Raw genomic sequence first — 144179 nt, 5'->3', positions numbered from 1 at the left:
ATGCCGCAGCACCGGCCCAAGCAATCCCAGTCGCCGTCGCCCCAGCCCCCGCTGTAGCGCCGGTAATGCGGCTCACAATGCCGTACATCCCGGGAGCAGAATGGCTGTCGCAGTACTCTGGGTAGTCATATACCCTGAGCGACTTCAGAGAAAGGCTGCTCAGCTTGTTTAGAGTGCATCCTCTGACTGAGAGCCAGAAGGTGGGCATATTAATGGGGCAGCTAGCCGGCGCGGCCCAGCATGAAGTGAAGTCCTGGCCTGATACAGATAAAGGGACAGTAACCCAGATACTGGCAAATTTAAAGAGTACTTTTGACACCCGCACCGCAGCAGAAATAAAAATGAGATTCTTTGGGTGCAAACAACGGGCCACAGACAGCATAAGGGACTATGCCTTAAACCTGCAGGAGGCCCTGAGAGCAATTAAACAGGTGGACCCAGAGAGTGTACGTGAAGAAGACAAACTCCTAACTGAGCAGTTCATAGAAGGGCTCCTGTCAGACGCCCACAGGACCCAGCTGCGTATCATGGTCCTGCAAAACCCTGCTCTGGACTTTGCAAAGTTTAAGGACCAGGCCATCCGGGTACTGAGAGAATCTACACCGAATGACACAGTACCCCTCCGGCCTCTTGCTATCATGTACCCAGAGGTGGTGCCTGCAACACGAGCCGCTGCAGGGGCTGAGGCGCAGTCCCTGGATAAGGATCCCGCTGCAAAGCTCAGACAGCAGGTCCAGGAACTGACCAAGACAGTGGCTGCCCTCGCAAAAACAGTGCAGTCTCTACAAGTGACCCCATCACCTACAAGAATCGAGTTGGCCTCCAGTCCAGATGACGTCCCGTGGATGCGGCAAAGGAGGATTCCGCCGACCCGAGGAAAAGACACAGACCGGTATGATTCAGCTGGACAACCGATCTGCCGCTGCTGCAGCCAGGCGGGCCACATTGCAAGACACTGTCCTTTAAATGGGCCGAACCTGGGGCCAGGAGCCAACCCCCAGGTGTAAGGAAGCCCGGCTCAACTTCCAGTCGCAGCAAGTATGTGGGAGGACGACCGGTCCTTCCTATTGTGCTGGATGGGATCCCTTTGAATGCCCTCCTGGATACGGGGTCCCAGGTAACAACCATCCCTTATAAACTGTACAAAAGATATTGGGCTGATTCAGACATTGACCATGGCCCAGATGAGGATTTAACAATTGTGGCCAGTAATGGTCAGCCCTTGCCTCAAATTGGGTATAAGGAGGTAACCATTAAAGTGGGGCGGGTAGAATTGCCATGTCAGGGGATGATAATTGTAGATATTGATCGCAAAGAATCTAACCCACTGCTAACCATTGGTACAAATGTGATGGAAAATTGTCTTGCCGAAGTGATAATTTTGTTGCAGCAGGCGTCTGAAACTGCCAGCTCCGGGCAGCAGTGTGCCCTACAGAGGGAAATCAGAGCCCTGATGAGGAGGCAGCAGGTAGAGCTGGCCAGAGGAGAAATTGGCAGTGTGAGGGTAAGTGACCCCCTCCCCATTGCAATACCCCCAAGAAGTGAAATGTTGATATGGTGTCGGGCAGCAATAGGCCTCAAGGGTCAGGATTACCTGGCCTTGGTAGAACCAGTGTATTCAGACAGCAGGCCTGGAGTCCTGATAGCCAGAGGGGTAGCAGGCGTCCGCAAGGGAAGAGTGCCCGTCCGTGTCCTGAATTGTGGGGAGGAGGAAGCCAAATTGCCCCGGTACGCCACCGTAGCAAAACTGTACACTGTCAGTAACAATACCATCAAAGCAGTGGAACCCTTGATCCCATCCGACCAGGCGGAAGACAATGGCTCCAAGGGACAGCTGGAGGACTGGTGTAAAAAATTACATGTGGGCACCGACTCCACCCCCTCACACCAAAAGCATGGGGTTTACCGGGTGGTACAGGAATACGAGCGGGTCTTCAGCAAACACCCCCTAGATTTTGGGCAGGTAAAAGGGGTTAAACATCAAATCCACACTGGTGACCATCATCCCATTAAAGAGAGATACCACCCTGTACCCCCAGCACAGTATCAGCGTGCCAAAGAAATGTTACGGGAAATGAAGGAGGCTGGGGTTATCAGAGATAGTTGTAGCCCCTGGGCAGCTCCACTAGTGCTCGTAAAGAAAAAAGATGGTACAATGAGAATGTGCGTAGATTATAGACAAGACAAATTAACCGCATTACACATAAACATGCTTATCCACTACCCAGAATAGAAGAGTCACTAACAGCCTTAAAATCAGCTAATTATTTCTCCACCCTGGATCTCACCAGTGGGTATTGGCCGGTTCCCGTGGCAGAGGCGGACAAGGAGAAGACTGCATTCATGACACCAATGGGTCTCTGCGAGTTCAATTGTATGCCGTTCGGGCTCTGCAACGCCCCAGGGACATTTCAGAGATTGATGGAGTGGTGCTTGGGCCATTACAACTTTGAAACCGTGCTATTGTACCTGGATGACGTCATAGTCTACTCCAAGACCTACGAAGACCACCTGAGGCACTTAGCAGAAGTGTTTGAGTCCTTGTCGGAGTATGGCCTGAAGATAAAGCCGTCCAAATGTCACCTCTTGAAGCCAAAGGTACAGTACCTGGGTCATGTGGTCAGCGCAGAAGGTGTGGCTCCTGATCCGGAGAAAGTCACAGTAATCAAGGACTGGCCAAGACCCACCACGGTAAAGGAGGTGCGGCAGTTCCTTGGGCTGGTGGGCTACTACCGTAGGTTCATTGATGGTTTCACAAAGATAGCAGAGCCTCTTCAAGATCTCCTGGTGGGCCAGCCAAAGAAGGCTAAGAAGCAAAGCCCTCCATTTGAATGGAACAGCCAAATAGAAACATCTTTTGTCCAGCTGAAAGGGGCTCTCACGGGAGAAGAAATTCTGGCCTACCCTGACTACAGCCAGCCGTTTGTACTGTACACAGACGGCAGCAACGTGGGACTGGGAGCAGTCCTTTCCCAGGTGCAGGGAGGCAGAGAGAAGGTGATAGCTTACGCCAGTAGGAAGCTTCGGCCCACAGAAAGGAATCCAGAAAACTACAGTTCCTTCAAGCTGGAGTTCCTCGCTATTGTTTGGGCAGTGACTGAACGCTTCAAGCACTATCTGGCGTCGGCCAAGTTCACCATCTTCACGGACAACAATCCGTTGACACATCTGGCAACAGCCAAGTTAGGTGCATTGGAACAGCGATGGATGGCCCGGCTGTCTAACTTTGACTTTACCGTCAAGTACCGGGCTGGCAAGAAGAATAACAATGCTGATGCGCTGTCCAGAATGCCTCACTTACCCGAGTCTGGAGAAGACCTGGATGAACTCGAAGAGATAGAGTTACCGGCTTTCCATCACCAAGGTGTCTCCCAGTGTGAGCATGCTGTAGGAGGGAAGCGCTCGAGCCAGCACGAGGTCTCGGTCAACCCATTACACCACCATAATTGGGAAGAGACACAGAACGGTGACCCGGCCGTGCGATTGGTCAAAGAAAAGCTAGCACAAGCTGAGACCCATCTCGGTCCAGATGCTCCACAAGAAGCCCAGCAGCTGTGGAAGGAGAGGGGACGACTGTTCACCTACAAAGGCAAGCTATGCAAGAGATATGTCAACTGGCGAACGAATGAACTCGTCTGGCAGATAGTGGTCCCACAGAGGGATGCTCCAATGGTCCTAGTGTGTCGCCCTGGACAAGCCAGGGGTATTTTCCAGTTGGTGAAAATAAAACCGGTGTTGGACGGGCAGCCCGAGGACGGTCTGCATTAAACTAAGGGGGAATGTGTCGCCCTGGACAAGCCAGGGGCCACAGAAAACACCACCACAACACCCCACACTCCCAGCAGGCACATCAAGGTCAGACACAAAACCCTTGTTGCCCTCCTCCAGGGGCTGATGATCACACCAGGGGGTGGGCCAGGCGGTTGGACCCGCCCACCGAGGAGTTCACAGTCCTGGAGGCGGGAAAACCAGGCAGTTCAGTTCAGTTTGGAGAGGAAAGAGAGCAGTTGAGTAGTGAAAGTGGAAAGAGGAAAGTGACAGCTAAAGATCCTGAAGTTGGTCCGGGTGTGTGGCTCGGACAGAACAGCAAGGTTGGCAGACGGTGGTGACTGTCTGCAGGAGTGGCCGATTGGAGTCTACCGTAAGGACCGTGGACGGGTGGTGGCCCGGCGGAACCGGGCCTGTATACAAAGAGAAGCCAGCACCAGTGGCAGGGGCCTTTCGGACCCCGGCAAGGCTAGGAGTCGCCGTGAAGTTGCCGAATCCGTTAGTGAAGGGGACCTCCGGGTTCCCAAACAGTCAAGTCCCGACAGAAGGCAACAGTCCAACCTAGTGAGAGAGACACCGCCACCGCCAAAGCAACCGTTTCTCAGGGCCAGCGCCTGCGGGCAAAAGGGGCTCCTCCGGCCCATATCCAAGTCGGGGAGCGGGTTATCGGTGGGAACCCATCGAAACCGTACAGACAGAGTAGGTGCAGGGAAAAGACAGTCACCGCTAACCTGCAGGGAACAACAACACCGCAGCCGTCCGAGGGACCCGTCCATCCAGCCGCTTGTTTTACCGTGAACTGTGTCATCATCATTGGGCTGAGTGAGTACCTCCGTGCCGTGCGGCACAGCGCTGCCCCTGCGAACCTACACCTCATCAGGCCCCGCAACCTGCCTGTCATTCATTCCTACCCCATCAACGGGCCCCGTGACAACAAACCCCCTACCCACGGAGGGGAGGATTAACAACCAAAGCTGCTCCCTGTCACCGCTCCCGGGATCCCCGTCCAGAGCAGCGGTGGTGTCCACACAATCACCACAACCGTGGGTGGCGTCACGGACAATATCCCCAAAACCAAACCACCCCTTTTCACTCACGGGTGAGGAGCGCCGCTCGAGTCCCGGAATCCGGCCCATCGCTCGAGCCACCGAGCAGAAGCAGCAGCCGGACCCGAGCAGTGGGAGAGCGCAGCGTCCCCTCCTCCGCCCGTGACAACTTGGCATCACGAACAGGATCTTACCGCTCTGCCGTTGGGTAGAGGTGCGCCTTGTTACCGCCGGAGGTGTCCGGCCGGAAAATTTGGAAAGCCGCCATCTTGGGCGCGAAGAGTTCCCGCTCGAGCGTCTCCTCGAGTAGTGGAGGCGCGAAGGCCAAGTCCCCGCCCCGATAGAGGAGGGGCCGGAAAGAAACTAAGGGGGACGAAATGGCGGCTGGCCGCATGTGAGCGCAGCTATGGAAGCAGGGACGCCAGGACCCTGCGGCCATTTACTGGTTCCTGGAAGAGGCCGCTGCTAAGGATGCTGAGTCTGACCGACAACACCGTGGTCCCCGCGCCTGGCACCGCAGCATGGGTGGAAGTCCGGACCGTCCAGCTAAGCAGCCGTCTGCAGGTACGCATGCAGCTCCGACTGGAGGAGTGGGAGGCCGACATGGTGGAAGTAATGGCGGCCATACGGAGACGCGAGGTGGAGGGAGTCTTGGAAGGGAGGGAAAGTGACCCACTCCCCTGTACCCCTAGTGGGTCGGTCATCGCGGATGAGAGACCCGGTCCATACCCGCTCGCCCTGCTACCTCCCCCGCTACCTGTGTTGGCTGCTGCTGCCCCACCACTAGGCCCGCTACCACCACCACCGGTAGCGGTACCCTGCCAATCCGCCCTGGCGGACCGACCTGCAGCAGAAGCTCGTGACCACCCTGATCCGCTTCCATGGAAGAAGCCGAAGGCTGAGGCCGTCAGCAAAGATGCACCGGAGGCACGGCGGGGATGCAGCTGCCAGGAGGCAGAGCAGGCCATGTCACAGCGGGGTCCCTCATTACTGAAGGTGCTGGTCGTAGCCGACACGGAGGGACTCTGGCTGCATCCGTCCCCTGCACACGCTGAACCGGAGCAAGCAGAAAGTGCTCCATACTGGGAGCGGCGGTAACGGCAGCTGCGCAGGGAGATCGATGCCCGAGAGGGGTGTAGAGCGGATGTGCATGCCCGCATGAATATGGAGGAAGATCACCCGCAGCGAGCTACCATCGGGGTCCACAGTGGTGCACCATGTGAAGGTGGCACTAGAGCCCCGCGATTGAGAATGCACTGTTGAGCAGTAAAAGTCGGCGGTCCTCCGCCCAAAAGTTGTCCCCCGTTGGGACCCCCTTTACAAGTTCACATAGGAACTTCTATGAACATGCCTGAGAACTAGCAGGGCAACCCCAAACTTAGTGGCTTGTAAATAAAAATGTTGTTGCAGCTTCCACAGTAACCGCCTCCGGAGAGGCAGATTGGAGGGAGGGCCCACAGTGGAGCAGACTGGGGCCCAGCCACCACCGGAACCGGTGGCTACCCTCTGGGGGTTCCAGGGGCTCCCCATGGACGTGGGTCCCCTGAAAGGACAGAACCCGCTCAGGCAAATTGTGCAGGACTGGGGTCAAGGGGTGCTGCCCATTTGCTTAGGGGCAGCATCAGGGCCAGGTTGCTTGGGTGGGTGAGAGCGGAAGCCGTAACCGTTACCGTAACGTTTAAGAGTACCTCCCGATGTGGGAAGATGTTATTTTAATTGTAAGTGTGTTACCGTTTTTACCTTTCATATTTTCCAGTTGGTGAAAATAAAACCGGTGTTGGACGGGCAGCCCGAGGACGGTCTGCATTAAACTAAGGGGGAATGTGTCGCCCTGGACAAGCCAGGGGCCACAGAAAACACCACCACAACACCCCACACTCCCAGCAGGCACATCAAGGTCAGACACAAAACCCTTGTTGCCCTCCTCCAGGGGCTGATGATCACACCAGGGGGTGGGCCAGGCGGTTGGCCCCACCCACCGAGGAGTTCACAGTCCTGGAGGCGGGAAAACCAGGCAGTTCAGTTCAGTTTGGAGAGGAAAGAGAGCAGTTGAGTAGTGAAAGTGGAAAGAGGAAAGTGACAGCTAAAGAGCCTGAAGTTGGTCCAGGTGTGTGGCCCGGACAGAACAGCAAGGTTGGCAGATGGTGGTGACCGTCTGCAGGAGTGGCCGATTGGAGTCTACCGTAAGGACCGTGGACGGGTGGTGGCCCGGCGGTACCGGGCCGGTATACAAAGAGAAGCCAGCACCAGTGGCAGGGGCCTTTCGGACCCCGGCAAGGCTAGGAGTCACCGTGAAGTTGCCGAATCCGTTAGTGAAGGGGACCTCCGGGTTTCCAAACAGTCAAGTCCCGACAGAAGGCAACAGTCCAACCCAGTGAGAGAGACACCGCCACCGCCAAAGCAACAGTTTCTCAGGGCCAGCGCCTGCGGGCAAAAGGGGCTCCTCCGGCCCATATCCAAGTCGGGGAGCGGGTTACCGGTAGGAACCCATCGAAACAGTACAGACAGAGTAGGTGCAGGGAAAAGACAGTCACCGCTAACCTGCAGGGAACAACAACACCGCAGTCGTCCGAGGGACCCGTCCATCCAGCCGCTTGTTTTACCGTGAACTGTGTCATCATCATTGGGCTGAGTGAGTACCTCCGTGCCGTGCGGAACAGCGCTGCCCCTGCGACCCTGCACCTCATCAGGCCCCGCAACCCGCCTGTCATCAATCCTTACCCCATCACCGGGCCCCGGGACAACCAACCCCCTACCCACGGAGGGGAGGATTAACAACCAAAGCTGCTCCCTGTCACGACTCCCGGGATCCCCGTCCAGAGCAGCGGTGGTGTCCAAACAATCACCACAACCGTGGGTGGCGTCACGGACAATATCCCCAAAACCAAACCACCCCTTTTCACTCACGGGCGAGGAGCGCCGCTCGAGTCCCCGGGATCCGGCCCATCGCTCGAGCCACCGAGCAGCAGCAGCAGCCGGACCCGAGCAGTGGGAGAGCGCAGCGTCCCCTCCTCCGCCCGCGACACTAGCAGCTTACCATGATAAAGCAGGACAATTCGGGTGGAAAAAGTTGGAGACCCTACTCCGCGATCGGTTCTACTGGGTGCACATGGATACCAGCCAGAGGTCTCCCCTACAGCCAATTGTCACGAAGCAGCCCTTAGAGTTGGTGGCCCTGGACCACGTGAAGTTAACACCAAGCCGGTCAGGCTATGTTTACGCCCTCACCATTGTGGACCATTACTCCCGTTTCCTGGTAGTAGTGCACGTGAAAGACCAGACAGCCAGAACAGCAGCTCGAGCATTTCAGGCATACTTTTGTTGACCTCACCGATATCCTGAAAGAGTACTGACTGATGAAGGCCCTGCATTCGAGGCAGAAGTGTTCCAAGAGTTCTGTAACATGTACGGCTGTAAGAAAATAAGAACAACACCGTAAAACCCTCAAACCAATGGATAATGCGAGAAGATGAACCATGTGGTTATTGATATGCTCAAGACTCTACCTCTGGAAGAAAGAAACCAATGGCCAGAGAAGTTACCAGATCTAGTGGACTTGTACAATAATATCCCAGTAAACTCGACCAACTGCAGCCCTGCTTACTTGATGCGAGCAAGACCTGGCAAGTTACCTGTAGACTTTGAGATGGGAACTGTGTCACCTGAAGCGGTCCAAGAGATAGAGGATTGGGATACAGAGTGACAACAGCAGTACCGCAAAGTTCAGGAATGCGTAGAAAAGAGCCTGTCCCAAGCAAGAATGAGACAAGAAAAGAACTACAATCAAACAGCCCCAGCAACTCCCTTAGCACGGAGAACAGGTCCTCAAGAAAAAGCGGAGAGCGCATAAATTAGATGATCAGTGGGAGAATGAACCCTACACCATTATTCCCTCCAACTTTGACAATAGTAAAGTATGTCTCATAAGCAAAGATGAAGGTAAGACCTATCAAGCAGTTTCTAGAGACCACCTGAAAGCGTGCCCTGAACGGTGCAAAATCCAAAAGGAAGTAGAGGAAGTACAAGAAAGTCCCCAAATTCAAGAAAAAGAGAAAGAGATGATCCAAACAATACTTGGAAAATTCTCCAAAACTTGGACCCGAATAAATAATGCTATAGTGGTACCAGTCTTGACGTTCCCGCAATTGGTCGAGCCAGAAACAGAAGAGGTTCCAGATCCACCTAAGGAACTGTCCGTCCCAACACAAGATGACACGCCGGCAGTAGAACAGGAGAATCAACCCCCTGCCAGTGGTGAACCTGTTGTACCCTTGGCGAATCTCAGACCACGTAGGCAACCATCACGCATACCTGTCAGGGTTAGGCATACCAGTAGCACTGAGGTAGTGCATACACCAAGTAGTCAGGGACAAACACCAGATCTACGCAGGTCCCAACGCAGCACTCGGGGACAGCCCCCTCCAAGGTATAGAGAGTAAAAAGAAAAAGTACCTATTAGAATGTATATAGTTATTTAAAATGTCTGTAATGTTGTGTATAAAATGCTTTTTATTTAAAGGAGTTATCCGACATACACTCCAAAAAAAAATGTAAGCTAATCTATGCTGTATTGTCATATAAATCACCCCTACATTGTTATTTTTTGTTTTCTAACCTTTGTTCCTCTTGAATTCACCCTTTATTCTCTGCAGCTCCTTGTTTACATTCAGCTCTAGCACACATGACAATTTCCTGTATTCTTGGTTGCCAAACCTCAGTCAAGCTGGCACCGCCAAGCCTCACTGTCCAGAAACGCCCCCTGCCCGGCCTCAGTGTCCAGAAATGCCCCCTGCCCGGCCTCAGTGTCCAGAAACGCCCCCTGCCCGGCCTCAGTGTCCAGAAACGCCCCCTGCCCTCCCTCTGTACACTCATTGGCTGTCAGTATTCTGCCCAGCACCTGACCTCTCAACATGTGACAGAGCAGAGATCCAGCTTCTCTCATCTGTGACACAGCAAATAAATAAACACATACACCAAGAAAAAACAGTTATTTGTAATTAAATACATCACCCTCATAAGCCTCTTGATTAGGCTACATTCACAGGACTGCCCCGTTTTTGCGGGCCACAAAAAATGGTCATGTTTTTTCACGGATGCAACTGTGTGGCATCCGTTCCGTTCTGTATATGGTCCGTGTGTCATCTGCGTACCTTCCTACTTTTTTTCATACTGCAAAAAAACAGAAGTAGCTAGATAGATAGAGGAATAGATAGAGACAGATAGCTAGAGGGATAAATAGAGGGATGGATGAATGAATGAAGGGATAGATAGAGGGAATAGATGAGAAAGATAAATATAATGTCCTACCCCCCCGCATATTCTAAGCTGGCACCCTTTAGTGCCTTTCATGTGGCACTAAAGGGTGCTTAGCCTTGTATTTAGCCAATAAATAAATAAATAATTAAAAAAAAAACTACGTGAGGTCCCCCCTATCTTTTGTAGCCAGCTAGGGTAAAGCAGACGGCTGCAGCCTGCAGACCACAGCTGGCAGCTTCACCTTGGCTGGTAATCCAAAACAGAGGGCAACCCACGCTGTTATTTAAAATTGAATAATTTAAAACAAAAAACGTGGGGTCTTCCCCAAATTGCATCACCAGCCAAGGTAAAGCGGACAGCTGTGGTCTGGTATTCTCAGACTATGGAGGTCCACCGTTATTGGACACTCCCCAGCCAAAAAATAGCAGGCTACAGCTGCCCCAGAAGTGGCGCATCCATTGGATGTGCCAATCCTGGCGCTTTGCCCCAACTCATCCCATTGCCCTGGTGCGGTGGCAAATGGGGTAATATATGGGGTTGATGCTAGATGAGTAATGTCACCTGGCATCAAGCCCTGGGGTTAGTGATATCACGCGTCTATCAGACACCCGACATCACCAACCCAGTCAGTAAGAAATAAAAAATAGACAACAAAAAAAGTTTTATTTGAAAAAACAAACCCCACATTCCCTCTTTCACCAATTTATTGACAAGAACAATCAAATCCGGGTCCAGCGTAATCCAATAAGGGGGTCGCACGGCGATCCATACCATAGTTAATGAGACTCCCAGTCAATGAAGAACAAAATGTTCCCCATTGGCTGGGAGAGCCGTGCAGTGACCTGAGCTAACATCAATAGGTCAGCCCAGGTCACTGCAGGGGATGCCGAGCGCTGCCGTCAGGAGGTTGGATGAGATCATTACCTGCAGTAACGATCTCCTGCACTGCTGACGTCAGCGCTGTCACTGACTTCTATGCCCGCCGCGTTCTACGCAGTATCGCGAGAGCCCGTGACGTCACTGCTAGTGACAGTCTCGGGCCGCCCGCGAGACGGGCATAGACAGCAGTGATCGCGGTGACGTCAGGAGGCAGGAGATCATCACAGCAGGTAATTATCTCATCTAACCTCAGCAGCAGTGTCCCGCTCCCTGCCAGCCCCGCGGCGTGAGAAGCTGCTGATACTGCGGGCAGACACTGACATTGCAGTGCGGGCAGCTGCGGGGCTGGCAGGGAGCGGGACACAGACTGCACGGGCAGTGATGACAAGCAGCGCTCGTCATCCCCGCGGATGCCAGCACTGCAGGGTGAGAAGCTGCTGATACTGCAGAGGGGGGCAAACACTGACACGCTGCAGTGCGGACATCCGCGGGGCTGGCGTGGGACACAGACTGATGCACAGACACAGATGACCCATGATGACACAGACAGCGCGCACGGGGGAGGGGTGAGACAGTTCCCAGGGCGTCAGGCAGTAAACATGATAAAGCGCTGGGAACACAGCGCTGACAGTGTATCTGACAGCAAGTGGGCAACTTTCTTGTTCCTTGCCTTATTGAACTGGACACTGAATCGGCTGGAATTCAGGGCGCACGTAGCTGGGCACAGGAGGCGGGGGAGGGAGACTATGGAGTGTGTGGGAGGTTGTGGGCAGAGTACGGGGTGCGGGGGAATCTGTGGGAGGGTGCAGGGAAGGGGGGCGGTTACTCCTCGCACTGTACAGCCCAGCAGGGAGGCGACATGCTGTTCCAGATTTGCATGTCAACATGGCCCTGCCCATGTAGATATGAAATGACCGGAAGCAGCAAAATCGCGGCAGGAGCGATCACATGACCACTCTGATCCGGGGGAGAGGGGCTTACAGCAGGGCAGGTAAGTGGTCTCTATCTACTTACCTGCCCCAATGTAGCCCAATAGGGTAATAATGAAAAAAAGTCAAAAGAAGCCGGATAACCCCTTTAAATGATTAAGTATATGGACAACTGGGTCACTGGACTATGAGTGGCTAAAACTTCAATTGTTTATAGGTAGCACCAGTGTGCTCAGCACCCCTGAAGAAAAACCCGTCCGGCGTGCATAGAGTGGGGTCATCAATGCTCTGACGCACGCCCAGAGCCTACGTTGGGGGTTTTATCGCGGCGGGTCCCCCATGGAGCAGTGTAATGGACACCCGGCAGAGAGCCACACTAGACTCTTATAGTATTATTTAAGTTATAACGTTTAAGAAAATGTGCCTCCCACCATGGGATGAAATGTTCTAATATGTTATGCCTTGTTTTTTGTTTCTTCAGTCGGGGAGTACTGAGTTTAACTAAGGGGGACTGTGGCGCCCCAGGACCTGGTCGCCACAACAGCATTGCCCCTCCAAAGGGTTAATGCTGAGCCTGGAGGTAATTGGGGAGATCATTGGCCAGTAAGTTCAACATCCAACGCAGTTTCTCCCTCAGGCCAGCAGAGGGAGCTCTGAACCTGGAGTTCCAGGGAGCATTCCTCAAGTCTCACCTGAGGGAGGAGTTAATGTTCAGTCTGTGAGGAGAGAGCAGAGAGAGCAGACGCAGAGTGTGCAGTCTGGTGAACTGGGGCTGGAGCTGGTTAGCTCAGTCCAGGGAGGCCAGAGCTGCAGAGAGGCAAAGAAGTAGACTTGGACATCGGAGTCTGTGGCCACCAGGGCCTAAAATATTCCCTGGTAGCTGAATCCGAAGGGCAGGAGAGCTGCAAGCACCAGGCCCATAAACAACCTGAAGGTACAGCTGCATCACCAGGGCCCAGTGTGGACTCCAGCAGAGAAGCACCAGAGAGGGCCTGCGCAGCCTACCACACAGGGAGAGGGACGTATCATCAGTCCCAGCAGCAAGAGGGCCATTGCTAATCCAGAGTGCAGGGTCCTATAACAGCAAAGAAAGAACAGGAGTAGGCCTCATACTCATCTGGCCAAAAAGATACCTCAGTTACTTCCAGGCTGGCCGGAGCCCTCTACCACCTGTAACATTCTCCCAGGACTGGACTGTTCTCAAAGTAAAAGAGGAGAAGGTAAAGAGACTACTGTTTGTGACTGTTTCTTTCATTGCCTGTTGGCCCTGCACCGTATCATTCACACCAACATCACCATAGACCCTTACAAGCACCAACTGTTGCCCCGGGGCACCGCTCCACCTGTGGGGAGCAGTACCACCATTGCTGCCGTTCCATCACCCCGGAGGCCTCATACAGCAGCGGCGGCTTAATAGCCGCAAACCACAGGTGGCGTCACGAAAATTATGAACTTTAACAATCACCCCCACTGACGCCATCTTAATTGACCCCACCAGGGCCACGGAGTCGGGCCCAGCCACCACTGACAAACCCCGGACTAGTCCGGCCCAGCACCGGGTGTCCCATAGCCCTGGGGTGGGGGAGTCACATTCAGTTCACGGTAGTCAATACAAGGTCTGAGGACACCATCTTTCTTATCAACGAAAAAGAATCCAGCGTTGACTGGTGACCTAGATGGTCTGATGAACCCTCTCTGCAGACTGTCTGCTATATAATCTTTCATATAGTGAATTAAAATTTCGGTCTGGCTGAGCGCTAATGAATGGGCTGCCAGCTTTGTGGATGATTTGTTTTATTATTAATAGCAATAAAAAGGATAACTCCTGTTTTATACAACGCGTTTCAGCAAAGTCTCTGTTGCTTTCCTCAGGTTTAACAGGAGTGATTTACATGTATTAAATTTATAGGTGAAATAAAAGATCCCACAGGTGGAACTTGTGGGTGTGCCGTAGATTTAGATCATTGGGTCCTTTTAACCCTATGGGTAAAAGAGTCTTATAAAAATCTAATATATATAAAAGCCATATTTGAACACATATTATAAACACATAAAAACAATATTAGCTAGGAAATTATGATATATGGAAAAAAATGGAATAAAAATTGAATAAGAATTGAATAAAAAATTATTAAATCGATATTATAACCACATTCAATAAAATCTTTATAGTGTAGGGTAATTGTTATGTCTTTAATTATGATAAAAAGAGATTTATTTTGGAAAATCATAATGAATTCTGATAAATTAAGGAGCCCTATTTAGATTATTGTTATATTTGCGGTTATTCCCCATGACCTTCTTATCATCCCTTTGTTATATCTATTGTTGTTGTACCAATGTTGATATAATTTGTTTTTTGTTGTTTGGGGAAGGTGTATAAAGGGAAGATGGATTCAAATAATTTTTTTGTATGCTCACATACAATAAATACACACAATATACATATGTATTATATATATATACACATATATGTTATTATTTATAGAAAACCCCTCCAATAGAATCCTTTTCAAAAATGTCTTTCAAAAATGTTTTTCAAAAAATTCCTTTCAAAAAATTCCTTTCAGAAAATGTTTTTCAAAATATTCTTTTTATTTCAAAAAACCCTTTTCCTTCTCAAAAACCCTCTAAAGAAACCTCTTCAGAAAGGACACTTTCGTAGGTTCCTTTCAAAATCCAAACAAATGTGTATCGGATAACCCTCGTATTACTGTTTAGCGACATTATCCAATGTAAGGTTGTGTCCTTCTGGGGCTAGAGTGCCCAATTTGAAGATCCAGTAGCTCTCTTTTCTAACTAGTTTGGTTAATGCTTGTGGATCTTTACTGTTAATGGAGTCTATAATAGTGAGTGTCATTTTCTTGTAGTACCTATTGTGCATGATATTGTAGTGTTTTGAGATACTATGTAATGTATAACCCGTTTTGATGTTATGGCGGTGTTTATTGAGCCTTGCATGCATCTCTTGTATCATCCGTCCCACATTTTGGGTGCCACAGGGACATAACAATTACCCTACACTATAAAGATTTTATTGAATGTGGTTATAATATCGATTTAATAATTTTTTATTCAATTCTTATTCAATTTTTATTCCATTTTTTTCCATATATCATAATTTCCTAGCTAATATTGCTTTTATTATGTGTTTATAATATGTGTTCAAATATGGCTTTTATATATATTAGATTTTTATAAGACTCTTTTACCCATAGGGTTAAAAGGACCCAATGATCTAAATCTACGGCACACCCACAAGTTCCACCTGTGGGATCTTTTATTTCACCTATAAATTTAATACATGTAAATCACTCCTGTTATACCTGAGGAAAGCAACAGAGACTTTGCTGAAACGCGTTGTATAAAACAGGAGTTATCCTTTTTATTGCTATTAATAATAAAACAAATCATCCACAAAGCTGGCAGGCCATTCATTAGCGCTCAACCAGACCGAAATTTTAATTCACTATATCAACACTCCCATTAAGGGAATTCGGCCAGAGCTGCTTTGAGGAACAGGACTTGCCAGGCAAAATTTGAACCACTCAAACCTGAAGGACGGAGGATCGCACAGAAGCTCCAGGATCTAAGGTGCCGGAGAATCCTAGGAGCCAGCAGCGATTCCTAACCCGGATCCATTCAGTGCATCAACGGCAACGCCAGCGGAGACAGCCCCCACTCCGGAGGGATTATCCATCCACCTACCACCGCGGTTGTGCGGGGGCGCACAACCTCATCAGGTGAGCAAATACAATTTTTAATAATAAATTCCAGCCCACGGGTGCTTCTCATATGCGCTACCCTTTTTCCTCTTCCAGTGATATAATCTTTCATGGCCTGACGCTCCGGACCAGAAAGATTATATATTTTACCCTTGGGGAGTCGGGTATTGGGGACCAAATCTTTGGGGCAGTCATAATCTCTGTGCGGAGGTAATTTTTCAGATTCAGATACAGAAAACACGTCAGCAAAATCCCTGAGTGCATGAGGTATGAAGATAGGTTCAGCTCTGGTCAGGTTAACAGATAACCGCTAAATAATTAAATAAACGTAGCTCCGGCACACCTTAGAGAATAAAAATAGCAGAAAGTCTTGGGTGGTGCTGAATGAAAATTTATTTGAACAAAAGAATAAAGTCGGTCCCAACATATGGGTCCACCTTGGACCTTTTTCAAGGGATCTATCAGACTGACGTGAAAGACAAAACAAAAAAAGAAAATCAATACACAAAAAAAGAAAAACATATTACCATGAAGAAAAATATTACAATAATGTATGAGGAGAGTACATCACGGTATAATGTAATATTACACTCAATTAGTAACACCTTAAGGTACAAAAATTCAAAAGCACATGATACCCTAGGAGAAAAGGTAAAATCAACATAAAAAACACTATGCATGTATGAACATATGAAATCATGGGCAGATGCTGTAACTAGTAAATAATGCATAAATGAACATACCTAGAGTATTGGAGATAATATATAAATATGCACCAACGGATAACATATGTAATCGCCAACAGCGTCTAATTGTAAGGATGGGTACTAGATGAGGAAATGAAAAAGCTCTTAAGTACGAAAAGTGACATATGTCAAACAGTGTAATCACTGACTTGTAATGGGTACCTGTAATCTGCCCATGATTTCATATGTTCATACATGCATAGTGTTTTTTATGTTGATTTTACCTTTTCTCCCAGGGTATCATGTGCTTTTGAATTTTTGTACCTTAAGGTGTTACTAATTGAGTGTAATATTACATTATACCGTGATGTACTCTCCTCATACATTATTGTAATATTTTTCTTCATGGTAATATGTTTTTCTTTTTTTTGTGTATTGATTTTCTTTTTTTTGTTTTGTCTATCACGTCAGTCTGATAGATCCCTTGAAAAAGGTCCAAGGTGGACCGATACGTTGGGACAGACTTTATTCTTTTGTTCAAATAAATTTTCATTCAGCACCACCCAAGACTTTCTGCTATTTTTATTCTCTAAGGTGTGCCGGAGCTACGTTTATTTAATTATTTAGCAGTTATTTTTTCTCCAGAGCACCCAACCAGATAGTGAGCCAGGCTTATCTTTTCTATAGGTTAACAGATAACGACATACACGTCTCCTGACACTCAGGGCTCCATCGCACAATCTCACCCTGATGCCAGTCTATGACGGGGTTATGCTTACGTAGCCATGGCATGCCAAAAACCACCGCTGACATCAGATTCTCAAGAACAAAAAATGACACGGCTTCTACATGCAGAGCCCCAACAAGCATGGAGATCTCTGGAGTTACAAAAGTAACCACACCCTGGGTGAGAGGTGTACTGTCAGTAGTAGAGATGAGCGAACCGGTCGCGGTTTGGCTCGAGGTCGGTTCGCCGAACGGAGCTCCCGTTCGAGTTCGGTTCGTCGAACGTTCGACGAACCGAACTCGAACCAATAGGCTATAAAGGGAGGCAATCACAAACACATAAAATTGCATTATAAATGTACACATACAGTTAATAAACATTGCCATAACACTTACCGGTCCCCGCGATCCCTACTGCACTCTGTCTCCTGCCGCTATTCCATCCGATGATCGCTGAATCCTCCCGGTGACCGGCACTGCCAGCAGAGATGCAGGACCTATCGTAACGTCAAAATAGCCATGTGACCAGTCACGTGGCTATTATCTCATTGGCTACAGACTGGTCACATGACTATGACGCGTCATGTAGGACCTGCGAGTGCATCTCTCCGGTACAAGGTGCACATTTGTGTATCGCCGTGTACCGGCGACATGCTCTAGCACACGGTCGACTCCCCGTTCCGTTAGGGACCGGCTGACACAGCCGGTCATTAACGGAGATCACCGTTGCCATAGCAACGCAGTTAGCGGTGACGTCACCGCTCCGAGAGCACCGTTGCTATGGTAACGCGTCTGTCAGCGTTACCGCTGTTACCGCTGACAGCCAGCAGCACTGATCTCTCACGGAGTGAAGGCTGCACGCTGCTTCCCGATTGTAGTGAGGATTGTAGTGAGGATGAGGTACCCCAGTTCATCAAGTGATGAGCTGGGGCACCTCATCCTCACTAAAATCCTCACTACAATCCTGAAGTGCAGTTTCTTCAAATTCATTTAAAGGCCCTTGGAACGCTGAAATTGCTGCTTATAATTTAAGCCTCTATTAAAAACCTCTTATCAGCGCTGGTTTATTGGGGATTTATTGGGCTGACAGGGGGTAATAAAGATGGAGTCTCTAATGTGCCTGTGTATTTATTTCTATTAAAGTATTTTTTCTCTGTGTGGTGTCTTTTTTTTTAACCATTTATTGGAGATTCTTAATGGCCGGGTCAAACATGCCTGACATTAAGAATCTCTGGCTTAATACTGGCTAGTAAAACAAAGCCAGTATTAACTCACGATTACCCAACAAGCCACCCGGCTCCAGGGCTGTTGGAAGAGTTGGATACAGCGCCAGATGATGGCGCTTCTATGAGAGCGCCATTTTCTGGGGCGGCTGCGGACTGAAATTCGCAGCAGAGGCGCCCAGAAACCTCGGGCTAACCTGTGCCGCGGATTCCAATCCCCAGCTGCCTAGTTGTACCTGGCTGGACACAAAAATGGGGCGAAGCCCACGTCATTTGTTTTTTAATTATTTCATGAAATAAGTGAAATAATTAAAAAAAACGGGCTTCCCTATATTTTTGGTTCCCAGCCGGGTACAAATAGGCAACTGGGGGTTGGAGGCAGCCCGTGGCTGCCTGCTGTACCTGGCTAGCATACAAAAATATGGCGAAGCCCACGTCATTTTTTTGGTGGGCAAAAAACTTCTGCATACAGTCCTGGATGGAGTATGCTGAGCCTTGTAGTTCTGCAGCTGCTGTCTGCTCTTCTCCATACAGACAGACAGCAGCTGCAGAACTACAAGGCTCAGCATACTCCATCCAGGACTGTATGCAGAAGTTTTTTGCCCCCTGAAAAAATTATGTGGGCTTCGCCATATTTGTGTATGCTAGCCAGGTACAGCAGGCAGGTACGGCTGCCCCCAACCCCCAGTTGCCTATTTGTACCCGGCTGGGAACCAAAAATAAAGGGAAGCCCTTTTTTTATTATTTCATGAATTTCATGAAATAATTAGAAAACAAATGACGTAGGCTTCGCCCTATTTTTGTGTTCAGCCAGGTACAACTAGGCAGCTGGGGATTGGAATCCGCAGCACAGGTTGGTCTGAGCTTTCTGGGCCCCACTGCTGCGAATTGCGGTCTGCAGCCGCCTCAGAAAATGGCACTTTCATAGAAGCACCATCTTCTGGCGCTGTATCCAACTCTTCCAGCACCTGCCTGCTATACCTGGCTAGCATACAAAAATATGGCGAAGCTCAAGTCCTTTTTTTGTAGTTTTTTGGCAAAAAAAATAAAAAATGCTTCCCTGGATTTTCCATTGCCAGTGAAGGTAACACCAAGCAGTGGGGGTTAGCAGCCAGTAGCTGCTTGGATTACCCTTAGCTAGCAATACAAAAAATGCAGCGGGAGCCCATATATATTTTTTTTAATTATTTATTTAAATAACTAAAAACAAAATGGGCTTCCCTGTATTTTGATTGCTGGACATCACAGTGCTGTAAAAATAAATCTTTAAAAAAATGACGTAGCACTCCGCGGTATTTTTGATTCTCAGCGCAGATAAAGCAGACAGCTATGGGTTGCCACCCCCATCTGCCTGCCGTTACCTTGGTTGGCAATCAAAATACAGGGAAGCCCATTAATTTTTTCTATTTAAAAAATAGTTAAAAAATAAAATGACGTTGGGTCCCCCCATTTTTGATAGCCAGCTAGGGTAAAGCAGACGGCTGTAGCCTGAAAACCACAGCTGCCAGCTTTACCATGGTTGGGGATCCAATGTGGAGGTCCCCTCAGGCTCTTTTTTATAATTATTTTATAAATATTCATAATTACACAATAAAAGTACGGTCCCCCCCAAATTGGATCACCAGCCAAGGTAAAGCGGACAGCTGTGGTCTGGTATTTTCAGGGTGGGAAGGTCCATAGTTATTGAGCCTTCACAGCCTAAAAATAGCAGGCCACAGGCACCCCAGACGTGGCGCATCCACTAGATGCGCCAATCCTGGCGCTTCACCCCAGCTCATCCCGTGCCCTGGTGCAGTGGCAAACGGGGTAATAAATCGGGTTGATACTAGCTCTAAAGCCACCTGAGATCAAGCCCAGCAGTTTGTGATGTCATGGCGTCTATTAGATACCCAAAATCATAAACTGTCAGTACTAACAAAAAAAAAAAAAAAAAATCGACAAAAGAAATTTATTTGAAAAAACAGTCCCCAAAACATTTCCTCTTTCACCAATTTATTGTAAGAAAAAAAATAAAGGGGTCCCACGACGACTCTGGACCGTCTAGAATATGGGGGGGAGACACTCAGGGAACGTATCCCCCATTTTCTAGGAGTGCGGACCCTTCATGTGAGGAGTGTGGGTGCAATGAATCTGCACTCACTCTCCCTGGGTCCACAGTAGCAGAGTCCATGTCGTAATGGTTGCTACCAAAGCTGCAATGCCCTGCTCATGAGGTAAGGGCATGCCTAATCAGGAGAACTACTGTAGAGGAAGCTCTGCTCACTGGTATATAGGTGCTCAGAGGTAATAATAGATAAAATTAGTGAGTAACCTCGGCACTCTAAATCTCCCAGACTAAGTCAGTAAGTCACAACGGATAGTAATGCAAAATCACTCTTTATTGATCCGTATTAAGAAAAAATTTTTTTCATAAGCATATTTGTTTTTGTCCAAAACAAGTTACAAATGACGTTTCGGCCTGAGCCTTCGTCAGATTGGACTTATCTGCATGTAATCATGAAAAATGACAATAATCAGTATCACATAAGAGTGAGAGAACAATAACATAAACTCGAACAATGTAGAGGTACAATTGGGATGCAGCAAAAAAATTGCAACACAGCAAGAAATGAAACACATGATACAAATGTCATAATACAGTACAAGGACAATATAGTAATGACAAATATGGGGTCAGAGTAGGCTTAGACAGCTCTGATACGAAAGAGATGTCAATCATAAAGTAACATGTGCAGTAGGAGTAGAGCTACACTATGCATGGCAGAGCTAATGGGTAGACCGACATTAGAAAAAGAACAGAGAAAAATTGGAGAAAAAGTGGAGAAAAAGTGGAGAAAAAAATGGAGAAAAAGTGGAGAAAAAAATGGAGAAAAAGTGGAGAAAAAGTGGAGAAAAAGTGGAGAAAAAGTGGAGAAAAAGTGGAGAAAAAATGGAGAAAAAGTGGAGAAAAAGTGGGGAAAAAGTGGAGAAAAAGTGGAGAAAAAAAATGGAGAAAAAGTGGAGAAAAAGTGGAGAAAAAGTGGAGAAAAAGTGGAGAAAAAAAATGGAGAAAAAGTGGAGAAAAAGTGGAGAAAAAATGGAGAAAAAATGGGGAAAAAAGTGGAGAAAAAGTGGAGAAGAAGTGGAGAAGAAGTGGAGAAGAAGTGGAGAAGAAGTGGAGAAGAAGTGTTTGTTCATGCCAGATGGGAGATAAATAATTTTTTACCGGTGCTGTCATTTACTGTAACGGTGTATACCTGTGATCACGTGAGCGGGGACCGGAAAAACCGTCCTGAATCATGATCTCCAGGGTCTCAGCTAGCCCTGAAACCCCGGAGATTTTCTGACGCTGGGGGGCGTTATTCACTTATTTCTGCCTGCTGTTTATAAACGGCAGATCAGAATAAGGCTACATTAACATGACCGATCCATTTTTGCGGTCTGCAAAAAACAGTCCGTTTTTTTTCACGGGTGCATCCGTGTGGCATCCGTTTCCGTTCCGTAGACGGTCCGTATGTCATCTGTTTGTCATCCGTGTGCCTTCCGTTTTTTTTGTGTACTGCAAAAAAACTGAAGGAGGGTAAATGCATAAATTTACCCAGGGTCCATAGCTTCATCCTACATGAGGCGGTCAGATGTTCACTCCAGTGCCATTTTCTACTGCTTTTCACAGCGTAGAGCGCTCTGGTGATTTTCTTGTGCTTGTGCACTTCATATCAGTCTTTTCTGTCATTATAATGGCAGAAAGACACATAATGTCCCACTCTCCTGCATTTTGTAATTTTGCACCCTTTGGTGCCTTTCATGTGGCACTAAGGGGTGCTTAGCTTTGTATTTAGCCAAAAAAATGAAAAAAAAAAAATGACGTAGGGTTCCCCCTAGTTTTGTAGCCAGCTAGGGTAAAGCAGACGGCTGCAGCCTGCAGACCACAGCTGGCAACCTCACCTTGGCTGGTAATCCAAAACTGAGGGCACCCCACGCTGTTATTTTAAATTAAATAATTAAAAAAAAAAAAACACGTGGGGGTCCCCCCAAAATTGGATCACCAGCCAAGGTAAAGCAGACAGCTGGGGTCTGATATTCTCAGACTAGGGAGGTCCATGGTTATTCGACTCTCCCCAGCCTAAAAATAGCAGGCCGCAGCTGCCCCAGAAGTGGCGCATCCATTAGATGTGCCAATCCTGGTGCTTCGCCCCAGCTCATCCCGCGCCCTGGTGCGGTGGCAAACGGGGTAATATATGGGGTTAATACCAGATGTGTAATGTCACCTGGCATCAAGCCCTGGGGTTGGTGAGGTCAGGCGTCTATCAGATACCCGACATCACCAACCTTGTCAGTAATAAAAAAAAATAGATGACAAACACATTTTTATTTGAAAAAACACTCCCCAAAACATTCCCTCTTTAACCAATTTATTAGAAAGAAAAACAAATGCAGGTCTGGTGTAATCCAAGGGGTTGCCATGACGATCCACACTGTCCCAGTCAATGAAGAGCAGAATGTTCCCCATTGCCTGGGAGAGCAATGCAGTGACCTGAGCTAACATCAATGAGTCAGCCCAGGTCACTGCAGGGGATGACAAGTGCTGCTGTCAGCGAGGTACATTAACTGCGCTGATCTCCTGCACTGCTGACAGCACCTGTCACTGAGTTCAATGACCGCCGCCTTCACAGCCAAGTATCGTGAGAGGCCCGTGACGTCACCGCTAGTCAGTCTCGGGTCGGAAGCGAGAGAAGGTGATGTGACAAGCGGCGGCCATGGAGGACAGTGACAGCGCTGAGGTCGGGATGGCGGGACTTCATCACCACAGGTAAGCCGAGCGGGACCATGTGTGCAGAGTGTGTGTGCAGAGTGTGTGTGTGTGTGTGTGTGTGTGTACGTGTGTACATGCCGCGGGCAGGAGGGGGCGGAGCGAGCTGAGCGGGGAAGTGTGGGCTTCCTGCACGTAACTAGGATAAACATCGGGTTACTAACCAAAGCGCTTTGCTTGAATACCCGATGTTTATCTTGGTTACCAGCTTGTGGCAGGCTGCCAGCGATGGCTCCTGCACACTGTAGCTGTAAAAAGCCCTGCTTTTTGCTGCTAGAACCGTTCTCGAACGTATCTAGAACTATCGAGCTTTTGCAAAAAGCTCGAGTTCTAGTTCGATCTAGAACAGCCCCCAAAATCACTCGAGCCTCGAACTGGAGAACCTCGAACCGCGAACTGCGCTCAACTCTAGTCAGTAGCAGAGATTCTAATAGGCACATTTAACCTTAGCAAAGTCAAACCCAGCTCTTTTGCTACAATAGTGTCTATAAAATTAGCAGCAGATCCACAATCAACAAAGGCCTGCAGCCGCACAGATTTACCCTGGTGAAACAATGAGACAGGTATCATTAACCTCATAGGGTCTGCAGGAAGTACCTGGGCACCTGAGCGGGTATCCTGGGGCCCGCTCAGGTGCGGTTGCTGCCTTGGAAACGATTGCCTCAGAGATCCAGGCCCTCCACGATCGGCTCCACAACGTGATCTGTTCCCTTGCAGTCGACGGGACTCTGGACATGCGGAGGTCGGTGCTGTAGGGGCTTGAACCTGAGCAGACCTGAGATCCTGCACTTGCTGTGTAAGTCCATGTACCAGGCCAGAAAGGGTGTGCACCTGATTCAGCACAGCATGGAGAGAATACATTTTTTTTTTTTTGTTTAGTGGGCCAGAGATAATGTAGCGCCTGCCTGGATAAACAGACTCAGGTAGGATGTAATGCACAGACTAAAGGGAAGCCCCTCACCAAGCAGGACGCAAGAACCCTGAAACCCTTTAACCCCTATACAGGGATTTGGAATTACACAAGGCCCTGGAGATCTCTACCCGTGGAAGGCTGCAGTCCGATGAGAGTAGTCGTCAGGCAGGGTCAAACCAGGAACAGCAGAACAGGGTCAGAATCGGCAGGCAAAGGCATAAACAGAAAACGTAGCAGTGGTCAGAATTGGGTCGGGCAGCGAGGTACAAAACAGCAGGCAGAAGGGTAGTCAACAACAAGCAAGTCAGCGCACTGGAATCACAAAACAAAGAGCACATGAGCCAGAATCAGAACTATCTCTGGCAGAGGCCAGCAGACAGGAGGGGGAATAAGAAGGGTGTGGTGTTTTCCCATTAGCTGTAGCTGAATGATGGTACTTCAGTTGGGAGACACCCGCCACCTACAGTCAGCCAGCGGTACTGCAGATCCCAAGATAACCGAGCCCAGTGGATGATCGGAGCCTGCGCCCACCGGTTCTGCTGGCATCGACTCCTCTCCCATCACCAGCACCATCCACGGCAGGAACACGGCGTCGCCTGGCGATCGGAGCAGAAGTCGCTGGAGCAGACTCCGGCGGTGACGTAACAGTGACTCTGGAACGGACAAGCAAGCAAAGACACAGAAAGTTTGGGGCCCGTGGTCTGGAGCCAGAGGCTAAACCTGGGCTTTTAGGAAAGAAGACAGATCCCAGGGTTTGCGGGGAGTGCAGAAGGCACCCGTGACCCGTTTGATGGCCCAGGAGCTGGGGTGGAGGGAAACCATTGGAAGGAGACGCACAGAAGGAACCACCAGCTGCGACCTCCGAAGTATCCGGAATTGGGTGAGTCCCATCACAGCATAGCACGGTGCTCCAACGGCAGTGTGTGTGACCACTGAGCGAAAGACCTTGAACTGTTCTTCCTATGTCATCCAGTTACTGCCGGCGCCCTCCCCATTGTGCCACCGCAGCATCAGCACCTGAGAAAATACTACCACCACTATCCTCCCTGGGGCTATAGCTTTGCCTGTGGACAGCTGAAACGTCCGAGCTGCGTTGTCATCCGCCCCAGCAGAGAAACCCCGCAGCAGCGGCTAATATTGGCCGCGCACCACAGGTGGCGTAACGAACAACTACCCCTATCGTCCCCATCCCCAGCCATTTTTTTGTCACCCGGGGTCACGGAACCATGCGAGGCCACTGCGACATCCCAGGCGAAGCACCTCAGCCTGGCGGCGAGTAACCCCCGACCCCTTGGGCGCATCACACACATGCAGGGAATGACCTGTCTGTCTCTGGCAGTGGGAGAAACCAATGGGAACCCAACTGTCCTAGTAGTCCCACTAGTCTGTTGTGTGGCTCAGTCCACGGCATCTGTAGAATAAATTTTTCTCTGAAACACCAAAGTACAGTATTTCAGAGTTCAAAATTCTGCCTGTTGATCCGGCACCCGTATAAGCTGTCAGGCTCAGTTTAACAAGTTAAACTGTTTTTTATTAATAGACCTTAAACACTTGTTAGCAGATCTCTAGGGTTTCATTGGTGATACACATTATTTCATTTTGGTGGTCCCTTCCATTAATAAAAGATACTCCAAAGGGTACAACCCTGTACGGATTGAAAACATCATAACATTTTATTCTAAATTCTATATAAAGTGATGTATGCCTGAACCTTAGGTTGGCTCCTGACATGTTCTTGCTAAATTCTGCATGTGCCAGATTATTCGTAACTGACAAAATATTTAGTATAGTCAAAGCATTACCATATCTCATTTCACTCATCAAATAATTTAATAATAGCTGGAATACCTTCTTTATTGTCATCGTAATTTCATCATTATACAAGTTACAAAAAACAGAATTAACATTAATATATTAGTGCAACAGTCAATAAATGTAAAACAAGCCAAAAGACAAATTGCGTTAAGTGCAATACTGAATAAGACGTCAAACATCACAAAAAGCGTAATGGTGTTTGGTCACAATGAAGTGTGCTCAGCATGATAAAGTGGGAACTTGATATGTCATGGAGTACAAATGAATTCAACAGTATGGTAAGTGATTGTAGTGAGTACACGTATTTTAAGGCATCTGTAGGTTCATTCCGTTGCTCTGAAAATGCGCCATCTCATCATCAGGGCATCGATGTGATTGCATACGGATGTGGCGATCTAGAGAAGAGAGAGAAGATAAACACTCCTTTTCTGATATATTCGGTTATGCTCTTCTTTCAGTTAATCCACCCTCCACCCCTCTTAGTTTATCCATCTCTTTCTTTCCATTACAAAAAATTACTGTGGTACCACACCATGACATGTTTCCCAGAATATGAGAACTTATACATCAATCATTTGCCTCATCTGGATCCAACTCCTTGTGGAGTATCATCTGTGGTGAAGACTGTGAGCATCAAAGCATAATAAAGTATTTTAAGAAAAGGCTCCAAATCATTAATGATCAGTTGTTTTTTAATGTATATACAATCCTGTTATATATTAACTGTACAAAGTACAGAATTTTACTGTTTAAAAATGAGTTAATACATTGCACTTGTGTATTGTGTACTAGCGGATACCTAAGTGTATATCACAGACTAGCTATTTACACTTATATACTTATGCCTCTAAACACTATGGATGTAACTTATGGGGTAATTAGTGATGATTAAAACTTTTGAAACTCAAATGTGTCAACTTTGCCGAATTTTTCCTCCAAAAATATCTTTGGTGCGAATAAATTGAACAAATTTCAATACTGAAAAATTGTAATTGCTCAGAAAATACTTGTGACGGAGAATAGAGCGAGAGAACCTCACTGACCACAAGCGGATACCTTCTAAGGCCCGTTTCACACGTCAGTGAAAAACAGTGACGTTTTTCACTGGCGTGTAAAACACGCACATGTCCCTGCGTGTGCCGTGATTCACGGCACACGTGGGTTGTCTAAGTGCAATCCGGGCTCCGTTCTCCGTGGCCCGTGATTGCACTTAGAAAACAACTCACCTGTGCGCGCTCCCGCTGTCCATGGTGCTGATCGCTCCCGCGGTGCAGCATCCGGTCGGCGGTGACCCCCGCAGCAGCTGCTTCCAGGTCGGCTGTGTCGCGCATAATGAATATGCGCGACAATAATGAGCCGGCTCAGAAGCAGCAGGGAGAACGAGCTGCAGAGGACATCGCTGGACGCCGGGTGAGTTAAAATGTTTTTTATTTTAAAAGCACGTTTTTTTCTGGCACGTGTTTCACGGACCACACCACTGCATGGTCCGTGGGACATCAGTGATGCCAGAAAAAAATGGACATGTCTCCGTGCGGCAATCACGCACACGTGGGTACGCCGCACGGAGACACGTGCAGTGAAAAATCACTGACGTGTGAGCAGACCCATTCATTATAATGGGTCTGCGTATGTCAGTGATTCTGGTACGTTTTAAAAAAAGCACAAACGTCCCAGAATCACTGACGTGTGAAAGGGGCCTAAAACTCAACCTTTCAGGAAACTCGATCCTCCGCAAATCAAACTGCTCATCTCCAGCGGTGATGTATGCAAAGTTCCTTATACACCTTACCACAAATTGATGTACACCAAACCAAAAAATATCAAAATATTTAAATACCATATTATAATATAAGTGCTTAAAAAATGAAATAAATAGTAAAAATATAGGGAAGTATTACAGCATAGAAGAAAGCAGGTATGTACAGGATCGAGGACAATATCTCTATACGTGCAAAAGACTCCATTAATCAGCACTGCTGCATTGTCAATGTATGCAAAGAAATTAAAAATGGATTACCCTGAAGGACCTAATAAAAGCACGTACCACACATACCAACAATTGCACTGCTTTATTGTAGTACCACAAAGTTCTGGGTGCAAGAAGTATAAAGGTGGAATAAGCAACAGATATAACGAATAAGCCTAAATGACAAATAAAGTGACAAAATTACATAGAAACGCCAGAAATGAACCAATATCAGAAAGCAGGGGGGTGCATTAGTTCTGATTAGGCGGGCTTTGCACGTTGCGACATCGCAAGCCGATGCTGCGATGTTGCACGCGATAGTCCCCGACCCGTTGCAGCAGCGATATCTTGTGATTCCTGGCGTAGCGAACATTATCGCTACGCCAGCTTCACATGCACTCACCTGTCCTGCAACGCCGCTCTGGCTGGCGTCCCGCCTCCTTCCTAAGGGGGCGGGTCGTACAACGTCACAGCGACGTCACACGGCAGGCGGCCAATCAAAGCGGAGGGGCGGAGATGAGCAGGATGTAAACATCCCGCCCACCTTCTTCCTTCCGTATAGCCGTAGGCGGCAGGTAAGGAGATGTTCCTCTCTCCTGTGGCTTCACACACAGCGATGTGTGCTGCCGCAGGAACAAGAAACAACATCGTACCTGTCGCGGCAGCGTAATTTTGAAAAAGTCGGAGCCTACACCGATGATACAATAACGACGCTTTTGCGCTCGTTAATCGTATCATCTAGGATTTACACAATACGATGTCGAAAGTGACGCCGGATGTGCGTCACTTTCGATTTGACCCCACCGACATCGCACGTGCGATGTTGCAACGTGCAAAGCCGCCCTTAGTGTCTTTTGTTATTCAAAGATATTGTCCTTGATTCAGCACATGGCTGCTTTCCTCTCTGTTAGTACTTCCTTCTATTTATACTACACATATATATACATATATATATATATATATACATATATATGTACACACACATCATAAGATGAAGCAACCTTCAATGGCTGCCTGGAGAGATGTATGCCAGTGTTGACCCTTAAGCCTGCTTTACACGTTGCAATTTCGCATACGATATCTTATGCGATGTGCAACGCCCCCATCGTATGTGTGCACGTTCAATTTGTTGAATGTGCCGCACAAACGATTATCCCCCGTCACACGTACTTACCCGTCCATACGACCTCGATGTGGGCGGCGAACGTCCACTTCCTGGAGTGGGAGGGGCATTTGGCGTCACATCGACGTCACGCGGCAGCCGGCCAATAAAAGCGGAGGGGCGGAGATGAGCAGGACGTAAATATCCCGCCCACCTCCTTCCTTCCGCATTGTGGGCCGGGAGCCGCAGGACGCAGGTAAGATTTGTTCATCGTTCCCGGGGTGTCACACACTGCAATGTGTGCTACCCCGGGTACGATGAACAATCTGACGTGCATTCTAGAGAAAGGTACGATGTGTATGCGATGAACATTTTACCGTTCAATCGCAATCGCACGTACCTGTCACACACTGCAATGTAACTTACAATGCCGGATGTGCGTCACTTACGACGTGACCCCGCCGACACATTGTAAGATACATTGCAGCATGTAAAGCAGGCTTTAGGGTACAGTATGTTCATGTGTCGCTTATTTGCCATTTTTCTGTTGTAGCATGTGAGTTCTCCCTGAGCACGTTTGGAGTGAAGACAAACAGATTTTGTTTTACTTTACAATTTCATTTATTTATTATTTTATAATTACCCTGTTTTTAATCCAAGAGTCACATTTCCAATGCATGATGCAAAAAACGATAGTAGCAATGACAAGATATTCAGTGCAATAAGGCAGCAGTATATGTTAAACTCCGTCTCCTGCAAGAGCCAAACCATAAGAATTGGGATTACAATCTATTCTAAAAGTATTGACTACATACTTATAAGAAATGGGTAATTATTAGGCATGATTGAATACCAAAATATCCGACTTCACGAATATCCGACGAATAGGTCACCGCTATTCGACTATTTGCGAATATTCGACGCACAATGCAAGTCTATGGGAAACCCGAATAATTTCACGTTGGACCTAACGGCGAGCTGTGGTGACTGAGGAAATGGCTGAAATGGATGGGAAAAGGCAGTCTCTCTCTCTCTCTCTCTCTCCCTCCCCTCTGTGGAGCTGAAAGCCGGAGCAGCAGGGATATGTATCGTTCCCAGAAGCTGTGCCAACGTGTATGTAGATGACGCTGTGCGGCCAAACCAATCAAAGTAACACCACAACAAAGATGGCTGCAGCGTTACTGTGAGGGCAAGCAACGTCAGATGTGTTCATTGGCTGGAAAAAGGCGCCAGGAAGTCCAGAAACGAAAATGAAAGTATCGGAGCAGATGTTGTTTTATCCATCAGATACCGAATGGTGAGTATAGCCTGTTATCCGTCAGATACTGAATAGGGTTGAATACATTCGCTCATCACTAGTAATTATCACATATAATAGAATAGGTTTTCGAATGTGTTTAAAAAAACTATTATCCAAGAGTTGTATCTAAGATTGTGAAATTTGGATAAGGGGGTGAGGGGAAAGAACTTTTGTAAAATGGAGACTCACTATTTATATATAGATTATATAAAAGGAATATGTCAGTAGTATTCCCCCCCAAACTATTTATATGTTCATGTCGCTCTTTCATAGACAAATCCAGCAATACCTTTACTTGACAAGTCTGATCCTCCATTACTGAGAAATCACCATTTGAATTGATATGCAAATGGATATTGTAGTTCTGAAGTCTATGTCACTCCAGCTCTATTCCCCACCCAGTGCTGCCTCCTCCTGATTGGTTTACAGCCTCTATTCTGTATGAGTATAGGCAAGGAGCCATGAGTCAAGCACGAGGAGGCGGTGATAGGCAGGGAAAAGAGCTGGAGTGACAGAAGATCCAGATGTAACTCTTCATTTGCACATTCATTCCAATGCTGATTTCTCAGTAAACAAAGCGATGGACTGGTTATGAGAAGGTATTATTGAACTTGCCTTTGAAAAGGATACATGTGCATATACATAATTTGGGGTGTGAAATTCTACTGATAGAGATTCCCTTTTAAATTGCTTTTTGGGAGTAGACGTTAGAAAAGGTGATGCTAAATCAACACTTGATGGGTGTGTACCTCAGTGGTTCTCAATTTCTGTTGTAAAATGATCATTGGGGAAAAATTGAACCTCTGGAGCTATGAGCACTTTTTTTAAGCTGATATAGGCTTCACACCCACATTATTAGATAACATACAGATTTGTCCATCCCTAACTTAGTTCTTTGTATCCTGAAATGGGTGCCCTAAGTTGGCCAACTTTGAAAAAAATATATGACCTTGATACTCACAAAATGTCCATGTTATATGTTTATATGTCTCCATATGTGGCCACCAGGGCTCCTTGACACCTGCTACCTCGGCACTTCCTATAACTCGGCCTGTGGTTTTATTAAAATTATATCAATTCTGCTTTATTATATTATAATGGTATCCCTTTAAACATTGAGTACTAGTGTTTTTTTTTTATAGGAGGCTTAAAGTTTAATCTTTTACTTGCCCATGGTTTGTGACTTTACCCTTTATATGTTTGTTGACAAAGCTTTCAGTGAATTCTGTTGGATTCCTGATGCCAGACCCTCCAATGGCACTGTTTATTGATGGGGTACTCTACCAGCATTATTGTCTATTGGTGGCACTCTGCCGATAGTATTGAGCATTGATGGTACTCACAGACAGTATAGGTGTGACACTCTGCTTACAGTATTATTAAATTCTGACACTATTGATTAATAGGGATAATCTTCTTGTAACATTTCTTTATGAGGGTATTTTTATGGCAGGGTAATATTGTCACTGATTAGTCTGTTTATGACTCTAGTGGAAGGCTTTACGTAAGCATAATCTGAACTAATGGAACTTATGGGTGGGTTTTACGTGAGTCTTCCTGACTGATTCCTAAAGCACCAATCCAGTGGGATTTTGTTTTAATTTGTACCCCTGGAGTGGTGCTTTAGATGTAAGTTCCCTTCACCTGGTCATATACTCACCTGATGCCATCTTCATTTTTTTCCAGCGTGGCTTCTGGTCAGTCTCCGATGATTTGTGACCTGCTGGCATCTCCAGTGTTTCATGAAGTGCCAGAGGTTACAAATCAATAAGACTCTATGAGATCCTCATACTGGCTCTCATAGAGTTCCATTAAGACCTTGTGATGTAACATCTAACTTCCAGCTAGTCAGACGTTACAGGTACAAGATGGGGCTGCTGGACCGGAGCGGCGCCAAAAAACAATGAAGCCAACATATAACAGAGGGTAAGGGAATTACATTTCAAGTGCCACTTCAGCACTGAAAAAAGAAACTATGGAGTGGTGTGTTAATGCTAAAAAGTATATGTGGCATTTTAATGTTACCTATGTTTAAGGGCTTCTAATCCTACTGACTATTTGGAGATGTTCCCAGTGTGATATATCAGAAGTTGATGAGTTTGTTTGCATTTGATATAGTTTTGTAGAAGTCTGAATTTAATTAGCAGTGCAGGATGAAAGCCATTACACAGTCCATCTAAGACTTTGAAGACTGTCTTTCGGAGATGAGTAATCTTACACTAGTTTGCAATACATTCTGGTATTCTGGAATCCTTACATTATTTAGTAATGGGAATTCCCAGATGAACATATTTTGGAACATTAAATTTACATATCAACATTAAACTTACATTTATTGTCCTACATACGATGGAATGAAAGTAGGAGTTGCACAGCATTTCATGGAGATCACAAGTGCTAAATACAAGTCCAATGGCGCTGGCCATGAATGATAAGAAGCTGCTACAAAGGACACATTTTACCTGCAAAAACAATCATCATATGAATAATGAAGAACAGTGCAAATACACTCAACATGACCATTGAGGAAGGATTCTCCAGTCGTGCTGTATGTGTGTTACCCACCAATACCATCTGTAAATAATACACGAACTGCATGTGACTTGGTTTAAAATTGGCCACAGCAGCCTTTATTACCTATTATTTACATACTAACACAAGGGGGCGCCGTCCAACGGGCGACCCCAACAAATAACAATAGGTAACACAGTAACCAATGCAGTAAATATACAACCCTGAGTAGGCCCAGTCCAGGAACCACTTCTCACCCCAGTATCCCTGGCCGCAACACACCGACCCAGAGATGAGGTATTAATCACCTACGGATTAACCCTCCAACTTTGCAGAACCCCGTGCCTGCAACATCCCGGAACCTGGAGCCACCATACCAAGATGGTGTCTCTCTGTCCAGTTACCATTGCCTTCAACCGCCTCTGGACCAGACCTACCCCCCGCTGCTGTGACAAAGAAACAACCCAGACAAAATTCCCCTCGGTATTAAACACAAGGGAGGGTGGGCGGGGATCGTTCCATATCCGGAAGTCAAGAGAGAGGGGGTAAGTCAAAGTCCTTTACCTACACCCCTCAACTGTCCCACCTCTTCCTCCAGGGAACTCCTCCTACCCACCAATCCCTTTTATTCTGCCTTATAAACAAACCATTCCTGTTTCCATTAACCCCATCACTCCTTCCCTTCCCTCTAGTCATGTCGCCCCTCCACCCTATGGGTTCCATGGCTTTCTTGACCATTGAGGAAGGATTCTCCAGTCGTGCTGTATGTGTGTTACCCACCAATACCATCTGTAAATAATACACGAACTGCATGTGACTTGGTTTAAAATTGGCCACAGCAGCCTTTATTACCTATTATTTACATACTAACACAAGGGGGCGCCGTCCAACGGGCGACCCCAACAAATAACAATAGGTAACACAGTAACCAATGCAGTAAATATACAACCCTGAGTAGGCCCAGTCCAGGAACCACTTCTCACCCCAGTATCCCTGGCCGCAACACACCGACCCAGAGATGAGGTATTAATCACCTACGGATTAACCCTCCAACTTTGCAGAACCCCGTGCCTGCAACATCCCGGAACCTGGAGCCACCATACCAAGATGGTGTCTCTCTGTCCAGTTACCATTGCCTTCAACCGCCTCTGGACCAGACCTACCCCCCGCCACAGGACAGGGCACGTGACTCCTTACGTGGCCTGGACCCGCCACACACCAAAAGCTTGTACCACACCTCCACGCAATCCCAGCGTCCACAAACAGCACCAAGAACGTTAAGATGCACCCCCATCGCATCACCAAAACCACCAGTTCAGCGCCACCAACTTTAGGCGCCGCCCCCCAATAAAGGCTCGATTGATACTGCCTACCGCACAAGCCACACGCCATTCCAAACCGGTCACACTATCAAAAACTACCCCACGATTAAGCCCGGGTATGTCTTCCACAATGCAACAAACCAACAATTTTTTTTTTTTTTTTTTTAAAACATTCATAAATAACTTCTCGAGATACCTAATCGCTGCCTCCCACTCACTGGACCAGTACCATCGACCCGTCCAGACCCCACTGGCAAAATTTGGGCGAGCCTCAGACCGTCGAGGCCCCGAGAACCAACGAATGCCCAAATATCCAAATGAGGCACACCCTCACCACAAAACCCAGAGGTTATAAACCCACAGATAACACCAACCTGTTACGCCAACCCATTCCACTCCCAAAAGACTCAAACGCCCCCATTGGCCTTAACCCGATAACAACTGAGGCCAACGTAACACCGAAACAAGAGGACTCCCACCTCCCAATACTTCTCACCACCCCTTTTCTGAGACCACCGAGGGGCCTCCGTGGAAGCCCAATCCAGAAGGAAGACGACCCGTAGTATTCCGGGCGCCCACCCCCGCCACCTGCAATCCAGTCTGCAGCGCTGCCACAAAATGGTACCTTAACAAACACGACACAATAATGATCCTGGGCGTCCTCACAACATAAATTCCGCACCCGGGACCGCGTATAACAACACCAACCTTCACCACCCGCCTAATCTGATTCGGTGAGCGACAAAGCCGGCGCTCAACCCACTGCACCACCTCGGACACATCCTCCAACATCCAACCTCCGCTCCTAACCGTAGATGGGCTGACCAACCCCACAATCTCAAAGCCTCCCAAAAGGCTAACACAAACCGTTTTGGACAAGGGAAACAAAACCTGCTCGTGCTCAGATGAACATAGCCACCACAAACCACTCACCAAACGCTGCCACAAAACAACGGAGACGGACCCTTGTATCCCGCTGCCTCACACCCGTACGACCAAACCCTTCAAGGCCTGCCGCGCACTAAGATCCTGCGAAAAAACATCTCTCCACATCTAATCCTCAACAAGACAGCCACAGCCGCCACCCTCTGCTCCACTGCTGACGCCGGCCTAGCAGCCTGAAAACCGTTAATCACCACTGCCAACGCCCCCACCAAATACTCCACCGGGCCTTCCTCACACATTGTCCCAAACAACGTTATCCGCGCCACCCACACTTCTGGATATCAGCCCCAAATAACCTCAGTCACTGGGCACCGAGCCGCTCCCCAACACAGCCACACCAGACTCCACAAGCCCTCAGGACACACCGTGCCCACCTCGTCTGTTACGCGGCCTCAACTCCCGAGACCTGCAGAACTGGAAGGAAACAAAGCAGCTGCTATTCCCTTGGCGAACCCCAGTACTGGTTGCGCCACGCATACCATTTTTTTTTTTTTTTTTTTAAACGCATACAATTGCGAAACCAACTGTCGCAAGTACGCCACCCTTGGCCCCAGGATTAGCAAACCAACTATTAATCGAATTCTCCACCAACTGATAGTCAGAATGACAGCACACCTTCCTCTTGGAAAAACTGCCAACCTCCCCAACCCGACTACTACCACCGATTGGAAGCGCTACCCCACAATGCCCAACCAGAAAACCAACTGGACCCGCTGCATCCGAGTACCGCAGCTACGTTCCATCAGACACCACCTTACCCAGCCACAATCCGCGGCCACTAAGTCGCCATAAGAAAAAACCTCCTACACCATCAGATCGTCATTGATCTCCTTCGTGACCACACACAAATGATCCGATGGCTGCACCCTTGGCGCAGCCATCGCCAGCCGTCCAGCAGACACGCCCCCCAGCGGCGTAACTCTGCACCCGTGGTTCGACCGCCCCTGCAAAGACTGCACCGCCTGAAACCGCACCGTCTTAGCTGACCTAACTGCCTCTATCGCAGCCCATAGGACCACACCATTACCTTCGAATCCTACCTCTCTGACCATAACATCAAACTTTATCCCCCACAAACTGTATCACTGGCGTTGGACCCTCAGTCTTCGCCTGCGCCAACAGGCCCAAAAGAGTATCCACCACCATCTGCAATGAAACAAACAACCTCAACGAATCATCAACCCGCCAACCCGATGTAAAGAGAATCAACCTATAATGAATAAGAGGTGTAAGCTGGGACACACCACGCACAAACCACTCCACAAAGAAATAACCGCCCCCAACGGAACATAAAATGGGACAAAACCCATTAGCCCCCACCGATCAGCATAATAATAACTCCCCTCCCCACCGCAGCACCAGAACTGCTAGCTAGCAGGGTGGACCAGTAACAACCTAAATGCCGCCTCCAAATCCACCTTTGCCATCAATGCTCCACGGCTCACCGCCTTTACCAAATCCCACCCTCTGTCCAACGACACATAATAAACCGCCGACAATTCTGGAGCCAAGCAGGCATACACCGATGACTCCTCCAGATAAGATACGTTTTGAACAAGCCGAAATATATACATCTATATACAGCTCATTTCCGGCACTACCCACCAACAGAGAAACCCAATCATGACAAGGAGGGCCCCGAATGGCCCACCCATCCTGCCCAAAGCCACGTCCTGACCCCTCTTTCCACTGACAACCACCAGGTGTCCCCTAGCCCAGCACAAACTTCCAATAAGGAGGCAAAGATCCACCAATATAAATAGAAAGACGCAGAATTACTATGTTCCTTACCACAACCCAACACGTATGCTTAAGACAACCGTCCGCGCCAAATCTGCACCACCCATCATTCTATTCCCCCCAAAAAACCCTCATCGACCGTGTCGCCGGGGTTCCACGCCCCGAACAGCCAACTACCCCCCAAAAGGGGGGGGCTGACTAGGAGCCGCCATCCACTGCAGCCATAAGGATGTGCCCGTATGCTCCTACCGCATACTGGCACGCAACACCTTCCCTTGCTGAAATTACACGGCGTACTGAAGCCAGACTAAACCGACATATGACCTAAACAAGCCACCCCAAATGGATCCATATAACCGAACCATGCCGAACCAATTACCCAATTCCTTCCCCCGATACCCTTGCCAAAAACGCAAATGCCCGCAGCCACGTTGCAAATGTACGAGGGGTGAGCCTCCACCGGCGCTCCCCTCCCTCTACTTATCCTTCCTGGAATCACTTGGCTTAACCTAATCCAGGTGAAACTGTTCCAGGGGGAGCAGCGAAACTATTGCTACACGTTCCCCCATTCAAATCTTATCCCTCACATCCTCCAGCAAGTGAGCCCCCCCCCCAGCGGGCCTTTGAAGCACCCATAGCTCTCACACTTGACCATTGTCAGCCCAATGCACCACCTCATCCCCCTCTTCGCTCCTCACCACTCACTCTGTCACAGCCCTTGCCGCCTCTGCCCGAAAATGCTCCCCTGCCGCCTCATGCGCCCTCACTCTGCCTGCCGCACCTGCGCCTACTAACCACCGATCCCGTCCATGCCGCCGGCGGTGCATGCGCACCCTCCACAACCGTATACACCACTGCAGTAAACCCCATACCTTGTCAAAACACAAACCCACTCGGCGCTGCCGTGTCCGCAGCCGCCCCCCCCCACCAACTGCGCCCCAACCCTGCCGAATCCACGGCCGTCTCACCCGACCGCGACCCGGCGTATCCTGGAATAAAAGTCACGCCATCCAGACGTCTGATTCTTCCGTCGCTGCTTCCTCCTCCTCCTCGCTGGAGCCGATCGCCTCTGGCTCATGTAATGCAGACGCCGCCGAAGCGCTGCCACCACCACGGCCGTCCTCCTGGTACGCCGCGTGGGCACCATCCTCCAAGCTCCATCTTCTGTCCCGCGGCGACAACCCCGGAAACCGTCCCGACCCACGGGCTGCCACCGCGGGCCTCATCTTCTGGCCCGACCCCCCCCTGCTGCCTGCAAGGACAGGGGGTACCTGTGGCCCGACCCGCTGCCAGCAGACTCCCATCCAGAGCCGCCAGCCTCCTGCCCACCTGGGCCCAGAAGGCATCCGTCCGCCGGGTCCTCGCCCCCCTGGGGGAGACCGCCGCTGCCGGGATCTGCACGCCTGCTCTGGGTGACCAGGCGGGGACCGCAGGGTCCCCGCCGTCACCCCCACGTACCGACGCCTCCCGGGCATCCGTCGCACCAGGCTCGCCTGCCCTGGTGCCGGACCCCTTGCTGGCTGCAGCCCCCCGGCCACCCCCCCTCCACCCACGGGGGAAGGGGGGTAACGCTGGCCTCCGTCCTCGCCGGGCGCTCTCCTGGCCAGGAGCCGCCGCATCCAGCCCTCCTGGGCCCCATGAAAGCCTCTGTCCGCTGGGCCCTCCCCCTCCTGGGGGAGACCGCCGCGGCCGGGAGCTGCAACCTGATCTGGGTGACCAAGCAGAAACCGCAGGGCCCCTGCCGTCACCCCCACTCACCGACGCCTCCTGGGCACCCGTCGCCCCAGGCCCGCCTGCCCTGGTGCCGGACCCACCACTGGCTGCAGCTCCGCGGCCCCCCCCACCGTCCGCGAGGGGTAAAGCTGGCCTCTGTCACCGCCGGGCGCTCTCCCCGTCCGGGAGCCGCCGCATCCAGCAATCCAGGCCTCGGCTCGGACCGGAAATAGGCCGCAGACAAGCCACGCCCCCCTCCCGGCTGCCGCGGCCCGGACGGAGATTCCTCCCGCGGCCGGAGCAGCAGCTGAGTACTGCCCTGCCCACGTCCTACCGCGGAGGGTCCCCGAAGGGGCTCTCACATCTCCTCCTCGCTCCCCCCGCACACGGCAAGTACCTGAGATATGAGGGAGGGGGGACGCCGCCCGCAGCTGACAGGGGAGCGAGGGGAAAGTGCCAACGGGTTAACCCCCAGCAGCCAAGGCGTGGGACCGCGCTGCCAGGGGCCCGTGCACTGCCATGATGAATCCGCTGGTCCCGGGTAGCAGCCATCCTGTCGCACGTCCGGATCGTTCCATATCCGGAAGTCTGGTGATGTGAGGGGCTGGGGAACCTCCATTATGACGTCCTTGTACAGATCTTTGTGTCCTTCTAAATACTCCCACTCCTCCATGGAGAAATAGAAGGTGACGTCCTGACACCTTATAGGAACCTCTCCAGTCAGATCGTTCCATATCCGGAAGTCAAGAGAGAGGGGGTAAGTCAAAGTCCTTTACCTACACCCCTCAACTGTCCCACCTCTTCCTCCAGGGAACTCCTCCTACCCACCAATCCCTTTTATTCTGCCTTATAAACAAACCATTCCTGTTTCCATTAACCCCATCACTCCTTCCCTTCCCTCTAGTCATGTCGCCCCTCCACCCTATGGGTTCCATGGCTTTCTCGTCAATCTGTAATGAAGATGTCAGACATTCAAATAAAAAATGCATTAGAAATTGTCTTTTTGTGTGTGTGTAATAAAGCTGTAAATTACTAGTGCATATGCAGCATAACTCCTTTGTAAAGGACAAATTGTGCTTCCGGTTGATAATCATCCTTTATCAACATTAAAAATTGTGCATAAGCTACAAAGACCTATGAATAAACATAGTCTCATATTCATCGTACAAATTCCAAGTATCTCCAAACTCTAGCTACAATGAAGATATGCCGCCCACACCATAATAACAGCAGCACTGTAATCAGGAGAACAACTGCTAAGAATCAGACAACTCAAGCGCTCTAGCGGTAGTATACCTCCTGTATATCTGGATCCAGAAGGGCAGTCCCAGATTTCAGGTACTGTCATGACCATGCTGGATTACCCTTTTTGGTCCCCTATAGGTTTTCGGCCTCCTCTAGGTTTTCGGCCTCTCCCTGACCTTGGGGGAGGGGTCCTCTGGACCTCGATTTAGACCCGCCCGCCGCTTTATTATGGAACTGACCCTGCTGCAATGCCACCAGTGATACTTCTGGTTTCGGCAAGTACTCGGCTCTGCTCATGTCTTCTCTGAACCTGTCCTGCTACCGCTCCCCTCCTCCAGCTCTCCCTACTTCCTTCCTCTGCCCGTGTCTGCTTTCCCTGACCTACCTATTACCCCCTCCGTTTCATCTCCGCTTCTCTGCTTGCCCCGGTGTTATGTCCTACTCCCTCCATTTTCCTCCCTCTGTATTACCCACCTTCTCTACTCATTCCCGTCCCTAATAAACAAATTAATTTCCATAGGGATTAAGCATATAAAGGACTGAGACGGGAGGAGCCCATCCAGTCAACAGCAGCTCAAAGGAACAGATTGTCAGCAAAAAAGAACAAATGAGCAGAAAATGCTGAATGAAAGAACTTTTTATTACATATAGTCAAAGTGCACAGTGCATACTTCATTAAATTGTAGAAAACATGAAATGTAAGCGAGAGGACAAGGGGAAGATCAAGCAATTGGACAGATGTAACAAATTGCGATTCTGCTAGGATGGTAAGAAAGTGACTATGTGCATAGTCGTGGCCCTATATAAAAACCTCAAACCAAAAACACTGAATACCAGAGTAAAAAATCCTAATGGATGTATGGATCAGTATGGTAACAATGTAATGGCTAGCAACCCAAATACTTAAAGATCCAGAAAAAGTATCAGCTTAAGGGTTAATGGAGGAAGAGTATAGGGAGAGTCTCCCAAAAGGTCAGAGAGCCAAACTAAGGCACAAAGAAATGATTGAGCAGAAGAGCAGTAAAGATGACAATAAAGAATTAAAGTCAGATTAATGCAGTTGGATAGATATAACAAAATGCAAGTTTGCTTAGATAGTGAGAAAAAAAGTGACTATGTGTATAGTCGTGGCCCTATTAAGTATGGATCAGTATGATGACGATATAATGGCTAAAGGAAACCAAAAAGCCAGCTATATATGTGGTGATCCAAAGAGGTATCAACTTAATAATTACTTGAAACGGTAAGTAATATATAAGGGAAATCACCCAGGGGTCAGAGGGCCAAAGACGAGCACAAGGAAAAGTAATTAGCAGAAGAGCAATATAAGAGACAATTAAAGACTAAATAGTCAAATCATTACCGTTTGGGTGGAGCAGTGGGACAATTCCCTGATGCGTGTTTCGCGGCCTGTGGCCGTCAGGCCGGCCGCTTCCCCTTTGATGAAGTTGTGCAGTCATGCAGTTTTGGAGTCATTATACTATGTATAGGGTTGCTGTGGAGGGATTATACTGTGTAGAAGGGAGCTGTGGTCACATTATACTCTATAGAGGGAAGCTGTGGGCGCCATATATTGTGAATAGAGGAGCTATAGAGATCTCATATTGTGTAGGACCTTATGAAGTGACTGTCCCAGAAGAAGCCCAGTGGATTTTCCGGCTTGGGACAGTTGCTCCTGATGGGCTAAATGAGAGGCTTTCATTTTCATCCTTCCTCTAATATATATATTTTTCTGTTCTCTTCCGTTTTCCCTTTGTTTAGGGGCTGTCTGTCTCCACCCTGGGACCTTTTTCCTCTCTCTGTCTCATATAATTGGTTTTTAAACATGTACGTCAAATTATTAACTGTTTATCACATGTGATTTTTCATACTTGTCTTTTTGTAATAATAAAAATTGCATATATATTTTCACAATTGTGGTACAGTGGTATTGCTTATAAACATGGTAAATACCCCTTATTGTTCACAAGTTTTTGTATGTATCTTATGGGGTTCATGTACATTATTATCAACATGAGGTCCGCTATTCTTGGTCTTTGCTTTCTTAATTTCTCATCTTTATGTTGCTTCAATATATGGCATGTTGCTCTTATGTGTCTGTAAGGCCATGTTCATATGTTACATAAAAACTTTTTTTTTTGTTTTCTGCAGTTGTATGCACCAAACTACACAATAACAATAAGTGCAGCTAAAAAAATGCCATTGCATTTTTAAACACAGAATCAAAGCTTTTCTGTAGTCTTAAAATGTCTTAAAAACCCTGATTCACATCTGCAACAAACATGTATCAATATTGGGGGAAATGCATCAAAAACACAGCAAATACGCAATTATTAGGCTATGCGTGCACAGTGCAGTTTTATTTCTTCAGCAAAAAAGCACCCTCCAGCAAAAAAACACCCTCTGGCTGAAAAACACAAAAAAAACACATGATTGAATAAATAAATCACATGTGTGAGTCAATCTCCTGGTGTCATATGAGCTTTGTTGTGTAACAGCTTCTGTGCAGCTGCATTCCTTATCTCACCCCCTGCTGTGTTGCACTGCCTCTTTTTAATCACTGTTTTGCACCTTGTATTTTAATTATTTAATATAAAATTTACATTTTAATTTTGGCTACTTGCTTTGGTTTTTCATTAGTGTTTTAATTGATAGATAGCTAGAATATATAGAATAGATAATAAGAAAGAACAGATAGAATATATAAAAAGAAATAACAGAATAGCTTGATAGAAGGATTGACCAGCTGTGTTTTTAATTATATTTTGGTAAGAAATGACATGAGGTCCCCCCATTTTTCATATCCAGGACAGAAACAGCAGCAGCTGCAACCCTCAGCTGTCTGTTGTACCTTGGCTGGTTATGAAACATTGAGGGGATCCCACGCTTTTTGTTAGCAGCTCCAGCCACCCCAGAAGTGGCACATCCATTCAATGCGCCAATTCTGGTGCTGGACCAGCTCTTCCCGTTGCCCTGGTTTGGTGGTAATCGGGGGTAATAAGGAGTTCATAGCAGCCCATAGCTGCCACTAAGCCCTAGGTTAGTTGTTATGATTCAGGAACCGAGGAGGATCAAAAAATGCGGAAACCCAAAAAGTAACCAAAGTGGCTGGAACCTTAATGGACTGCAGACCTAATCCTTACACACAAGTAGAAGTAGCCATGGGACGAGCCTACGATGACCTAGTCATCTCGACACTAGAGTTGAGCGCGGTTCGAGGTTCTCCAGTTCTAGGCTCGAGTGATTTTGGGGGCTGTTCGAGATCGAACTAGAACTCGAGCTTTTTGCAAAAGTTCGATAGTTCTAGATACGTTCGGGAACGGTTCTAGCAGCAAAAAGCAGGGCTTTTTACAGCTACAGTGTGCAGGAGCCATCGCTGGCAGCTTGCCAGAAGCTGGTAACCAAGATAAACATCGGGTATCCAACCAAAGCGCTTTGGTTAGTAACCCGATGTTTATCCTAGTTACGTGCAGGAAGCCCACCGCTCAGCTCGCTCCACCCCCTCCTGCCCGCGGCATGTACACATACATACATACATACATACACACACACACACACACACACACACACATGGTCCCGCTCGGCTTACCTGCGGTGATGAAGTCCCGCCATCCCGACCTGAGCGCTGTCACTGTCCTCCATGGCCGCCGCTTGTCACATCACCTTCACTCGCTTCCGACCCGAGACTGACTAGCGGTGACGTCACGGGCCTCTCGCGATACTTGGTGTGAAGGCGCCGGTCATTGAACTCAGTGACAGGGGCTGTCAGTGTGCTGGAGATCAGCGCAGGTAATGTACCTCGCTGACAGCAGCACTTGTCATGCCCTGCAGTGACCTGGGCTGACCCATTGATGTTAGCTCAGGTCACTGCATTGCTCTCCCAGCCAATGAGGAACATCCTGCTCTTCATTGACTGGGACAGTGTGGATCGTCATGGCAACCCCTTGGATTACACCAGACCTGGATTTGTTTTTCATTCTAATAAATTGGTTAAAGAGGGAATGTTTTGGGGAGTGTTTTTTCAAATAAAAATGTGTTTGTCGTCTATTTTTTTTTATTACTGACTGGGTTGGTGATGTCGGATATCTGATAGATGCCTGACCCCACCAACCCCAGGGCTTGATGCCAGGTGACATTACACATCTGGTATTAACCCCATATATTACCCCGTTTGCCACCGCACCAGGGCGTGGGATGAGCTGGGGCGAAGCACCAGGATTGGCGCATCTAATGGATCCAATAACCATGGACCTCCCTAGTCTGAGAATATCAGGCCCCAGCTGTCTGCTTTACCTTGGCTGGTGATCCAATTTTGGGGGACCCCTGTTACGAGGGGGACCCGGGGAAGTGTGCCAAGATGGGAAATGGACTGCTTCCGCCAGTCAAGGTCTACTGTGCGGTGTAAGGGACCGCCGCTATGGTGGGTGAAGAGTGAGCGGGTTGCTGCTAGCGATCGTCTGGAATGTCACAGACGATCTATGTACACCGATCTGCCCTAACCCGTGAGGGTTGTATGGCACAGATCTCACGGCTCGGTGTACCTGTTGCACGGGGAAGCACAGAGGTGCCCACGCACGTGTGCTTTCAATAAGCAGGTGAGTCCAATGGAGACTTGAGGAGCTCACCTGGGACAGGAACACGGCCTGTTGACGGGGGTACTGCCGGAGCAGCAAGGCAGGAACACGGCCTGCAAACGAGGTACTGCCGGAGCAGCAAGGGCCAAGCCCACAAGAGACAGTAATGCCTGAGCAGTGGCGTGGCAGCACGCTGCCAGACATCCAAACATAGAAGGACGGTCGCGCGCCGCCATGATGGCAGGGGGAGCTTTTAAGGAGGTGCAGCTCCACCCGAGGGCGGGCGCGAGGCGGAGATGACGGACTTGACCCAATCAGGGTCCACGACGTCCCAGCCTGGCCAGTCAGGATTGACCACGTCACCAGCCTTGTCATCAAGCCGTGTGACGTCAGTGAGCGAATCAGGACCCACCACGCATTGCACATGCTCACCCTCCTGCCTCTGGGAAATAGAGGCGGGATCCTCGGTCTCACAATGTGCAGAGATAACGGGAATCTCACTGCTTCCCTGAGCAGTAAACCTCTGCACATTGCGCAGCCTCGCAGACCTTCGGGGCCGCTGAGCAGGAGAGTCTGCGGCAGGCCAGGAATGGGAGACCGCTTCACTCCTTGTAACAGGAGAACCACTAGGTGTCACCCTTCTGCTGCCTCTCTGAGAAGGTATCTCCTGCACACTGCGCAGTCTGGCAGACCTTCGGCGCTGCTGAGCAGGAGTGCTCGTGGCAGGCAAGGAATGGGAGACTGCCTCAGTCCTTGCCTCAGGAGAGCCACGAGATGTAACATTACCCCCCCGTCTAGGCCCCCCCCCTGTCCGTGCTCGAAGGCCGCTATCAAACCCGGGGCGCGGATATAATCCTCCAACTCCCAGGATCTATGCTCCGGACCACGGCCGGCCCACTCCACGAGGTAGTACCTCTTGCCCTGTATGACTTTTGTCTCCACAAGTTTTGCCACCTCAGGGTCGTCGGACGGGGAGTCGGTTTGAGCCGGCAGGGACCCCGAGAATTTATTAAGTCGTACGGGTTTCAGGAGGGACACGTGAAAGGTGTTGGCTATAGCCCAGCGTGGAGGGAGCTGGAGTCGGTATGCCACTGGGTTTACCTGCTGTAGTACTTTAAACGGACCCAGATACCTAGGGGCGAATTTGGCTGCCTGTACCCGTAGGTTAACATTCTTAGAGGACAGCCATACTAGGTCACCAGGGGCGAAGGATGGTGCAGGGCGGCGGCGAACATCAGCCGTTGTCACCATCCGGTCTTTAGCCCTTTTAAGAGCCTCTTGGGTGTCATCCCAGATCTCCCGGGCCTTGGTAGCCCAATCCTCCACTCTAGTATCGGGTGACGTAATGGGCATCGGAACCGGGATTCTGGGATGTTGTCCGTTATTGAGTAGGAACGGAGTCTGGCCAGAGGATTCATGGATCGAATTGTTAATGGCAAATTCGGCCCAAGGAAGGAGGTTAGCCCAGTTGTCGTGGTGCGTGGATATAAAATGGCGGAGGTAAGTTACCAAGGTCTGATTAGTCCTCTCCACTAGTCCATTGGTCTCGGGATGGTATGCGGAGGAGATGTTCAGCTCTATCTGCAGGAGCTTACAGAGCTCTCTCCAGAAGCGAGACGCGAACTGGGGACCCCGGTCGCTCACCACCTTGTCAGGCATGCCATGCAACCTAAATACATGCCGAATGAACAAGGTGGCGAGAGCACGTGACTTCGGGAGTCGTGGGAGAGGCACCAAGTGGACCATTTTAGAGAAGTGGTCCGTGATGACCCATACGACCCTGTGCCCTGCTGATTTGGGCAGATCTCCCAGGAAGTCCATCCCTACCACTTCCCAGGGACGATCCGGCACTGGCAGTGGGTGAAGAAGACCTGCCGGTCTCTGCCGGGACGGCTTATTCCGAGCACACGACATACAGGCTCCCACATATTCCTGTATGTCCTGGGGTAGTCTCGGCCACCAATAATGCCTGGTCACCAGGTCTCTGGTCCTTTTGACCCCGAAGTGACCCCCGACCTTGGAGGCATGGGCCCACGATAGCACCTCGTTCCGTAGTTCAGGGGGAACGAGGGTTTTGCCAGGTGGCACCTGGTCCAAAGAAGTGGGAGTGACCATCCTCAAGCTGTCCGGGGGTATTATAAGACGAGGCTCCTCCTCGTCCTCCTCCAACACAACCATACAACGTGACAAGGCATCGGCCCGTACGTTCTTCTCACCGGCCAGGTGGCGGATAATAAAGCGGAACCGGGAGAAGAATAAAGACCAACGGGCCTGCCTTGGGTTCAGGCGTTGTGCTGTCTGGAGGTATGTGAGGTTTTTGTGGTCAGAAAAAACCTCAAATGGATGCTTCGCACCCTCCAGGAGATGCCGCCATTCCTGGAATGCTAGTTTCATCGCCAGTAACTCCCTATCCCCTATGGAGTAGTTCCTCTCGGCCGGAGAAAAGGTCTTGGAGAAAAAGAAACACGGATTTTTCCTTCCTCGTTCGTTTTTCTGGTACAGGACTGCACCTGCACCAACCGAAGAGGCGTCTACCTCCAGTAGGAAGGGTTTGGAGATGTCTGGACGATGAAGGATGGGAGCTCTGGAGAAGTGAGTTTTGAGAGTGTGAAATGCCTCTACCGTTTCCCGTGTCCATGCTTTGGGATTAGCGCCCTTGCGGGTAAGGGCAATGATGGGTGCTGCCACCGTCGAGAAGTTGGGAATGAACTGGCAATAATAATTGATAAACCCCAAGAATCGCTGGATCGCCTTCAGCGAGCGGGGCTCAGGCCAGTTCATCACTGTCTCCAACTTCCCCGGATCCATTGCTAACCCCTGACTGGACACTATGTACCCCAGGAACGGCAAGGATTCCTGTTCAAAAACGCACTTTTCCAGCTTAGCATATAACGAATGGGTGCGGAGCCTCTTAAGTACTCGGATGACATCCCTCCGATGGGTGGTAAGATCGGGGGAGAAGATAAGAATGTCATCCAGGTATGCAACCACGGAAAGATACAAATCCCGGAAAATGTCATTCACAAAGTCTTGAAATACGGCGGGGGCATTGCAGAGTCCGAAGGGCATTACTAGATACTCGTAGTGACCGTCCCTGGTGTTAAAGGCGGTCTTCCACTCATCGCCCTTTCGGACTCGCACTAGATTATACGCCCCGCGTAGATCCAGCTTTGTGAAGACCTTTGCCCCGCGGAATCGATCAAATAGCTCAGTAATGAGGGGCAAAGGGTATTTGTTCTTGATTGTGATTGCATTTAATCCCCTGTAATCGATACAGGGGCGCAGATCCCCTTCCTTCTTCTGCACAAAAAAGAACCCTGCACCAGCCGGTGAAATAGACTTGCGAATGAACCCCTTCGCCAGGCTGTCCTGAATATATTTGGACATAGCCTCCGTCTCTGGAGCAGAGAGTGGATACACTCTGCCCCTAGGAGGCTCGGAGCCTGGCTTCAGGTCTATTCGGCAATCATATGGCCGGTGGGGAGGAAGAGTATCTGCGGCCCTTTTGGAAAAGACATCCCTGTAGGCCTCATAAGGTGTCGGTAAACCCGGCCCCTCAGTATTCCCTGAGGACCCAATCGACCTAATGGTAGCGGGTGGTTCGGTAGTCACGAGGTGCTCTCTACAGGATCCTGCCCAGGATGAGATCTCCCCTGTTGCCCAGTTGAGTATAGGAGCATGCTGTCTCAACCAGGGAAGGCCCAGTAGGATCTCATCCGTCCCCCCTGGAAGCACCAGGAAGGACACCTGCTCATGGTGTCCCGGTGGTACATCCATCCTGAGAGGGATGGTGATCTGGGTGATAGGATCGAGTAGTATGGACCCGTCGACTACCCGGACCCTGAGTGGCTTGGGCAACAGAACCAGGGGAACTGAGTATCGGGTTGCCAGGGAGGTCGAGATGAAATTGCCTTCAGCGCCTGAGTCCAAGCAAGCCAGGGCAGAGAAGAGAGTAGTGCCGAACTGCAACTGGGCGCTGATAGTCAACCTAGAGGGAGAAGTAGCGTCTAGAGTCCCCCCTCTGATAGAAACTAGACGCTGTCTTTTCCCGACGGTTTGGGACATCGGGTAGCTATGTGTCCCCTCTGCCCACAGGAAAAGCAGATGACACAAGACCGAGAACCTGGGGCAGAGAAGACCACCTTGGACACCTCCATTGACTCCATGGAGTCGCCTACAGGACTGGCTGGGGGACCTGTCTGATGGAAGACGGGAGTCAGACACTTTTTAGGCCGAGAAGACGTGGGTGCTGAAGAGACCTCGAGCCTTCGCTCCGCCTGGCGGATGTCTATGCGAGAGGCAACCTGAATCAAGGACTCTAAAGTGGCAGGCACCTCACGTGTGGCCAGTGCGTCTTTGACAAACCCTGCCAGGCCCTCCCAAAACACAGGGACAAGGACCTTATCCGGCCAGTCCAGCTCTGCGGCCAGTGTCCTAAAGTGTACAGCAAAGTCCCCGACTGAAGCAGACCCTTGCCGAAGTCGTAGGAGGCGCAGCGCGGAATCGTGGGTGACTTGAGGCCCGAGGAACACCATTCTCATGGCCCCAAGATAAGCTGCTACGTTATTCACCACACGATCTCCGCGCTCCCACAACGGCGTGGACCACTTCAGCGCTCTCCCTGTGAGCAGGGACTGGACGAAGGCTACCGTCGCCTTCTCGGTAGCGTAAAGAGTCGCGGACAGCTCTAAGTAGGTGGTAACCTGGTTTATAAAACCACGGCACTCAGAGCTGTTGCCGCTAAAGCGCTCTGGAAGCGCAAGGCGAGGAGACCTTCTGCCCAATAGCACAGCCTGGGTAGCCGCCTGGGTGGCGACTGTCGTCAGAGTAGTCTTATCGGAGGAAGACTGCTCCACTGCTGCCAATCGTGACTCCAACTGCTGCACATAACGCAGCAACTGCTGCTGCTCTTCAGCCATAGCCAGACCTTTGGCGCGACCGTAATGTTACGAGGGGGACCCGGGGAAGCGTGCCAAGATGGGAAATGGACTGCTTCCGCCGGTCAAGGTCTACTGTGCGGTGTAAGGGACCGCCGCTATAGTGGGTGAAGAGTGAGCGGGTTGCTGCTAGCGATCGTCTGGAATGTCACAGACGATCTATGTACACCGATCTGCCCTAACCCGTGAGGGTTGTATGGCACAGATCTCACGTCTCGGTGTACCTGTTGCACGGGGAAGCACAGAGGTGCCCACGCACGTGTGCAAGTGGAAGTCACGAGAATATGGCACGAGGGTAGCACAGAGGTGCCCACGCACGTGTGCTTTCAATAGGCAGGTGAGTCCAATGGAGACTTGAGGAGCTCACCTGGGACAGGAACACGGCCTGTTGACGGGGGTACTGCCGGAGCAGCAAGGCAGGAACACGGCCTGCAAACGAAGTACTGCCGGAGCAGCAAGGGCCAAGCCCACAAGAGACAGTAATGCCTGAGCAGTGGCGTGGCAGCACGCTGCCAGACATCCAAACATAGAAGGACGGTCGCGCGCCGCCATGATGGCAGGGGGAGCTTTTAAGGAGGTGCAGCTCCACCCGAGGGCGGGCGCGAGGCGGAGATGACGGACTTGACCCAATCAGGGTCCACGACGTCCCAGCCTGGCCAGTCAGGATTGACCACGTCACCAGCCTTGTCATCAAGCCGTGTGACGTCAGTGAGCGAATCAGGACCCACCACGCATTGCACATGCTCACCCTCCTGCCTCTGGGAAATAGAGGCGGGATCCTCGGTCTCACAATGTGCAGAGATAACGGGAATCTCACTGCTTCCCTGAGCAGTAAACCTCTGCACATTGCGCAGCCTCGCAGACCTTCGGGGCCGCTGAGCAGGAGAGTCTGCGGCAGGCCAGGAATGGGAGACCGCTTCACTCCTTGTAACAGGAGAACCACTAGGTGTCACCCTTCTGCTGCCTCTCTGAGAAGGTATCTCCTGCACACTGCGCAGTCTGGCAGACCTTCGGCGCTGCTGAGCAGGAGTGCTCGTGGCAGGCAAGGAATGGGAGAATGCCTCAGTCCTTGCCTCAGGAGAGCCACGAGATGTAACAGACCCCTACGTGTTTTTTTTTTTAATTATTTATTTAATTTAAAATAACAGCGTGGGGTGCCCTCAGTTTTGGATTACCAGCCAAGGTGAGGTTGCCAGCTGTGGTCTGCAGGCTGCAGCCGTCTGCTTTACCCTAGCTGGCTACAAAACTAGGGGGAACCCTACGTCATTTTTCTTTTTCATTTTTTTGGCTAAATACAAAGCTAAGCACCCCTTAGTGCCACATGAAAGGCACCAAAGGGTGCTCCACTTTTTCTCCACTTTTTCTACATTTTTTTCTCCATTTTTTCTCCACTTTTTCTCCACTTTTTCTCCATTTTTTTCTCCACTTTTTCTCCACTTTTTCTCCACTTTTTTTCTCCACTTTTTCCTCCACTTTTTCTCCACTTTTTCTCCATTTTTTCTCCACTTATTCTCCATTTTTTCTCCACTTTTTCTCCACTTTTTCTACATTTTTTTCTCCATTTTTTCTCCACTTTTTCTCCACTTTTTCTCCACTTTTTCTCCATTTTTTTCTCCACTTTTTCTCCACTTTTTCTCCACTTTTTCTCCACTTTTTCTCCACTTTTTCTCTACTTTTTTCTCCACTTTTTCTCCACTTTTTTCTCCACTTTTTCCTCCACTTTTTCTCCACTTTTTCTCCACTTTTTTTCTATTTTTTCTCCACTTTTTCTCTACTTTTTTCTCCACATTTTCTCCACTTTTTTCTCCACTTTTTCCTCCACTTTTTCTCCACTTTTTCTCCACTTTTTCTCCATTTTTTCTCCACTTATTCTCCATTTTTTCTCCACTTATTCTCCACTTTTTCTCCACTTTTTCTCCTCTTTTTCTCCACTTTTTCTCCACTTTTTCTCCACTTTTTCTCCATTTTTTTCTCCACTTTTTCTCCACTTTTTCTCCACTTTTTCTCCACTTTTTCTCCACTTTTTCTCCATTTTTTTCTCCACTTTTTCTCCACTTTTTCTCCATCTTTTTCTCCATTTTTTCTCCACTTTTTCTCCACTTTTTCTCCATTTTTTTCTCCACTTTTTCTCCATTTTTTCTCCACTTTTTCTCCACTTTTTCTCCACTCTTTCTCCATTTTTTCTCCACTTTTTCTCCACTTTTTCTCCATTTTTTTCTCCACTTTTTCTCCACTTTTTCTCCACTTTTTCTCCATTTTTTTCTCCACTTTTTCTCCACTTTTTCTCCACTTTTTCTCCATTTTTTCTCTCCACTTTTTCTCCACTTTTTCTCCATTTTTTTCTCCACTTTTTCTCCACTTTTTCTCCACTTTTTCTCCATTTTTTTCTCCATTTTTTCTCCACTTTTTCTCCATTTTTTTCTCCACTTTTTCTCCACTTTTTCTCCACTTTTTCTCCACTTTTTCTCCATTTTTTTCTCCACTTTTTCTCCACTTTTTCTCCACTTTTTCTCCACTTTTTCTCCATTTTTTTCTCCACTTTTTCTCCACTTATCCTCCACTTTTTCTCCACTTTTTCTCCACTTTATCTCCACTTTTTCTCCACTTTTTCTCCACTTTTTCTCCATTTTTTTCTCCACTTTTTCTCCGTTCTTTTTCTATGGTTGGTCTACCCATTAGCTCTGCCATGCATACTGTAGCTCTACACCTACTGCACATGTTACTTTATGATTGACATCTCTTTCGTACCAGAGCTGTCTAAGCCTACTCTGACCCCATATTTGTCATTACTATATTGTCCTTGTACTGTATTATGACATTTGTATCATGTGTTTCATTTCTTGCTGTGTTGCAATTTTTTTGCTGCATCCCAATTGTACCTCTACATTGTTCGAGTTTATGTTATTGTTCTCTCACTCTTATGTGATACTGATTATTGTCATTTTTCATGATTACATGCAGATAAGTCCAATCTGACGACGGCTCAGGCCGAAACGTCACTTGTAACTTGTTTTGGACAAAAACATATATGCTTATGAAAATTTTTTTTTTCTTAATACGGACCAATAAAGAGTGATTTTGCATTACTATCCGTTGTGACTTACTGACTTAGTCTGGGAGATTTAGAGTGCCGAGGTTACTCACTAATTTTATCTATTATTACCTCTGAGCACCTATATACCAGTGAGCAGAGCTTCCTCTACAGTAGTTCTCCTGATTAGGCATGCCCTTACCTCATGAGCAGGGCATTGCAGCTTTGGTAGCAACCATTACGACATGGACTCTGCTGCTGTGGACCCGAGAAGAGTGAGTGCAGATTCATTGCACCCACACTCCTCACATGAAGGGTCCGCACTCCTAGAAAATGGGGGATACGTTCCCTGAGTGTCTCCCCCCCATATTCTAGACGGTCCAGAGTCGTCGTGGGACCCCTTTATTTTTTTTCTTACAATAAATTGGTGAAAGAGGAAATGTTTTGGGGGACTGTTTTTTCAAATAAATTTCTTTTGTCGATTTCTTTTTTTTGTTAGTACTGACAGTTTATGATGTTGGGTATCTAATAGACGCCATGACATCACAAACTGCTGGGCTTGATCTCAGGTTACTTTACAGCTAGTATCAACCCGATTTATTACCCCGTTTGCCACTGCACCAGGGCACGGGATGAGCTGGGGTGAAGCGCCAGGATTGGCGCATCTAGTGGATGCGCCACGTCTGGGGTGCCTGCGGCCTGCTATTGTTAGGCTGTGAAGGCCCAATAACTATGGACCTTCCCACTCTGAGAATACCAGACCACAGCTGTCCGCTTTACCTTGGCTGGTGATCCAATTTGGGGGGGACCCTACTTTTATTGTGTAATTATTAATATTTATAAAATAATTATCAAAAAGAGCCTGAGGGGACCTCCACATTGGATCCCCAACCACGGTAAAGCTGCCAGCTGTGGTTTTCAGGCTACAGCCGTCTTCTTTACCCTAGCTGGCTATCAAAAATGGGGGGACCCAACGTCATTTTTTTTTTTAACTATTTTTTAAATAGAAAAAATTAATGGGCTTCCCTGTATTTTGATTGCCAACCAAGGTAACGGCAGGCAGATGGGGGTGGCAACCCATAGCTGTCTGCTTTATCTGCGCTGAGAATCAAAAATACCGCGGAGCGCTACGTCATTTTTTTAAAGATTTATTTTTACAGCACTGTGATGTCCAGCAATCAAAATACAGGGAAGCCCATTTTATTTTTAGTTATTTAAATAAATAATTAAAAAAAATATATATGGGCTCCCGCTGCATTTTTTGTATTGCTAGCTAAGGGTAATCCAAGCAGCTACTGGCTGCTAACCCCCACTGCTTGGTGTTACCTTCACTGGCAATGGAAAATCCAGGGAAGCATTTTTTATTTTTTTTGCCAAAAAACTACAAAAAAAGGACGTGAGCTTCGCCATATTTTTGTATGCTAGCCAGGTATAGCAGGCAGGTGCTGGAAGAGTTGGATACAGCGCCAGAAGATGGCGCTTCTATGAAAATGCCATTTTCTGAGGCGGCTGCAGACTGCAATTCGCAGCAGTGGGGCCCAGAAAGCTCAGGCCAACCTGTGCTGCGGATTCCAATCCCCAGCTGCCTAGTTGTACCTGGCTGGACACAAAAATGGGGCGAAGCCTACGTCATTTGTTTTCTAATTATTTCATGAAATTCATGAAATAATAAAAAAAGGGCTTCCCTTTATTTTTGGTTCCCAGCCGGGTACAAATAGGCAACTGGGGGTTGGGGGCAGCCGTACCTGCCTGCTGTACCTGGCTAGCATACAAAAATATGGCGAAGCCCACATAATTTTTTCAGGGGGCAAAAAACTTCTGCATACAGTCCTGGATGGAGTATGCTGAGCCTTGTAGTTCTGCAGCTGCTGTCTGTCTGTATGGAGAAGAGCAGACAGCAGCTGCAGAACTACAAGGCTCAGCATACTCCATCCAGGACTGTATGCAGAATTTTTTTGCCCACCAAAAAAATGACGTGGGCTTCGCCATATTTTTGTATGCTAGCCAGGTACAGCAGGCAGCCACGGGCTGCCTCCAACCCCCAGTTGCCTATTTGTACCCGGCTGGGAACCAAAAATATAGGGAAGCCCGTTTTTTTTTTAATTATTTCACTTATTTCATGAAATAATTAAAAAACAAATGACGTGGGCTTCGCCCAATTTTTGTGTCCAGCCGGGTACAACTAGGCAGCTGGGGATTGGAATCCGCAGCACAGGTTAGCCCGAGGTTTCTGGGCACCTCTGCTGCGGATTTCAGTCCGCAGCCGTCCCAGAAAATGGCGCTCTCATAGAAGCGCCATCATCTGGCGCTGTATCCAACTCTTCCAACAGCCCTGGAGCCGGGTGGCTTGTTGGGTAATCATAAGTTAATACTGGCTTTGTTTTACTAGCCAGTATTAAGCCAGAGATTCTTAATGTCAGGCACGTTTGACCCGGCCATTAAGAATCTCCAATAAAGGGTTAAAAAAAAACACCACACAGAGAAAAAATACTTTAATAGAAATAAATACACAGACACATTAGAGACTCCATCTTTATTACCCCCTGTCAGCCCTCCACGATCCTGCTCTTCTGTCTTCTTTCTTTCTAGTGTAGTAGTAGTGACGATTGTAGTGAGGATGAGGTTCACCAGCTCATCACTTGGGGCTGGGGAACCTCATCCTCACTACAATCCTCACTACAATCGGGAAGCAGCGTGCAGCCTTCACTCCGTGAGTGATCAGTGCTGGCTGTCAGCGGTAACAGCGGTAACGCTGACAGACGCGTTACCATAGCAACGGTGCTCCCGGAGCCGCGGTTAGCGGTGTCGTCACCGCTAACTGCGTTGCTATGGCAACGGTGATCTCCGTTAATGACCAGCTGTGTCAGCCGGTCCCTAACGGAACGGGGAGTCGACCGTGTGCTAGAGCATGTCGCCGGTACACGGCGATACACATATGTGCACCGTGTACTGGAGAGATGCACTCGCAGGTCCTACATGACGCGTCATAGTCATGTGACCAGTCTGTAGCCAATGAGATAATAGCCACGTGACTGGTCACATGGCTATTTTGACGTCACGATAGGTCCTGCATCTCTGCTGGCAGTGCCGTCACCGGGAGGATTCAGCAATCATCGGATGGAATAGCGGCAGGAGACAGAGTGCAGAAGGGATCGCGAGGACCGGTAAGTGTTATGGAAATGTTTATTAACTGTTTGTGTACATTTATAATGCATTTTTATGTGTTTGTGATTGCCTCCCATTATAGCCTATAGGTTCGAGTTTGGTTCGTCGAACGTTCGACGAACCGAACTCGAACGGGAACCCCGTTCGGCGAACCGACCTCGAGCCGAACCGCGACCGGTTCGCTCATCTCTACTCGACACAGCCGGAGAATTAAATATTCATACAGATAGAAATATAAGAAAAGCTAATCTGCCTCGGAGCAATCCCCAAAGATATAGATATCCCCCCACATGTAAAGATTACAGTTACATAGGAAAACACAATGCAAAGCTAGAAAAACAGGTTAAGCAAAGGTGAGGCCCAAACTATCTTTATAGGAAAAGATAGGAAGGAGTACTGGCTGCAGCCGTAAAAACCCTAATAAATACCAGCACATCTGATATGAAAAACCCTGAGACCAAACGGCCTCTCCCCCACTATATCAGCACTCTGATGTTACTGGGATCCAAAAACACTAATATAGATGAGAGACTGAATTAATACCAAGCATGACAAAACACAATACATTGCAGAATCATGGAGCTGGATATACAGACACCCCCAGCAGGGAATGATCCAATTCCACCAGGAACTCCACACAGGTAAAATAGGTATCAAGCATTAGTATCAAAGCAGACAACAAGAAAGTAGAAATAATAAGCAGGGGTACAAGACCAACTTATCTGAGAGGAGTTCTGGTAGAGAGCAGGGCTGGTTTCAGAATATCCTTAACACCCAGGATATCCATTGAGCACTGGTAAGTAACAGGAGAAAACTACTCAGCTATATAGCCCAATCTGAGAGACCTGATTACCAGTCCTCCACAGGTGTGTGGCTTTCATTCCACAAATCAACTGCACCACCAGCACTGACCACAAGAGGGAGCCCCAAACTGGAAAATGTATTAACAACAGTTAGTGATGGCAGGCATTTATGAGACTCTCTCCCATCACTAATCTGTAAGTAAAAATAAATAAAAGACAAAAAACACCCTCTTTTACCACTTTATTAAGCCCAAAAACATCTCAGCAGGTCCGACGTAATCCACATGAGGTCCCATGATGCTTCCAGCACTGCTACCTCTGAATCTCAGAGGTAGAGCTATAGAACATGAGTGCTCACTGTGAGGTTCAGGCCGTGACTGAAGTGAGCAGCGCACTCAGCGGTGATGCCACTCGGATGATTTCTGGTCATAGCTGGAGTCCTCCACCTCTGACTGCAAATCATTCCGCCATGATTGAAGTGAGCCGCGTGATCAGCAGGGACATTACTCAGGTGAGGTGCGGTCACAGCTGGAGTCCTCCACCTGTGACCGGAAATCACCCGAGTGATGTCGCCGCTGATCGCAGGGCTCACTTCAGTCATGTCCTGAAACTCACAGAGGGCATTTATGCTCTATGGCAGCTTGCTGTGATTGCCAGATGTAGCAGTGCTGGAAGTGTGACTCCCTGGCCTATCAAGTCGTCACAGAGTATTGTGCAATCTGCCCTTCTGTACAATATCCACCTCCTCCTTGGTTACGGGTCCCTGATTTTTCGTGTTGCCAAGAACAAGCTAATCAAAATCTTAGGAACACTCTGCACCACACCCACCAGACACACCAGTGGACGGCCTGAGTGGAATAGGGTTGGCCACTTGGGCGGTTGGTTAAGGGGAGGTTAGGAGTGTCATGAGCAGAGCAGTGTAGTGTTGGAGGTGAAAGTGAGAGGAGGTCAGGAGCTGGGTTCCTTGAGACTACTAGGTGGCAAACGTTGGTCTGGGCCTGGTAGGAGCTGGACCCCGGTCACAGGGGATCGCGACAAGGGACACGGACTGTCGAGGAGGACAGCCGGCGGTCTTGTGCCATCACCCGGGCAGGGGCAAGGGAACAACGGGGTACATGGACCCTAGGTCAGGAAGAAGCTTCAGGCGTCCTGGCAATTTAGCCGACGAGGACGGAGCCTTCAAGATCCGTTCTCCACCCACTTCAAAATCGGGGTACTAGCGCAACGAGGGGGATAGGACTTTCCCACTATACGGTGCATAAAATCCCAAGCATGAACCCTGAGAGCAAGCTCACCCAGTTAGCCATACTGGTGAGCGTTACCCGAACAGTTTTAGACTTGTGGGACCAACCAGAAGACTAGGTGCCAAGGCAAAGGTCACAGACTAACAGGCAACACCAACGGGCACGGGATCCAGGCGTGCTTCCTCCAAGCGGCAGCGGTGTCAAGAACTTTGGTTTACCACAGTTGTCGGTGTCAGCGTTATTTGACTGAGTGAGTACACAAGTGACCCTTGTCGTCCCAATGGCACCTCCCCGTCACCATAACCGAGTCCCGGGGCATTCCCCCTACCCGTGGAGGGGTTAAACACCTAGCTGCCCACACCATCGCCACCGGGTACTCCCAATCGCAGCGGTGGTACCCTATCTTACCACGCACCACGGGTGGCATTACGAACTTTCCATTTTATTTGAGTGGCCGCACGACCCCCGGGTCTGGAGTCCCCTCGAGCCACCGCGGATCCGAGCAGCCCGGCTCCTGGCACGGGGGCGGTATAAAAGCATTGTGGGATTTCGTCTGGATTGCATCGGACCTGGAGGGGGGTTAATAAACTGGGGAAAGAGGGTGTGTTTTTGTCTTTAACTTCAAATAAAGGATTTTTGTGGTGTTTGTGTTTATTTACTTTCATTTACAGATTAGTGATGGGGTGTCCCATAGACACCTGCCATTACTAATCTAGGACAGCTATGGGCTGCTATTAACTCCTTATTACCCCAAATGCCACTTCACCAGGGAAATCGGGAGGAGCCGTTAAAGTGTCGGGACTGTTGCATCTAATGGATGCGGCAATTCCGGGTGGCTGCAGGCTATTTTTAGGTTGGGGGTAGCCTAATAACCATAGGCCCCTCCCCAGTCTGAGAATACCAGTCCCCAGCTGTGGATCTTTATCTTGGGTGGGTATTAAAATTGAGGGAACGGCACGTCATGTTTTTTAATTATTTATTTATTTTACTGTACGATATAGACCCGCCCATCAGTGTCTGTGATTGGTTGCAGTCAGACTACTGTCATTAAGCATGGGGGCACATCTGATTGCAACCATTCACAGCCACCGGTCAGCAGGGGAAGCAGTGAATATGTATGAGCCTAATAAGCGGTCCAGGAAGAAGAATGAGAGGTCACTGGAGCAGTGTGACAGCCGAGCCAGTGATTGGTGAGTATGAAGTGCTTGCTCCTACCCTTTTGCGACAGATGCTTGTCCCCGTAGACTTTATATGGAGACCAGCATCTGGCCAGATACTGGGGATCAATCTCCCGCTTACCCTGAGTCAGCGGAGGATTGATCTGCCAGTCCTCTGAAACGCAGGGACAAAACACAATAATAATTGATATGTTGCTTCTTTTTTCTTCATCAAAAGCTGCAGGCAAAAATGAAGCAATGTGTGCACAGCCTTTGTGAATTCTCATAGACTTTGCTGGGGAAGGCAATGCATGCAGCTTTGGGCAACAATCTGCACCCAAAAACGCGAAAAAAACCGCAGCGTGTGCACAAAGCTTTAAAAGAAAATTGGTATTGCTTTGCGTGGTGCGGACACCTGGAGAAAAAATATAGCATCAGTATCAACTGAAAAATAACTATTAAATTAATTATAATGTATTACCATAAATAAAGATGAAAAAAAGAAAAATGAAGTAACTCCAACAATACATAGCTCCAGTAAAGAAATAGAGTTAATAACCACAAAAATAAATTTAAAAATACATCAATTTTATTTTACTCTAAAAGATTGCTTGGAATTGCACCTACGCTTTATAGTTTCCTACGTCTGTAGTTATACAGTTCTTATTGAATGCAATGTTAATTGAAGAAATGTATATTAAACAAATTCTCAATATAAAAGATCAAATTCATGTTAAGTATCTAAAGATTTGGGATTTTAGTAATGGAATTGTATTAAACCAGGAAATAAAACAAGTGAAGAAGTTAATGTACCGTATATAAGACTACAACTTACAGAACAGATTGAAGTTTTGACCCAGCTTAGAATCAGCATGGTTCCTGCAAACATTTGCTGTGGAATGAGAAAACAGGTAAAATCCTGAATGTTACAATTCTCGATATATGGTAGCTCCTGCTTGATAATGTTTTTAGGTGGAGGCTTGGTTCTTAACGACCCAACCCATCGTTCAGACCAAGGACAGTGTATAGGATTAAAGGGCCTGCCCACTACTAAACTATCTGCGTCACTCCAACAATTAAGAAGGCATTGTTCAGAAGTGGGTAACCCTTTAACTACACTGTGTGCAGAATTATTAGGCAAATGAGTATTTTGATCACATGATAATTTTTATACGTTGTCCTACTACAAGCTGTATAGGCTTGAGATCCAACTACCAATTAAGTAAATCAGGTGATGTGCATCTCTGTAATGAGGAGGGGTGTGGTGTAAGGACATCAACACCCTATATAAGGTGTGCTTAATTATTAGACAACTTTCTTTCCTTTGCCAAAATGGGTCAGAAGAGAGTTTTGACGGGCTCTGAAAAGTCCAAAATTGTGGGATGTCTTGCAGAGGGATGCAGCAGTCTTGAATTTGCCAAACTTTTGAAGCTTGATCATCGAACAATCAAGCGTTTCATGGCAAATAGCCAACAGGGTCGCAAGAAAAGTGTTGGGCAAAAAAGGCGCAAAATAACTGCCCATGAATTGAGGAAAATCAAGTGTGAAGCTGCCAAGATGCCATTTGCCAATAGAATGGAAAAATTTCAGAGCTACAACGTTACTGGAATATCAAAAAGCACAAGGTGTGCCATACTCAGGGACATGACCAAGGTAAGGAAGGCTGAAAAATGACCACCTTTGAAACATAAGAAGAACATAAGATAAAACATCAAGACTGGGCCAAGAAATAACTTAAGACTTATATTTCAAAGGTTTTATGGACTGATGAAATGAGAGTGACTCTTGATGGACCACATGGATGGGCCAGAGGCTAGATCAGTAAACGGCAGAGAGCTCCACTCCGACTCAGACGCCAGCAAGGTGGAGGTGGGGTACTGGTATGGGCTGGTATCATCAAAGATAAACTTGTGGGACCTTTTTGGGTTGAGGATGGAGTGAAGCTCAACTCCCAAACATACTGCCAGTTTCTGGAAGACAACTTCTTCAAGCAGTGGTACAGGAAGAAGTCAGTATCGTTCAAGAAAAACAGGATTTTCATGCAGGACAATGCTCCATCACATGCATCCAAAATAGCAGAGGGGTAGTCACAGACAACAAAAAGAAACTTAAACATAACTTTTAATAATGTGCTCATTATTAATTGATGACTCACTACATAAAAACGTGAACTAAAAACTGACCAATGAATTACTAGGCTGCCAAGCTCAAATTGGGCCAAAGTAGCACGAGGCACATCAAACCAAAACATCCCATACTTAACATACTCAACCAGAAATGGTTGGAAAGAACCCCAATACACCCACAAAGAAGGAACCGCCTTCAAATATGGTAAATAGGGTTTAATGTAATGGGACTGTAAACATGTGATGCCAAACCTTTTTAAACAACCAGAATCCTACCCTTCACCATCCTAGATGGGCCCTGTTCTAGAAAAAGAATGGTCTTACCATGAAAAGATGGGCATATCTATAATATTCATGCCAAAGCTTCATATTGGTGACTATCAATGGAAATTGAAGATACCAATTGTAGCCTTATGAAAAAACTTTGTAACTCCAGCGGACAAATTCGAGGATGCAGATGTATATTAAAAAAATTTCTTGCATTTGCAAATCTTTATTTGAAAATCTTTCATAAAATTGGAGACACACTTCTGGGCGGTAAGGAAAATAGATTAGGAGTGGTAGCCTCTTGGACTACGCGTTTTGGCGTACAAGCGCCTTCTACATGGTCTGAAGTCTTATAGGATGCTCTGCATCCCATCGGTGTAAAATACACTGACCTTCAATAAATAGATTGCCGCAAACGGACTGTAGCGAAACAATAGTGGAAATAAGCCCACAGTCAGATTATATAAAACCGAATATAAACGGTAAACCAAAGCCCACTCACTAAATATGTCCAAAGAAACTGGACGCCAAACAAAATGTGCCGCGCTGTCTTCTTAAGGGCAGCACCATTTTATATCCTATGTACATGCGCGGTCAGTAAAATCACGCCAGTGACGATTCTACCCAGCTATCTCCATAGCGGAAGTTATGCAGCACCATAGAGATGCTGGCCACGTCATCCATGATGCGCCGCCTGCATCATCACAGGGTGCCTGGAACGCAAGCCACCTGCCGGAGATGTAAATGAAATTCATCCCCAGACTACATGTTATGGTGGTGCTCCAGCGCTATTGCCCTAAGGCTAGTAATGACATCAGGGTATAAACCCTCTAATGTCAGGAATACACTACAGGTCACTACATTCAACAATGGTTCAATGGATTTGAGAAGGACCTTTGCCAGATTTTCCCTGTGATGATGCATGTGGTGCATCAGGGATGACGTCACCAGCATCTCTATGGTGATGCGTAACTTCCGGTATGGAGAAAGCTGGGTAGAATCGTCACTGGCGTGATTTTACTGACTGCGCATGCGCATAGGATATAAAATGGCGCTGCCCTTAAGCAGACAGCGCGGCACATTTTGTTTGGCATCCGTTTTTTTTGGACATATTTGGTGAGTGGGCTTTGATTTACCGTTTATATTCGATTTTATGTAATCTGACTGTGGGCTTATTTCCACTATTGTTTCGTTACAGTCCATTTGGGGCAATCTATTTATTGAAGGTCAGTGTATTTTACATCGATGGGAGGCAGAACATCCTATAAGAAGACTCCCCTAATGAATATTATTTATGAAACACGTTGGGAGGATGTGGTTTCTTCTGCAATTATCTAACAAGCCGGATCTAAGGCTACAATTGGTATCTACAATTTCCACTTGATCGTCACCAATATGAAGCTTTGGCTTGAATGGTATAGGTATGCCCATCTTTTAATGTTAAGACCATTCCATTTCTAGAACGAGACCCATCTAGGATTATGAAAGGTTGGATCCTGGTTGTTTAAAAAGGTTTGGCATCACATGTTTACAGTCCCATTACATTAAACCCTAATAACCATACTTGTAGGCGGTTCCTTCTTTGTGGGTGTATTGGGGTTCTTTCCAACTATTTCTGGTTGAGTATGTTTAGTATGGGATGTTTTGGTTTGATGTGCCTCATCAGCTACTTTGGCCCAATTTGAGCTTGGCGGCCTTAGTAGTTCATTGGTCAGTTTTTAGTTCACGTTTTTATGCAGTGAGTCATCACTTAATAATGAGCACATTATTAAAAGTTATGTTTTAAGTTTCTTTTTGTTGTCTGTGACTACACCTCTGCTATTTTGGGTTCTTACTCCTTGGTTGGGGTCTTATAAGGTATTATTGCTACTTTTGATCCATCACATGCATCCAACTACTCCACAGCGTGGCTGCCCAGTGGCTGCCCTGATCTGAGCCCCATAGAGAACCTGTGGTCCCTCATAAAATCTAAGATCTACAGGGAGGGAAACCAGTACACCTCTCGGAACAGTGTCTGGAGGCTGTGGTGGCTGCTGCACGCAATGTTGATCGTAAACAGATCAAGCAACTGACAGAATCTATGGATGGTAGGCTGTTGAGTGTCATCATAAAGAAAGGTGGCTATATTGGTCACTAATTTTTTGGGGTTTTGTTTTTGCATCTCAGAAATGTTTATTTCTAAATTTTGTTCAGTTACATTGGTTTACCTGGTGAAAATACACAAGTGAGATGGGAATATATTTGGTTTTTATTAAGTTGCCTAATAATTCTGCACAGTAATAGTCACCTGCACAAATAGATATCCTCCTAAGATAGCCAAATCTAAAAAACCCACTCAAACTTCCAAAAATATTAAGCTTTGATATTTATGAGTCTTTTGGGTTGCTTGAGGACATAGTTGTTGATCAATAATAAAAAATATCCTCTAAAATACAACTTGATTAATAATTCTGCACACAGTGTATAAACCTGCGCAGCAAGATTTATCATACTTATATAATCAGTGGAGAGTCAATTGTTGATATTTCACCAATGTCTATAAAGCACCACTCCAGTGTGGGCGTTTTCGGTGCTGGAGTGGCGCTTTAAATGTCCCATGTTCCCTGTCATATGCTCACCTTCAGACAGCTTCACCTTTTACTGACTCTGGTCCAGCTTGTGACAATAACTTCTGACTGGCCGGAAGTGAGAAGCTACTTCACAAGCTCCCAATGTAACTCTATGAGAGCCATAACAAGGCCAGAACGAGGCTGTCATAAAGATGCATTGAAGAGTGACCCAGCAAATCTAGAGCTGACAGAAGGTCACAAATCTTCGAGACTGACCGAAGTAGCGGTGATAGAACCTGTAGCTGGGGGAAGATGAGTACATGACAGGGGTCAGTGGACAAAAAAATACTGGAGTTTTAATGAATTTCCCTACTTCATGTTTCTTTCAGATGATTTTTATGTTGATAACGTAGTCAGGTACGAGTTATGAGGGCACTCTGGGCTAGTGTCCAAGACCCACGTTTCTGGGTGGGGACCATATACATTTTTTAGACATTAGTGGCAGCACACAGTGCGGTTCCGCTATCGGGAAGAGGAAGTCGCTGACTAGCTGCAGGGGCCATGTTCGCCTTTCTGCCGTGATGTCATTGCTGTTACTGCATAATTTAGCAGGCACCTAGCATGGGGGATTGTCTGGAGAGATAAGGGATTCCTTTCTTCATAACACAGGTATGAGCATGATGCAGGTGGGGTTGAGTGTGGGGAAGAGGATATGAATTTGTAATTAATTGGGGGGATGGGTGGGAGAAAGGACTTAGCATTGTAATAAATTGAGGGTGATGTGAGCCAAAGGAAATGGAATTGCAGTGCATTGGGGATTGAGAGATGACATGTAATTGCAATGAATTATGGGGTTGGAGAGAGGAGATGACATTGCATTGAATTGGAGGTTGGGAGAGAGAATTCATGAAATTGTAATGGACACTTCATTGAAATTGAGTGGGTTTTGGGTGGAAGAGAGGACATCTGACTGCAATAATTTGGGGGGTGGGAGAGAGCACATTTAATTCTAATTTATTGGGGGCGTTAAAGGATACCTGTGACCAGGTTTTTCCTTTATGAGTTGCAACCACCACCAGTAAGCCTTTATAGACAGCATTCCAAAATGCTGTATATAAGAGCCCAAGCTGCACTGTAGAACGTAAAAAACACCTTTTAATGTTCACTTAGCGGGCGTTCCTGTTCGATGGGTGTTGCTGCTCTCGGTACGGCGCCTCCTTCATCTTGTGCCTCCTGCCCAGCCTGTGTGGATGATGCGTCCTGTGTCATTCACATAACGGCCGCCATTGTGCTCCTGCACATGCACACTTTGACCTGCCTGGATGAGGGTAGATCAAAGTACTGCATACGCGGGTGGTCTTTGACCTTTTCTCACGCTTCTGCATTACAGTTCTTTGCTCTGCCCCAGCAGGGAATATCAAAGTGCGTATAACGCTTGCCACCGGAGATGGTAAAGCGGCGATCTGAAATGGACCCACTGGACAACAAGGGGAACCCAGACCTACGCTTTAGTGGGGGGGCTTGACTAAGCACCCACCGCGAGGCGGACGCCAGGTGCTACTACCAGGGCAGAGCCCAGAAATATGGCAGCTGACTCCCAGGGCAGCAACAGGTACATGCAGGCTTAGTCTCTAATGTAGACAGGGACCACCAGAATGACAGAAGCAGACAGCAAGGCAAGGACAGACAGGCAAAGCCACCAGCAAGGACAAGAACCAACGGGGTAGATGAGACATAGTCACTAGTATCAAAAGAGCAGGATAGACAGGTAGCAGGTACCAACAGGACAGGATGGACTGGAACCAGGTTCCAACAGGGCAGGATGGACAGGTAGCTGGTACCAACAGGAGAGTACTGACTGGAGCCAGGTGCCAACAGGGCAGGACGGACTGGAGCCATGTGACATCAGTGAATGACAGGACTGGAACCAGGCGCCAACAGGGGAGGATGGACTGGAGCCAGGTGTCCACAGTGCAGAACAGGACTGGAACCAGGCGCCAACAGGGCAGGATGGACCGGAGCCAGGCACCAACAGGGCAGGACAGTAAATAACAGTTTGCAGTGGAACAACATGCATGTCTATCACATAACCAATTTAATTTCTTATTTATTCAGAAATTAATATCAATATTTATTGCAGTCATGGGTACGGGATTGAAATAGACCAGGTGAGTGCTGCTAAGAGCAGTTCTACTATTTCATATGTGAGGCCGTTTGGCACATTTTATAAAAATATTTTAGTGTTAGGACTGCCCCAAATGAGATTTGCCGTGGAGTGGCGGGGTGGCTCAAGAAATTGCAATTTTTTGCCAAAAATCTCAAATTTATAATAAGTACAGTTGGAATTTTCAGTGCTGTAGTGCACATTCAGTGCTAGCTTTTTTGTTTTTTCTTCATTTATTGCAGCATGTAGGGACTATCCTCAAGGGGCAAATCGCAAGCAACCAGGTAAATTAAAAAAGAGAGAAAAAACGATCAAATGCCCACATAAGTTCACAATGTCAAAAAGATTTGTTATTAATTAATTGGACAATTGGACACTATTAAGATATACAGTATATACAATATATCAAGATAATTAGTAGAAATCGTATACATGTATATCTATTACCAGAAATTCCTTGAACTCGGATCCAATTTAATATAAGACATAGCTTATTCTGCTCCTGTTGAAATACAAAAATACGCCACTAGAGGTCGCTAAAACCATGCTCATTCTAAAACTCATTAAATGATGAGCCCCATAGATAATAGAAACAAAGTTCAACCAGCCTAATGGTTGCATATAGGAAACCATAATAGGAGAACTATTGAGCAAAATAATATTCACCTAAAGCAAGCAGGATATTAGATGTTGCGGTGTATACCAGGGGATCACCGCAGTCCAGCACTCGACATGTGTTTCGGCTACAAAGAGACCTTCACCAGTGGGCCAAAAGTGCAGGACAGGACTAGAACCAAGCACAAGCAAGACAGACTAGAGCCAGATGCAAACAGGGCAGGACAAGAGTGGAACCAGGTGTCAACAGGGCAGGATGGACTGGATCCAGGCACCAACAGTGCAGGACAGGACTGGAACAAGGCACAGGCAGGACAGGGTGGATAGGACAGACAAGGAGACCCGACAACCAGCTAACCAGGGCACAGAACACCAACAAACCAAACACAGGCATGGATCAGGCACCTTCCCTAGTGGGAAAGTGCCTTAAGTACCCAGTGCCTCTCAACAATAGGCTGAGAGGCACTTCTTGGGAATGACACGCTGGTCCTTTAAGAGAAGGGCAGCGGTGCATGCGCACACCCTAAGAGCACTCCCGGAGGACTGGTGGCATGGGCTTCGGGAAGGGAAAGCAGGAAGCAACCACATGGAGCGGTGCGGGGATGCCAGTTAGCATGTAGAGAGACGGCCATGGCAGTGAGTAAGTGCGCTTCCCTGCAGGGAGAACACCAGAGCTACAGTGCGCAGGAGCACAATGGAAGCCTATATGTGAATGACGCAGGACGCGTCATGCACACAGGGATGGGCAGGTGATGGCACAAGATGGAGGAGGTGCTAGACCGAGAGCAGCAACACCCATTGGACTGGACCGCCCCCTAGGTGAGTATTATAAAGGTGTTTTTTACGTTATATAAAGCGGCTTAGACATTCATATACAGCATTCCAGAATGCTATACAAAAGGGCTCACTGGTGGTGGCCGCAGCTCATAAGGGACAAACCTGGTGACATGTTCCCTGCAATGGTGGAGTGGGAAAGAGTACATGGATTTATAATGAATTGCGGGGCTAGGACATAGGACAGGGACTTGTAATGAATAGGGGGAGAGGCAAATTAGCTAATTAATGTAAATTCTTATCGGCTGGGAGGAAAGTGGCTAATTATAGTTAATGTGGGCACAAATGCTGGCATATCAATGTATATTTTTAATGGTTGGTTGCACTTTGGCTCCTTATGTGTTAATGATACAAGTACACATGTGTGCTTAGGAGCACAGTGTAGGGGCCATTGGTGAAATTATTAATTGGTTAGACCATTTTGTGAATACATAAGTTAGTGCACTTCAATAACAGCTTCTGTAATAAGTCTAGCATTCTTTTACTTGGAGATAAATATGAACAAAAAAGATCAAGTCCTGCAAAGATTAATAGTTCCATTCCACTAATGGTTTTATGTAGAATTCTAAGGCTATGTGCCCACGGGAGCTCGTACCTGCGGGTATATCCGCAGTTACGGCCACAGGTTTACCGCAGCTGCCCGCCGGCATCCGCAGCTATTTTTAGCTGCGGTAGTACAGCGGAATAGCTGCGGGAAACATGCGGACTTTCATGCGATTTACCTGCGGACGTCCTGGCCTCTATCTCCATAGTGGAGGCCCGGGATTTCCACAGGTAATTCCGCAGGAATAATTGACATGCAGTTATGTGCGGCTGCAGGACATCCGCATCATGTTCCGCAGCCGCACATTCCGCAGCGTGGACACAGACAATCCCCATGTCCCATAGGGTAGCATGGGGAGAGTCTGTACTGGCTGAAACCTGCGGATTTATCTGGAAAATCCATAGGTTTTCCGTGGCAAAATCCGCAGAAGCAAGCTTTCGTGGGCACATAGCCTAAATGTCCTCAGCATGAGTATAAAGAGGGCCTAATCTTACAAATCAAGACACAGTGCACGGGAAAACAAGATAATCCAACTAAACTTATTTTTTCAAATACTTACAAACCCAGGCACCCAAAATACAGTACCAAACGATAAGGATTTCAAGTCATGGTTATGAAGAGACATTGCCACAAGTGTGCCCAATGACAACTCCGAAATGGACACGAAAATCAGAGCAATCTAGAAAGAAGATAGAATATTTCATATTAGGAATATTTCTATGTTTATTCTGCGAAATCATATATAATACACTATAGTGGTTATGGAAAGTATTCAGACCCCTTTAAATTTGTCACTATTTGTTTCATTGCAGTGATTTGGTAAATTGAAAAAAGTTCAATATTTATCTCATTAATGTACACTCTGCACCCCAGCTTGACAGAACCCCCCCCTAGAAATGTAGAAATATTTGCAAATTTATTAAAGAAAAACTGAAATATCACATAGTCATAAGTATTCAGACCCTTTGCTTAGACACTCATATGTAAGTTACATGCTGTCCATTTCCTTGTGATCCTCCTTGAGATGGTTCTACTCCTTCATTGGAGTCCAGCTGTGTTTAATTAAACTGATGGAACTTGATTTGGAATGGCACACACCTGTCTATATAAGACCTCACAGCTTACAGTATATGTCAGAACAAATGAGAATCATGAGGTCAAAGGAACTGCCCAAGGAATTCAGAGACAGAATTGTGGCAAGGCACAGATCTGGCCAAGGTTACAAAAGAATTTCTGCAATACTCAAGGTTTCTAAGAGCACAGTGACCTCCATAATCCATAAATGGAAGAAGTTTGGGACCACCAGGACTCTTCCTAGACCTGGCTGTCCAGTCAAACTGAGCAATCATGGGAAAAGAGCCTTGGTGAGAGAGGTAAAGAAAAACCCAAGATCACTGTGGCTGAGCTCCTGAGATGCAGTAGGGAGATGGGAGAAAGTTTCACAAAGTCAACTATCAATGCAGCCCTCCACCAGTCTGGCCTTTATGGCAGAGTGGCCCGACAGAAGCCGCTCCTCAGTGCAAGACATATGAAAGTCCACATAGAGTTTGTGAAAAAACACATGAAGGACTCCCAAACTATGAGAAATAAGATTCTCTGTTCTGATGAGATGAAGATAGAACTTTTTGGTGATAATTCTAAGTGGTATGTGTGGAGAAAACCAGGCACCTGCCCGATACAATCCCAACAGTGAAACATGGTGGTGGCAGCATCTTGCTATTGGCGTGTTTTTCAGCTGTAGGGACAAGCTGCAGGGACAGGACGACTGGTTGCAATTGCAGGAAAGATTAATGCAGCCAAGTACAGAGATATCCTGAAAGAAAATCTCTTCCAGTGTGCTCTGGACCTCAGACTTGGCTGAAGGTTCACCTTTCAACAAGACAATGACCCTAACCACACAGCTAAAATAACAAAGGAGTGACTTCAGAACAACTCTGTGACCATTCTTGACTGGCCCAGCCAGAGCCCTGACCTAAACCCAATTGAACATCTCTGGAGAGACCTGAAAATGGCTGTCCACAAATGTTCACCATCCAACCTGACGGAACTGGAGAAGAATGGCACAGGATCCCCAAATCCAGGTGTGAAAAACTTGTTGCATCATTCCCAAGAAGACTCATGGCTGTACTAGCTCAAAAGGATGCTTCTACTCAATACTGAGCAAAGGGTCTGACTACTTATGACCATGTGATATTTCAGTTTTTCTTGTTTAATAAATTTGAAAAAAAAATTACATTTCTGTTTTTTCTCTGTCAAGATGGTTTGCAGTGTACATTAATGAGGAAAAATGAACTTTTTTGAATTTACCAAATTACTGCAATGAAACAAAGAGTGAAAAATTTAAAGGGGTTGAATACTTTCCATATCCACTGTACATCAGTCTGGTTGTCAGTGACAGTAATCCAAAATGAGAGCAGGACAGATAGAGTATAAAGGGGCTTTATTAGTCTACATTCTCATGGTAAGCTTTTGGTGTGTTTTTGACACAAATGTTTGGCGCAGAAATTTTTGTATCTCTTGGCAGGAAAAACGCAGCATTTTTGAAGCTCATTTTTGGTGCAGATTTTTCCCATTCCCTAGTATGGGTGAAATCTGCAGAAAAAAATGCTGAAAAAATTGACACGCTGCATATTTCAACCTGCACTAAATCCGCAAGTAGAAATTACTTAACGTGTGCATGAGACCTTAGAATTCTTTGCTGACTTCAACTAACCCTTTAGCTTTTGTGACAAATCTGAACTGAAAAAAACACATCAGAACCCCAACAAAAACACAACGTGTGCACACAGTTCCAGCACACTGGATGGGATTTCTAATAATCTCCTGCCCACTCTCCTTCCTTTTTAGCTGCATAAACTCATCTTTGTATATGTTTCCGCAGTGGAAACGCACTAAACATACATGTGGTTTTATCTCAGGCATGTCTATTGGGAAAATCTCATAAATCTCCGCGTTCTTCAAGAAAAATGTACATGTTGCGGATTTGAAACATGCATCACCGGTCAGTTTACATTGAGTAAAAAATTAGCAAAGTTGGCATGAGATTTCTATAAACTGTAAGACACTGCATTTAGTGTCAAAAGCTCAACAGAAACTCATCGTGGGCACACAGCTCAAAAAAAACCCAAAAGCCTAAATCATACCTATCTAGCAAGTGGGGGTGAGTAGCATTTGCCCTCCAGTTGCACTGTCCATAGCTTATTAAGGGGTTGATGTCTTGATGATATTTTTGATGTTCTGGTTTTTTTTTTTTACATTTTGTATATATTTTCATAATCTGTATTTTTCACATAAAGGGGTTTTTCACATCTGGTCAGTTGCTTCTTACATGTTAAACTGCTCCATATTCGAAAAAAAAGAGCCAAAAAATTGATAGTCACTTCCTTGGACCCTACTGTTACAGTCATATTAACTCTCTATTTACTAGCGGTCATGTCACATTGTTATTCTTAATGGCTGTTGGTAGGTTTTAGTCTTCACACTCTAGTCAGATGGGATTACTCTAGATAACAGAGCTAAGAAGGCTGCAGCCCATCAGCGGCCACTGATAAGCTGCAGTGCTCATGTGACGTCACAATGTCACATGACCGCTAGGAGTCATAGTGCTGTCATCAATTTTCCAATTAAACCTATTAAGCACATTAACGTGGCCCACAAAAAACAAGCCTCATATACCTATTTTGCGGCAAAAAATCTAAAAGATTATGCCCTTTGGAAGACAGGTAGTCAATAAAACTCAAAATTAATTACATTGAATATGGCAGCAACAGCAAAGAGTCATCTAATTTAGTCTTTGTAAAGCCTTAAAAGGGTGGTTCATCCATATTTTTTATTGTCTAGTTCGATATTATATTGAGAAACAATGTTTCTCTCAAATACCTTATGTTGGCAATAGTGCCTGTGAGAGGCGCTATTGCAGACCGCTGTTCCCTGCTCTGGTGACGTCACGTCACATCCGTGCATCCGGCTGCAATCTTCCTGACTCACTGGGCTGTGGGCGCTGTTTAACCGCTGTCACAGCACAGCGTGTCTCCTGCTTGCAGCATTCTAATGTGAGACAGGAGGGAGCAGGGAGCAGGGAACAGATGGGTTGTGACAGAGGTGACACACTGCTCACAGCTCAGTGAGTCTGGAAGAATGCAGCCGGCTGCACGGATGTGACATGTGCGGCACTTGACGTGACGTCACCAGAGCGGGGAACAGCGGTCTGCAATAGCGCCTCTCACAGGCACTATTGCCAACACAAGGTATTTGAGAGAAACATTGTTTCTCAATATAATATCGAACTAGACAATACAAAATATGGGTGAACCACCCCTTTAATACATGTTCTAAGTTAGATGATACTTTGCAGTTGGTGCAATGTTTAATTTAATTAATTCAGATTTTTTAGCCATGCTGCATTATAAAAATAATAATCCTTATTTTTATATAGCGCCAACATATTCCGCAGCGCTTTACATGCATCAACAACACTGTTCTCATTGGGGCTCACCATCTAAATTCCCTAGCTGTATGTCTTTGGAGTGTGGGAGGAAACCCACGCAAACATGGGGAGAAGATACAAACTCTTTTCAGATGTTGTCCTTGGTGGGATTTGAACCCAGGACCCCAGCAAGGCTGCAGTGCTAACCACTGAGCAACTGTGTCTTAGAATCTTTGTTCAAGTACAAGACATATGTAATCAGCTGGTATCATATGTACTGACCTTGGCTCCCTTACTGTATACATGTACTGAGTTGAGTTTTAGTCCTGTGTTTGTGTAATCAACTTTGTTCTGGTATTGTATTAATAGGATGAAGATAGTTCTAGTAATAATGACATTTTGTTTAGTTAAATATTATAACATATTTCAAATATTGTCATTGTTTTTACTATTATTATAGTTCAGGTATAATTTTCTGCATTGGAACATGCTGTGAGCACTTGGATGAATGGTAGGACTTCTCCTTGACTCTTCATTCTACCTTTAATAAAGGGGTCTTTCTATTATTATTATTGTGGATTAAGCTAGTCGCCTAGCCATGCGACCCCCTAAAATACCCCACACACATTAAACATAATATTAAAATATTGAAGCCTACCTGTGGTGAACAAATAAGATGTTCTTATGTTTTAAACCTCCCCCTTATTTGTCATCATAAAATAATCTAACGTTGTGGTGCCATGCTACATTATCTTCTTAACTTAATACTCTTCACATCTATTGTCCATAGTAAACTTGCATAGCAGGACTGAACATATATGCTAAAGATAAATAGTAGACATAATGAAAAAATAGTGACCAAGTGTTTATTTTTTAATCAATCATCACTCACCCCAAGAACTCTTGGCCTAAAATTCCTAAACCGTTGTTTAAAGTCAGCTGTTTGGGGCTCCGCTGTGTAGGAGTTCTGATGTGAGACAGCAGACGTCCTGCTTAGTCCTGGAGAGCTGGGTGGGGAGTAATACAGTGGACTTGATGCTCGCTGAAAACTGGGCGCCATATGTAATTCATGAGACCTAGAGGGAACATTATTTTCAGTTCTCCGGATCCAAATTTCAGTAGTCAGTGGGGTGTTTGAAAGGAAATTTTCCTCATTCCATGTTGCTAATCTGTCAATAGTTTCATATGCAGGAGGAGGGGAATAATTATCCCTTTGCTGGTTGGCAGGTTCAATAGAACATGTCGCAGTTGGATATCCAGAAGGTCTGTAGTGAACACATCCATAGTTACAGCTGTTGACTCCATTGGCTGGTATGGACATTAGTTGGGTTACTATAGTTTAAAAAAAAATGTGGCAGTTGGTTATTAGATGGAACACTGCATTGTCAAGCAAGGACATATATCAACAGAAAATATATTCTTCAACATTGATAAAACTACAACTTCCAGCATACCCTGTGAGCTAATGCCGAAAGCTGTTCTTTTCCAACAGCTTAAAAGCTACCTGCTCTTGGAGACTGCTAGTAAAGTTAAAGGGGTGATTCCCCCCTTTTCATCACTGGCCACATCGATATTGTGTTGAGAAACAAGGTTTCTCGCAAATACCTTGTGTTGTCAATAGTGCCTGTGAGCGGCGTTATTGTAATCCGCTCATCCCCATGCAGTAACCCCTGCGCTCTGTGACCTCTGGGATCCGGTGATGTCACATCAAGTTCCTGTTGACCTAACATCAGCCGCGGTCAGCCCCTATCTTCCTGAGTCACTGGGCTGTGGGCGGAGGTTCACCGCTCGTCACAGCCCTGCATCCCTTCTGCTTGCAGCGCTTTGCCGGGAAGGAGAGAGCAGGGAGATGCTGGGCTGTGACGCTGGGCTGTGACAAGCGATGACAAACCATAGTTAACAGAAGAGATGCTGAAGAACATCGAAGAAAGATGAATGTCAAAAGCAAAAGGTAACAAGCAGGACACAGATAATATCAGTAAAAGACTAAAGAGAGCCATTAGAGCAGACAAAAAAATTTATTACTAAAAGATAAGTACAGAGGTACAAATTAACATCTTAAGAGCAATATCAGAAAAGTGTATGTTATGGGACTGCCAGATGGTAGGGAATAGGTAGGCTATCTAGCAGTCAGGGCCCACCGTGCAGAACAATCTGCTGCTGGCAAAGGCAAGGGAAGGGATACTGTACCACTAGAGTGGTACTGTCACTGTTACCTCACAGTGACACTAAAGAGTAAGTGCAGTGTTCTCTGTTAAATCCCAGAGACACAGCAATGCCAAAATGATAAGAAGAGTGGCCCTGTAATTCCTGCCCAATTACAGGAACTACAAAGCATATGTGGATGGTGCCCCAAACACTGTCCACCAACCAACTCCTCTGTTACCTCACAGAGGAAATGTAACTAATAGAGCAGCAAGTGTGTGAATGCGAATAATATGAAGAGTGGACCTGTAGCTCCTGCCCAATTACAGGAACTACAAAGCATATGCGGATGGTTACCCCAATCGCAGTCCACTAACTAACACGAGTGTTACTTCACACTGATGTGGATGCAAACACACTGCAATGTAGGTAGGAAAACCTTACAGGTCACGGAGATCCCTTATTGCTATCCTCTATTACAGTTCATAGAGATAGTAATGTGTACGGAGTGTGTAGGTGCAAACAGTACTATCCATACTGCTCAGGCTCAATGATAGTCCCTGCCTGAACTCCTTGTGCTAACCACACAGAGGGAGTCAGTGAGCGCTCTATGCTAACTGCAAATATGAATTAGAGAGACTCTGAGAGCAGTGAGTGTGCTGACCCTGCCGAACCCGGCTCCACTAAGGTAGATGGAAGTATTTCACAGAAAAAGTCACTTTCTAAAATATCAATTCATTATTATACAAAAATATTTTTTATAAAAAAATATTTATATACAAAAAACCTTAAGGATACACAAGACAGAACAAACAGCCAAATATGAAAGACTTCAGCTAATTATGTAGCAGAAAGACCAGTGATATACCCCCAAAAATAGGGGGACAATTCGCCTAGACCAAACTATCCCTGAAGTCACAGATGTATTTACATGACATTATTTGCAAACTCCTGATTAAATTACATTCAATATTTTTTGGGGGTGAAAAATCATGCCATCAAAAAACTAAAGGAGATCCAACAATGACAGCTACAGCTTTTCTTTTACAAAGAGCTGTGAAAGGAACAAGCAGGATTTAGAGAAGGCAGAGGAACCATTATGTAATTGCTAACATTAGATTGATAATGGAAAAGGTCAAAGAATATAACAAGGAGCTTTATTTTTGTTTCATCAACTACAGCAAACCTTTTGATTGTGTTGATCACCAGAAACTTTAGAATACCATGAAGGATATGGGTGTGCCAAACCACCTGATTAGCCTCATCAGGAACCTTTACATTGACCAAGAAACAACAGTACTTTTGGGGCACGGTGATACAGCATGTTTCATAAAAGGACGAGGCGTCAGACAAGGCTGCATTCGATCCCCATTTCTGTTCAATTTATATGTAGAAGCAATTTTCAGTAAGGCTGGACTTCGAGAAAAAAAGAAGGAATCAAAATTGCTGGACAAATCAGCAACAATCTTAAATACGCAGACAATACAACATTGATAACAACAGGCATAGATGGAATGAAGGACTTAAGGTACCCTCACACTAAGCAACATCGTTGGCAACATCGCTGCTGAGGCACGACTTTTGTGACGTAGCAGCGATGTTGCTAGCAATGTCGCTGTGTGTGACATCCAGCAACAACCTGGCCCCTGCTGTGAGGTCGTTGGTTGTTGCGGAATGTCTTGGAACATTGTTTAGTTGTTGCTCTCCCGCTGTGAAGCACACATCGCTGTGTGTGACAGCGAGACAGCAACAACTGAATGTGCAGGCAGCAGGAGCCGGCTTCTGCGGACGCTGGTAACCAATGTAAATATCGGGTAACCAAGGAGCCCTTTCCTTGGTTACCCAATATTTACCTTCGTTACCAGCGTCCGCTGCTCTCACGCTGCCAGTGCCGGCTCCCTGCTCTCTGCACATGTAGCCGGATTACACATCGGGTAATTAACCCGATGTGTACTCTGGCTAGGAGTGCAGGGAGCCAGCGCTAAGCGGTGTGCGCTGGTAACCAAGGTAAATATCGGGTTGGTTACCCGATATTTACCTTAGTTACCAAGCGCAGCATCGCTTCCACGCGTCGCTGCTGGCTGGGGGCTGGTCACTGGTTACTGGTGAGATCTGCCTGTGTGACAGCTCACCAGCAACCCATGTAGCGACACTCCAGCGATCCCTGCCAGGTCAGGTTGCTGGTGGGATCGCTGGAGCGTCGCTTAGTGTGACGGTACCTTTATTCCCAGGTGTCAAGATGGAAATCTTGAACAGGGGACTCCTACTCAATAAAAAGAAGACAAAGATATTGACTATGGCCAAGTATGACTGGCACACATTTGAGATGGACGGCGATTAACTGGAAGTTGTAAAAGACTTCAACCCTTGGATCAATGATCAATCAAGATATAGCGATGACACCATAATTCGATAGGAGAATAGCTATGGCAAATCAACAATGAAGTCACTGGAAAAAGTCTTGAAATCAAGGAACATTTCACTGGTGATGAAGACACAGCTTGAACATAATCTGGTCTATTCTGTAGTAACATAAGGATGTGAAACCTGAAAAAACAAGACAGAAGAATGCACTTCTTCAAAATGTTGTGGTGGAGAAGGATGTTATCAATACCATGGATGGCAAGAGGAATAGACAAATCAATTTTGGAACAAATCAAGCTAGAAATGTAACTCTAAGCAGGGCTGACTAAGCTACAACTTACCTACTTTAGACTTATACAAGATATCAATCACTGGAGAAGGGCATCATAGTTTAAATAATAGAAGGAGCAAGGTGAAGGAGAAGACCAGCCTGATGGCTTGATACAGTCAAGATAATGGTGGTGAAAACCCTGGTTGACCTATCTAATCTTGCACAAGATCGATTTCCCTACAGATCATTAATTCATCCTCCATGACTTGAGATTAAGCTGAAAGCTGTTAAATAATAATACTTTATAGAATTTGGAAGACAAAAGTGAGGACTTTTTTGTTTTCACTTTAAAAAGAAGAGATGCAGTATGATGATCAGAGGTGAGTGGATCGTTTAAAATTTGAATTTGCCATCTTCCCCAAATTTTTCCCAAAAAATTGGATTTGGAGCTGATAAAATTACTTGACTTTCAGCTGGAATGCTTGCAATTGTTTCTAAAATATAGTTGGCGGAGAGGAGATAGAACGTCACTGACTATAAGGGTACCGTCACACTTTAGCGACGCAGCAGCGATCACACCAGCGATCTGACCTGGTCAGGATCGCTGCTGCGTCGCTACATGGTCGCTGGTGAGCTGTCAAACAGGCAGATCTCACCAGCGACCAGTGACCAGCCCCCAGCCAGCAGCGACGTGGAAGCGACGCTGCACTTGCAGGGAGCCGGCGTCTGGAAGCAGCGGACACTGGTAACGAAGGTAAACATCGGGTATGGTTACCCGATGTTTACCTTAGTCACTAGTGCACACCACTTAACGCTGGCTCCCTGCACTCGTAGCCACAGTACACATCGGGTTAATAAGCAAACCTTTGCTTATTTACCCGATGTATCCTCCGGCTACGTGTGCAGGGAGCAGGGAACCGGCACTGGCAGCGTGAGAGCTGCAGACACTGGTAACGAAGGTAAATATCGGGTAACCACCTTGGTTACCCGATGTTTACCTTGGTTACAGCTTACCGCAGGCTGTCAGACGCCGGCTCCTGCTCCCTGCACATTCAGGATTGTTGCTCTCTCGCTGTCACACACAGCGATGTGTGCTTATCAGCGGGAGAGCAACAATAAAAAAATGAACCAGGGCTGTGTGTAACGAGCAGCGATCTCACAGCAGGGGCCAGATCGCTGCTCAGTGTCACACACAGCGAGATCGCTAATGAGGTCACTGCTCACAAAAACCGTGACTCAGCAGCGATCTCAGTAGCGATCTCGCTGTGTGTGAAGTACCCTTAAGAGCTTACACTTTGTATGTGAGAGTAAAAGCACCGCTGGCCATAAGGGTTTACAATCTACTTGAGATAGAGAACCCTGCTAACCATAAAGGCTTAGGCGGGCTTTGCACGCTGCGACATCAGTAACAATGTGTTACCGATGCTGCAGCGATAGTCCCGCCCCCGTCGCACGTTCGATATATAGTGAAAGCTGCCGTAGCGATTATTATCGCTATGGCAGCTTTACACGCACATACCTGCCGTGCGACGTCCCTCTGGCCGGCGACCCGCCTCCTTCCTTAGGGGGCGGGTCGTGCGGCGTCACAGTGACGTCACACGGCAGGCGGCCAATTGAAGCGGAGGGGCGGGGATGAGCAGGATGTAAACATCCCGCCCACCTCCGTCCTTCTCATTGCAGCCGGCGGCAGGTAAGTTGAAGTTCCTCGCTCCTGCGGCTTCACACACAGCGATGTGTGCTGCCGCAGGAGCGAGGAACAACATCACACCTGTCGCTGCACCGGCATTATGGAAATGTTGGAAGCTGCAGCGATGATACGATAACGACGCTTTTGCGCTTTGATTTGCATGTTGCGATATCGACTGCGACGCCGGATGTGCGTCACTTTCGATTTGACCCCACCGACATCGCACGTGCAATGTCGCAACGTGCAAAGCCGCCCTTACACTTTACAGGAAAGCGAGGACCCTGCTGACCATAAGAGCTTACACTCTACAGGAGAAGACCATTTGTTTGTGCTGAAAATGCCCTCCTCGGCTTATACTTGAGTGAGGGTCTCACTTTGTTTTTAAACATTTTTTAAATAAATAAATTTAAAAACCGGCTTGTGGTCCCCCAATTTTGATACCCAGCCATAATAAAGCCAGCAGAGTCATCAAAAAGAATAAGTGACTGCTGCATGACTTATGGCTCACACTCTTTGGCTGATTTTAATGGGTTGACATTAGTGATGAGTGAGTGTATCCGTTAATCTTCGTTATTCACAGAATAGTACGGTACTCGGGCTATTTGTTATATAGCGAATAATGATGTATTCGCCTCGCTATATTCAGATGTCCCGCCCATCCCGTTGGTGCAGCCAATAAATATGCTGGGCTTCTTAACCAATCACAGTAATGCCGCAGCCATCTTGGTTGTGGCATTATTGTGATTGGCTAGCCACTCAGCATCATAGGGTCTATAAAAGACCTTCTGCTGCCATTTTGCACACATTGCATCCGAAGCCTGCGTTGTATCAGCGTAGGTATGGAGCGATCAGCTGCTAGGGAGAATGTAGGCCTCTTAATGACACAAAAAGCCCCTTTCAGGGCTGCCTGCAGCATAGGTCAGTATAGTGTTCAGACGGACAGATTTCCAAGTAGGAAGAGTGTTTAAAGCAGTGTACCTCCATTGTACCATCCAGGAACCAGAATACAATAGCTCTTTTAAGAGCTGATAGCACTGAACAAAGTCACAGCAGGGAGGGAAAGATTGTGGAATAGGTAGGGAATTAAGGGTACTTCACACACAGCGAGATCGCTACTGAGATCACTGCTAAAGGTGCAGTCACACTAAGCAACTTACCAGCGATCCCAACAACGATAGGGATCGCTGGTAAGTTGCTAGGAGGTTGCTGGTGAGATGTCACACTGCGACGCTCCAGCGATCCCACCAGCAACCTGACCTGGCAGGGATCGCTGGAGCGTGGCTACACGAGTTGCTGGTGAGCTCACCAGCAACCAGTGACCAGCCCCCAGTCTCCTAGTTACAGCACACATCAGGTTAATTAACCCGATGTGTGCTGCAGCTAAATGTGCACAGAGCAGGGAGCAGCGCACAATGCTTAGCGCTGGCTCCTTGCTCTCCTAGTTACAGCACACATCGGGTTAATTGCCTGATGTGTGCTGCAGCTAAATGTGCACAGAGCAGGAGCCGGCAGCACAGGCAGTGAGAGCGAGGAGGCTGGTATCAAAGGTAAATATCGGGTAACCAAGGACAGGGCTTCTTGGTTACCCGATGTTTACATTAGTTACCAGCCTCAGCAGAAGCCGGCTCCCTGCTCACTGCACATTAGTTGTTGCTGTCTCGCTGTCACACACAGCGATCTGTGCTTCACAGCAGGACAGCAACAACTAAAAAATGGCCCAAGACATTCAGCAACAACCAACGACCTCACAGCAGGGGCCAGGTTGTTGCTGGATGTCACACACAGCAACATCGCTAGCAACGTCACAAAAGTTGTTCGTTACCAGCGATGTTGCTAGCGATGTTGCTTAGTGTGACGGGGCCTTAAGTCATGTTTTTTGTGACACAGCAGTGACCTCATTAGTGATCTCGCTGTGTGGGACACTAAAGCTGGTGTCACACATAACGACGACGACAACGACGTCGCTGCTACGTCACCATTTTCTGTGACGTTGCAGCGACGTCCCGTCGCTGTCGCTGTGTGTGACATCCAGCAACGACCTGGCCCCTGCTGTGAGGTCGCCGGTCGTTGCTGAATGTCCAGCTTCATTTTTTGGTCGTCACTCTCCCGCTGTGACACACACATCGCTGTGTGTGACAGCGAGAGAGCGACGAAATGAAGCGATCAGGAGCCGGCACTGGCAGCTGCGGTAAGCTGTAACCAGCGTAAACATCGGGTAACCAAGGGAAGACCTTTCCCTGGTTACCCGATGTTTACGCTGGTTACCAGCCTCCGCTCTTGCTGCCAGCGCCGGCTCCTGCACTGTGACATGTGGCTGCAGTATGCATCGGGTAATTAACCCGATGCATACTGTAGCAAGGAGAGCAAGGAGCCAGCGCTAAGCAGTGCGCGCGGCTCCCTGCTCTCTGCACTGTGACATGTAGCTGCAGCACACATCGGGTTAATTAACCCGATGTGTGCTGCAGGAGAGCAAGGAGCCAGCGCTAAGCGCGGCTCCCTGCTCTCTGAACTGTGACATGTAGCTGCAGCACACATCGGGTTAATTAACCCGATGTGTGCTGCAGGAGAGCAAGGAGCCAGCGCTAAGCGCGGCTCCCTGCTCTCTGAACTGTGACATGTAGCTGCAGCACACATCGGGTTAATTAACCCGATGTGTGCTGCAGGAGAGCAAGGAGCCAGCGCTAAGCGCGGCTCCCTGCTCTCTGAACATGTAGCACAGCGACCTTATGATCGCTGCTTCTGCTGTGTTTGACAGCTAAGCAGCGATCATAACAGCGACTTACAAGGTCGCTGTTACGACACCGAAAATGGTGACGTAACAGCGACGTCGTTGTCGCTGTCGTTTAGTGTGACACCAGCTTAAGCAGCGATCTGGCCCCTGCTGTGAGATCGCTGCTCGGTACACACAGCCCTGGTTCATTTTTTTATTGTTGTTCTTCCGCTGATAAGCACACATCGCTGTGTGTGACAGCGAGAGAGCAACAATCCTGAATGTGCAGGGAGCAGGAGCCAGCGTCTGACAGCCTGCGGTAAGCTGTAACCAAGGTAAACATCGGGTAACCAAGGTGGTTACCCGATATTTACCTTTGTTACCAGCGTCTGCAGCTCTCACGCTGCCAGTGCCGGCTCCCTGCACACGTAGCCGGAGGACACATCGGGTAAATAAGCAAAGGTTTGCTTATTAACCCGATGTGTGCTGTGGCTACGAGTGCAGGGAGCCAGCGCTAAGCGGTGTGCGCTGGTAACTAAGGTAAACATCGGATAACCATACCCGATGTTTACCTTAGTTACCAGTGTCTGAAGCTTCCAGACGCCGGCTTCCTGCAAGCGCAGCGCCGCTTCCACGTCGCTGCTGGCTGGGGGCTGGTCATTGGTCGCTGGTGAGATCTGCCTGTTTGACAGCTCACCAGCGACCATGTAGCGATGCAGCAGCGATCCTGACCAGGTCAGATCGCTGGTGGGATCGCTGCTGCGTCGCTAAAGTGTGATGGTACCCTTAGGACCTGTTTCCACAATATTTAGGGGGTCACAGCCTGACTTGTGCCGTCTGTCCACGTCAGCCACATTCATACATTGCTAGTGGCCTTTGCAAATACAAAGCAGGACTCTACTATTTTGTGCTGCCTGATACACTAAATGCACAGTTCCTGTTTCCACAACATTTAGATGTTCAGAGCCTGACTTATGCCATCTGTCCATGTCAGCCACATTCATATGTTGCTAGTAGCCTTTGCATTTTGTGCTGCCTGGTGCAAAGTACTCACTTGTAATTTTTCCACAATATTTTTGGGGTCAAAGTTTTCTTGGCTTGGGCTATCAACTTCTGCAAATATGTCAGCAAGACCCAAAATAACAAAAAAGACAGTTGCTAAGGGATGTGAACATGTGTGTGCTGTTGTAAGTGGTGGGCGACAAGGCACTGAGTCTGTGTCAGGTCAGAAGAAGCTTGATGCATCCAGTATATTCCTTGCCAATTTTGAAATGTAAACAAGTGAAGAAGCCAGAAGAGCGAGAACAGATTCTGTCTTGATGGCAGACAAGGCCTCTTCACATTTATCAAGCAGCAACCAATCTTCCACAGCCACACACTCTACTGTGGATACACAGAAGGCTGGCCCATCCAATTCTCAACCTGGTCCTCCTTCCTCTCCCCTCCATCAGTCACAGGAGACATATGACCCCATTCTTGGCCACTCTGAGGATCTGTTTTGTATGTACCCATTGGTTGGCTCTGGCCTCCCACCATGCAGCATGGAAGAGGGACGTGACGAGGTGGCATGTGTTGATGCGCAAGTATTTAAGGACGTACGGCCAGAAGAAAGCCATTTTGAGGAACCTGATTTACTTTCTCCTGAGGTGGAGCCTGATGATGAGAAACTGTTGCCATCAGGTCAGCCTACAATTTTAAGTGGGAAGGAGGATGAGATGGATGACGAGGGGGTCAATGATGAGTCTACTGATCTCACCTGGACCGTTGACATGCATAACCAGCACAGAAACACAGAGGAAAATTGATATGTAGCACCAATACAGGTACCAAGTGGTAGTGGTTTGCCCAGAGTGAGAACTGGGTCAACTGTTCTGAAGAGCACACCCACTGTGGCCCAAGTCAGGGCAAGGGGGATTCAGCCTCTGGCTAGAATTTTTTTTCTGAAAGTCCTTCAGAGAAAAACATTGTAAACTGTAGCATCAGCCATACCAAGTTCAGCAGAAGCCAGGGCAAAGGCAACCTGAGCACCACCTGTATGCAGAACCACCTGGCAGCCAAGCACCCAAGTAGGTGGGCAGAACACTAGGGTACCAAATTTATGTCTGCGGGTCAAACCAATGCCATATCACCTGTGCTACGTCCTTCACAATCTGCTGTCCAGGAAGCAGGTGTTCATACATCCTGCCCACAAGGTGCAATTGCATAGACACAGCAAACATCAACTACATCCACTTCCTTGTCCCAGGGAAGCATCAAGTTGTTTGTGCCTGAGATCTTGGAAAGGAAGTGTAAATACCCAGCCACGCACCCACAGGCATAAAACCTAAACTTGCACATTGCCAAATTGCTAGCCATAGAGATGTTGCCGTTTAGGCTTGTGGAAACCAGGAAGGTCCACCTAACAACAGACACTTGGACAAGTTGTCATGGAGAGGGACGATACATATCTGTCACGACACACTGGGTGAACCTTGTGGTGGCTGGAACAAACTCGCAAACTGTAACATCACACCTCCTACCCACGGCAAGAAAAGCGGGATGAACTTCTACCAGCATTTCCGCCTCATCCTATGCCACTTCCTGTCTCCCCTCCTCCTCCTCCTGCTCCTCATCCTCTGTTGAATTACCCTCCCCATCACTGCCAAGCTGGGAGCTGTGCGGCAGCGCATAGGCAAAGTGCCAACATGCTCTGCTGAAGCTGATCTATTTAGGTCACAAACCACACACTGCAGCAGAGCTGTGACAAGGTATAAAAGAGTAGACCGATCAGTGGCTCATCCTGCTGCACCTCAAACTTGGCCTGGTTGTTTGCAACAATGGGCGAAACCTATTGGTGGCTTTAAAGGTTGGCAAGCTGGTACACGTGCAACACATGGCTCACATGGTGAACCTAGTTGTTCAGAAATTTATGAAAACATACCTTGACTTGCCATATCAACTTGAGAAGCTGTGCCATATTAGTGCCCATTTCTGCCATTCTTCTACCGGTTTTGCTGCTCTTACAGAGCTGCAAAAGTGCTTTAATTTTCCAAGTCACCGACTCATGTGCGACCTGCCCATGCGGTGGAACTCAACATTCTATATGTTGGCGAGAATTAATGAGCAGCAGAGGGCAGTCAGACTGAGAGTCAGCCATCGCAAATAATAACTTTTTAGTGGGTGTAGATCGCTGGCATTTGTGAGGTTCTTGAGAACTTTGAGTACTGCACCAAGCACGTGAGCGGTGATCAGGTTATTATTCGCTTAACCATCTCACTGCTGTGTCTGTTGAAACAGTCACTGCAAAATCTCAAAGAGGAAGCTTTGAGTGCCCAGCATGTGGCAATGGAGCCAGATTTCCCCATGGGTGATATTACCCAGCCCAGCCAATATTCTTAGGCAACATTGGGTGATAATGAGGAGGATGGGGAGGATGAGGAGGAAGAAGACTTGTTTTTTTGTGCTACCCAGTGGACTCCCAATGCTACACAGGGGACTCTCAACCTCAGCTTCATGTCTGTCCAGAATGGATGGGCTGGAGAGGAGGAGGTGGAGGAGGAGGCGAGTCAGCATGAGGGGAGGATGAGTATTGACCCTCCTTGTGGGGATACAGAACCTTTGCCTGTTTGCAGCTTGGCCCACATGGCACAGTTCATGTGTAAGTGTCTGTGGCAAGACCATTGTGTGATACACAATTTATCCAACAACCTTTACTGGTTGGCCACCTTTCTGGACCAACTGTACAAGGAGAAATTAATTTCCTTCTCTCCTTTTGGAGTCATCAAAGGGCTGCACAATGGAATCCTTAAAGAGGGTCATTGTAGATCAGTTGATGAAAACATCACCCTCAAACAACGCTGGCGGCAGAGTTACTGGCTCTTTTCAACACCAAGGATTAATGGAGAGAGACACCAACACCAGGTCTAACAGAGGTGGGGGGAAATGCGCACAAACTGGGCCATTTTCAATAAACCAGGACATCAGTAAGGACTATCTGTGCCTGTAACAATGCCAAGGAGGAAGAAGTTGCACAACATGGTCCTTTCTGATGCTTCAGTTCCCTTTAATTATTGGGTGATCAAGCTGAACACCTGGACCAACCTCTTCTTATATGCCTTGGAGGTGCTGGCCTGCCCGGCTGCTAGTGTGATGTCAGAGAGTGTTTTCAGTTCTGCTGGGGCCATCATCACTGATAGGTGCTCCCGCCTCTTCACAGAAAATGCAGACAGACGTACTCTGATTAAATTCAAACTAAACTAAATTCCCCCAAATTGTTCATTTTGGCTACTGCTGTTAACGTCCACCACTTGCCATATAAAGCCGTTTCTTTCCTGCGTCAACCATGACTCAGGCCATAGGGCTAATTTTTGTAAGCATCATGGACATTGTGCAGTAGACAAACCAGGACAGTACTCCTACTCCACCCTAACTACTATTTGTCATTGGAGGCCCTTGTGATAGGGACTTCCTGCATCAACCATGACTCAGGCCATAGGGCTAATTTTTGTAAACAATATGCACATTTTGCAGTAGACAAACCAGTATAGTACTCCTACTCCAGGGCTAATTTTTGTAAACGCTATGCACATTGTGCACTGGCGGACAAACCAGGACAGTACTCCTACGGCAGTATAACTACTATTTGTCATGTGAGGGTGCTCCCTGCGTCAACCATGACTCAGGCCATAGGGCTAAATTTTTAAAACATCACACATCCATGTTACAACAGCATCCTTTCCGTTCTGTATATGGTCAGTTTTACATCCGTATGCCTTCCATTGTTTGTTTTAGCGGACCGCAAAAAAAAAAACGGAAGAAGGGTTACATACAGTCAAAAGCTAGAAAGATATATAGCTGGATAGATAAATAGCTGGATGGATAGATAGATTTTTTTGTAGCCAGCTCGGGTAAAGCAGGCGGCTTCTGCTTTCAGACCACAGCTGGCAGCTTGACCTTGGCTGGTGATCCAAAACAGAGGTCACCCCACGCTGTTATTTTAAAATAAATAAATAATTTAAAACAAAAAATTGGATCCCCAGCCAAGGTAAAGTGGACAGCTGTGGTCTGGTATTCTCATCCATTAGATGTGCCATACCTGGAGCTTCACCCAGCTCATTGCCCTGGTGTGGTGGCAAACGGGGTAATATATGGGGTTGATACAAGCTGTGTAATGTCACTTGGCATCAAGCCCTGGCATTAGCGATGTCACGGCATCAATCAGATACCCGACATCACTGAACCAGTAAGTAATAAAAAAATAGACCACAAAACAAATTTTATTTGAAAAAAAACTTTCTCCAAAACATTCCCTCTTTCACCAATTCATAGAAAAGAAAAACAATAAGGGGGTCTCATGACGATCCATACCATTTTCACTATCCCAGTCAATGAAAAACAGAATGTTCCACATTGGCTGCTAGAGCAGTGCAGTGACCTGAGCTAACATCATTAGGTCAGGCCAGGTCACTGCAGGGCATAACGAGCGCCGACGTCATGAACTCGTGAGGTCAGCGCTTGTCACTGAGTTCCATGACCGCCGCATTCTCACGCGAACTGTTCCGTGAGCCCATGACTAGAGATGAGCGAACCGTCCGTGGTTCGGCTGGAGTTCGGTTCGCCGAACGGAGGTCTCGTTCGAGTTCGGTTCGGCGAACCGGTTCGGCAACCCACTCGAACCGCATAGAAAACAATGGCAGGCAATCACAAACACATAAAAACACCTAGAAAACACCCTCAAAGGTGTCCAAAAGGTGACAAACAACTCACAACACATGGGAAAGTGACAAGGACATATACTCATGCAAAAACAAAAGAGCTGGACAAGGAAAAAGAGGAGGAGACACAGATATATGAGTATATGCAAGGGAACATCGATGCCATTACTGTGCAACTTGAGCCCTGCTCATTTTAGGCTTCCAATCTGGATAAATTGCCTGAGCTCACCACGTATGCCTTGGGGATCTTGTCGTGTACCGCAGCCAGTGTTCTCTACGAACGTGTCCTCAGTGCTGCTGGGGGTGTGCTGACAGATAAGCACACGCGTCTGTCCCCTGACAATGTGGACATACTAACGTTCACCAAGATGAGGAAGTCAAGGATCACAGAGGACTTTTCTTCCCCTGTGTCAGCCAGGGGAGGCGAAAGGCTGGTGTATTTTTGAGAGTGCTTCATGCAAAGCTTCTTTTTCATTTTGAAAATGGGGGTCAACTGATGCCAGTCAAGTGGCGTGTGTGTGGCCCAATTAGTGGAAATGAGGGAGACTGTGGTTGGAGTCCCCTCGCTGTGTTTCTCAAACAACCAAGATGAACAAGTCATGGCTCTCAGAGGACTTTTCTTCCCCTGGGTCAACCAGGGGAGGCGACAGGCACGCGTATTTTTGAGAGTGCTTCATGCAAAGCATCTTTTTCATCTTGAAAATGGGGGTCAACTGATGCCAGTCAAGTGGGGTGTGTGTGGCACAATTAGTGGAAATGAGAGAGACTGTGGTTGGAGTCCCCTCGCTGTGTTTTACATGCTTTTCGAAGGGCATGACATGCCTAAGAGGTTGATTTTCAGCATCTGCTACTTGTTGGCTACAGAAAGGCTGCCTTTACACCCTTTTGAGACCGAGGATTTTCGAGACCTTATGCCCATTGCGGTGCCCCAAGAGCTGATGGCCATTCACCACGCCTTCTCCAAGAAAGGCGTGCCCGCGCTACCACAGCAGGTCGCACACAACATCACCGATTACTTGAGAAACACTGTGTATGACAGTGTGCATTTCATCACAGATACTTGGACCATTAAGCATGGACAGGGGAGTTACATGTTGCTGACTGGGCACTGGTTAACTATGGTGAGAGATGGAGAAGGGTCTGCTGTACAAGTCTTTCCGTCCCCACGAGTTGTGTGTCAATCCTTCCTCTGTATGTACATGTTCCTCCACTGCTTCTGCCTCCTCAACCTCGTGTGGGTCCTCCACCTCGGCCCAAACCCTGTGTGGTCAGGCCACCCTTCCTTGTAAGTGTGCCCAAGGAATCCCACACACCTCCTTACTATGCTGGCAGCATTGCTCAACAGCATGATGCGGTCGACTCTTTACTTAGAAATGTATGGGAAATGTGAGTCACATCGCTGAGGAGTTGTGGATGGTAAGCTCTGGAGAGTGAGACCGAGTTTCATCAATGGTTGTCTCCACTCAACCAGCAGCCAGGGAAGGCCGGGTGCGACAATGATGCAAACCAGGCTGCGGCCCTTCTTCAGGGCAATGTGACACACGTGCCTTGTAGGGCTTACGTGTTGAACCTGGTTGTCCAGCAATTTTTAAACCACTATCCCGGCTTACATGGCCTTCTGCAGAGGGCACGGTGTAACGCCTGCCTGGATCGACACACTCAGACGGGCTGTAAAGGATAGGCTAGATGGAAGCCACTCACCAAGGTGGACCCCCAGAACCCTGAAACCCTTTAACCCCTAGACAGTGATTTCGAATTACACAGGGCCCAAGTTGATCAATACCTGTGGAAGGCTGCAGTTCCAGAGAATAGTAGTCAAGCAGGGTCAAAACATTAATTGAGGAAGAGGAACAGAATGGGACGGCCAGGACTTAATCAGAAAACAAGCAGAGGTGAAATGCGGATCGGCCAACGAGGTACATAAACAGCAAGCAGGAAAAGTAGTCAGGTAACAAGCACACAAAGTCATAAAACTGAACTGGGGGTAACAGTAACAAGAGGTTCATAGCTTTGTCTGGCAGTGGTCTGCAGAGAGGATGGGCCTAAAAAAGGCTTTGGTGTATTCCCATTGGTTGTAGCTGAATGATGGTACTTCATCTGTGAGATACCCACCACCTACATTCAGCCTGTGGTTCTGCATCTGTCAAGGTAACGCAGCCCAGTGGGTGAGCATAACCTGTGTCCACCTGCGCCGCTGGCATCGACTCCTTTCCCATCATCAGCACTATGCACGAAAGGAACACGTTGTCACCTGGCGACCGGAGTACAAATTGATTGAGCGGACTCCGGTGGTGACTTAACAGCCGTGTGTGGCAATGATGCAAACCTGGCTGCGGGCCTTCGTCAGGGCATTGTGACACACGTGCCTTGTATGGCTCACGTGTTGAATCTGCTTCTCCAATTATTATTATTATTATTATTATTATTATTATTATTATTATTATTATTGTTTATTTATAGAGCACCATTGATTCCATGGTGCTGTACATGAGGGGGTTACATACAGAATACATATACACGTTACAATAGACAGACTATCACAGAGGGAAGAGGGCCCTGCCCTTGCGGGCTTACATCCTAAAGGATTATGGGGAGGAGACAGTAGGTGGGGTGTAGGTTGGGCGGCAGCTCCGCACGGTGGTGGGGCGGCAGCTCCGCACGGTGGTGGGGCGGCAGCTCCGCACGATGGTGGGGCGGCAGCTCCGCACGGTGGTGGGGCGACAGATTTTTAAAACACCATCCCGGCCTACATGGCCTTGTGCTCACTTACATCGTTCGCACCCAGCAGCTCAACAACTTTCATCACTCCAGAAGTCTTTTGGTCTGGCGGGTCAACGCCTGAAATACGATGTGCCGACACGCCGGAATTTGAATCTGCACATGTTGCAGCGTCTGTGGCAGCACCGCCGAGCCCTGCTGAAATACGTTATGACTGGGCTAACTTGATCCAGAGGTGGTGCAGATCATGCTGCTGGAGTGGTGTCAGATAAAGGACCGATGCACCCTTCTACACAGTTTACAAATGTCGACGAAGATGTTTACCACTGGCGATGCCATTCTCAGCGTGACAATTCTGGTCATCTACATGATGGAGCACACTGTAAGCATTATTCGGAGTGAGGTGTTGGGACAAGAGGAAAGGGAGGAAGTACAGGAGGAGTGATATGCGGAAGGGATAACAAGATCTACAAGGTCCAGATGGTCAGCGGCACCTAGGCGGCAGTCATGGGACGGTGGGGGAGAGGGATTAATAAGGATGCATATAATCAGCAAAACTGTTGAGGAAGGTACAGGAGCCCATGAAGAAATGGAGGATGAACTGGCGATGGGCATGGAACATTCAGTAGATGAGTGAGAGCTTGCTCACATTTCGGTTGTGCGAGGTTGGGGGGAGAGGGCATAGGAAGGAGGCACGATTTTCACCTCTCCGCCACTAACACACCAAGGACTTGGTCCTCCTGGATGCACAAGACACATGAGCGCCTTCTTGCTGGACTACCTACAACATGACCTTCGGATTGTACGAATTCAAAGTAATGCTGACTACTGGGTTGCCACACTGTTAGATCCCCGGTACAAGACAAAATTTGGCGAAATAATTCCTGCCATAGAAAGGGACACACGTATACAGGAGTATCTGCAGAAGGTGGTACGCAATCTTAGATCTGCTTTTCCAGTAAACACCAGTGCTGCACAGAGTGAATCTCAACGCTTTGTCAGGGATAGGAGGAAATGGTCTTTTACTTGTCCAGATCTGAGGGACTGAGGGCTGGCTGCTGTGCTGAGACGGCATTGAGTACGGTGTCCCCGCAGAGTTGCACTTTTGGTAATATACAAAATGATAGAAAACTCACCAAAAATAAAGCCAACAGCCAAAGACTGGTCAGATAGTGGCAAAAGCACATGCAAGATGCATACGGCCCCCCATGATAAAGGTTGGAAGATCACAGGTGCAGAATGCCTATAAAACAACCACCCACAGCCTATTAAAACAGGAGGGGGAGGTTGCTGGCAAAAAACTGCACACAAATAGGATCTAATATAGGGCGTCAGTCACACAGATACGTGCAATGCACAGTGTCCAGGCAAAGCCTATTGATCACGCCCTTCTATTAATAAAATGATAAAATTGATAATAAATGTAAGGTATTGGTCATATTTTGGCCATAATATATAAGCTCGTAACCCATACGTCAAGGGTCCCCACGCTTACGAGTCCCTAACCACATCAAAAAATATTTATTTTTTTTTCCTTGTCTTCCTTCCCTAAGCGCGCGCGTCTTGTGGGGCGGGCCAGCATGTCAGCCAATCCCAGATACACACACAGCTAAGTGGACTTTTAGCCAGAGAAGCAACGGCATGTGTGATAGAATGTCCATGTCACATGTCCCTGCATTATAAAAACGAGTATCTGCCCGTCCGGACGCCATTATCTCTTCTGCGTCCTTGGTGTCAGACATCACTGTCGCAGCTCCGTCCTTCGTCCTATCGCCGATACAGCAGTATGCGTTCCATACACAGCGCTAGACAGCTTAGGGAGAGCACTTTCTATAAGTCCTTTTAAGGGCTCAAACCGGCAGGGTCAGAGCCATAGGTGACAGGTCCTGAAAACAGAGACAGCGTCTGTGTAGCCAAGGTCAGGGATTTCGTCGCTGCATTTCCCCATTAGGAGGGAATAGAAAGGCAGGCTTCTATTCCTCTACCCAGAGCCCCACAATCCTGGCACTGTACCCTCCTGTCCTCTGCACACTCCAACTCATTATAACTAAGACATTATACTAGCAAACAGTCAGTGTACCTAGTGGCATCCTAAACGTGGCTATTGGACTTTTGTGTAGTCACACTAGTGGAAAGATATTTGCAGCACGTCTGCCTGCATTGCACACTCAAACTATTTTTAACTAAGCCATTATACTAGCAAACACTCAGTGTACCTAGTGGCATTCTAAACGTGGCTATTGTACTTTTGTGTAGTCACACTAGTGGAAAGATATTTGCAGCACGTCTGCCTGCATTGCACACTCAAACTCTTTTTAACTAAGCCATTATACTAGCAAACAGTCAGTGTACCTAGTGGCATCCTAAACGTGGCTATTGTACTTTTGTGTAGTCACACTAGTGGAAAGATATTTGCAGCACGTCTGCCTACATTGCACACTCAAACTCTTTTTAACTAAGCCATTATACTAGCAAACAGTCAGTGTACCTAGTGGCATCCTAAACGTGGCTATTGTACTTTTGTGTAGTCACACTAGTGGAAAGATATTTGCAGCACGTCTGCCTGCATTGCACACTCAAACTCTTTTTAACTAAGCCATTATACTAGCAAACAGTCAGTGTACCTAGTGTCATCCTAAACGTGGCTATTGTACTTTTGTGTAGTCACACTAGTGGAAAGATATTTGCAGCCCGTCTGCCTGCATTGCACACTCAAACTCTTTTTAACTAAGCCATTATACTAGCAAACAGTCAGTGTACCTAGTGGCATCCTAAACGTGGCTATTTGTCACGCTCCCCGGGTCCCCTGCTCTGCTCCCCGGCTCACCTGCCACGCTCCCCGGCTTCCCTGCGTCGCTGCCCGGTTCTTCTGTCTGGTCTCCGCCGCTCCCCGGTCTCCAGCCTCCATTGCCTGCAGTTCCCAGGCGTCCTGGTCCCCGCTCCCGGCGCCCGTCAGCTTCTCAGCCCCAGCCCGGCTCTGCTGCTTCCTTCTCACCGCTCCCTGCCCTGGCTTCTGGCACCCGGGCCTCGCGCATGCGCATTAGGGCGCGCGCGCGGTCATTGACCCTTTCTTAAAGGGCCAGCGTCCACTAACAGGAAATTGGGCACACAGGTACAGGGTATAAAGGGGTTTAGTGTCCAAGTGGGCGGGGCCTGTTCTTCATGTTTCCCAAGCTAGGAGTCAGGTCTCCTTGTGTTCCTGTGAGATACTCACCTCTCTCTCTTCTAGAGCTGATCCTGCCTCGCCATCCGGTCCTGCCGAATCCCGAACGCTGCCTATCTGCCATCCTGACAGTCCGTTCCATCTCTGATCCCTGCGGTGACCCGTCTTCTCGCTCCATCGGTTCCGGACTCCGCCTGACAACATCTCGGCTTCCGAACCTGAGCTCCGTCACCCGGACTACCATCAGTGACTCCGTGGTCCCAGGGACTTCTGCTTTCTCCTCTTGTACACGGACTGTCCTGCTACCTGTAGTGCTCCAGCTACCGGACCCCTTACCATCATCAAGGAGTTCGGCCCAGTGGATCCACCTCCTGGGTCTGCCCGTCCACCTGGCCCTAACAGTAAGAACAGGCCATGGATCCCGCTGAAGCACTAGCAGCCCTGCAGGAGGAACTCACACGCCAGCGTGAGACTCAGACCCGCATGCTGCAATTCATGTCTTCTGTGGACGCCCGCCTGAACACGCTACAAGCGTCAGTTACATCTTCAGCATCTCGGGCTTCCACTAGACAATCCACGGCTCCAGCCCCCGTGGCAGCCTCTTCGGATGCTTCCAGACTTCGTTTGGCCTCACCACCCCGGTACGCCGGAGATCCCAAGACCTGCAGGGGATTCATAAACCAATGCTCCCTCCATTTCACGCAGCTGCCGCATTTGTTTGCCTCCGACCAAGCCAAGGTCGCGTTCATCATGTCCCATCTAGAGGGTGAGGCACTGGCGTGGATGAACCCCTTGTGGGAAAAGGAGGATCCTGTGACCACGAACATCCAGGAGTTCCTGCAGGCATTTCGTGGCACCTTTGACGAGCCCGGACGCGCCTCCGCGTCTGCCTCATCTCTTCTCCGGTTACGTCAGGGGACTCTGACGGTGGGTCAATACGCCATCCGTTTTCGCACCTTGGCTTCGGAACTCGGGTGGAACAACGAGGCTCTAACCGCCGCCTTCTGGGAAGGACTCTCGGGTCGAATTAAAGATGAGCTGGCTGGTCGTGACGTACCGTCCACCCTGGATGCCCTGATTACCCTAGCGACTCGAGTGGACATTCGCTTTCAGGAGCGATCCAAAGAGGTGTCCCGTGAGAGACGTCCGGTACGGCATTCCTCTCCTCCGCAGAAGCCCGCCGTACTTCAGTCAACGGCATCTGGTGTCTCCGTCCACGAGGCCATGCAGATCGACCGTGTGCGGCAGTCTGAACAACGCCGAGCAGAGCGGCTCGCCAAGGGCCTCTGCTTCTACTGCGGAGAGGGCACACACCTGCTACGCTCCTGTCCAGAAAGGCCGGGAAACTCCAAAGCCTAGGGTTGGTAGGAGAGGCCACCCTAGGTGCTGGGACTCTCTCAGACCCGGTTACCTGGACTGTTCAAGTGACAACGGGAGAGACGCGGTTCACGGCTGAGGCGTATCTCGATTCTGGGGCAGCAGGCAATTTCATCCAGCAGGCCACGGTGGACAAGTACCAGGTGCCTGTTACTCCACTCGACAAACCCCTCGTGATTGCCTCTGTGGATGGGAGACCCCTCTCTGACACCATCTCCTGGATCACCAGGCCGGTCGAACTGCGTATCGGTGCCCTGCACACCGAGAACATCGCTCTCTACGTCCTTCCACACATGTCCCATCAAATCCTGCTGGGACTTCCCTGGTTACGGACACACGAACCATCAGTCAGCTGGGGCACTGGTGAAATCACCCGATGGGGCTCTTCTTGCCATGAGAACTGTCTGAAGACCATACAACCCATCCGACGACCTCCGGTTCCAGAGTCCCTACCGGGACTGCCCTCGGCCTATTGGTCCTTCGCGGATGTCTTCGACAAAAAGGAATCAGAGGTACTTCCGCCACATCGTCCTTACGATTGTGCCATCGACCTGCTACCGGGAACTACACCACCTCGAGGACGGATATATCCGCTGTCTCCAGCCGAAACAAGGGCCATGTCTACTTACATCACAGAGAGCCTGGCAAGGGGATTCATTCGGAGATCCTCCTCTCCTGCTGGAGCAGGCTTCTTCTTCGTTAAGAAGAAAGAAGGAGACCTACGCCCATGCATAGACTACCGGGGATTAAACCAAATCACCGTGAAAAACAAGTACCCTCTGCCGCTCATCCCCGAATTGTTTGATCGGCTTAGAGGAGCTCGTGTGTTCACCAAGTTGGATCTTCGGGGTGCCTACAACCTGGTCCGCATCCGCTCTGGGGACGAATGGAAGACCGCGTTCAATACTCGCGATGGGCACTATGAATACTGTGTGATGCCCTTCGGCCTGTGTAACGCACCAGCAGTCTTTCAGGAATTGGTGAACGACGTGTTCCGGGACCTTCTTTACATCTGTGTGGTGGTGTATCTTGATGACATCCTGGTCTTTTCTCCGAACCTCCAGACCCACAGAGAGAACGTGCAGCTGGTACTACGACGACTGAGGGAGAATCGTCTGTACGCCAAGTACGAGAAGTGTGTCTTCGAGCAGTCTTCTCTTCCCTTCCTGGGTTACGTCATCTCCGATACCGGACTGCAGATGGATCCGAAGAAGGTCTCTTCCATTCTCAACTGGCCTCCTCCTTCTGGACTAAAGGCAATCCAACGCTTTCTGGGATTCGTCAACTATTACCGCCAGTTCATCCCTCACTTCTCTGCTCTGACTGCTCCTCTCTCCGCCTTGACCAAGAAGGGGGCTAATCCAAAGGACTGGTCACCTGCGGCCGACGCCGCGTTTGGCTCTCTGAAGCGGGCATTTGCCTCCTCTCCTGTGCTCCACTGTCCGGAATTAAACCGACAGTTCACCTTGGAGGTGGATGCCTCCTCCTCGGGAGCCGGAGCAGTGCTCATGCAGAAGTCCTCCTCCGGGAAGATGGTGACTTGCGGTTTCTTCTCCAAGAGCTTCTCAGCGCCTGAACGCAACTACACCATCGGTGACCGAGAACTATTGGCAGTCAAACTGGCTCTGGAGGAATGGCGCTACCTTCTGGAAGGAGCAGTGTACCCCGTTATTATTTACACGGACCACAAGAACCTGGAATACCTGCGGTCTGCTCAGCGACTGAACCCACGGCAAGCCAGGTGGTCCTTGTTCTTTGCCAGATTTGATTTCCAGCTCCATTTCCGACCCGCGGACAAGAATGTACGCGCAGATGCCTTGTCCAGGTCTTTCATGCCCATGGAGCAGGAGGAGGAGACATCCCAGCCCATCATCTGCCCTAGTAAGATCATTCCGGTGACTCCTGTCACCCTGGCCCAAATACCACAAGGAAAGACCTATGTCTCTGAGACTGACAGGCAAAAAGTGTTACACTGGGGCCATGCCTCGAAAATAGCCGGTCATGCTGGTCAGAAGAGAACATGGAGTACGATTGTACGTCATTACTGGTGGCCATCCCTTCGCACGGACGTCGCTTCTTTTGTCTCAACCTGCTCCTCTTGTGCCAGGAATAAGACGCCCAAACATCTGCCATATGGCCGTCTTCTGCCTCTGCCTATACCCTCAGTACCGTGGCAACACATTGCGATGGACTTTATTACGGACTTGCCATTGTCCTCCGGACACACAGTCATATGGGTCGTGGTGGATCGGTTCTCTAAAATGGCTCATTTCGTCCCTATGGCTGGACTGCCCTCTGCCCAGGAACTCGCTGACGCCTATGTACAACACATCTTCCGGTTGCATGGCTTTCCATCACACATTGTGTCCGACAGAGGAACTCAGTTTACCTCCCGCTTCTGGAGGGCTCTCTGCAAACATCTGGGAGTGACTCTGGACTTTTCTTCAGCCTACCATCCTCAGTCGAACGGCCAAGTGGAACGGGTCAATCAGATCTTGACCTCCTTCTTACGTCACTACGTCAACGCCCATCATGACGACTGGTCCACGCTTCTTCCTTGGGCTGAATTCTCCCATAATCACCACGTCAGTGAGTCCTCCTCCAGCTCTTCCTTCCATGTCGTTTACGAACTTCAGCCGTCCGTCCCATTGCCTGTATCTTCTTCCTCGGATGTCCCTGCTGCTGATGCTGTAGCCCGTGACTTTGCAACCATTTGGGACTCTGTTAAGGCGTCCCTTGGACGTGCTTCCCTGCGGATGAAGAGACACGCAGACAAGAGGCGTCTGGATCCCCCGTGTTTCTCTCCAGGAGATCTGGTGTGGCTTGCTTCCAAGTACGTCCGATTGAAGCTACCATCCTACAAGCTGGGACCTCGCTACATCGGGCCGTTTAAAGTCCTCAGCAAGATCAATGAGGTCTCCTACAAGCTGCAGCTCCCGGCCACGATGAAGATACCCAACTCCTTCCACGTCTCCCTGCTCAAGCCAGTTGTCCTTGGTCCCTTCTCCGCTGCTGCCAGTTCGGCTCCTCCTCCTATTGCCGATGACGACATCTATGCGGTAAGGGATATCGTGGCCGTGAAAACTGTACGGGGCCGACAGTTCTTCCTGGAGGACTGGGCAGGCTATGGTCCTGAGGATAGGTCCTGGGAACCCCGGGAGAATGTGGGTACTCCTTTGATCCGTGCCTTCCTGTCCCGGTTGCGGGGAGGGGGGCGTGGGGGGGGGTACTGTCACGCTCCCCGGGTCCCCTGCTCTGCTCCCCGGGTCACCTGCCACGCTCCCCGGCTTCCCTGCGTCGCTGCCCGGTTCTTCTGTCCGGTCTCCGCCGCTCCCCGGTCTCCAGCCTCCATTGCCTGCAGTTCCCAGGCGTCCTGGTCCCCGCTCCCGGCGCCCGTCGGCTTCTCAGCCCCATATTTATATTTGCAGCACGTCTGCCTGCATTGCACACTCAAACTCTTTTTAACTAAGCCATTATACTAGCAAACAGTCAGTGTACCTAGTGGCATCCTAAACGTGGCTATTGTACTTTTGTGTAGTCACACTAGTGCAAAGATATTTGCAGCACGTCTGCCTGCATTGCACACTCAAACTCATTGTTACTAAGCCATTATACTAGCAAACACTGAGTGAACTTAGTGTCATCCTAAACGTGGCTATTGGACTTCTGTATAGTCCCACTAGTGCAAAGATATTTGCAGCACCTCTGCCTGCATTGCACACTCAAACTCATTGTTACTAAGCCATTATACTAGCAAACAGGCAGTGAACCTAGTGGCATCCTAAACGTGGCTATTGGACTTTTGTCTAGTCACACTAGTGCAAATCTATGTGCAGCACCTGTGCATGACACCCTCCTGCTCTGTTTTTAATAAGCTATAATGATAGCAAAAAATACTGCCATTTAGTGGCATCATAAAACTGGCTGTTGTATTCCATTAGTGCCCCACTGGTGCCAAGCTATTTCTAGCACCTGTGCATGACACCCTCCTGCTCTGTTTTTAATAAGCTATAATGATAGCAAAAAATACTGCCATTTAGTGGCATCATAGAACTGGCTGTTGTATTCCATTAGTGCCCCACTGGTGCCAAGCTATTTCTAGCACCTCTACATGACATCCTCATGCACATTTTGCTACGCTAATGTTATAGCAAACTCAGGGAATTCATTGCTGCATTTGATAATTCGGAGGGATAGAAAGTGAGGCTTCCTTTAGCTTTTCCTTCTGTTCATAGACAGCATCTCCAAGTTCACACCCAAAGAGCAATTTCTCCTCCACGTCTAAGTGTGGAGAGGCAGCTAGTGCGCATGCGTGTGCCGATTTACCCCAGCTGCAGCCTAACTACAGTGTTTCGCCTAGTGAGTATGCTCAGCCTGACTGTGCCATTCCTGACGCTAAGTCTTCATTTCGGGATACAGCGCATGCTCCCACACTAAGTGTCAAAAGCCTCTTTGCACAGGTACTTGCATTCCGTGCCGGGTCTAAGTCCTGTTTTGTGCCTAGACACCATGCTAAAGCTGATAGTCTTTTTTCAGAGACTGTATTTCATGCTACTGAGCATGCTCAGGCACTTACTGCATCAGAGACTAGGTCCGGTAATGAACTCTTTGGCCCTGCCCCTGATGTGGGGGTCCCATATAGACCACAGGGCATCAGGTGTCCTCCCAAATGGCTTGCAGAGGCCCACCCCTATGACTTGTCACCGCATTATTGATGGTCAGACGATGACTGGTGAGGTGTTTGGGTCATGGCAGCCATGAGGTCATCATTGAAGTTGCGGTTCCAAATAGGACGCTAGTTATGCCAATCATGACGTGTCACTCTACTTTTGTCTCCAGGAGGTTCATTGTGGTTCACCCTGGTTTGGGGCGGACCCAGGTTATAAAAGGGGCTGGAGCCAACAAGGAGGTGCGCATTCTTCTATTATGCTCCGAAAGAGCACACCTCCATGTGTTGAACCCATTGCGGCTTTAGGCCAGAGGTAGGCAGGGATAGGGTGTCGATGCAGGCCACCACCACAGTTGGTAACGCAGAACGGTTAAGACCAGCTCCTGTCCTACCAGTCCTGCTTGTGCAGCCCAGTGGCATTAACAGGCCTGCTGCTGCTGATGCGCCTGCTGTCCACAGGTGTGGCCCCTACGCACACGGTCAGCGTACTCAATGGCTCCTGTGTTGTTAACAGGGAGTTCCTGGGCTGGGTGGGCATGTGGACCCTGTGACCTCTCCTTTTCCAACTGGGAGCACGGTGGACACTGACTGCTGATGGGGATATATACCTTTCTCTTTCTTTTCTTATTAATTTTTGTTATATAGCGGTAACATAGTATATACCACCTTATCCAAATCTGCCAGTCCCACTGTAACAGATGGTGTTTCTTCATCAAATGTTACTTTTGCTTAACCACCAAATCCACGGACCAAAACTTTTTTCCCCTTTCCAACACACCTGTTCCCCTTTCCACCAGCATCTGTCCTTTTTCAACTCATTTTGGTATATGACCAAAAGTGCAACTCTGCAAGGACACCGTACTCAATGCCATCTCAGCACAGCAGCCAGCCCTCGGTCCCTCAGATGTGGACAAGTAAAAGACCATTTCCTCCTATCCATGACAAAGCGTTGAGATTCACTCTGTGCAGCACTGGTGTTTAGTGGAAAAGTAGATCTAAGATTGCGTACCACATTCTGCAGATACTCCTGTATACGTGCGTCCATTTCTATGGCAGGAATTATTTCGCCAAATTTTGTCTTGTATCGGGGATCTAACAGTGTGGCAACCCAGTATTCAGGATTACTTCGAATTCGTACAATCCGAGGGTCATGTAGGTAGTGCAGCAAGAAGGCGCTCATGTGTCTTGTGCATCCAGGAGGACCAAGTCCTTGGTGTGTTGGTGGCAGAGAGGTGAGAATCGTGCCTCCTTCCTCTGCCCTCTCCCCACAACCTCGCACAACCGAAATGTGAGCAAGCTCTCACTCATCTGCTGAGTCTTCCATGCCCATCGCCAGTTCGTCCTCCATTTCTTCATGGGCTCCTGCACTTTCCTCAACACTTTTTGCTGATACTATGCGCCCTTGTTAATCCCTCTCCCTCACCATGACTGCCGCATAGGTGCCGCTGACCATCTGGACCTCGTAGATCTTGTTATCCCTTCCGCATATGACTCCTCCTGTACTTCCTCCCCTTCCTCTTGTCCCAACACCTGACTCCGAATAATAATTACAGTGTGCTCCATCATGTAGATGACCAGAATTGTCACGCTGAGAATGACATTGTCAGTGCTAAACATCTTCGTCGACATTTGTAAACTGTGTAGCAGGGTGCATAGGTCCTTGATCTGACACCACTCCAGCAGCGTGATCTGCACCACCTCTGGATCAAGTTATCCCAGGCTATATGTCATACCGTATTTCAGCAGGGCTCTGCGGTGCTGCCACACACGCTGCAACATGTGCAGATTCCAATTCCTGCGTGTCGGAACATCGCATTTCCGGCGTTTAACTGCCAGACCCTAAGACTTCTGGAGTGATGAAAGTTGTTGAGCTGCTGTGTGCGCACGATGGAAGTAAGCACATAGCGAGCGTGCCCGCTGCACAAGGCCATGTAGGCCGGGATGGTGTTTTAAAAATTGCTGGAGAATTAGGTTCAACACGTGAGCCATACAAGGCACGTGTGTCACATTGCCCTGAGGATGGCCCGCAGCCAGGTTTGCATCATTGCCGCACACGGCTGTTAAGTCACCAACGGAGTATGCTCCGTCAATTTGTACTCCGGTCGCCAGGTGACAATGTGTTCCTTTCATGCATAGTGCTGATGATGGGAGAGGAGTCGATGCCAGCGGCGCAGGTGGACGCAGGTTATGCTCACCCACTGGGCTGCATTACCTTGACAGATGCAGAATCTCTGGCTGAATGTAGCTGGTGGGTATCTCACAGATGAAATACCATCATTCAGCTACAACCAATGGGAAGACACCACACCCTTTTTTATGCCCATCCTGTCTGCAGACCACTGCCAGACATAGCTATGAACTTCTGGTTAATTTTACCCCCAGTTCAGTTTTATGATTTTGTGTGCTTGTTACCTGACTACTTTTCCTGCTTGCTGTTTATGTACCTTGTTGGCCGATCCGCATTTCACCTCTGCTTGTTTTCTGATTAAGTCCTGGCCGTCCCATTCTGTTCCTGTTCCTCAATTAATGTTTTGACCCTGCCTGACTACTATTCTCTGGAACTGCAGCCTTCCACAGGTATTAATCACCTTGGGCCCTGTGCAATTCCTAATCCCTGTATAGGGGTTAAAGGGTTTCAGGGTTCTAGGGGTCCTGCTTGGTGAGTGGCTTCCCTCTAGCCTATCATTTACAGCCCATCTGAGTGTGTGGATCAAGGAAGGCGTTACACCGTGCTCTCTGCAGAAGGCCATGTGGGCCAGGATAGTGCTTTAAAAATTGCTGGACAACCAGGTTCAACACGTGAATCACACAAGGCACGTGTGTCACATTGTCACAGCGAAGGGCCGCACCCATGTTTGCATCATTGTCGCACCCGGCCTTCCCTGGCTGCTGGTTGAGTGGAGACAACCATTGATGAAACTTGGTCTCCAGAGCTAACCGTCCACAACTTTTCAGCGGTGTGACTCACATTTCCCATACATTTCAAAGTAAACCTTTGACCGCATGATGGCATTGAGCTCTGCTGCCAGCATAGTAAGGAGGTGTGTGGTAGTCCTTGTGCGCAGTTACAAGGAAGGGTGGCCTGACCACACAGGGTTTGCGCCAAGGTGGAGGACCCACACGAGGTTGAAGAGGCAGAAGCAGTGTATTAACTTCTACATACAGAAGAAGGATTGACACAACTCGTGGGGACGGCAAGACTTGTACAGCAGACCCTTCTCCATCTCTCCCCACAGTAACCCATTGCCCAGTCAGCGACATGTAACGCCCCTGTCCATGCTTACTGGGCCAATTATCTGTGGTGAAATGCACCCTGTCACACAGAGTTTCTCAAGGAATCAGTGATGTTTAGTGCGACATGCTGGTGTAGCGCGTGCACGCCTTTGTTGGAGAAGGAGTGGCGCCTGGGCATCGGCTCTTGGGGCACTGCGATGGGCATAAGGTCTCGAAAATCCTCGGTTAAAAAGGTTGGAAAGGCAGCATTTTGGTAGCCAACAGTTTCCAGATGCTGAAAGTCAACCTCTAAGCCATGTCATGCCCTTCTAAAAGCATGTAAAACACAGTAAGGGGACTCCAACCACAGTCTCCCTCGTTGCCACTAATTGGGCCACACACACCCCACTTGACTGGCATCAGTTGACCCCCCCTTTTGAAAAAGAAAAAGATGCTTGGCATGAAGCACTCTCAAAAATACGCGTGTCTTTCCCGTCCCCTGGCTGACCCAGGGGAAGAAAAGTCCTCTGAGAGCCATGACTTGTTCATCTTGGTTCTTTTAGAAACACAGCGAGGGGACTCCAACCACAGTCTCCCTCGTTGCCACTAACTGGGCCACACACACCCCACTTGACTGGCATCAGTTGACCTTCCCTTTTGAAAAAGAAAAAGATGCTTGGCATGAAGCACTCTCAAAAATACGCGTGCCTTTCCCATCCCCTGGCTGACCCAGGGAAAGAAAAGTCCTCTGAGAGCCATGACTTGTTCATCTTGGTTCTTTTAGAAACACAGCGAGGGGACTCCAACCACAGTCTCCCTCGTTGCCACTAATTGGGCCACACACACCCCACTTGACTGGCATCAGTTGACCTTCCCTTTTGAAAAAGAAAAAGATGCTTGGCATGAAGCACTCTCAAAAATACGCGTGCCTTTCCCGTCCCCTGGCTGACCCAGGGGAAGAAAAGTCCTCTGAGAGCCATGACTTGTTCATCTTGGTTCTTTTAGAAACACAGCGAGGGGACTCCAACCACAGTCTCCCTCGTTTCCACTAACTGGGCCACACACACCCCACTTGACTGGCATCAGTTGACCTTCCCTTTTGAAAAAGAAAAAGATGCTTGGCATGAAGCACTCTCAAAAATACGCGTGCCTTTCCCGTCCCCTGGCTGACCCAGGGGAAGAAAAGTCCTCTGAGAGCCATGACTTGTTCATCTTGGTTCTTTTAGAAACACAGCGAGGGGACTCCAACCACAGTCTCCCTCGTTGCCACTAATTGGGCCACACACACCCCACTTGACTAGCATCAGTTGACCCCCCCTTTTGAAAAAGAAAAAGATGCTTGGCATGAAGCACTCTCAAAAATACGCGTGCCTTTCCCGTCCCCTGGATGACCCAGGGGAAGAAAAGTCCTCTGAGAGCCATGACTTGTTCATCTTGGTTCTTTTAGAAACACAGCGAGGGGACTCCAACAACAGTCTCCCTCGTTTCCACTAACTGGGCCACACACACCCCACTTGACTGGCATCAGTTGACCTTCCCTTTTGAAAAAGAAAAAGATGCTTGGCATGAAGCACTCTCAAAAATACGCGTGCCTTTCCCGTCCCCTGGCTGACCCAGGGGAAGAAAAGTCCTCTGAGAGCCATGACTTGTTCATCTTGGTTCTTTTAGAAACACAGCGAGGGGACTCCAACCACAGTCTCCCTCGTTTCCACTAACTGGGCCACACACACCCCACTTGACTGGCATCAGTTGACCTTCCCTTTTGAAAAAGAAAAAGATGCTTGGCATGAAGCACTCTCAAAAATACGCGTGCCTTTCCCGTCCCCTGGCTGACCCAGGGGAAGAAAAGTCCTCTGAGAGCCATGACTTGTTCATCTTGGTTCTTTTAGAAACACAGCGAGGGGACTCCAACCACAGTCTCCCTCGTTGCCACTAACTGGGCCACACACACACCCCACTTGACTGGCATCAGTTGACCTTCCCTTTTGAAAAAGAAAAAGATGCTTGGCATGAAGCACTCTCAAAAATACGCGTGCCTTTCCCGTCCCCTGGATGACCCAGGGGAAGAAAAGTCCTCTGAGAGCCATGACTTGTTCATCTTGGTTCTTTTAGAAACACAGCGAGGGGACTCCAACAACAGTCTCCCTCGTTTCCACTAACTGGGCCACACACACCCCACTTGACTGGCATCAGTTGACCTTCCCTTTTGAAAAAGAAAAAGATGCTTGGCATGAAGCACTCTCAAAAATACGCGTGCCTTTCCCGTCCCCTGGCTGACCCAGGGGAAGAAAAGTCCTCTGAGAGCCATGACTTGTTCATCTTGGTTCTTTTAGAAACACAGCGAGGGGACTCCAACCACAGTCTCCCTCGTTGCCACTAACTGGGCCACACACACCCCACTTGACTGGCATCAGTTGACCTTCCCTTTTGAAAAAGAAAAAGATGCTTGGCATGAAGCACTCTCAAAAATACGCGTGCCTTTCCCGTCCCCTGGCTGACCCAGGGGAAGAAAAGTCCTCTGAGAGCCATGACTTGTTCATCTTGGTTCTTTTAGAAACACAGCGAGGGGACTCCAACCACAGTCTCCCTCGTTGCCACTAATTGGGCCACACACACCCCACTTGACTGGCATCAGTTGACGCCCCCTTTTGAAAAAGAAAAAGATGCTTGGCATGAAGCACTCTCAAAAATACGCGTGCCTTTCCCGTCCCCTGGATGACCCAGGGGAAGAAAAGTCCTCTGAGAGCCATGACTTGTTCATCTTGGTTCTTTTAGAAACACAGCGAGGGGACTCCAACCACAGTCTCCCTCGTTGCCACTAACTGGGCCACACACACCCCACTTGACTGGCATCAGTTGACCTTCCCTTTTGAAAAAGAAAAAGATGCTTGGCATGAAGCACTCTCAAAAATACGCGTGCCTTTCCCGTCCCCTGGCTGACCCAGGGGAAGAAAAGTCCTCTGAGAGCCATGTCCACATTGTCAGTGGACAGACACATGTGCTTATCTGCCAGCAGACCCCCAGCAGCACTGAAGACAGGTTCCGAGAGAACGCTGGCTGCAGGACACGACAAGATCCCCAAGGCGTACGTGGCGAGCTCAGGCAATTTATCAAGATTGGAAGCCTAAAATGAGCAGGGCTCAAGTTGCACAATAATGGAATCGATGTTTCCTTGCATATACTCATATATCTGTGTGTCCTCCTCTTTTTCCTTGTCCAGCTGTTTTGTTTTCGCATGAGTATATGTCCTTGCCACTTTCCCATGTGTTTGTGTTGTGTTGTGAGTTGTTTGTCACCTTTTGGACACCTTTGAGGGTGTTTTCTAGGTGTTTTTCTGTGTTTGTGATTGCCTGCCATTGTTTCCTATAAAGTTCGAGTTCGGTTCGTCGAACGTTCGACGAGCCGAACTCGAACAGGAGCTCCGTTCGGCGAACCGACCTCGAGCCGAACCGGGACCGGTTCGCTCATCTCTACTCTCCACACTTAGGCGTGGAGGAGAAAGCATCCAGCTGGACAACCTGAGGCACAGCCCTAAATGGCAGCTGACGCCTGGGCGCAACTGGAACCGCAGCAGGTTGCTTGCATTTACGGCGGCACCGATTCATAACAACAAATAACAGCCAAAATAACAGGTGTACTTCTTCCCGTGGATAATCAGATATGATCCTTTTTTCATGGACACGACCATCGCTAACAAATGTAGTTGAGGCACCAAAACAGCAGCTGCTTCAATGGATCTCAAGTGCACCATAAAGTGGCCTCTCCTCCACCTCAAGTTCAATATCACAAATACTCCATTCCACTGTGGTGTCAACCCAATCGCACTTGCCTCCTAACAGATCTCAAGTTTCAACCAGCCCTGCTGAGTATGGGGTAACAGAGATGGTTGAGTCTGCAGAGCTGTTCAGTCACACAATAGCCTGTGAATCAGAGGTCTGTTCCAAAGCTGCAGTGAGTACAGACAAAGAAGTTATTATTAATATTATTATTATTATTATTATTTCTTTTTAGAGCACCATTGATTCCATGGTGCTGTACATGACAAGGGGGTTACATACAGAATACATATACAAGTAACAATAGACAGACTGGTACAGAGGGCAGAGGACCCAGCCCTTGCGAGATTACATTGTAAAGTATTTTGGGGAAGGTTCAGTAGGTGGGGTGTAGGTTGGGCAGAAGCTCCGCATGGTGGTGGTGTCATTTAATGGTTATAGTTATTTATGAACAGATGAGTTTTCAGGTTCCGTTTGAAGCTTGTGGGTGTAGCATATAATCTGACGTGTTGAGGCAGTGAGTTACAGGAGACAGGGGAAATTATCTGCACAGATGGCCAGAAGGTTTGTGAGTTGGATCCAGGCCCCGATGAAGAAGGTGCTGAGCATAATGTACAGCCTTATTTCCAAACCGTACATCATCCTGGTGGAGACAATGGGTAACATGATGAGGTAACATGTTTGTCACGGAGGACTCATGACGAGGGGAATGAAAACACACAGGGTGATGATGAGGTTGGAGACACCACTTACTGTCAAACCAAAGTGAGCCAATCGATTACGTCAGCAGTGGAGGTGGAGGAGGATGCTACTGACGACGAGTTTACGTTGTGTCTTTCTGGACAAAGACAAAGTACTGGCAGCACGTCAACAACAGAATCCTCAGCCACAACTCTGCCTATGAGCATAAGTCATGTTGGCTATGCAGTTCGCATGGCCTGTAAGCCTTGCCTAACCTGGGAATTTTTTGGACATAGCAAAGGATCACCCAAGTCATGTAATCTGTAACAATCTGTAAGTCGAAGGCAAAAAATCTCAACTTTGAGTACTTCCACCATGAAGTGTCACATGGATATGAATTGATAGCGTGAGGATGTATTGCTCAGCTTTAGCCACTGTGAATGCAACATGCTTATTTGCCGTTCATTGCATGCATTGTTGCAGACTACACACAAGGGGCTGCTGTTTTTTTGGAGCTGCTTTTGTCTGTTAGGTCACTATAGCAATAGCAAAACGATCTTCTTGTGTGGACTTGGAGATGCTGTCTATGAACAGAATGAAAAGATAAATGTGTGTGTTACAGCAAGGAGCAACCGCGGAAACACTTTGTTCGATTGTGAGGGGAGACTTTTTGGAGTTTGGTGAGGAGTACTGTAACGCCAGTGAGCAGCATCCTGTGACACAGAGCAACATTCTTCCGGTGCTGTCTATACTGTTTACCATGATAGGAGCGTAAAGTCTGTATTTATGGCAAATGGACATCACAGTACCCGGGTACGGTAGGCTGTGCCCAGATAGTAATGCGTGCACTTAACACTTTGTTTTATTATCAAAACACATACAGTTAGGTCCAGAAATATTTGGACAGTGACACAATTTTCGCGAGTTGGGCTCTGCATGCCACCACATTGGATTTGAAATGAAACCTCTACAACAGAATTCAAGTGCAGATTGTAACGTTTAATTTGAAGGTTTGAACAAAAATATCTGATAAAAATTGTAGGAATTGTACACATTTCTTTACAAACACTCCACATTTTAGGAGGTCAAAAGTAATTGGACAAATAAACCAAACCCAAACAAAATATTTTTATTTTCAATATTTTGTTGCGAATCCTTTGGAGGCAATCACTGCCTTAAGTCTGGAACCCATGGACATCACCAAACGCTGGGTTTCCTCCTTCTTAATGCTTTGCCAGGCCTTTACAGGCCGCAGCCTACAGGACTTGCTTGTTTGTGGGTCTTTCCATCTTAAGTCTGGATTTGAGCAAGTGAAATGCATGCTCAATTGGGTTAAGATCTGGTGATTGACTTGGCCATTGCAGAATGTTCCACTTTTTTGCACTCATGAACTCCTGGGGAGCTTTGGCTGTATGCTTTGGGTCATTGTCCATCTGTACTATGAAGCGCCGTCCGATCAACTTTGCGGCATTTGGCTGAATCTGAGCTGAAAGTATATCCCGGTACACTTCAGAATTCATCCGGCTACTCTTGTCTGCTGTTATGTCATCAATAAACACAAGTGACCCAGTGCCATTGAAAGCCATGCATGCCCATGCCATCAAGTTGCCTCCACCATGTTTTACAGAGGATGTGGTGTGCCTTGGATCATGTGCCGTTCCTTTTCTTCTCCAAACTTTTTTCTTCCCATCATTCTGGTACAGGTTGATCTTTGTCTCATCTGTCCATAGAATACTTTTCCAGAACTGAGCTGGCTTCATGAGGTGTTTTTCAGCAAATTTAACTCTGGCCTGTCTATTTTTGGAATTGATGAATGGTTTGCATCTAGATGTGAACCCTTTGTATTTACTTTCATGGAGTCTTCTCTTTACTGTTGACTTAGAGACAGATACACCTACTTCACTGAGAGTGTTCTGGACTTCAGTTGATGTTGTGAATGGGTTCTTCTTCACCAAAGAAAGTATGCGGCGATCATCCACCACTGTTGTCATCCGTGGACGCCCAGGCCTTTTTGAGTTCCCAAGCTCACCAGTCAATTCCTTTTTTCTCAGAATGTACCCGACTGTTGATTTTGCTACTCCAAGCATGTCTGCTATCTCTCTGATGGATTTTTTCTTTTTTTTCAGCCTCAGGATGTTCTGCTTCACCTCAATTGAGAGTTCCTTAGACCGCATGTTGTCTGGTCACAGCAACAGCTTCCAAATGCAAAACCACACACCTGTAATCAACCCCAGACCTTATAAGTACTTCATTGATTACAGGTTAACGAGGGAGATGCCTTCAGAGTTAATTGCAGCCCTTAGAGTCCCTTGTCCAATTACTTTTGGTCCCTTGAAAAAGAGGAGGCTATGCATTACAGAGCTATGATTCCTAAACCCTTTCTCCGATTTGGATGTGAAAACTCTCATATTGCAGCTGGGAGTGTGCACTTTCAGCCCATATTATATATATAATTGTATTTCTGAACATGTTTTTGTAAACAGCTAAAATAACAAAACTTGTGTCACTGTCCAAATATTTCTGGACCTAACTGTATCTGTTCTGGATAGGATGACTATATAGACAATCAGACTTGCTGCCTCTGCACTGTCAAATTGTCACGTACAGTTTAAATCATAGAGGGACAGCGACACATGTTTGCATTGACTGTTGATTTTCAAGATTTCCTTGACTGTGTTGCAGAGCTGTGTGGTTTGCATTCACACTGCTATCATCTGCCTTATCTTTGAGGCTTCAGCTAACAAGGGTATTCAGGGTAGGTGATGTGTTTTGTCTATGTTTAGGTACATAACTGGGAAGCTCTTGTGATGCGCCACTAGTAAGTTGTGTTTGCACACACACACACACACACACACACAAACACACAATTACTGCTGCTATGCAGAGGGATTAGCAAGTAGTAGGCAACTGAATAGATTGTTCTATTATTTCAATTTCTTATTCTTATTGTTTCTTATTGTTTGTTTTGGGAAAGTTAAACAATCATTTATGAACCCAACTGCATACAGTGCTTTTCATGTTGCGTGGTTTTGCTGCATACTGGGGAGCCCACCAAATCCAAGACTTAAAATGAAGCATAAGTCGAAATGGTAATTTCACTGTGCTACAGTGCAACCTAGCAGGGCTGTGCAACCACCGCCTGCCCCATCAAGTGCATCTGTGTGCTCTTCATCCTCTGTGACTGTGGGGACAGCAGTCACTCATGCTTTTTCACACTGAACTTCCACCCCGTTACCCGTAAGCAGGAGTGTGATTGGCAGGTCATCACTTGTTTTGTAAGTGAAAACAGATGGTATTGTTGAGCTGTCAGACATCGAGAAAACCACCATTGGATGAAGGAAACATTATATCCACGCCTGCACCTTTGTCACAGATTGGCTGGACTACCTGCAGTTAATAATTGCGTTCCACAAATCGAAAGGAGTGTAGAATGCCCATGTGTTGCACCTTGCTTGGCAGCAAAGTAACACTAACTTAGTATTCCAAACAATTTTAGGATGGCAGAAAAAGAGTCAGTTCTTTGGGCAAAATTAATAGCGTGGCTAAAGTGGGCAGATGGGTACAGTGGCCGTGTTCTGTGTGTACCAGGACAGTAAAGGAAGCCTCACTTTCTATCTCTCCTAATGATGAAATGTAGCAAGGAATTCCATGAGTTTGCTATAAAAATAGCGTAGCAAAATAAGCAGGAGGGTGTAATGCAGAGGTGCTGGAAATAGCTTTGCACCAGTGGGGCACTAATGGAGTACAACAGCCACTTTTTGTCTGCCACTAAATTGCAGCATTTTTTGCTATTATTATAGCTTGTTAAAAACAGAGCAGGAGGGTGTAATGCAGAGGTGCTGGAAATATCTTTGCACCAGTGGGCCACAAATGGAGTACAACAGCCACTTTTTGGGTGGCACTAAGTTGCAGCATTTTTTGCTATTATTATAGCGTATTAAAAATGAGCAGGAGGGTGTAATGCAGAGGTGCTGGAAATAGCTTTGCACCAGTGGGGCACAAATGGAGTCCAACAGCCACTTTTAGGATGCCACTAAGTTTCCTCAGTGTTTGCTAGTATAATGGCTTAGTAACAATGAGTTTCAGTGTGCAACGCAGTGGTGCTGCAAATAGCTTTGCACCAGTGGGACAATAATGGAAGTCCAACAGCCCCTTTTAGGATGCCACTAAGTTTCCTCAGTGTTTGCTAGTATAATGGCTTAGTAACAATGAGCTTGAGTGTGCAAAGGGCAGGAGGGTACTGTGGCAGGGTTGTGGGTCAGTGTACAGGAAAGGAAGCCTCACTTTCTATCCCTCCTAATGGGGAAATGCAGCGAGGAAATCCCTGACCTTAGCTACACAGACGCTGGTATCTTCTGTAGCTGTTAAAATCTGTTTCCACGGACCTGACTGTCACCTATGGCTCTGAGCCTGCTGGAATTAGCCCTTACAAGGGCTAATAGAAACTTCTATCCCTATTCTGTATAGCGCTGTGTGTAGAGCGTACACAGCAGTATCGGAGACAGGAGCTACGCCAGCGGTGACTGACAGGGACATATGACATGGACATCCTATCACACATGCCGTTGCTTCTCTGGCTAAAAGTCCACTTAGCTGTGTGTGTGTGTGGGATTGGCTGACATGCTGGCCCGCCCCACTACACGCGCGTGCTTAGGGAAGGAAGACAATGAAAAAAAAAAAAAATGGCGATCACCATTATTCCAGCAGCAGTGATCTGAATGCGCTGTTCCCGCACACTATACGCTGAAATTTCATAATAGTGTGAGTCACAGAGTGACTTACACTATTACAGCGGAAAGCCAGCTAGTAATTAGCTTGTCTTTTTGCTGCTAGAACCGTTCTCGAACGTAACTAGAACTATTGAGCTTTAGCAAAAAGCTCGAGTTCTAGTTCGATCTAGAACAGCCCCCAAAATCACTCAAACCGCGAACTGGAGAACCACGAACCGCGCTCAACTCTACCCAACTACCCTACTCAACTGTTTACTCCTTCTACTTCACTCCTCTAAACTCATCTGCTTGTTTACTCCTCACTCTAGCTCTTCCCTGAGCTGACTGCCTGGTTTTTCCCACCTCACGGGCTGTGAACTCCTCGGTGGGCGGAGCCAACCGCCTAGCCCACACCCTGGTGTGGACACCAGCCCCTGGAGGAAGGCAACAATGATTTTAGGTTAGCTTTGATGTTCCTAACTGAGGTGTAGGGTGTGGTGGTGTGATGACCTGTGACCCCTGGCTTGCCCAGGGCGTCACACAGGCATATTCTCCAAGCTCTCCCCATTCAGTTTCATCACTTTCCCATCCATTTCACCCTTTTCCTCAGGCCCCCAGACCTCTTTGTTGGGTCCAACAGAAAATTAAAATTACTCACATTTCCAAATGACTTGCATTATACTTGCTATTCAGAATGAATACACAAATATTACAAAGTACCGTATTTTTCGGACCATAAGACGCACTTTTCCCCCCCCAAATGTTGGGGGAAAGTGGGGGGTGCGTCTTATGGTCTGACTATAGGGCTGCGGCCGGGAATGTGGGTGCTGCGGTGGAGCGGGCCATCGGGGGCACGAGCAGGCTGCAGCAGCGCCTGCCGTGACCACGTGGGCCCGCTCATTACATATGCATGCCCATCCTCCCGCCCATCATCTCTCAGCGAAACCGGCGCTGACAGGTGGGCGGGGTGATGGGCGGGGGGGGTGCGCGCATAATTAACAGCCGGATGTGATCACCCCGGGCAACTACAGCCTGGAGTGATCATGTGCGGCTGTATTCACTGCCCCCCGTGCGTCATTATCAGCGCGGGGTGCAGTGAATCAGTACACTCACCCGTCACCGCGTGTGGAGTCGTCCCCCTGCAGCATCACGCGATGTCTTCCTGTCTGTGCCGGTCAGCTGATCTGGACACTAGCGGCGCGCACAGCGATGACGTCATCGCTGTGCGCGCCGCTAGTGTCCACCAGCTCAGCTGACCGGCACAGACAGGAAGACATCGATTCGCGATGCTGCAGACAACAGTGACGGCTCCACACGCGGTGACGGCTCCACACAGCGGCGCTGCAGCTGAGACAGAGATCGGTGCTTCAGGGAGTGAGGAAAGGTGAGTATAAACGTTTATTTTTTTTTCTGTGCCACAGGCCATATACCAGGATGGGGGTATATCATGAGCAGGATGGATGGGGGTATATCATGAGCAGGATGGATGGGGTTATATCATGAGCAGGATGGATGGGGGTATATCATGAGCAGGATGGATGGGGGGTATATTATGAGCAGGATGGATGGGTCGTATATTATGAGCAGGATGGATGGGGGGTATATTATGAGCAGGATGGATGGGGGTATATCATGAGCAGGATGGATGGGGGGCATATTATGAGCAGGATGAATGGGGGGTATATTATGAGCAGGATGGATGGGGGTATATCATGAGCAGGATGGATGGGGGGTATATTATGAGCAGGATGGATGGGGGTATATCATGAGCAGGATGGATGGGGGGTATATTATGAGCAGGATGAATGGGGGGTATATTATGAGCAGGATGGATGGGGTTATATCATGAGCAGGATGGATGGGGTTATATCATGAGCAGGATGGATGGGGGGTATATTATGAGCAGGATGGATGGGGGGCATATTATGAGCAGGATGGATGGGGGGTATATTATGAGCAGGATGGATGGGGGGTATATCATGAGCAGGATGGGGGTATATGAGCAGGATCATATACAAGGCAGGAGGATCATTACCAGAATGGGGTACCTTAGTAGAGAATTTGGGGACATTACCCCCATAACAGTGTCAGCAGCAGATCCTCGCCCCATAACAGTGTGTCATGACCATATTTTTTGGTTAAAATTTTATTTTCCTATTTTCCCCCTCTAAAACCAGGGTGCGTCTTATGGTCAGGTGCGTCTTATAGTCCGAAATGAGTATAGCCATTAGGAATGGTACTCGCTCATCTCTAGTTGAGATGGAAGGAAGATGATCATGGAACTTAAGGCCACTTTACACACAGAGATAAATCTTTGGCAGATCTGTGGTTGCAGTAAAATCATGGACATATTGTTCCATTTGTACACAGCCACAAACCTGGCACTGATTGTCCACAATTTCACTGCAACCACAGATCTGCCGCAGATTTATCTCTGTGTGTAAAATGGCCTTTAGGCGACAACTCTGAGCTTTCAGATGTGGACCATGTGGAAGGCAATGCAAAGGAACTGGAGGCACTGGTAGCCATATAATCTAAAACTATCTCAACATGGTCTGGCCTCATCATTATGCAGTGGTGCTTGGGCCTCAGAAATGAAGATGACCAGCCTGCGGCCTGTGTGCACCAGAGGAAGATGTTTCAGTTTGGAGCGTAACAGGCACACATCTACCATGTCCTTGCCCTGAAGAAGCTACAGCACCACAGCTACGTCCCCTATTAGATGTTCTCCTCATTCTTTGGCACAGAAACAAGTTCAGATTTATACACAGCCCGTCTACAGAGAACAATTACACAAGCAAGTCACACAGCAAGACATGCTGTACACACTCTGGTTTTTGATAGTTTAAGGTAATAGATTACACATGACAGTCCTTTTTAGGCATTTTTCTGTAATCCAGAATATCAGGTAGATACCACATCAAGACTCACTAATACTCCTGTTAAGTTAAAGAGCTTTTGATTGAAACTTCTAAGCACTTTTATGCCCCCTAAGCACAGCCCCCTAGTTGAGACTTTCTTTACTTAGTAAAAGGGTGAGGACCTTTACTGCAGCTCCCAGGCACTGCTAGGCTTTCTGGCTTCCGGCCCTTCAAATCTCCATGTGGGCTGCGAGGACATGCATGCAGTACTCATTACTGAAAGCTGTGTGTGCACACCATTTGGTCCTCATGCTGGCCAGTGCCAGCATGCTGAGGAATTACTTTATGGGCAAGCTTAGTGCTCACTGTGCCCCCATCCCATAGAAGACAATCAGCAGCTTTACTGTCAGTGCTTTACATGCCTCCCAGTGCTGTGTGACCCCCCCATCCCAATGCTGTGTGACCCCCCCACGCCAGTGTGCCACCCTCACAGTGCTGTATGCCACCTCCCAGTGATGTGTTCTCCTCTATGCTGTCTGTGCCTCCCAGTGCTTTCCATGTCCTCCTAGTGATGTCTGTGCCCCTGAGTGCTGTCCATGTGTGGCGGCCCTGCGGCTTCAGGCGCCCCAGGGTACTGCACCTCACCCAAGGTGCAGTATTCATCTCGAATACGGAGGAGGTCGTCACCGGTAATCAGCACCAAACACGCTCATCCAACACATAACACTGGGACTCTTCCACTGGGACTGGGCTAGGGTAGGTGCTGGGGTGGCTATCATGAGGTATGGGACCTCATGCCCACTAGTTCAGCAACCCGGGAGGTGGGGCACCAAAAGGGGAAGTGAGGAGCCATCACACACAGCATTCAGTTAGAGTTAGCTCCGGGCGCAGCAAGTGTGGCGCCCCTGACCTGGTCAGGAACCACTGAGTACTGCACCCATGCTGGATCAGCACAACACAGGTAATCCCAGAGGCTGACTAGGGTGTGGACACACGAAACACTAGTAACTAGAGCACACGCACAGCTAGAGGGGAGCCCTGAGCAGACCCAGGGAGGGGGGGTGGCCCTCGCCTCCCAGCTAGTGGTGGATGGTGTCACTGGGAACAAGGGAGTTGTGCAGAGGCAGCCAAAGGAGAAGCAAGTGGAAGAGTCACGTCTGGAGGGCAGAGCAGTGCCCTTCCAGACACTGCACCGTTCGTGGCTGCTGGTGGGGGAGAAGGGCTACTGTTTAGTGCTGCCTAAAAACCACCTAAGGCCGGAGTGCAGAGAGGTGGCTGAGTAAGGGAACTGTCAGTAGACCCAGCCCGCACGGGGTACAGGTCCCCAGAGAAGGGGCCCATTCAGTTGGCCTGCCCAAACTGCTGGTACTTTATGCGCTTCACCAACCTATACCGAGTCCGTAGCTACAGCAGCAACGAGGGGCCCATAAGTGACTGACGGCAAGCAGCCAGAATTACTTGGTCCATGCTGCCCGCAAACAGGCCAGAAAGGGGAGAAAGGCGTATGCGACTTCCCTGTGTGATCCCAACAAGACTTCAGGTCGGGGTCACCTCAAAACAAGAAGGGCTAGGAAGGCAAGTCAGCAGTCACCCCTACATCAGCTGAAGGGATATCGCCCGGGTTAACTCACCCCTGCCTTGTGAAAGTGAGTAAAAACCCTGAAAGACATTGCTGTTTTGTGTGTGAGTTCTTCTGCGACCTGTCGTACTACATACTTACACTGGACCCTGGGGCCAGCCTCACTCTGGGGAGGTTACAACATCTGACTGCATTTAACATCAGCCCCAGGCGTCCCCTAACCTGCAGTGGCAGTCACCCCCTGACCGCAATTACCGAGAGTAGCGTCACGATTCCCATTGAAGTTAACCTACCTGTGACCAGAAGACTTCCAAGCCCATGAAGACCCTGCGGCTGCCTGCACCTGAAGGTAATACGGGGCTCCACACAAGCGCCAGGTCACACTCAGGAGGAGATAAGCAAAGACATGGACAGTTCGGGGTCCGTGATCTGGAGCTGGAAGCTCGACCCTGGTTCTTAGGAAAGAAGTGAAATCAAAGAGTTTGTGGGGAGTGCAGAAGGCACCCATGACACATTCCATGGCCCAGGAGCTGGGGTGGAGGAAAACCGTCGAAAGGTGATGCACAGAAGGAAACACCAGCCATGACCTCCGAAGTATCTGGGATCGGCTGGAGCCCATCAAGGCGTAGCTCGGCACTCCAACGCTGGTGTGCTTCCAGTGAGTACAAAATTTGAACTGCACCTTCTGTGTCGTCCCATTACTGCGGCGCTCACAACATCGCTCCCCTGTGCCATAGGCGACTACTACGCTTAACATCCTCCCTGGGGCCTAGCTCTGCCTGTGGAGAGCTGCAACACCCGAGCTGCATCACCATCTGCCCCAGGAAAGAGAGACTTTCCGCAGCGGCGGCTAATACCTGGCCGCATACCACAGGTGGAATCACGAACAACTACTCCCCTCATCCCCATCACGAATCCGGGCAATACCACCACGGCGTCACAGGAGAAGAACCGCAGACCTGTGACAGGTAACCCTAGAGACCCCGTGGGTGAGTCATATGCATCCCACTGCTGTCCATGCACCCAGTTCTAACGTGCCCCCCAGTGTTGTACATGCCTTGCCAGTGCTGTTCATGCCCCCCTTGTGATGTCTGTGCTTCCCCGGTACTTTCCATGCCCCCCAGTTCTGTCCATGCCCCCCAGTGCTGTCCGTGCCCTCCAGTGATGTATATGCCTCCCCCAGTGATGTAGATGCCCTCAGCCCCTCCTGTGATGTATGTGCCCCAGCCCCTCTTGTGATCTATATGCCTCAACCCCTCTTGTGATCTATATGCCCCCAGCCACTCCTGTTATGTGTATGCCCAGCCCCTCCTGTGATGTATATAGCGCCAGTTTCTCCTTTGATTTTATATGGCTCCAGCCCCGCCTGTGATTTTTTTATGGCACCAGCCCCTCCTGTGATATATATACTGTATGTATATATGTCCCCAGCCCTTCCTGTGATGTATTTGCCCCCAATGTCTCCTATGGGATGTATATATAGCAGTCCCAGTGTCTCCTATGTGATTTATGCGATTTACCAATCGTATTATAACAAAGAGTTGACTGCGCTCCAGACCGAGACAAACCTCCAGTCCTAAGCTTGTCACTAGTCTCAAAACAGCAGGGATATGACTGTGACAATCACATCTGTAAAGCACTGTGGAATATGATGATGTTATATAACAATATACTCAAATGTTCAGTCTATTAGCACTATGTATCTGTACACTTCATAAAGGCCTCTCATCCTTGAAATTATTTTATTCCAAATAAAAGATCAACTCTTCTTTACTACTTAAGGGCTGGATCTTTTTCTTTCCTGGCACGCTGTGCTCCTTTTGATGTTTAAGTAGTTTGATTAGAAAGTATGTCATGATCTAGGCTACTTTTTATTTACCCAGTATAGCCATGTAAGGATAACAAGAAAGAACAGCTATTAAACTTCATTTACTTCTTATTAGGAATACTAACTTACAAATATCATGGCTGCCTGAGGTGGAGCTGTTACTAGAGGTCAATACCAAGCCGGACTCGCCTTCTGATAGCTCTGGCAAATGCCAGCCACTTAACCCAACAAGAAGACCAGTGACGCTCTTCCTCACCGGGTCTGCGGCGAATTTACAAGGTGTCCATCGCCAAACATCTAAACACTCAAAATGGGAAAGGAAAAGACACACATCAACATTGTCGTCATTGGACACGTAGATTCTGGCAAGTCCACAACAACCGGACATCTCATCTACAAATGCGGTGGTATTGACAAGCGTACCATTGAGAAGTTCGAGAAGGAAGCCGCTGAGATGGGCAAGGGCTCCTTCAAGTACGCTTGGGTCCTGGACAAACTGAAGGCTGAACGTGAGCGTGGTATCGCCATTGATATCTCCCTGTGGAAATTTGAGACCAGCAAGTACTATGTGACCATTATTGATGCCCCTGGACACAGAGACTTCATCAAGAACATGATCACTGGTACTTCTCAGGCTGACTGCGCTGTCCTGATCGTTGCTGCCGGCGTGGGTGAGTTTGAGGATGGTATCTCAAAGAACGGACAAACCCGTGAGCATGCTCTCCTGGCCTACACCCTGGGTGTGAAACAGCTCATTGTTGGTGTCAACAAGATGGATTCCACTGAACCCCCATACAGCCAGAAGAGATACGAAGAAATTGTAAAAGAAGTCAGCACTTACATTAAGAAGATTGGATACAACCCAGATACCGTTGCCTTTGTGCCCATTTCTGGATGGAACGGTGATAACATGCTTGAGCCAAGTGCTAACATGCCCTGGTTCAAGGGATGGAGCATCACCCGCAAAGAAGGAAAAGGCAGCGGAACTACCCTGCTTGAAGCTCTTGACTGCATTCTGCCACCAAGCCGCCCCACTGACAAGCCTCTTCGTCTGCCCCTTCAGGATGTCTACAAGATTGGTGGTATTGGCACAGTACCTGTTGGTCGTGTGGAAACTGGTGTCCTGAAACCAGGCATGGTGGTCACTTTTGCCCCAGTCAATGTAACAACTGAAGTTAAGTCAGTGGAAATGCATCACGAAGCTCTGACCGAGGCTATGCCCGGTGACAACGTTGGTTTCAACGTAAAGAACGTTTCCGTGAAAGACATCCGTCGTGGTAACGTTGCTGGTGACAGCAAGAACGACCCTCCTCTTGAGGCTGGTGGATTCACCGCACAGGTTATTATCCTGAACCACCCTGGCCAGATCAGTGCTGGGTATGCACCTGTGTTCGATTGCCACACTGCTCACATTGCTTGCAAGTTTGCTGAGCTGAAGGAGAAGATTGATCGTCGTTCTGGTAAGAAACTGGAAGAAAACCCCAAGTCTCTGAAGTCTGGTGATGCTGCCATTGTTGAAATGGTCCCCGGCAAGCCCATGTGTGTGGAGAGCTTCTCTGACTATCCTCCTCTTGGGCGCTTTGCTGTGCGTGAAATGAGACAGACCGTTGCTGTCGGTGTCATCAAGGCCGTTGAAAAGAAGGCACCTGGTGCTGGCAAAGTCACAAAGTCCGCTCAAAAGGCCCAGAAATCCAAATGAATATTCCAAAAATCCAGTACCACCTCAGTCTTAACCAGCGGTGGAAGATCGGTCTCAGAACTGTTTGTTTTAATTGGCCATTTCAGTTTAATAGTAAAAGACTGGTTAATGATTACAATGCATCGTAAAAGCTTCAGAAGGAAAGGAATGTCTGTGGACCATTTTGTTTGTGGCAGTTTTTAAGTTATTAGTGTTTTTAAAACAGTAATTTTTAAGTGGAAACAACTTGACCAAAATCTGTCACCAAAATTTGAGACCATTAAAAAGTTAATGCGAAAAAAAAAAAAAGAAGACCAGTGACCTCAATGACCAGATTGCCTGCCATGTTCCAAGAAACCACGATGGCACATCAATTACATTCCATGGTCCTCACTCTTATGTTCTTTATTAAAATACTGTATATTAAATAGTTCGGCCATTTTCTCTTATTAGAGTCGCTTACCTCACACATTGACCAGAACATCTGTCCATACAATGACTGTTGGTGCAGGAACGTGTGACCAGACCTGTCCATCACCCTCCTCCAATAGAAAAGAAGCTTTTCCCTGTCAGGTATTCTGCTATTATAGATACATAGTTACATTGAAAAAAGACCTAGGTCCATCAAGTTTCACGCTGGTCCTGGGAGGTGCTCTCGCATATGACTCGCCCACCCCAGGGCTTTGGGACACCCGGTGTCGGGCCGGACTAGTCCGGGGGTAGTCAGTGGTGGCGGTGCCCGACTCCGTAACCCTGGCGGGGTCAACTAATATGGCAGTTGTGGGGGTGGTAACTAATAATAAAGTTTGTAGAATATTCGTGACACCACCTGTGGATTGCGGCTATGGAGCCGCCGCTGCTGGTTGTGACCTCCGGGGCTGATGGACTAGCAGCTGGGATGGTTATGCTCCCCACAGGTGGAGTGGTACCCCGGGGCAACCGTTGGTGCTTATTAAAGTCTATGGTGGTGTTGTAGATGGTGCAGTGCAGGCGAAATAATGGAGGCAACACCAGGGGGTGCAGTTTCAAGGTTTTACTCACTGGTTCATGGCTGTCGCGACCTGGTCGCCCACTGGTGTGCTGGAATCCCCTGTCAGGGACTCCGCCGATCCCGGGTAGATCTGGGAGTAAATGCCGGTGCACCCTTCTGTTGTGTCTCTTCCCTCGGCTGTCTTTAAAGCCTTGACTTCTCTGGATAAACCTGTCTTGGCCTCCACTATAGGTTCTGGACAAGAAGGCTTGCCTGGATGGTACTTTGCCCTCTTCCCAGGGGTTCTACAGTGGGATGTGGCCCTGGGCGCTTGCAACCACCCTGGGCCTCGGTGTTCACTTTTGGAAAATGAATTCCCTTCCTCCAGTTTCTAGGGACCGTTCCCTGTATGCAGCCTGATCCCTCCACCCGATGACTTAGTGGAACAGGCCACAAGCTTGAAAGCCTTTCAGTGGCCCTGGAATCCTTTCTGTAGTTCATTGCTGTGGTGTCACCTGGGCCTAGCTGGGCCCCAGGGTCTCCACCAGGAAGTTTCACTTTCTGTTGCTGTTCTGAGATATCAACCTTTCTCTCTCTGTTTTCACTCCTCCTCTCCTCTCTCAGACTATCTAACTAACTACCTTGACCTTCCTGTCCCTGCTCTACTTTGCTGTTGGCTCCTCCCACCTACCCAGTTGCTAGGCCCCACCCTATGGGAGAAGGGATGGGTCTTATGGCCCCCCAGCATGCAGCATGAGGGGGAAGCTGCCACTATCCCTGGTCCAAAATATGCCTAACAATGGGTGTAGTGTGAATTTGCCTGTGAACCAGTGTTTACTCCGTTCCTTACCCAGAATGGGACATCACACCTCTGGCTGAGGTGCAATGTCTCTGTGGCGACGGAAGCCTCAGGGGCGCCACACTCCCCCACAGCGAATCCCAGTACGTCCGCGGGCTGAAACAAGAAGACAGTGGGAGAAACTGCAAAGTTTTTATATATGCATATAACAGTAACATTTTTAAAACTTTACATCCCTTTATGGGAGGCGCATTGCTTGAACGTTGCAAACATTAAAAGAATACAACTTTAGAGTCTTTGGCTTTCCCACTAGAATTCTGGTAGGGGGCACAACAGGTACAACATATATACAGGGGAATATTGACCACGCATAGTTCAGTGGCCCAAATGTCTTTTCAATTTTAACTTAGGGGGGTAAACAAGAACCAGCCACCAAGTCCAGTGGCCTGGTTAAGCATGAAACATTAATACACATATATAACAGTGGACCACGTTCCAGTCTAGTGGCCCGGTAACACATCAACAAAGGGGTGACATCTTCGAAAAGAATATAAGGGCAAAGATTCAAGGAAGGGTGTCATCTTCAAAAAGAACAATGGGGTGGGGCAATGCAGAAGAAAGTCTTCAATGAATGACGAGGGACAGACAGGGGCTATATACAGTTCTGTATCTTCTTCTTTTTAGTTGCTGGGGTCCCGATGCGGCAGGGTCCTGGGCAGCATGTAGACCATGGAGATCCTGGTCTGCGTCTCCTGTGTATTAGTGGCAAGCCTGCTGCAGGGTGCTGCGGCCTGGGCTTGTGCGGGACCGCTTGCTGAAGTGGGGCTTCTTGCTGTACGGCGCCATTCTGGCTCCTCCACGGCTGCCTCTTTTCTCAGTACCTGCACACCTAGAGCGTACCAGCCCCGGTTTCCCATCAGCCGTTTATATTCAACCAGGTCGCCGGGCTGGATGTCACGCCCTGGGTGGCCTCTGGTTAGGTGCTCTTCGATGTCCCGGCAGGAGACACATACGTCCTTGCCCAGGCCGGGCTCCCTGATGAAGCCCCAGCCCTCCACCAGTCGGAAGTCAATTACTTGGCCCCTTCTTACTGGGCCCTGGGATCCTTTGCGGGCCTGCCGGATACGTGCTTTGGAAGCCAGGTTGGATGCCTCCACTGTCCTCCGCTTCTCCTCCCGGAGTTCCCGCTCCCACAGGAACTGCTCCAGTTGCTGCGTGCAGGCCAGGTGGGCGGCTAGCGAAGTCGCGGTGGGGAGGATTGGCAGTGGCAGTCTCCCATCTCTGACGGGTGTGGCGTCCCACTTCACCCCTGGCGAGGACGTACCAGGTAAGTCGGTGGGTGGGCTCGGCAGGGGGCCCACTAGGTGCTCGGGGCCCGTGCTGCTCGGGGAATCCTCCTCGCTGCCGGGATCTACTGCGCTCTCTCCGGCCTCGGAGCTGTCGGCGGGGGCCTCCTGCAGGCCTGCAGGGGGGCTTGGCGATGGCACTTCACAGTACCAGGGGCTTGGGCAGGTAGGGGCAACATGCGGCTTACCCGGGTTTAGTACTGCGGCCTGCTCTCGGTGGCCCACGACCTCGGGTGCCGCTCGGTCCTCCTTGGCACCTGCCCTCCTTCCTTTGTCTTCCATCTGCCGCTCCACCTCCTCTTGCAGGGAGCTCAACCTCCGGGTGAGGAGCACCAATTTCCAGGGGAAGGTCAGTTCTGGGTCCATTTCCTTGGTCCCTGGGGTGCTTTGCTGTGGCTTCTCTGCCATGCTGCTCGCCTGGGGATTGCTCGCTGCTGAACTGCTTGAGTGCTCGACCACGCCACTCAGCTGCACCCTTTCCCCTGCTGAAGGTGGGGCCGGGGGCTGCACCAGCTCCTGGCGCCAGACTGGTACCCAGCCCACGGCCGGCATCACTCTGCCTACGATCCAGTACATTCTTGCGTTCTTCTGGTCTGGCATTTAGGATCCCTTTGCCAGCCGTTCAGTTTCTCTGTTCGCCATTTCTTTTTCCTCCGCTCTGCATAGCGGGCTTTGCTTCGTGCTCTTCTGTAAGACCAAGGGGGCGGGGCTTCTTTTTCATGCTCTTTTTTCAGGCACGCCCCGCTTCTTCCCGCGCTCAGCAGTCTCAATGGCGGCAGTTTTCACACAGTAACACACAGTCTTTTCACGCAGTTCTTCAAGGCGCACAGTACCCGGTGGGACCGGGCACGAAATCCTGTTCGTGACGCCAAGGTTGACTCGCCCACCCCAGGGCTTTGGGACACCCGGTGTCAGGCCGGACTAGTCAGTGGTGACGGGGCCCGACTCCGTGACCCTGACAGGGTCAACTAATTTGGCCGTTGTGGGGGTGGTAACTAATAATAAAGTTTGTAGAATATTCGTGACGCCACCTGTGGATTGCGTCTATGGAGCCGCTGCTGCTGGATGTGACCTCCGGGGCTGATGGACTAGCAGCTAGGATAGTTCTGCTCCCCACAGGTGGAGCGGTAGCCCGGGGCAACCGTTGGTGCTTATTAAAGTCTATGGTGGTGTTGTAGATGGTGCAGTGTAGGCGAAATAATGGAGGCAACATCAGGGGGTGCAGTTTCAAGGTTTTACTCACTGGTTCATGGCTGTCGCAACCTGGTCGCCCACTGGTGTGCTGGAATCCCCTGTCAGGGGCCTCCGCCGATCCCGGGTAGATCAGGGAGTAAATGCCGGTGCACCCTTCTGTTGTGTCTCTTCCCTCGGCTGTCTTCAAAGCCTTGACTTCTCTGGATAAACCTGTCTTGGCCTCCACTATAGGTTCTGGACAAGAAGGCTTGCCTGGATGGTACTTTGCCCTCTTCCCAGGGGTTCTACAGTGGGATGTGGCCCTGGGCGCTTGCAACCACCCTGGGCCTCAGTGTTCACTTTTGGAAAACGACTTCCAGTTTCTAGGGACCGTTCCCTGTATGCAGCCTGATCCCTCCACCCGATGACTTAGTGGAACAGGCCACAAGCTTGAAAGCCTTTCAGTGGCCCTGGAATCCTTTCTGTAGTTCACTGCTGTGGTGTCACCTGGGCCTAGCTGGGCCCCAGGGTCTCCACCAGGAAGCTTCACTTTCTGTTGCAGTTCTGAGGTATCAACCTCTCTCTCTCTCTGTTTTCACTCCTCACGCCTCTCCTCTCTCAGACTATCTAACTAACTACCTTGACCTTCCTGTCTCTGCTCTACTTTGCTGTTGGCTCCTCCCACCTACCCAGTTGCTAGGCCCCACCCTATGGGAGAAGGGATGGGTCTTACGGCTCCCCAGCATGCAGCATGGGGGGGTAGCTGCCACTATCCCTGGTCCAAAATATGCCTAACAATGGGTGTAGTGTGAATGTCTCTGTGGCGACGGAAGCCTTAGGGGCGCCACACATATGCTTTTCATTCCTGGCGATTGCTCTGCTTCCTTAAGGCCCATTCACATGTCCGTGTCTCCGGTATGTGCTAGGTTTGTGCCCGTATGTACCAGAGACACGGGCACACGTATACCCATTAAAATCTATGGGTATATGTGCACGCACGTGTTCTGCCAGTGGCCCATGCTTCCGTGTGGAGCACACGAAGTAGTGTGGATGCGGGTCCACATGAGACGCACCGGAGAAACACACGTGTCATTTAACAAATAAAAAAAACACATACTCACCTCCACCAGCCCTGCAGTCTCTGCCGCGGCTGTCACCTACATCCGTCCCCCAGTGAATTTGAACAACGCATCTTCTTCACTGGGGGCCGGAAGCAGCATCAGCGGGGCGTGGCCTGTGCCGGAGACTGTCATTTAGCACCACAGACAGCTCTGGAAGAATCAGGTAAGGCGGGGCTTTCCGTTCTCCGTGTGTTATTACGTATAACACACGGTGAACAGGAATGTGTCACAAACACGGCACACGTGGAGCAAACCACCCCTTTAACACGTACGTGAAAAAACTGATCGTTTTTTTCACGGACCCACTTGGACTTGTCAAAGCGCTACCCACAGCGGGAAACGGCTGTCGTCCGTCTCCCGTCCCCGCACCCCCTCCTCTCCCCACTATTCCTGCTTTCATGTCTGCGATATCAGAATAAAGAATTTATTGCCATCCTCCGAGTGAGCTGCCGCTTTTTTTCTACTCCTGAAACATACAATACTATGTCCACCAATTGGTCCTATACACTAAGGGGCCCTTTGTACATTACGACATCGCAAGCCGATGCTGCGATGCCAAGCGCGATAGTCCTAACCCCCGTCGCTGCTGCGGTATTTTGTGATAGCTGCCGTAGCGAATATTATCGCTATGGCAGCTTCACATGCACTTACCTGCCCTGCGACGTCGCTCTGGCCGGCGACCCGCCTTCTTCCTAAGGGGGCAGGTCGTGCGGCGTCACAGCGACGTCACACAGCAGGCGGCCAATAGAAGCGGAGGGGCGGAGATGAGCAGGACGTAAATATCCCGCCCACCTCTTTCCTTCCGCATTGCAGACGGGACGCAGGTAGGAGATGTGCCTCGCTCCTGCGGCTTCTCACACAGCGATGTGTGCTGCCGCAGGAACGAGGAACAACATTGTACCGTCGCAGCAGCCAAAATAATGAAAATGACCGACACTACACCGATCATACGATACCAACGCTTTTGCGCTCGGTAATCATAGTTAAAACGATTTACCCACTACGATGTCGAGAGCGACGCCGGAAGTGCGTCACTTTCGATTTGACCCCACCGACATCGCACCTGCGATGTCGTAGTGTTCAAAGGGCCCCTAATAATGTTCCCCATTATGACGCCATTATTGTAATAATATACCCCATTGCTCTTCCCATAGACATTATGTAATAAATAATGTACCCCAGCGCTTTTCACATAGACATTATGTAATGATGTATGATGTACCCCTTCTCTCTTTAAATGGACATTAAAAAAAATATGACTCTAACCTGTCCCTGCTCCCACAATGAGCAGCGTTCACTTCTAGCTCCACAGCCGGCACAGGTGGGCAGGGCAGTTCAATTATATGATGTCATTTGACACCTGTTTTGGACATGCCAAAGTCGGATAGGCTGGTGGCTTGTGTAAGTGTACCGCTCGGCTGCGACCGCTGAGCCGCTCGGATCCGTGCTCGTACTGCGGGTGGTGGCTCGAGCCTCTCACGGACCCGGGGGTCACGTTGCTCTGCAAGGGAGTTGGCGCTACACGCGGGGACTTGGGTGAGGAGTTCCACGGCCGGGGCCGCGGTGGTTTGATTTGTGATGTAAGTTCGTGACTAGAGTTGAGCGTGGTTCGCGGTTCGAGGTTCTCCAGTTCGCGGCTCGAGTGATTTTGGAGGCTGTTCTAGATCGAACTAGAACTCGAGCTTTTTGCTAAAGCTCGATAGTTCTAGATACGTTCGAGAACGGTTCTAGCAGCAAAAAGACAAGCTAATTACTAGCTGGCTTTCCGCTGTAATAGTGTAAGTCACTCTGTGACTCACACTATTATGAAATTTCAGCGTATAGTGTGCGGGAACATCGCATTCAGATCACTGCTGCTGGAATAATGGCGATCGCCATTTTTTTTTTTTTTCCTTGTCTTCCTTCCCTAAGCGCGCGCATGTAGTGGGGCGGGCCAGCATGTCAGCCAATCCCAGACACACACACACAGCTAAGTGGACTTTTAGCCAGAGAAGCAACGGCATGTGTGATAGGATGTCCATGTCACAAGTCACTGCATTATAAAAACGAGTATCTGCCCGTCCAGACGCCATTATCTTTTCTGCATCTGGGTGTCAGTCACCGCTGGCATAGCTCCTGTCTCCGATACTGCTGTGTACGATCTATACACAGCGCTATACAGAATAGGGATAGAAGTTTCTATTAGTCCTTGTAAGGGCTAATACCGGCAGGGTCAGAGCCATAGGTGACAGTCAGGTCCGTGAAAACAGATTTTAACAGCTACACAAGGTGACAGCGTCTGTGTACCTAAGGTCAGGGATTTCCTCGCTGCATTTCCCCATTAGGAGGGATAGAAAGGGAGGCTTCCTTTCCTCTACCCAGACCCACAACCCTGCCACTGTACCCTCCTGCCCTTTGCACACTCAAACTCATTGTTACTAATCCATTATACTAGCAAACACTGAGTAAACTTAGTGGCATCCTAAGAGTGGCTGTTGGACTTACATTAGTGTCCCACTGGTGCAAACCTATGTGCAGCACTTCTGCATTGCACACTCAAACTCATTGTTACTAAGTCATTATACTAGCAAACACTGAGTAAACTTAGTGGCATCCTAAAAGTGGCTGTTAGACTTCCATTAGTGTCCCACTGGTGCAAACCTATGTGCAGCACTTCTGCATTGCACACTCAAACTCATTGTTACTAAGCCATTATACTAGCAAACTATGCTGCCAGTTTAAGGGCCGTAGTTGCATTGTCAAGGATAGTTATTGTTGTTTATTCTGCTGTTAATAAAGATAGACCACCGCTGCAATCTACACCACCTCTCAATTTTTACTACCACATTTTAAGTGCACAATCTTGTCGCAATCAAAATGAGTGGCAAAATGACAGATGCTGGTGGAAAGGGGAAGAGGCGTGTTGGAAAAGGAAAAAAGGGTTTGTCCGTGGGGAAGGTGGCAAAGCTCCATTAACATCTGCTGAAGATAGACCATCTTCCAGCAAAAGTAAGATGTCTACTACTTACCGTGGCTGAGTCTGCAGAGCTGTTCAGTCACACTATAGCCTGGGAATCAGAGGTCTGCTCCCAAGCTACAGTGAGTACAGACCAGGAAATGGTCTGCAGTGATGCACCGAACCTTTGTGACTCAGATTCAGGCCGTGATGACCAAGTTTCTGAGCATAATGTTGACCCTTATTCACAAACTGAAACACCTGTTGTAATAGAAAATGAGGAACATACTGATGAAGATGAGACGCAGATACCAGATTGGGATGACAACTTAAATATTCGGTCAGGGCAAGAAGAGGCTTGGTCTGAGGGTGAGGGAAGTGCAAACACAACAATTGATGAGGAAGTTCTAGATCCCACGTACTGTCAACCCACAGTCAGGCCCTCGAGGAGGTCAACAGAGACGATGGAGGAGGATGCAACTGACGACGAAGTTACCTTGCGCCTTCCTGGACAGAGTCGGAGTACTGGTAGCACGTCTACAACTGCATCCTCAGCCACCACTGTGCCTCTGAGCACTAGTCGGGGTGGATCAGCAGGTCGCATGCCCTCTAAGCCTTGCCTAGCCTGGTCCTTTTTTGACATAGCAAAATATCGCCCAAATTATGTGATCTGTAAAATTTGTCGTGATTCTGTTAGTAGAGGGCAAAACCTCAGCAGTTTCACAACTTCTTCCATGAATCGTCACATGAATAAATATCATATGTCCCAGTGGGAAGCTCACCGTGCTGCAATGCGGCCTAGCGGAGCGAACCATCCACCGCCTGCCCCTTCCAGTGCATCCGCGCGCTCTTCATCTTCTAGGACTGTGGGGACAGCTGTCACACCTGGTTTTCCACGCACAACTTCCACCACTGTAACCGCAACAGGCAGTTTGCTTGGTAGGTCGTCAGTTGGTTTGGAAGGGGAAACAAGTGCGTGTGTACAGCTCTCTCAGACATCGATAGCACCAACGTTCGATGAAGGCAACATCATGTCTACGCCTGCACTTTCCTCACAAACCTGCATTTTTCCAGGAACACCCTAGTCAACACCGTCTACACACAGCAGCCAGATCTCTGTCCCTCAGATGTGGACAAATAAAAGGCCATTTCCTGCGACCCATGACAAAGCTAAGAGGTTGACTTTATCCCTCTGTAAGCTCTTGGCTACCGAAATGCTGCCTTTCCGCCTGGTGGACACACAGGATTTTAGAGACCTTATGTCTGTCGCTGTGCCCCAGTACCAGATGCCCAGTCGCCACTACTTCTCTAAGAAAGGTGTGCCCGCGCTACACCAGCATGTCACACACAACATCACCGCTTCCTTGAGAAACTCTGTGTGTGAATGGGTGCATTTCACCACCGATACTTGGACCAGTAAGCATGGACAGGGACGTTACATGTCGCTGACTGGGCACTGGGTAACTATGGTGATAGATGGTGAAGGGTCTGCTGCACAAGTCTTGCCGTCCCCACGACTTGTGTGTCAATCCTCTGTCTGTCCAAGTTCCGCCACTGCTTCTGCCTCCTCCACCTCATCTGGGTCCTCCACCTCCGCCCCAAGCCTGCCTGGTCAGGCCACCAGCGTTCTCACTGTGCAGAAGGAATCACGCACCCCTCATTACTATGCTGGCAGCAGAGCGCAACGGCATCAGGCGGTCTTTAGCTTGACATGTCTTGGAAATAGGAGTCACACAGCGGATGAGTTGTGGGCAGCTCTGCAGTCCGAGTTTAATAAATAGTTGTCTCCCCTCAACCTGCAGCCTGGTAAGGCCATGTGCGACAATGCTGCAAACCTGGGTGCGGCCCTTTGCCTGGGCAAGGTGACACACGTGCCTTGTATGGCTCACGTGTTGAACCTTGTTGTCCAGCAATTTTTAACACACTATCCCCGCCTAGATGGCCTTCTGAACAGGGCACGAAAACTGTCTGCTCACTTCCGCCGTTCAACCACCGCTGCTGAGCGACTTGCATCGCTCCAGAAGTCTTTCGGCCTGCCGGTTCATCGCCTGAAATGCGATGTGGCGACACGCTGGAATTCGGCTCTCCACTTGTTACAGCGACTGTGGCAGCACCGCCGAGCCTTGGTGCAATACGTCATGATGTATAGCCTCGGCCAACGAGATGCAGAGGTGGGGAAGATCACCCTGATGGAGTGGTCTCAGATTAAGGACCTATGCACTCTTCTGCACAGTTTCGACATGGCGACGAATATGTTTAGCACTGACAATGCCATTATCAGCATGACAATTCCAGTCATTTACATGCTGGAGCACACGCTAAACACTATTCGGAGTCAGGGGGTGGGACAACAGGAAGGGGAGGAGCTACAGGAGGATTCATATGCGCAAAACACAACAACATCACCAAGGTCCAGACATTCATCATCACCAACGCGGCAGGCATGGGACCATGGGGGCAGGGATCAACAAGGACGCATGGTAGCAGGCGAAATGTTGAGGAAGGTGCAGGAGAACATGAAGAAATGGAGGACGAACTGTCCATGGACATGGAAGACTCAGCGGATGAGGGAGACCTTGGTCAAATTTCAGTTGAAAGAGGTTGGGGGGAGATGTCAGAGGAAGAAAGAACGGTTAGCACCTCTATGCCACAAACACAGCGTGGACTTGGTCCGCATGGCTGCGCAAGACACATGAGCGCTTTCTTGCTGCGCTACCTCCAACATGACCCTCGTATTGTCAAAATTAGAAGTGATGATGACTACTGGCTTGCCACACTATTAGATCCCCGGTACAAGTCCAAATTTTGTGACATAATTCCAGCCATAGAAAGGGACGCACGTATGCAGGAGTATCAGCAGAAGCTGTTACTCGATCTTAGCTCGGCTTTTCCACCAAACGACCGTGCAGGTGCAGGGAGTGAATCTCCCAGTTGTAAATTGACAAACATGGGACGGTCTCGTCATCTTCAACAGTCTACCCGTACGAGTAGCACCGTATCTGGTGCTGGTAACAGCAATTTTATTGAATCTTTTCATAATTTTTTTAGACCCTCCTTTGCAAGGCCAGCAGAGACAACAAGTCTGACACATAGTCAACGGCTGGAGAGGATGATACAGGAGTATCTCCAAATGAACATCGATGCCATTACTTTGCAAATGGAGCCTTGCTCATTTTGGGCTTCAAATCTTGAAAAATGGCCAGAGCTCTCCAGTTACGCCTTGGAGATTTTGTCGTGTCCAGCTGCCAGCGTTGTCTCTGAACGTGTCTTCAGTGCTGCTGGGTGTGTGCTGACAGATAAGCGCACGCGTCTGTCCAGTGACAATGTGGACAGACTAACGTTCATCAAAATGAACAAGTCATGGATCCACAAGGATTTTACTACCCCTGTGTCATCCTGGGGAGAGTAAATGCTTGTGTATTTTGAATGTGCTTGATGCAAATCTAGCTGTGAAGTGTACAACTAGGGCACACGTGCTGCCACTGAATGGGTGGGTGTGTGTGTGGCCCAATTTTTGGAAAAAAGGGAGACTCTTCTTGGAGTAACCCTTGCTGTGTTTTTAAAAATGATCCAAGATGCAGAGCGCTGGGATCAGGAAAGACTTTGCTACCTACCCCGGTGTCATCCTGGGGACGGTTAAGTATGGCGTATTTTTGAATGTGCTTGATGCAAATCTAGCTGTGAAGTGTACAACTGGGGCACAACTGCTGCCACTGAAAGGGTGGGTGTGTGTTTGGCCCAATTTTTGGAAAAAAGGGAGACTCCGCTTGGAGTAACCCTTGCTTACATTGTTTTTAAAAATGATCCAAGATGCACAGAGCTGGGATCAGGAAAGACTTTGCTACCTACCCTGGTGTCATCCTGGGGACGGTTAATTATGGTGTATTTTTGAATGTGCTTGATGCAAATCTAGCTGTGAAGTGTACAACTGGGGCACAAGTGCTGCCACTGAAGGGGTGGGTGTGTGTGGCCCAGTTTTTGGAAAATAGGGAGACTCCGCTTGGAGTAACCCTTGCTTACTGTGTTTTTAAAAATGATCCAAGATGCACAGAGCTGGGATCAGGAAAGACTTTGCTACCTACCCCGGTGTCATCCTGGGGACGGTTAAGTATGGCGTATTTTTGAATGTGCTTGATGCAAATCTAGCTGTGAAGTGTACAACTGGGGCACAACTGCTGCCACTGAAGGGGTGGGTGTGTGTTTGGCCCAATTTTTGGAAAAAAGGGAGACTCCGCTTGGAGTAACCCTTGCTTACATTGTTTTTAAAAATGATCCAAGATGCACAGAGCTGGGATCAGGAAAGACTTTGCTACCTACCCCGGTGTCATCCTGGGGAAGGTTAAGTATGGCGTATTTTTGAATGTGCTTGATGCAAATCTAGCTGTGAAGTGTACAACTGGGGCACAAGTGCTGCCACTGAAGGGGTGGGTGTGTGTGTGGCCCAATTTTTGGAAAAAAGGGAGACTCCGCTTGTAGTCACCTTGCGGTGTTTGACATGATTTTAGAGGGGCGTGCCATGCATATATCTGTGTCTCCTCCTCTTTTTCCTTGTCCTGCTCTTTTGTTTTTGCATGAGTATATGTCCTTGTCACTTTCCCATGTGTTTGTGTTGTGTTGTGAGTTGTTTGTCACCTTTTGGACACCTTTGAGGGTGTTTTCTAGGTGTTTTTATGTGTTTGTGATTGCCTGCCATTGTGTCCTATGCGGTTCGAGTTCGGTTCGCCGAACCGAACTCAAACGAGACGTCCGTTCGGCGAACCGAACTCGAGCCGAACCGCGACCGGTTCGCTCATCTCTATTCGTGACGCCACCCACGGGTTGTGGTGATTGTAGACACCACCGCTGCGGTGAAGGTATGGGGGGCCCCCGTTAGCGGTGTAATGGCGCAGCTAGGTGTTGACCCCTCCGTGGGTAGGGGGTGTTGGTCCCGGGGCCTGGTTGGCGAGGGCCGGGGTGCAGGGTGAAGTGTTGCGGTGCGGCTCAGTGCGTGGCCCGAAGGCACTGGTGTACTCACTATGAAATAAGACACCGAAGTCGCTGGTAAACCAAATGGAGTGATGAACGGGGCCCGCAGCCGGCTGCAGCTTCTCCCAGAATAGTTTGGTGGTTTCCGCTTTTCAAAAAACCGAATATAGATACAAAGGTAGAGTATAATCATCAAAAACCGAAAATTCCTTTTACCTTAAAATCATAATATTTATTGGACATATATGCCACAAACAGAGTACATACATACATAGAAAAATAAAATTATATTAAATTCTTATTTTGAAAGAAAGGCGAGAACCATGGAACGGGGACGTTATGACCAATTAGAACGCCGACCTCCGTATGTAAGGAAGGGTGAGAGAGGAAAAGGATTTTTTCTCGCCTTTCTTTCAAAATAAGAATTTAATATAATTTTATTTTTCTATGTATGTATGTACTCTGTTTGTGGCATATATGTCCAATAAATATTATGATTTTAAGGTAAAAGGAATTTTCGGTTTTTGATGGTTTCCGCCTTTCACCTGCACCTCTGTGTGTAAATGTTTGACTCCTATGCCTAGACACCGGTAGTCCGCTCCCCGACTTGCATATGCCTTAGGAGCCCGTTTGCCCGCAGACGCTGGCCCTTTGGGTCTCTATGCCTTGGCGGTGGCTTTACCCTGTATGGTTGGGCTGTTGTCTTCTAACGGGTCTTGTGTGGGATTAGGTCCTAAAGTCCAGTCCGCAATCAGTTGATTTGACTCGGCCCTGTCGGTTCGGGGCTTCGTCTGGGTCTGAGTACCCCTCCTGGTGCTCCGGTTTCCAATCGGTTCCCCGGTTCGGTACCGGCGGGCCACCGCCCGACCCCGGTCCCTACGGTTCCACCGGCTGTAATCCCAGCTCCTGCAGGCGGCCACCACTGTCTGCCTCCTTGCCAAAGGTGACTGGGCTCTGACCCAGCCACCTGGTAGTCTCTTGGCAGGCCTGGACACAGGACTGCCCGTGAACTTGACTGCTCTCTACTTCCTCCAGACTACTACTCCCTAGAACTTGAACTAGACTCCGTGTTTTCCCACCTCCAGGCCTGTGAACTCCTCGGTGGGCAGAGCCAACCACCTGGCTCCGCCCCCTGGTGTGGACATCAAACCTGGAGGGTGGTGACAAGGGTTTCTTGGTTGGCTGCTGTCACCTAATCGGGAGGGGGGTGTGGTGTTGTGTGTGACTACCTGGGACGACCTGACTAGTCCAGGGCGTCACATAAGTATAGCAGTATAAGGAGCCAGTGACTTACTCTCTGTGCATTTGCTTTTTATGACCCTGGTTCAGGTCCTTTTTGAAGATGAGAGCTGTTGGCCCCTTAAATATCAGCCCTATGAATAACGAGAGTGTGAGGTGTGTTGCTAAAATATTAACTCAGAGACTGTGGCAGACTGGTGAAGTAGCTGCTGTGTGTAGTCTTGACATAGTATTGTGTCAACCTAATATTACACGTGCCACCTAGTTGCCACCACTCAAGTCAACCTGTTGCCTCATGTGCATCAATTGTGAACTTGTAATCACAAAGTCACAAATACTTCATTTTGCCATCCCTCAATGGTCTCACTTCTTTCTCTCTACATTATGAGACTAGTGACAGATTCAGGACTTGAGAATCATTTTCATGCTAGACTCTCAATATTAAATGGATTTGCTTTCCTTTGGCAGTTGTAGGGTTAATGTCAATTTGTTTTCCAGCAGCTCCTGAATCCTGGTCAGGTGTTTCTAATTTGGACCACATCCCAGTCCCTTTATATCTCCTCTGCTAACAGTAGTGGGGGCCAGTTATTCTTTGCTATTTGGATGCTGGTCGAAGAGGTGGAAGGAGCTGTTGTAACCATGTAACCATCTGTTGAAGTTGCTGTGGTGGCTGCAGTCTTGGTGCTGACTGCAGCAGTTCATTATTGTATTTCCCCCCTGTCTGTCTTCCTTCCCTGGCGTGTTGTTTTAGTACAGCGATAGGCTATGATCCCTTACCTGCCCACTCACTAGCCAGAACTATTGTAGGGTCATTCAAGGCTTCAGGTTCCTGCTTGGAGACAGGTGGGGAACCTGTATAAGGACTGACTAGGAGTTCAAGGTACAGCAACAAGTAAGTGGAGGTGGTGTCCATCTTCCCTCACTAGAGCTAGGGTTCATTGTTTTTAAAGTGTTCCTGTGTACCCTTTGTTTGTTGCGGTGTTACTCCTGTTAAGTTGTGTGTTTGGCTTCACACCGGGCCTTTCTTAGTCCGAGTCATGACAAATGAGTAACTACATTACTCAAACAACAAGGAACCCTGTATCCCAATTATAGATAAAGGAGTGTACAACCTACATAACTCTATACTAAGTGGTCACACATCACCACTGCCCTTTAAAAAAGTTGATCATCTATGAAAGGATATACAGGGTCCAGGCATGTATGTAAAGTGCTGGATATAAAAATGCTATGATCCAATCCTAAGAGATGTACTATATCTCATGCAGCAATAGAGGATCCATGATACAACAGAGATGTACACTTTCTGTCAGGCCTTGTAACATTTTTATTGGGTACAATCCAACACCAAGAAGACTAGTCTGATTGTATGAAACTTATAACATGAATACCTTAAAGTGAACCTGTCATGCTGCCCAAACCACAGGGAATAAGTATTAGAGCCAGGCTGCAGAATTAAAGCCAGGTATATATTTCTCTGCAGCACACATCGTCAGGCTGGGGACCATAGCATAGATGAGGCTAGCCCTTCCCAGCTCTACGAGAGGTGATTGACAGTTCTCTCCCATAGCTTAAGACCTAGCCATCACCTAGAGCCATTAGGGCAGCATCAGCCACATGAAAGGTTCCTTCTAAGCTACAAGTATAACAAACAAACGAAACCTGCAAAAGACACCAAAGCTCACTCCAGCCCACGTATGGCCATGGATATTGTGAGATCACACGTCTTTGCTTTGGCTAAATTAAAGTAATAATATTGTTCTATCTTATACAACTAAAAATGTGATAACAGACAGCAGGAAGCTACAGGTTTAAACAGGTATGATGCTTAACCGGACTAAAACAAATCCATATTTTTAGAATATTTGCAAGCAGAAATGAATTAAAAGAAGCAAACCAGGTTAATATATTATTCCACAACTACTATTCACATTGGTTGCATTGTTATAGTGGATGCAATTGACAAATAGCAAGATATCTGCTGTCTGGGTGTAGACTTACCACGTCTGAAGCCTTCTGCCTTGTGTCTACTGCACTGTTCACTTCTTCATCACAGTGGAAGAATTAAGTAAAGCTACATCATCCGCAGCCTCATGTTTATTACAAATAAATGTCAGAGACATTTATATCTTCTGCAACTGGCAATATTCCCAGATCGAAAAAAACAGTCACTGACGTCACCAGCTTTCCAGAGGACATTTTCATCTAAACTGTTCAATGATTTAATAATCACATTGCAGCAATGTAAGATTCTCATGTCAGGAAACAATAGACACCATAGTCTTACAATATTAGTCAGTAAATAAGAAAGTCATGGAACCCATAGGGTGGAGGGGCGACATGACTAGAGGGAAGGGAAGGAGTGATGGGGTTAATGGGAACAGGAATGGTTGTTTATAAGGCAGAATAAAGGGATTGGTGGGGTAGGAGGAGTTCTCTGGAGGAAGAGGTGGGACAGTTGAGGGGTGTAAGTAAAGGACCTTGTCTTACCCCCTCTCTCTTGACTTCCGGATATGGAACGATCCGGACGTGCGACAGGATGGCTGCTATCCAGGACCAGCGGATTCAACATGGTGTGGCGCCCCTGACCTGGTCAGGCACCACTGAGTACTGCACCCATGCTGGGGACAGTACAAACAGGTAATCCAGAAGGCTGACCGAGGTGTGACTACACAGGCGCATAGTGATCAGGTCTCACACATGTACCTTTGAGAGGACCCCTGGGGATCCCAGGAGGGGGCAAAGCCTTCACCTCCACTTGAGGAGTGGAGGGGGCGAAGCCTCCATCTCCACTCAAGGGGTGTGGTAGAGAGCCTGGTTGCTAGGTGGCGTAGGCAGGCACAAGGGGAAAAGAGAAGGAGGAGTAAACAGTCTGAAGCAGAGTGTGGAGGAGTGAGGAGCATGGAAGTGGAGCTCAGACAGGAGCAGCAGTGCAGGTCCCAGGAGTGAGCCAGTTTAGTGCAGCAGTCCAGGGAGAGCAGACGTGAGGAGCAGACCCTGGAGCTGTGGCAGTCTAACAGCGTCCGCGCAGTGACTACCGACGGGGGAGAACGGTCACCTGGTAGTGCTGCCCGAACACCACACACAGCTGGAGAGAGAGCAGTGTAGTGGAAAGTAAGGAGACTGTCAGGGAGTACCAGGCCCAAACGGGCGGCAGATCCCGATGCGGGGATAGATCCACCTTTCCTTGCTAAACCTGCCGGTGTGGGGCCCTTAAAGCCCACGCCACAACACCACAAAAGCCGCAGCCACGTAGCCACAGTTAGGGCCCATAGTTCACAGGAGGCAAGCAGCTGGAGTGATCTGGTCCAGGCGACAAGCAAACGGCAAACAAACGAGGGGAGCAGTTACTTCCCTGGGTGACCCCCATAGGGACTAAAAGTCGGGGTTACCACAAACCACAGAAGGGCTAAGGAAGGCGAGTCGGTAGTCACCCTCATCAGTCAGCCTGAAGGACACCTGGTTCCAGCCTGGTTCATCCCAGCTACGCCCGGGTTACTCACCCTGCCACCTTCTGTGAGTAAAACCCCTGAAAGACATTCTGCTTGTGTGGAGTTATTCTGCGCCTTGTGGTTCTACACACCTACACAGGGTCCTGGGGCTTGCCTCACTCTCAGGAGGCTACTACAACTGACTGCACCCACCATCAGCCCCAGGCATCCCTTAACCTGCAGTGGCGGTCCCCACTGACCGCAATTCTGAGAGTGGCGTCACGACAATCCTAAAAGAAGATCTCCTACCTGTGACAAGATCCAGCCGAGTGGAGTCCCTGAAGGTAATGCACCGACACAACACTGGAGGGGCTTCACATCTGGCGTCACGAACAGGATAAGGACTAGACCTGTTCAGACAGGTGACCATGTGCCTGGGCGGTCCGCTTGGAAAATTGGAAGCGCCGCCATATTGCCACCATGAAAAGCGCGCTGAAAAACAACAGCAGCCCGCGCTGGGAGAAGTTACTGCCCACGAAGAGGTGTGGCTACCCAGAGATCCCCTGCAGAGTCCTGACCTCGCAAGTGAAGAGAGCGGAGGCGTTCAGAGACGTCGGGACAGAAAGGGAGCCAGAAGCCTGCTGCTGGAAGAGGCAGAGCAGAAACTGAAGAGCCTGCTACTGGAGGCAGCGACGAGTCCACTGCTGGGAAATCGTGCAGAAGAAGGCGCAGAGGAAATGGCGTCTGAACGCAGAAACCCAGAACCAGGCTCCGCTGCCTGGTGGTATCGGGAGCTTGCCCAGTTCTGCGACCGACTGGAGACCCGGGTCGTAGAGCAGATCAGAGAGGAACGCACGGAGCTTCTGGAGATGGCTGCAGCGGTTCAGGCCTATGAGAGGGGAACCGCACGACGAGTGCCAGACCGGACGGCGACGACTCAGACCCCGATGATACCACCGATGGGTGAGTCCAGTGTTGCCCCTGCCAGCGCGAGTGCCCCGACCCCTGCTGCCACGCCCGCGGTCCCTGAAGAGGCGCCCGGCGCGGCGACGCTGAACCAGGCCGCAGCCACGCCAGGTGCGGCCCGCCAAGCCCAGGCCGCCGCAGAGATGCCCTGCCCGGCCCACAAAGATCCGGCTGCCGCCGCGACCCTCATCCACGCCGCAGGTGTGACGCTGACCCAGGCCGCCGCCATGCTAGGCCCGGCCCGCCAAGACCCCACCGCAGCAGCGACGCCCAGCCCAGCCTGCACAGATCCCATCGCGGCTGCGACGCCAATTCAGGCCGCTGCAGCGATGCCCTGCCCGGCCCGCCAAGAACCGGCCACAGTAGCGATGCCCGCTAAGACTCCAGCTGCGACAGCGACGCTGATCCAGGCCGCCGCCATGCAGGGCGCGGCCCGCCAAGACCAGGCCGCCGCCATGTCGGGCGCGGCCCGCCAAGACCAGGCCGCCGCCATGCAGGGCGCGGCCCGCCAAGACCAGGCCGCCGCCATGCAGGGCGCGGCCCGCCAAGACCAGGCCGCCGCCATGTCAGGCGCGGCCCGCCAAGACAAGAATGTACCTCTGTTTACCCCGGCCTGCAAGGCCAGAGCAGACACCGCTCCCCAGTCTAAGGAGGTCCCTGCTAGGAAGTCCCTGATAGGAGAGGACCCTGCATACTGGAAGCTGAAGGCTGACCTAGAGGCCCAGTTCCCACAGGAGATGGTGGATCGGTACCTGCTCCCTCCGCACACCCCCAAGGTGACTTCTGCAGTAACCACGCCAAAGAGTCCTCCGCCAGGGCCTGCTGATGACCACCCATCCCCGGCGCTGCCACAACAGGAGTGCTCAGAAGAACTAAGGGGGAGGGGAGGCCAGGAAGCTGAGGAGCTGACCCCGGAGCCATCAGCAGTGGATCCATGCCCAGAGCCAGAGATGCTGCCGTATTCCCGCTGGGATGAAGAGGAAGAGTTGCCTAGAAACCTCACCTGGGGGCCTGCAAACAGTGAAGTAACAACCCAGCAGAATCCAGCCCGTAGGACACGGCGCCGTAGCAGAACCAAGCTTTCCCCTGCACCGCAGTCTCCAGAGCAGAAAAACGAAGTAACAGCCAGAGACTTGGAAGAGAAACGGTTCCTGAGAAGGGCCAAATCCCAGGTTAGAGGTCCACTTTGTCGTGGTGTAGTAGAAGACTTCAGCTTGAAATCAGGATATGGCTTCATAGTAGCTCCTGGAATAAAAGAAGGCATCTTTGTTAATAGAAGAGACGTAAGAGCCCATTTGCCCAGAGGACATCCAGGAAGGAACTTACAGATGGGAGATACAGTGGAATTCACAATGCATCAGGGAGAAAGAGGATGGTATGCACTTGACGTTACGCCATGTACCAGAGATTCCTATAGAAACCCAGTTGTCTCCATACCACAAGAAAAAGAAACAGATACAGAAGAAGAAAGGAAAGATAAAGGTCCCACTGATGAGACTACCTCCGATGATGAGAGAAATGAAGAAAACAACAGGTGCCGCAGCCCTACAGGCCCAAGCCCTGGTAAGGAGGAATCTATGTAAAGTAAAGAAAGAAGTACAGCAAGTTACAGTTTTGACCAGTTTGCAACGTTTATAAGTTTAAGAAATGTGCCCACATGAACTAATGTGAGAAACCCATAAACCTTAAGGCTATAAACTGGCTATAGCCACAAACTCTCGCAGTGTAAATAGTTACCCCAGAGGTACCACCACCAGAGCCAGCCTGTTTAGGGGCTTGGCTCACCTGCAACCAGGGAGCACGTCCGTTTATGGGGCCTTGGCTCGCCTGCAACCAGGGAGCATGCCTGTTTATGGGGCCTGGCTCTCCACCACAAAGAGGGTACCTGGTCAGCACCAACTGTGGAGGCCGCCTCTACATCCTGCCAGAAGAGGCTGAAGGCGCGGATCCACCAGGCCAGGTATGCCCTGAAGACCACCAGACCATGAAAGCCGCCTCTACATCCTGCCAGAAGTGGCTGAAGGCGCGGCCAACGTGAGAGGGTTTTGGGTGGGTTAACGGACTTGTGGGTGGAGGGTGGTGATGTATGGTACCTGGTGGTTTTAAAACGTTTTACCATGTTTTACTGTTTTATGCATTTTAAAATGTTGTCTTGCAGCCCGAGGACGTGCTGGTGATAACTAAGGGGGAATGTGGCGCCCCTGACCTGGTCAGGCACCACTGAGTACTGCACCCATGCTGGGGACAGTACAAACAGGTAATCCAGAAGGCTGACCGAGGTGTGACTACACAGGCGCATAGTGATCAGGTCTCACACATGTACCTTTGAGAGGACCCCTGGGGATCCCAGGAGGGGGCAAAGCCTTCACCTCCACTTGAGGAGTGGAGGGGGCGAAGCCTCCATCTCCACTCAAGGGGTGTGGTAGAGAGCCTGGTTGCTAGGTGGCGTAGGCAGGCACAAGGGGAAAAGAGAAGGAGGAGTAAACAGTCTGAAGCAGAGTGTGGAGGAGTGAGGAGCATGGAAGTGGAGCTCAGACAGGAGCAGCAGTGCAGGTCCCAGGAGTGAGCCAGTTTAGTGCAGCAGTCCAGGGAGAGCAGACGTGAGGAGCAGACCCTGGAGCTGTGGCAGTCTAACAGCGTCCGCGCAGTGACTACCGACGGGGGAGAACGGTCACCTGGTAGTGCTGCCCGAACACCACACACAGCTGGAGAGAGAGCAGTGTAGTGGAAAGTAAGGAGACTGTCAGGGAGTACCAGGCCCAAACGGGCGGCAGATCCCGATGCGGGGATAGATCCACCTTTCCTTACTAAACCTGCCGGTGTGGGGCCCTTAAAGCCCACGCCACAACACCACAAAAGCCGCAGCCACGTAGCCACAGTTAGGGCCCATAGTTCACAGGAGGCAAGCAGCTGGAGTGATCTGGTCCAGGCGACAAGCAAACGGCAAACAAACGAGGGGAGCAGTTACTTCCCTGGGTGACCCCCATAGGGACTAAAAGTCGGGGTTACCACAAACCACAGAAGGGCTAAGGAAGGCGAGTCGGTAGTCACCCTCATCAGTCAGCCTGAAGGACACCTGGTTCCAGCCTGGTTCATCCCAGCTACGCCCGGGTTACTCACCCTGCCACCTTCTGTGAGTAAAACCCCTGAAAGACATTCTGCTTGTGTGGAGTTATTCTGCGCCTTGTGGTTCTACACACCTACACAGGGTCCTGGGGCTTGCCTCACTCTCAGGAGGCTACTACAACTGACTGCACCCACCATCAGCCCCAGGCATCCCTTAACCTGCAGTGGCGGTCCCCACTGACCGCAATTCTGAGAGTGGCGTCACGACAATCCTAAAAGAAGATCTCCTACCTGTGACAAGATCCAGCCGAGTGGAGTCCCTGAAGGTAATGCACCGACACAACACTGGAGGGGCTTCACATCGGCAGTGCACGGGCCCCTGGCAGCGCGGTCCCACGTCTTGGCTGCTGGGGGTTAACCCGTTGGCACTTTCCCCTCGCTCCCCTGTCAGCAGCGGGCGGCGTCCCCCCTCCCTCATCTCTCAGGTACTTGCCGTGTGCGGGGGGAGTGAGGAGGAGATGCGAGAGCCCCTTCGGGGACCCTCCGCGGCAGTGACGTGGGCAGCGGCGGTACTCAGCTGCTGCTCCGGCCGCGGGAGGAATCCCCGTCCGGGCCGCGGCAGCCAGGAGGGGGGCGTGGCTAGTCTGTGGCCTACTTCCGGTTCCGAGCCGCGGCCTGGATTGCTGGATGCGGCGGCTCCCGGACGGGGAGAGCGCCCGGCTGTTGACGGAGGTCAGCTTTACCCCTCGCGGACAGTGGGGAGGCCGCGGAGCTGCAGCCAGTGGTGGGTCCGGCACCAGGGCAGGCGGGCCTGGGGCGACGGGTGCCCAGGAGGCGTCGGTGAGTGGGGGTGACGGCAGGGGCCCTGCAGTTCCTGCCCGGTCACCCAGATCAGGGTGCAGCTCCCGGCCGCGGCGGTCTCCCCCAGGAGGGGGAGGGCCCAGCGGACAGAGGCTTTCATGGGCCCAGGAGGGCTGGATGCGACAGCTCCTGGCCAGGAGAGCGCCCGGCGAGGACGGAGGCCAGCATTACCCCCCCCCGCGGGTGGAGGGGGGGGCCGGGGGGCTGCAGTTAGCAGGGGGTCCGGCACCAGGGCAGGCGAGCCTGGTGCGACGGGTGCCCAGGAGGCGTCGTACGTGGGGGTGACGGCGGGGGCCCTGCGGTCCCTGCCTGGTCACCCAGAGCAGGCGTGCAGCTCCCGGCAGCGGTGGTCTCCCCAAGGAGGGGGAGGGCCCGGCGGACGGATGCTTTCTGGGCCCAGGAGGGCAGGATGCGGTGGCGGCTCTAGATGGGAGTCTGCTGGCAGTGGGTCGGGCCACAGGTACCCCCCGTCCTTGCAGGCAGCGGGGGGGGTCGGGCCAGAAGATGAGGCCCGCGGTGGCAGCCCGTGGGACGGGACGGTTTCCAGGGTTGTCGCCGCGGGACAGAAGATGGAGCTTGGAGGATGGTGCTTACGCGGCGTACCAGGAGGACGGCCGTGGTGGTGGCAGCACTTCGGCAGCGTCTGCGTTACATGAGCCAGAGGCGGTCGGCTCCAGCGAGGAGGAGGAGGAAGCAGCGACGGAAGAATCAGATGTCCGGATGGCGGAGGATGGCGTGACTTTTATTCCAGGATACGCCGGATCGTGGTCGGGTGAGATGGCCGTGGATTCGGCAGGGTTGGGGCACAGTTGGTGGGGGGGGGGCGGCTGCGGACACGGAAGCGCCGAGTGGGTCTGTGATTTTGACCAGGTATGGGGTTTTACTGCAGTGGTGTATACGGTTGTGGAGAGTGCGCATGCACCGCCGACGGCATGGACGGGATCGGTGGTTAGTAGGCGCAGGTGCGGCAGGCAGAGTGAGGGCCCATGAGGTGGCAGGGGAGCATTTTCGGGCAGAGGCGGCAAGGGCTGTGACAGAGTAAGTGGTGAGGAAAGAAGAGGGGGATGAGGCGGTGCGTCTGGATGACAGTGGCCAAGTGTGAGAGGTATGGGTGCTTCGAAGGCCCGCTGGGGGGGGCTCACCTGCTGGAGGATGTGAGGGATAAGATTTGAATGGGGAGAGTGTAGAAATAATTTCGCTGCTCCCCCTGGAACAGATTCACCTGGATTAGGTTAAGCCAAGTGATTCCAGGAAGGATAAGTAGAGGGAGGGGAGCGCCGGTGGAGGCTCACCCCTCGTACATTTGCAACGTGGCTGCGGGCATTTGCGTTTTTGGCGAGTGTATCGGGGGAAGGAATTGGGTAATGGTTCGGCATGGTTTGGTTATATGGATCCATTTGGGGTGGCTTGTTAGGTCATATTGCGGTTTAGTCTGGCTTCTGTACGCCGAGTAATTTCAGCAGGGGAAGGTGTTACGTGCCAGTATGCGGTAGGATCATACGGGCACATCCTTATGGCTGCAGTGGATGGCGGCTCCTAGTCAGCCCCTTTTGGGGGGCAGTTGGGTGTTCGGGACTTGGAACCCCGGCGACCCGGACAATGAGGGTTTTTGGGGGCAATAGAATGATGGGTGGTGCAGATTTGGCACAGCCGGTTGTCTTAAGCATAAGTGTTCGGGTTGTGGTAAGGAACATAGTAATTCTGCGTCTTTCTATTTGTATTGGTGGATCTTCGCCTCCTTATTGGAAATTTGCGCTGGGCTAGGGGACACCTGGATGTTGTCAGTGGAAAGAGGGGTCAGGAAGTGGCTTTGGGCAGGATGGGTGGGCCATTCGGGGCCCTCCTTCTCATGATTGGGTTTCTCTGTTGGGGGTAGTGCCGGAAAGGAGCTGTATATATATTTTGGCTTGTTCAAAACTTATCTTATCTGGAGGAGTCATCGGTGTAGGCCTGCTTGGCTCCAGAATTGTCGGCGGTTTATTATGTGTCGTTTGACAGAGTGTGGGATTTGGTAAAGGCGGTGAGCCGTGGAGCATTGATGGCAAAGGCGGATTTGGAGGCGGCATTTAGGTTGTTACTGGTCCACCCTGCTAGCTAGCAGTTCTGGTGCTGCGGTGGGGAGGGGAGTTATTATGTTGATCGGTGAGTGC

The 144179-nt window shown here is 48.9% G+C and overlaps 2 protein-coding genes across 3 annotated transcripts; one reads left to right on the top strand and one right to left on the bottom strand.

Annotated features, from left to right (window-relative positions):
- Positions 1-25746: 25746 nt before the first annotated feature.
- Positions 25747-135891, bottom strand: LOC142309914 (uncharacterized). Of its 2 annotated transcripts, XM_075347380.1 has the most exons (7): positions 135707-135891; positions 72928-73367; positions 68169-68288; positions 59346-59402; positions 32454-32585; positions 29467-29576; positions 25747-26150 (listed from the first exon to the last, which is right to left on the bottom strand). In XM_075347380.1, the coding sequence occupies exons 2-7, from the start codon at positions 73354-73356 to the stop codon at positions 26114-26116; spliced, it is 885 nt and encodes a 294-aa protein (XP_075203495.1). In that variant the 5' UTR covers positions 73357-73367; positions 135707-135891; the 3' UTR covers positions 25747-26113. The 2 variants fall into 2 exon arrangements, with proteins under 2 accessions (XP_075203495.1, XP_075203496.1); XM_075347381.1 differs by lacking the exon at positions 32454-32585.
- On the top strand, positions 117730-119296 carry LOC142311166 (elongation factor 1-alpha, somatic form-like). Its single transcript, XM_075349346.1, has one exon. The coding sequence runs from the start codon at positions 117790-117792 to the stop codon at positions 119176-119178; it is 1389 nt and encodes a 462-aa protein (XP_075205461.1). The 5' UTR covers positions 117730-117789; the 3' UTR covers positions 119179-119296.
- Positions 135892-144179: the final 8288 nt, after the last annotated feature.

Source organism: Anomaloglossus baeobatrachus, chromosome 5 (genome assembly GCF_048569485.1).
Source record: "Anomaloglossus baeobatrachus isolate aAnoBae1 chromosome 5, aAnoBae1.hap1, whole genome shotgun sequence".
In the NCBI taxonomy this organism is placed as follows: domain Eukaryota; kingdom Metazoa; phylum Chordata; class Amphibia; order Anura; family Aromobatidae; genus Anomaloglossus; species Anomaloglossus baeobatrachus.
Note: the sequence above shows the minus strand (reverse complement) of the source record. Positions and strands in the feature narration are given on the sequence as shown.

Excerpts from the sequence above, each read along its gene's own strand:
- LOC142311166 (XM_075349346.1), top strand. The coding sequence starts at position 117,790 with ATGGGAAAGGAAAAGACACACATCAACATTGTCGTCATTGGACACGTA.
- LOC142309914 (XM_075347380.1), bottom strand. The coding sequence starts at position 73,356 with ATGTCCATACCAGCCAATGGAGTCAACAGCTGTAACTATGGATGTGTT. Across the intron at positions 68,289-72,927 it reads TTAGGCCAAGAGTTCTTGGG|ATTGCTCTGATTTTCGTGTC; the intron begins GTGAGTGATGAT and ends TCTTCTTTCTAG. Across the intron at positions 29,577-32,453 it reads TCGTATGTAGGACAATAAAT|GAGACGGAGTTTAACATATA; the intron begins GTAAGTTTAATG and ends TGGCTCTTGCAG.